Raw genomic sequence first — 144,179 nt, 5'->3', positions numbered from 1 at the left:
AAACAGTCAGATGAAGTGGATGGGAAAATGGCATGCAGTCTTAAAGGTGTAAGGTACCATCTAGTGATCAATTTGATATAGGTTTCTCGTATTGTGAGGGATCTGGTACATTTCCTAAGGTTTTCAATGCAGACATACTATCCTGAGTGTCAATGCATATTCTTCTTCCTATTTGAGCATAAATGGGAGCTTACTTAGTGGAGTGGTATTAACTAAGTTATTATATATTACAGATCTAAGGCCTTTGCCTCTGGGATTTTTAAGACATAAGTTTGTCTATATCTATGTCTATATGGGATAGCTGGCATTGCGTTTGGAAAAAATGTCTCATTTGTAAGAAATTACAGTGTTCGTTATATGGGATTTGGTATTTTGAATGTAGGGAGGCAAAATCAATAAAAGTAGTGTTGGTGATGAATTTATATAGTGTTGTTAAATTTTTTCATGTTGTGTAGACCCAAGGGAAAATTTGGATCTGCAAGAAATGTGGCATTGATAGGTGTTCTGAGGGATAATTGGAATTTAGATCTATACGTTCTGCATAGGGATAGAGACTGTGAAACCACTAAATTTAAGGGTGCAATTCTATTTAAAGGAATATTTTTAGTCCTTAGAATTCCTGAGATGTGATAAGGGAGAATGAAGTGTTTTTCAAATTGTACCCAGGGGATTTTGGAATTTGGAATATGCCATTGGGCTATTTGGGAGAGCCGTGAGGCTAAGTAATATAGCCAAAAATCTGGTAAACCTAACCCCCCTTTGTGTTGTGAGGTGTATAAAACAGTTTTAAAGAAACGGGATGGAAATTTTCCCAAACAAACTTGTTAATGTCTTTTTGAAGTTTATTTATGTAATACTTATTTAGCCCAATGGGGATAGCTCTAAATAGGTATAACATCTTTGGTAGGATTTTCATTTTTACTGCTGTGATTCTACCCAAAAATGAAATATGGTAAGATTTCCACATTTTGAGAGTTCTTCTTATTTTCAAAATGAGAGGGGTGTAATTTTTAGAAAATAAAAATGTTATATCCGGGGTAAGGTGATTAGATATGAGATGGGCGTCAAAGACCATGAAAATTTAAAAGATTGTTTAAGTGTGCTGATTTGGGAGGAAGAAATATTTAGTAGGAATCCTATTGACTTGGAGATATTGACTGTTAGACCTGAAAAGGAGGAAAGCATTTGCAGTGTATTACCGTATTTTTTGCCGTATAAGACACACTTTTTCTTCCCCAAAACTGGGGGGGAAAAAGTTGGTGCGTCTTATACGGCAAATACACAGCCTGAGCCGAGTGACCCGCACGATCGCTCTGTCCGGCCCCCCCGTGCAGCTGTGTCAGAAGGAGCCGATGGCTCCGTTCTCACACTGTGAATCTCCGAAAAGGGTGGACCCGAGGCGCAGAGCAGTGCACCTCGAGCCCGCCCATTTGTGTGACAATACCGAATGAAAATTCGCTACTGTCTCACGGATCCTCCTCCTCCTCGGCCAATGCCATTGGCCGAGGAGGAGGCGGGACACAGGAGGACTCGAAGAGACGCGGGGACTGAAGAGGAAGCCGCAGCTAAAACAGGTAAGTCAAGTGCACTGGCTTGGTACGCTGTTCACTCTGCATTCTGGGCACTCCGCATTGAAAGGGCGGAGGCTGTGGGCACTCCGCATTGAAAGGGGACAGGCTGTGGGCACTCTGCATTGAAAGGAGGCACTCCGCATTGAAAGGGGGCAGGCTGTGGGCACTCCGCATTGAAAGGGGGCAGGCTGTGGGCACTCTGCATTGAAAGGAGGCACTCCGCATTGAAAGGGGGCAGGCTGTGGGCACTCCGCATTGAAAGGGGGCACTCCGCATTGAAAGGGGGCAGGCTGTGGGCACTCCGCATTGAAAGGGGGCAGGCTGTGGGCACTCCGCATTGAAAGGGGGCACGATGTGGGCACTTCGCATTGAAAGGGGGCACGCTGTGGTCTGCATTGAAAGGGGGCACGCTATACCTTGATTACTGAAGGCTCCTTTCAAAATTGTTCTTAAACTGCTGTTAACTTTATACAGTTTATATAAAATATTTTACTACAGTATTTGGTTCAGAATCTTTTTTTTCTAGATTTTCCTCCTTTAAAATTGGGTGCGTCTTATACGCCGGTGCGTCTTATACGGCGAAAAATACGGTAAGTAAATTTGGTAAAGATATAACGGGTTGAGATATGAAAAGGAGCATGTCATCAGCATACATACTAAGTTTATATGTTTTATTAGAAGAGTTATAACCCTTGATATATGGATGTGTCAATATAGCTATGGCTATGGGTTCTATAGCTAGGGCCAAGAGGAGGCAACCCTGCCTGGTACCTCTACCTAGTTGAAAAAAATCAGAATTGCAACCCGGTATATGGACTCTAGTCTGGGGGTTTTTATATAATGTTTGGAACGCATGTAGGAATTCCCCTTGTATACCATATTTAGGAAGAATATTATTTAAATATTCCCATGAGACACTGTCGAAGGCTTTATTTATATCCAAACTTAAAAGAAGAAGGGCCTCTGACTTAATATTTGCCTCTTAAATAATGTTAGTTGCCAGGCAAATATTATCTGTGATTTGGCGTTAGGTGACTGATAAAGGATTGATCTCAGCAAGTCACCTCAGGCCCCTTTTTTCCTCCATTTGGGAATTATCTCTTGGCATTTCTGCCATTGAGTCACCACGAGATCCATGCATATGTGGAGCGGACAGGTCCTGGAGAATCACATTTAGAGAGTTCAACTCCATGTATCTCTGACCACGGATCTTCAAAGCTCCAACCTCCCTAACATCTGGTAAGAATTAATTTTTACTACTGAGTGTCACAGGTTCACCTTACTGCCACTGTGAAAGTTGAAAGTCACCATTTGATTCTATTGCGGTAAGAGGCCACCCACTGTAATGTTCTGGTACCTCTGGTACCCTTGTCTCCATATTTCTCCTCTCCTAATTGCGTCCCATCTTGTGTAACAAGGGACGCATATACCTTTAAGACCTGATGACATCATTGCCGAGCGCCGCTATGAGCGGCTATTTCAATCGCCGGTTTGCTCTCACTCATCGCTCGTTCAAACCGCATGTTCACTGCACCTACTCCTGTGAAGTCGGAGCTTCTCCCTTGCTGAACTGAAGCCGGAAACCTCACTGGTGATCCGTATCTCGCTACGGGATCACCCCTCTCCAATGGACACTGTTACTCCTAAACCTATCTAAGTGATAAGTACCCCGCAGGGGATTCTTACTAACCAATCTCCTACTGTCATCTACTGCAATTACCAAGACTATCTGTATCTATCTATTCACTATCATCTGCATAGACTGTTAGCTCTTGGGACTACCTTCAACTATCCTTGCACTAGGTTACTCTGTCTAAGTATACTCCATCTGTGTCCTCTTACCATCTGCACTATACTTGACATCAGAACCTATCTGCTTTACCATCACCTGCAACTCTCCTAATACTACTTCTAGTGCTCACCATTCAATAGCCTGTCTCTCATCCATATATTCTCATATATTCTATCCCTCCATTAACATCTATTAATATATATATGGTACATAACAGGCTGTACACGGTGATGAAGTCCTGAGAGTTGGATATGTTTGTTCAACAGATTCTCTACAAGGCTACTGAGTGTAATAATTCTGCAGCTGTAAATCCATCCACTAACAAAAACGCATGAACGTTACAGATTGAACGAGCCTTTAAAAAAAATATGGATTCAGCAGAATTATCCACTCATGTACTACAATTAAAACAGCAAGTAGATGCATTGATCCTTGCGCTTACAGAGGTACAAAATGAAAATCAGACCTTGAGACAGCAGCTTGGCCGTCTCACACAGCCTCCTGCTGCTCAGCCCCGTGAGCCTAAGATAAACCCTCCTATAGTGTTTTCTGGTGATCGGAGCAAATTCCGTGAATTTAAAAACACATGTCGATTGTTTTTTTTGTTAAAACCTCTAACCTACACCACTGACCAAATTAAGGTTTGTACCATCATCTCCTATTTAACGGATGAACCCCGGGCCTGGGCAGATGCTCTCTTTGAAAAGGATGATCCACTCCTTAATTCTTATCCCTTATTTCTAGCACAACTTGCTAGTTTATATGAAGACCCCAAAAAGCAGAGTACCGCTGACACCCAATTACGGGCCTTAAAACAAGGAAGGAGACCTGTTGAAGATTTTGTGGCAAATTTTAAAAGATGGTCCCCTGATTCAGGGTGGAACGACACATGTTTGCGAACGCAGTTTAGACTCGGCCTATCTGAGGCCGTTAAAGACGAGCTCGCCCGAGCGGATTTACCTGGCACTCTAGAGGGACTGATACAGACCAGTATCAATATTGACAGACGACTACGAGAAAGAAAGGCTGAGAAGATGGGCTCACCATTTTCCAGTCCTTCTCGGATGTTGCCTGCTGACCCTACTCCTATGGAAGTAGGAATGATACGTCCACCTCTGACCCTTTCTGAACGTGCCAGGAGGAAAACCGAACATCTTTGCATGTACTGCGCATCCCCGAATCATTTGGTAAACGGCTGTCCTCTTGTCCGCAGAAAAGAGGGTGAGTGTTCAAATGTCTTGCTAGGGGGACTCACAACTTCCTTTTCTAATCCCTATCTTTTTGTTCAATTAACATTGCAGTGGGACCAAACTAGGATCACCACCAAGGCTATGATTGACACCGGATCTTGTGGAAACTACATTGACATTTGTTTTGTCTCCCTTAATAAAATACCTATTGTTTCAAAACCCAAACCTGTCTCCGTTAGTTTTATTAACGGTACCCCTTTATCCTCTGGTCCTATCACCAGTCAGACACAGGCACTTCTTGTAACTGCTGACGAGTCTCATGTGGAGACCACCACCTTTGATGTATTAGCTTCACCACATTTTCCAATCATTTTGGGACTTCCCTGGTTACACATACATCAACCAATCATCGATTCGAAAACAAGAACGTTAGCCTTCTCTTCTCACTATTGTGAGACGACGTGTAACCTCCCCACACATGATAGGATCCTGTCTGTACTGCCGGATGACATTATTCCTAAGTGTTATCAGGATTTATCGGAGGTTTTCCTTGAGAAAAACGCTCAAATGCTACCTCCCCATAGGGACTATGATTGTTGTATCGATTTACTCCCTAATAGCAAGTTGCCTTTCGGACATGTTTATCCTCTCTCACAGGATGAACTCTCTCATCTTAAGGAGTATCTGGATGAGAACTTGGCAAAAGGATTCATCCGACCTTCTACTTCCTCCACTGCTGCTGGGCTCTTCTTCGTCCGCAATAAGGACTCTAGCCTTAGGCCTATCATTGATTTCAGACAATTAAATGCCATCACAATAAAGGATCGTTATCCTTTACCCCTTATTCCTGAACTTATCGAACAGGTGCGTGGGGCTTCTTTCTTTTCAAAATTGGACCTAAAAGGGGCATACAATTTAATTCGAATCCGTAAAAGGGATGAATGGAAGACGGCATTCAGAACCAGATACGGACTGTTTGAGTACCTTGTAATGCCATTTGGGTTATGTAATGCTCCCGCAGCCTTCCAACGGTTTATAAATGAGATATTCCGAGACTTGCTTGATGTTTGTGTGGTAATATATTTGGACGATATACTTATCAATTCTCATTCCTTACCTGAACACATAAAACATGTGAGACTTGTGTTGTCAAGACTACTTGCACATAACTTATATGTTAAATCAAAGAAATGTTTGTTTCATAAAGAGGAAGTACTATTCCTAGGGTATATTATATCTAAAAGTGGAATCAAAATGGACATGAGCAAAATATCCTGCATTCTGGATTGGCCTGTGCCAACCACTCGCAAAGCATTACAAAGGTTCCTAGGATTCTCTAATTACTATAGGAAATTCATTAAGAACTTCTCTGCGATTGTGAAACCTCTCACCCAACTTACAAGCACGAAGAAACCATTTAATTGGTCAAAAGAAGCAAATGGAGCATTCTCTCTACTGAAATCAAGCTTTACTACTGCCCCCATACTATGCCATCCAGACCCATCCCTTCAATACATCTTGGAGGTAGATGCGTCTAATATGGCAGTAGGAGCAGTTCTCTCACAACGACCAACAAACACCTCACCTCTTCACCCAGTTGCTTTCTTTTCAAAGTCATTAAGTAGCCCCGAGGTGAACTACCCAGTAGGTGAGAAGGAGTTATTAGCAATAAAACTGGCGTTAGAGAATTGGCGACATCTACTTGAGGGCACTCAATTGCCAATTCTGATATATACTGATCACAAAAACCTTCAATACCTTCAGACTAATAGAACTCTTTCCCACCGGCAGGTACGGTGGTCGTTATTCTTTCTGAGATTTAATTTTTTAGTGACTTACACGCCCGCAGACAAAAATAAAAAAGCAGATGCACTCTCACGACTAGCCGAGAAAGATTGTACTGAGGTTCCCTCAGTTCCTATAATACCACTTGAACGTATTATCGGAGTCGTTCGCTCCCTGAAGGAGGAGATTTTGCACAGCATAGGATTGGATTCACCTCCACCACAACTAACTACTGACGCAGAAGGCTTCCTCTACTACAACGATAAATTATACATACCCCCTACTATGCGAACCAAGATCTTAGAATTGTCGCATGATGTACCTATGGCAGGACATATGGGTATGACTAAAACTCTCAATCTACTCACTAGGCAATTTTGGTGGCCAGACATGAAGACAACCGTAAAAAAGTTCGTTTCATCTTGTGATATCTGTGCAAGGTCTAAAATTGACAACACGAAACCATCGGGGTTACTTTGTAGTTTACCGATACCCCAGGTTCCGTGGGAAGTGGTATCCTTAGACTTCATAGTGGAACTACCACCTTCCAAAGGATTCAACACCATCTTGGTGTCAGTGGACCATCTGACCAAGATGGCACATTTCACTCCTATCCGAAAACTACCTTCATCCAAACAAACAGCGGAATTACTTGTGAAACATGTCTTTAAGTTACATGGTATTCCAAAAACACTGCTGTCTGACCGTGGTTCACAATTCATCTCAAAGTTTTGGCTAGCTCTATGTCAGATACTGCGAATAGAGCGTAACCTTACTTCTCCCTACCACCCTCAGACCAACGGACAGACAGAGAGAGTTAACCAGTGCATTGAACAGTACCTGCGTTGCTATACTTCGTATCTACAGGACGATTGGGCAGATCTCCTCCCGCTGGCGGAATTCGCCTATAACAACGCTACTCATAGCACTACTAAGCAAAGTCCGTTTTACCTGAATTATGGGTTTCATCCCACACTCCTTTCTCCACGTATCTTGCCATCAAGTAATCCAGTGGCATCTGATTATCTTGCCCAGATAAAGGATTCTCTGGGATTACTCAACAATACCATATCCCATGCTCATAGCCAACAAAAAAAGTACTACGACCTCCGTAGGAAACCCTCTCCCCAATATGCCATTGGGGATCTTGTTTGGCTTTCTACAAAAAATCTGAGACTAAAAATCCCTAGTAAAAACTTGGACCTCTATTTCTGGGACCTTTTCCAATAGAGAAGCTTATTGGAAAAGCTGCAGTACAACTCACATTGCCAGTAGACCTCAAGATACATCCTGTCTTCCATGTGTCTCTACTGAAGCCCCATGTTCCTAACCAAGGAATAAGGCCTACTATCTCACCTCCACCTCCTGTACAAGTGGAGGGCGGAGAAGAATTTGAGATAAAAGAAATTTTGGATTCCCGTTTTAATAGAAGAAGACTCCAGTATCTTGTACGATGGAAGAACTATGGGCCCCAAGATGACACCTGGCTGGATACCTCCGATATACATGCCCCTAGACTGATTCGCAATTTCCACTTGAAATATCCGGAAAAAACAGTTCTAGAGGCCTTCCGGAGCCGGCCTTAAGGGGGGGGGGGTACTGTAATGTTCTGGTACCTCTGGTACCCTTGTCTCCATATTTCTCCTCTCCTAATTGCGTCCCATCTTGTGTAACAAGGGACGCATATACCTTTAAGACCGGATGACATCATTGCCGAGCGCCGCTATGAGCGGCTATTTCAATCGCCGGTTTGCTCTCACTCATCGCTCGTTCAAACCGCATGTTCACCGCACCTACTCCTGTGAAGTCGGAGCTGCTGACATTCTCCCTTGCTGAACTGAAGCCGGAAACCTCGCTGGTGATCCGTATCTCGCTACGGGATCACCCCTCTCCAATGGACACTGTTACTCCTAAACCTATCTAAGTGATAAGTACCCCGCAGGGGATTCTTACTAACCAATCTCCTACTGTCATCTACTGCAATTACCAAGACTATCTGTATCTATCTATTCACTATCATCTGCATAGACTGTTAGCTCTTGGGACTACCTTCAACTATCCTTGCACTAGGTTACTCTGTCTAAGTATACTCCATCTGTGTCCTCTTACCATCTGCACTATACTTGACATCAGAACCTATCTGCTTTACCATCACCTGCAACTCTCCTAATACTACTTCTAGTGCTCACCATTCAATATCCTGTCTCTCATCTATATATCCTCATATATTCTATCCCTCCATTAACATCTATTAATATATATATGGTATATAACAGGCTGTACACGGTGATGAAGTCCTGAGAGTTGGATATGTTTGTTCAACAGATTCTCTACAAGGCTACTGAGTGTAATAATTCTGCAGCTGTAAATCCATCCACTAACAAAAACGCATGAACGTTACACCCACTCACATAGATTATTATTTGAAGCATTGTTTGAAGTACATTCTGCTTCAAGTTTTTGTCACGTCATCACTTCATCACGGATTTTTCTATCACTCATGATTTGAAGTTGAAGCAGACAGCGTATTTTGAGAGACTTTATTCACGTCACCAAGATTAATTATTTGCCATTTGTATATTGATTTTCATGTGCATTGGTTTTATGTTTGTTTTTGCACATATATGTTTAGAAGCGCGCTATCTTTTCTCATTTCTATTCATCATTCACCTTTCTAGTGCTGCCTCTAATAATTTCTAAGGTTTGCGCACCCTCTATTTTTTACTTTAATTACTGAGGAGAGTCTGTTAGCTAAAAGTCTGCAAAAGATCTTAAGATCATTGTTGATAATAGAAATTGGTCTATAATTCTGTGGGAGGGTATTATCCTTGTCTGATTTAGGGATAAGGGACATATTGGCTAGTAACATTTCTTCAGGGAAAGAGCCTCCTATAAGGATACAGTTGGAGATAGCAGATGAACAAATTGTTTGTAATAAAATGAGGTGAACCCATTAGGACCTTTTTAGGGATCTAATAATTTGTGAAATTTCATCTGGTGTGCAGGGGGCATTTATTTTTTCCAATTGGTTGGGTGATAATGAGGGAATCTGTATTATATTTAACCATACAGGGTCTGTAGGAGAAGCATCTTGAGAGGGTTTAGAAAGGAGGTTCATATAGAATTATTTGAAAGATGGAAACAATGTCTTTGGGGTTGGTAACTATCTGATCCTATTGGTTTCTAAGTTTATAAATATGTGGTGGTTTAATGGATTGGTTTAATTTGCGGACGAACATGGTGGAGCACGATTTGCTTGAGAGAAAGAATTTTGCTTTTGACCATCTAAGGACTTTTTCAGCTTTATATGATAGAAGAGCATCTAGTTCTAAGAGTTTGTTAGAGATATGTTCAACGATCTGTGGGTCATATGTGTTCATATGAGATCTATAAATTTTATGCAGTTCGTTCGTAATTGAAGTTATTTTTTCCGACCTAAGTTTAATCTGAGTGGCGGCCAATTTAATTAATTTGCCTCGGAGAACTGATTTGTGTGCCAACCAAAATGTCGCTATATTCATATCGGGTGTGTCATTAAGATTAAAGTATTATTCTAGAGTAGAAGCGATTTCTTGTTGAAAAGAGGGATCTGTAATAAGGGCTTCATTAAGTCTCCAAGATTAAGGAGTATGTGAAAGACCAATAAATCTTATGGAGTACGAATTTATATCGTGGTCTGGCCAAGAGCAGGGGTATATAGATGCGTCTATGGAGTTGGATACGTTTATGGGAGTACAGAATATATAATCTAATCGTGAGTATGAATCATGTGGGTGAGAGTTAAAGGTGTACTCTTGTGCACATATATTTAACGCTCTCCAAGAGTCAATGAGCTTTAAGGACTTTAAGTTAGAGCTCATTGTCTTGGGGAAGGTGATAGAACATGGAGAATGCTTGCTTTGGTCTAAATAGGGTTGCGATACAGAATTAAAGTCCCCATCTAAAATGATATGTGTTGAATGATATCTTTGTAGGGCTTCAAAAATTTTATATGGTGGCTTGTGGTTCATTTGGGACGTAAATGTTAGCAATTGTTAGATCTCTTCCTGCTAAGCAACCTTTTATGATAATATAACGGCTTTCTACATCTTTATATACGTGTTACATCTCCATTGGGAAAGAGTGATGTAAGAGAATAGCTACACCTCTGGTCTTAGACGTGGCATTAGTGTAGAAAATTGGTTATATGCTTTATGGAAGAAGGTGGGGTGATTATCTTTCACGAAGTGGGTTTCTTGCAGTAGAATCACCTTAGCATTAAGTTTTTTATATTGAAGAAATGCTTTTTTACGTTTGATGGGGGAGTTAAAACCTTGAACATTGTGGAAAAAAACGACTACAGCCATATTGATCTGTAAATACTTTTCATTTGGATTGCCATAGAGAAAATGAAAAGAACAGAGAAGGTATGTTTGATTCTTATTTGAACCTGAGTGAATCACGGAGGAATTAGAAATAGTGAAGTAGCTATAAAAAACCTAAAATATGAAATCATTACGTATCGAAAGGCAAAGATTAAATGTGGGATTCATTCTCCCTTTTCTTCTTTATAAATCCCAAAAAAAAGAAAAAAAATGAAAAAAGAAAAAAGTACAATATTTCTATAATGCAGGATCGTCTCAATAAGACCTAAAAATAAAGTAGTAATTATGTCATGAAAATGACCAGAGGTGTCAACATTAAAACATACTATATTAATTTAGTCACAAGGATAACACTGTGAATTCCAAAGATGTGGAAATGAAATTGGGACTCAGGTATCTCCACTAAAGTATTTTCCAAGTGAAATGAACCGAGTCATCCAGTGTTGAAGGATTGTAAATAAGCAAGGAATAAACATTTTCCTCAAAAAAAAAAAGGGAAGACTCAATATTGTTGTTATATTCTGAAGCGGCACTATGTGTCCTCAGTGTGACATACCAGCTTAGCAAAGAGTTGTAACCTTGAGTCTTGAAAAACCAATAGATGCTATATATTGAGATCAACACTAGATGTCCCCAGTGTGACACAAAAGCTAAATTCAAAGCCTAGGAAATTAACATCCTTCTCCAGAGATGTGAAATCAAAAATAAAAATGGGGCTTAAAACTTCTATCCATAGATAGGGATGAGCTTTGAGTTCGAGTCAAGGCTAAGTTCGACTCGAATATTGGTCATTCGTCATTCGTCGAATGACGAACAAATGGGCTTCTTCGCGGGAAATTCGAGTTGCCCATAATGCACTGCACAAATGCACCGCGCGTGCAATGCGTTATGCGACTGGCCAAAGCATGCACCCTGACCTCATGCTTTGGCCAATCAAATGATCTCTGCCATGATTGGACTAAAGGCAGGCTGCCTTTAGCCAATCATGACTTAGGGGCCAAGTACACACCCCACACCACATAAAGGCTGCTCGCGCATCCGCAGTGTGTAGTGTCATTGTGCGGGCAATGAGATTGGGACAGGTACGCGATTGAGGCAGGGCAAGAGTAGTTCTTTTTGGAGTTTGTAAGACAGTGCAGAGACATTGCTAGCAGTGTAGGGAGGGCTAGGTTCCTGTGTGAAGTAGGGACAGATTGATTTCATTACATCATATCAGACAGAGCAGAGACATTGCTAGCAGTGTAGGGAGGGCTAGGTTCCTGTGTGAGGTAGGGACAGATTTATTTCTTTAGAAACAAAAAGCCAGAGAGCCGCGCTTAGTCATAGACTTATGCAAATGATAAGCCAAATAGGCTGTCAGCCCACTCAAATGAATAGTAAGCTGAAAATAATATACTGAATAGGCTGCCAGCACCAAGGATATGATTTGAATCCAAAAAATAAATAAAAACAAAGGGGTGCAGCACCACTAATGATGTTAAACAGAGTCAATATATAAAAATGAATACTTAAAATTACACATCAACTTTACAAAGAAATGTGATAGCCAGTCCTTAAGTCAAAAGGCGAGCATATCCAAACAAAAGTCCTTACTGTGGATAAATATAAAAGGAGAATGCAAGAGAAATCCCGCTCCCAGAGTTAGATCCAAACGCGATGGTCACTCCACCACAGTGCTCCACATAGAAAAAGCACTTACCAGAATGTGCAGACCCTCAAATTATAGAGAGGTCAGACAGGCATGTAGTCAAAGTCTCATGTGGTCCCTACAGTAAATGGCAATCATCTGGCTCCTCACATTCCCCAATGGTGATAAATGTCAACTCTGAAGTCTTCCTCAATGATCACCAGACGTCAGCAATAATCACGCCGAGAGGGCATCCAAAGAAAAGAGGAACTCCAATAGTGTAATACGTTCTTGCTTTATTGAGGGTAATACAGAAAGCTACTGACATGTCCGCAAATAAATACAGAATACATCTCAAAATGGCCGCGGCGTGTGCGTGCTTGCATGCTCCACGACACACGCATGCACGCACATGCCGCGGCCATTTTCTTTACATTCGATACCAGTCAGAGTATTGTTCATTGATCAGTTGTGGAACATTCTTTTTTAATATTTAACATTTTTTTTTATTCAAAATATAAATTTATCATGTATATCACATCTCATACAGATTCCAAATGAAAATGAAAAGGGAATCAATAATATATAAAAAAAAAAGAAAACACAATAAGAGAAGAATATACAATACAATATTATCTTATAATATTTTATCCCATTAACTTATTCCCCCCCCCCCCCCACATACCCCCCTCTCCTCTCTTCTTTTCCTTTCTTTTCCTTTCCTCTATCATTAAGCATCTCTTCCTTCTGTTTTCCCTCATTTTTTTTAAAATCTATACATTTTTCCCACTTATCCTTCATGTTTGTTGGAGTCTCCTCTTGAGTGTTACTGATGTATTCCATATTAAAAATATGGGTTATCCTGTTGCACCATTCCCTTAATTTTGGACCTTCTGCTTCTCTCCACATTTTTGGGATTATCCCCTTTGCTGCATTTAGTAAGGTTGGGACCAAAGTTGTTTTATATTTTTTCAATGACATTGTTGTATTATGAAATAGACAAACCCATGGATCATTTGGAATTATCGTATCTGTAATTTCACTAATAATTTGTCGTACCTTTGTCCAAAATTCTTGAACTTTTGGGAAATCCCAGAACATGTGATACATTGTTCCGGTATTTCCACACTTCCTCCAACATTTATCTGTTTTATCTGGTTGATATTTGTTTATTACTTCTGGTGTAATGTACCATCTTGCCAGACATTTGTAATTTAATTCTATTGTACTAACATCTGTGGCTACGGACCCCACCATCTTTAACCACTTCAATACAGGGCACTTTCACCCCCTTCCTGCCCAGGCCAATTTTCACCTTTTAGCGCTGTTGCATTTTGAATGACAATTGCGCGATCATGACACACTGTACCTAAACCAAATTTATGTCATTTTCCCCCCACAAATAGAGCTTTCTTTTGGTGGTATTTGATCACCGCAAGGTTTTTCTTTTTTGCTAAAGAAATAAAAAAAAAGACCGAAAAGTTTGAAAAAAAAAATGTTTTTTTGTTTATGTTATACAATTTTGTAAATAAATAGTTTTTTTCCTGCACTGATGAGCACTGATGAGACTGCACTGACAGGCACTGATAAGGAGGCACTAATGGGGTGGCACTGATAGGCGGCACTGCTGGGCACTGATAGGCGGCATTGATGGGCACTGATAGGTGGCACTGATGGGCACTGATAGGCGGCACTGGTGGGCACCGATGGGCACTGATAGGAGGCACTGATCGGCACTGACGGGCGGCACTGATGGGCACTGATAGGCAGCACTGGTGGGCAATAATGGGCACTGGTGGGGGGCACTGATAGATGGCAATGATGGGCACTGGGGGGCAGCACTGATGGGGAGGGCACTGGCGGGCAGCACTGATGGGGAGGGCAATGGGGGGCTCCCTGAGCCCTGATTGCCATCCGTGGTGGCCATAGTGGGCATCCCTGGGGTCATGGGTGGGCATCCCTGGGGTCATGGGTGGGCATCTCTGGTGGTTCTAGTGGCACCCCCCCTCAAAGGGTCTGCACTGGTAATCAATGATCTGATTACCAGTGCCGACCCCCCCCCCCCTGTCAGGGGAGCCGCTGATCGGTGCTCCTTTACTCGTGCCTGTCAGGCACTTACTGAGGAAAGCCGATCAACGGCTCTTCCTGTTTACTATGTGACCAGCTGTGATTGGACACGGCTGGTCACATGGTAAAGAGCCTACGTCAGTACCGAGATTGGAGATGCGGGGAGTCAGACTGACACCTCGCATCATCGATCGTACCAATATTTCTTTAAATCTTTTATAATACTTTATTGTGTATCCGTCTGGTCCCGGACTTTTTCAATTTTGAATCTTTTTTAACACTTCTTTTATCTCGCTTTCGGCAATTGGGGCATCTAAAAGTTCTAACTTATCCTCTGATCATTTAGGTAAGTTTGCTTCCTTAATATATTTTTGTATATTTTTTATTCTTTTCTTGTTTGTTAAGTTTCTTATTTTCAAACGTTATATAAGGCGCTATAAAAGGTATGAAAAGCTTTCGCTATTTCTGTAGTTGAATTAGTTATTTCATTTCTGCTGTTTTTAACTTTTTCTATATAATTTTTTGATTTTTTTTCTTCATTAATAATCTGGCTAAGAATTTTCCTGGTTTGTTCCCACATTTATATCTATGTCTTGCTAATTTATTGAAATGACATCTAGTTTCCTAATCTAATAGGTCTCTTAAATTATCTCTTTTATGGAACATTCTATAATCATCACAGACCTATTGGGTTCTACATCACTTCAGATATCAGTCAGTGTATTCATTGATCAGTTGTGGAACATTCTATAATATTCACAGACCTATAGGGTTGTAGATCACTTCAGATATCAGTCAGTGTATTCATTGATCAGTTGTGGAACATTCTATAATATTCACAGACCTATAGGGTTGTAGATCACTTCAGATATCAGTCAGTGTATTCATTGATCAGTTGTGGAACATTCTATAATTATCACAGACCTATAGGGTTCTATATCACTTCAGATATCAGTCAGTGTATTCACTGATCAGTTGTGGAACATTCTATAATATTCACAGACCTATAGGGTCCTAGATCACTTCAGATATCAGTCAGTGTAATCATTGATCAGTTGTGGAACATTCTATAATTATCACAGACCTATAGGGTTCTATGACACTTCAGATATCAGTCAGTGTATTCATTGATCAGTTGGGGAACATTCTATAATATTCACAGATGTATAGGGTTCTAGATCACTTCAGATATCAGTCAGTGTATAAATTCATCAGTTATTGAACATTCTATAATTTTCACAGACCTATAGGTTTCTAGATCACTTCAGATATCAGTCAGTGTATTCATTGATCAGTTGTGGAATGTTCTATAATTACCACAGACCTATAGGGTTCTAGATCACTTCAGATATCAGTCAGTGTATTCATTGATCAGTTGTGGAACATTCTATAATTATCACAGACCTATAGGGTTCTAGATTAATTCAGATATCAGTCAGTGTATTCATTGATCAGTTGTGGAACATACTATAATTATCACAGACCTATAGGGTTCTAGATCACTTCAGATATCAGTCAGTGTATTAATTGATCAGTTGGGGAACATTCTATAATTATCACAGACCCATAGGGTTATAGATCACTTCAGATATCAGTCAGTGTATTCATTGATCAGTTGGGGAACATTCTATAATTATCACAGACCCATAGGGTTCTAGATCACTTCAGATATCAGTCAGTGTATTCATTGATCAGTTGTGGAACATTCTATAATCATCACAGACCTATATGGTTCTAGATCACTTCACTAGGATGAGGAGTGTGGGTTTTTTTCAGCATCTGTGCAGTAGACCGCAGCGTTGCTGTTTGCAACATCTGTCTAAAGTGCATCAAGCGGGGCCAGAACACCAGCCACTTGGGCACCACATGCTTGACAAGGCATATGAGGACCTGCCATGCAGTCTGTTGGCAACAGCACCTGAAAGAGGCACCATATCAAAACAAGCATACATCACCTTGATCCTCATCTGTGATCTCTAACCCTACTATACCTCATGCCTTCTCAAACACCAGCATTGAGAGAAATGATGGTATAGCAATGAGTGGCACAGAGACTTGCACCCAATCTGCTAGCAGAGCAGATCTGAGCAGCAGGCAAATTTCACTACCACAGTTGCTGAACCGTAGAAAGAAATACTGTCCCAGCCATCCACAAGCTCAGCGTCTTAATGCTGGCTTGGCCAAATTGCTAGCATTACAGTTGCTGCCTTTTCATCTGGTAGACTCAACTCCCTTTCGCAAATTTGTGGAATGTGCTGCACCACAGTGGCAGGTCCCAAAAAGGCATTTCTTTTTGCGTAAGGCCATTCCGGCTTTCTACCGTCATGTGGAAGGTAGTGTGTTGGCCTTGTTGGACAAAGCGGTCAGCAGGAAGGTGCACATTACTGCTGACTCTTGGTCCAGCAGGCATGGACAGGGACATTACATTTCTTTCACGGCGCACTGGGTAACTCTGCTGGCAGCTGGGAAGGATGCAGGACAGGGTTCGGTGTTGCAGCTTGTTTTGCCACCATGCCTCCAAAAAGCTGGTGCTGGTTCTGCCACATATGGCTACTCCACCTCCTCCTCCATGTCCTCTTCTGCTCAATTGTCCTCTGAAGCAGCAGTGTTCACTAAGCATTCCATGGGCTACTCAAGCAGTCAGGCTAAAAGATGTCATGCTGTGCTTCAGTTGGTCTGTCTAGGGGATAGGAGTCACACCGGTGCAGAGATTCTGTCAGCTCTGCAGGGGCAGGCACAGAGTTGGTTGACGCCACGACAGCTTGAGCCAGGAATGGTTGTATGCGATAATAGCACCAACCTTCTCTCCGCCCTCCGACAGGGATACTTGACACATGTTCCATGATTGGCACATGTTCTGAATCTGGTGGTGCAGCGCCAGGAAAGTCTGTGGCCATTTCCGCCATTCCTTCAATGCCAGTGCCCCCTTATCTGACATTCAACGGGAAATCAAGCTGCCCACCAACCGCCTCATTTGTGACATGCCCACCAGGTGGAACTCAATGTTGGCAATGCTGCAGTGGCTGCACATGCAGCAGAGGGCCATCAATGAGTACCTGTGTGAGTATGGCACAAGGACAGGGTCAGGGGAACTTGTTTTTTTTCGCCACGCCAGTGGCTTTTGATTAAGGATGCATGCATCGTCCTGTCACCATTTGAGAAGGCAACAAGGATGGAGAGCATGCATCAGTGACACTATTCCACTAGTATACCTGCTGGAGTACACGCTGCGTGGAATCATGGACAGGTCACTTGAGTCAGAACAGCGGGAGGAAGAGGAGGACTTCCTTTCCGCACAAGGCCCCCTTTATGCAGATATCATTCCTGCAGGGTCACAAAACACTCAGGAGGAAGAGGAGGATGAGGATTTCGGCAGCATGGATGTAGAGGAAGAGGATAGCATACAGCAGTCTTCAAGGGATGGTTTTGATTCCCCAGAAACCACAGGAGTTGTACGTGGTTGGGGAGAAGTTTCTCCTGCTGACAATGTCATCCTTAGTGACCCAGAGGACTCAGAAGCTCATGCCTCCTCCAACTTACGTTGCATGGGCTCCCTGATTCTGCAGAAAATGCAAAAGGACCCAAGGATTTGTGCTATCAAGCAGAGGGATAATTACTGGTTGGCAACCCTTCTTGATCCACGTTACAAGGATAAAATTGCAGAGCTCATCCTGCCTTCGCAGAGGGAGCAGAGGATGAAACATCTTGAGGAGGCCTTGAAAAAAAATGTACCGCCTTTCCAGACACTGGGAAGTCAACATTCTTCGGACGTGTTTCTAAAGGCATTGTTCAGCCAAAGGAGGAACAGTGGAGAAGGCGGCCGGCTGACCGAAGCCTTTAAACAGTTCTTTTGTACTCAGCAGCACCCAGGGCTGTTAGGTTTAAGCAACCATTGGCAGCGTCTCCATCATATGGTGCATGATTATCTAGGTGCAAGAGTAGACTTGGAGACCTTTCTAGCTGAGCATCCACTGGCTTACTGGGTCTTGAGGATGGACCACTGGCCTGAACTTGCTCAATATGCAATGGAGCTACTGGCCTGTCCTGCTTTCAGCGTGCTTTTCGAACGGACGTTTAGTGCTGCTGGAGGTTTTGTGACGGACATAAGAGTGCATCGGTCCACAGACTCTGTTGACCAGCTGACTTTTATCAAAATGAACCAGTCCTGGATCAACAAGAGATATCAGGCCCCTGATGCTGATGTATGTAATTTTTAACAGCAGGCCCTGTCCCTGTGCCCTGCTAACTGTAAGGGGTTATGGTGTTCAGGCACCACCAACAGCAATTTCTGGCACCTGTATAGTACATGCAATTTCAAATTTGCATGGAATTCTTACTAGCAGGTCCCGTTCCTGCTCCCAGCAAGATTAACTGCGAGGCCTTGGATACGGTGTACAGGCACCACCTACGGCAAAGGCCCAATTTTTGGCACTTGTATAGCACATGCAATTTCAAATTTGTATGGAATTCTCAACAACAGGTCCTGTTCCTGCACCCAGCAAGAGTAACTGTGAGGCCTTGGTTACGGTGTTCAGGCACCACATACGGCAAAGGCCCAATTTTTGGCACTTGTATAGCACATGCAATTTCAAATTTGTATGGAATTCTTACCAGCAGGTCCCGTTCGTGCACCCAGCAAGAGTAACTGTCAGGCCTTGGTTACGGTGTTCAGGCACCACCAACAGCAAAGGCCAAATTTTTGGCACCTGTATGACAAGTACATGCGATTTCAAATTTGTATGGATTTTTTAGCAGCAGGGTCCGTTCCTGCGCCCAGCAAGAGTAACTGTGAGGGGTTACGGGGTTCAGGCACCACCAACAAGCAAGGCCCAATTTTTCTGCACTTTTATGTAAGTACATGCGATTTGAAATTTGTATGTATATTTGTATATGACATTTTTGGCTTTAGAAATGTCAGTATTGCTGCAGCAGGCTACATACATCATAGAGATGCACTACTTTACAGGCACATTCAGGGGACCCCCAGGCACGATATTTGAAGGAATTTTTCATTTTTATAGTTTCAATTTAAGCCTCATTAAAATCAGTAAATCACTGCTCCTTTAAAAACAATCATTTTTAAAACCTTTTTTTTCATTGCTACATGTTCCCCAGGTCAGGACCCGCACCCCCATACTCTTTTTGGGGCAATAACTTGTGTTTAAGCCTTCAAAATGAGGCCATTTGATTTTCGTGGTTCAAGCCCTATAGACTTTAATGGGGTTCGTTTGTTCGAACAAACTTTTCCTCTGTTAGCGGTGTTCTGGTGCGAACCGAACCCGGGGGTGTTCGGCTCATCACTATCCATAGAGATCAAAATTAGTCTGGAAAGTGAGGACCAGCTTCATGACGGAGTCTGCGTCTGTCCTTGCATGGAGTGGGCATGTGTAACGCTCCTGCGTTTTACGTATGATGTGGATTTTCAGCTGCAGAAATATTCCACTTCAGTAGTCATGTAGAGAAACGCTGAGACACCAATCCCAACTCTCAATGACTCATCATGTGTGGATGATCTCAATTCAGCAAGTAAATACACACACTCAATAAGATGTTTCCTAGAGTGACTTATGTATATAGTAACACAGTGATGATAGGCTGAAGAGACAGGTTGGGTAGAGATGGTAGATGACAGACACTTGAAAGGAAATGTTCTTGAAAGTAAGATAGTAGCAGATGGGATGCAGATAGGTTTAGCAATCATGTATGGTAGCAGATGACAGAGTAGCAGGTGGACATACAAGAGAGATCAACCCAGTGCAAGAACAGGTGGTAGTAGGCTCAAGAGCTAGCAATCTTAGATAATGCAGATGTAGTAATAGTCCTTAGTATGCAGAGCTAGATAGTGTAAGCTTTAGTATAAAGGTTATAGAGGTTTCCCCTGTGGGGTACTTATCACTAATAGCAATGTAGCAGAGGAGAGGTTCGGCAAGAGCGGATGATCCGGTAGCGGGATACAGGGATCAGCGCAGCGTGGTTTCCGACAGCGAGGTATGCTTGCAAGCATGAGAGCTTCAAGACAGGTTAGCATCAAGGCACAAAGCAGTTTGAACGAACACATGTGAGTGAGAGCCGGCGATCTAAATAGCCATCCAGTCCGGCGCTCAGTGATGACAGCATCAGTCTTAAAGGTGTATGCGCACCTTACCAAAAGAGAATGGTGGGGCGCATACACTTATGAAAGAGTAATTAGGGTACCCAAAGGTACCAGAACATTACAGCATGTTCCATATTGGGATAGGGCGCGGGGTTGAAGGTCCTGTTTTGTGGGAGGCATGGGCGTAGGAACCGGGGGGGACGGGGGGACACACCCCCCCAGGAAATAATGCGGGGGGGACAGGTATGGTGAAATCCCCCCCAGTTTAGCAGTGGCTGAATCCCTCTGCGCGTCCGAGCGCAGTACAATTGAATGTCCCGCGCTCGGACCACGCAGCCACAGACGTGGCGGCCAGGGAGCAGCAGTGCGCCCCGACCCGCCCATTCTGTGACAATAGCGAATGAGAATTCGCTATTGTCACACGGATCCTCCTCCCGGCCAATCAGGGAGCGGGTCCTCCCGCTTCCTGATTGGCCGACAGGCAAACACCGTGCCATTGGACGAGGAGGAGGCGCCGCGGGAGGACTGAAGACTCGGAGATGCGGGGAGCCGGGAACTGCAGAGAAGCTGCGAGACCGCCGTGAGGTAAGTGCGGGGGGGGTCGCTGGCACTCTGCAATCATTGGGGGCAATGCTGTTGCTGGCACTCTGCAATCATTGAGGGCAATGCTGTGGCTGGCACTCTGCAATCATTGGGCATTGGGGGCAATGCTGTGGCTGGCACTCTGCAATCATTAGGGGCACTGCTGTGGCTGGCACTCTGCAATCATTGGGCATTGGGGGCAATGCTGTGGCTGGCACTCTGCAATAATTGGGGGCAATGCTGTGGCTGGCACTCTGCAATCATTGGGGGCAATGCTGTGGCTGGCACTCTGCAATCATTAGGGGCAATGCTGTGGCTGGCACTCTGCAATCATTGGGGGCAATGCTGTGGCTGGCACTCTGCAATCATTGGGGGCAATGCTGTGGCTGGCACTCTGCAATCATTAGGGGCAATGCTGTGGCTGGCACTCTGCAATCATTGGGGGCACTGCTGTGGCTGGCACTCTGCAATCATTGGGGGCACTGCTGTGGCTGGCACCCTGCAATCATTAGGGGCAATGCTGTGGCTGGCACTCTGCAATCATTAGGGGCAATGCTGTGCCTGGCACTCTGCAATCATTGGGGGTCCTGTCCTGTCCTTGGGTGTCCTTTCCTGTTCCTTGGGGGGTCCTGTCCTGTCCTTGGGGGTCCTGTTCCTTGGGGGGTCCTGTCCTGTCCTTGGGGGTCCTGTTCCTTTGGGGGGTCCTGTCTTATCCTGAGGGGTCCTTTCCTGTCTTTGGGGGGGTCCTGTCTTGCCCTGGGGGGTCCTGTTCTGTCCTACAAACACAGGCTGGCAGGCGGGTGGAGGGGGGCGTGCACAGCAGAGTGGCATCATGCAAGACGTCTCACCAGCATAGGGAGAGTGCGCGGCGCGCACCAAGCACCCAGCCTAGGCGGCCAGACCTAAAGCGCATGCGGGAGTGGCGTCACATGGACAGTACTGACTGACTACCTAGCAGTCTGTCCACTGTGTGTCGGGGACCGGGACCGGACAGTGAGGAGGTTCCGGCGGCAGCGCATATGCCAGCCCAGCCAGCAAGCCAAGCAGCAGCACCAGCACTAATTTTTATTAATGCCATGGGATTAATTTGGGGGTTCATTTTTATTAATGCCAGGTGGGTTAATTTTTATTAATGCTATGTGGGTTAATTTTTATAAATGCTATGTGGGTTATGTGGGATATAATAAACAAATTTGATGAATTAATTGTATTGCACGCACACACACACATACACACACTCTTTCTCTCGCAGTTTACTGAGAAAGCATATACCTGGCGAGTAAAAATGCTGTCCCCCCCCAGATTTGTGTGGGTTCCTACACCCTTGGTGGGAGGGATACACTCACAGTTAGATGCAGAGTTTGTAGCAGGTTAAGGAGGCTCTGATGTCAGAGGAGAGGTAGCTGGAACGGCTGCAGGTGAAGCAGGCAGGGACTCAGTGCCATTTTCTTCCATGCTTAACTTCTCTTTGGATCTTAGCAGGTAGTGTGTGTGAGTGATTTCTGAGGTCCCCTCAGGTGTTTCTTCCGTGAAGTCGGCATGCACGGCGTGTTGCTGACAGGGGGGTTGAGTAGAGCTGTGTGAAGGGATCGTATGGCCCCGAGATAGCGGCATTAAGCCCTGTGAAGAACGGAGCTCTTCTTAGAAGCAGCCGCTCCGATCAATGCAGACTACAAATGTTAAAGGAACAAAAACTAATTCCCATTACTTTTTTTTTTAAGCAACCCTCCTTCCCTTTGCCAGCTGGAGCATGCGCAGGGTCTCTGGGCCGGTGTTATGGACCAATCCCAGCCTTCGCTATGAGAAGCCTGAGATTGGACTGGACGCATGCCACCCTCCCAACCCCCCATGACATCAGAGGAAGTCTGATGTCTGAAATGGAGCGCCTGGACCTTTGCCCGGCAATAGGAACAGGGTAAGTTTAACCCTTTGTTTTTTTACAGGTAATAAAGGGTTATAAGAGAAGGGGGGGGCCATGCTCAGACTTCCCAGGCAAATGTCCCCTTGGAGTAACCCTTTATCTTGCATATTTCTTGCATATTTCTCAGAGGACATCAACCCTGTGGGATACAGAGGTGCGATTAGTGCCCGACGGAAGACTGGCATTGTGCACCGGAGGAGGTGTGGAGCACCATGTGGATGCAAGTTTGGAGCCAGTGCCAGTGCCAGTGCCACTGCGGCAATCTGCTGCTGCGGGCAGAGAGGAGTGAAGGTCAGCCCAGAAGATTGAGTGTGACATAGGAGACCGGGGTCACTCATGCCCTGTCGGCTGCGGGAGCAGGACCCTATGTGGGCAGATGAAGAGGAGTCCATAGAGTGCTAACGGAACTGGGCTCTATGCAATTTGCCAGTGATATAGTGTGTAAAGTGAGGGAAACCCGAACTTCCGAGTCTGTGTGCATGCAGGTAGTGCGGGCTGGGGAGCGGCCATCTGATGTACAGAAAGCTGCAGTGGCAGAAACAAAGTCTGCTCCAATCAAGGCAGAGGGGAATAGATGGCCTGTGGTGACCAAGGCTGTAAGTGTGAGCAGTGAGAAAGAGACCAGGGTCATCGATGTGGGGTCTTCCAATTTCCAGCATTGGTATGGATCCTTGGAGGAAGCATTGGATGTGTGGAAATCGGAAGAAGAGACTGAACGGGACTGGGGATCGGATGACCGGAGCAGTTCAGCCAGTCCAAATGTTCCTGATGAGGAGTTTAGGGATTCTGTGGTGCGAGGACAGTGCGCCAGGAATCTGAGGTTCTGTGAGGCCTGTACTAATCGGGTTCCAGACCTATCCCCACCTCAAAACTATGCCTGGGCTCAGGATCAAAATAAGGCCTATGCCTCCCTCATCAAATAAAGAGACCCTATATTGCCCATCTTGGAGAGGTAACCAGAAAACCCTCCCCAGATTCTCCAGGATGCAAAGAAGGATACAGTGGAAGGTGGCCTTAGAGTATGGGTATGACTATCCCTATGCTCCATGAGAGGTCATGCTGGAGATAGAGGCCAAGAGAGAAGCCTGGTGTGATGAGGCTGTATGGGACTTTCTCTTTGTCCCCAAACACCACCGCAAACAGTCTAAGCTGGAAATTTTGAAGAGCTTCCTATCAGTGAAGGCACAGTGGAATCATGGGCGGGCTATCTACATAGCCCGGGTAGAGGTCCGCCGCCCAGATGGATCTGGCCCAGATGAAGTTGTATGAATCCCTCATCTGGATTACTACTGCTAAAACAGACTGCTGACTTTATTCAGACTGGCTAGCCTAAAAAAAAAAAAAAAAAAAAATGATTGCACAAATTGAAGTGCAGCTGCTGCAGGATACAAGCCTTATTCTCAATGCCCCCTCCCCCTTCTGTTCTTGCAAGAAGGATTGGAGGATATGCAGAAAGAAACAAGTAAACAAACACCACTGCTAAGTGGATTCATCAGAGGGCCACCCCTCTTGTCTCAAGGGAAAGAAAAAGACTGTGTAACTGAACTATTGAGTAAATCCTTTGGGATATTGGGCCCAGGATCATGACTCATTTGTAGGACTTTGGGCCAACAGGCCAATGGAAAAAAAAAAACAATTTGCGGAGAGACTCTTTGTTAAAGATGCCCTGCAGAGATCTTACTGGGCCAACAGGCCAGAAGGTAGAACTTTCGGAGAGTTCTTTTGGTGGGGGGCCCCTGAAGAAACTGTTGCTCTCACAGGTCAGACAGGCTGCTCTGGCTCCAGCCCCCCTCTTGCCTAGGTGCTGTGGGCACTGAAGAGAGGACTCAACACGTCTCTGTGACCTGGTGGGGGGCAGGGTAGGATAGACAGTTAGTGACAGGGTTTGGTCATCACTTAGAGGAGTGAGATTGGATGCAGATTCAAGAATTGGTAAAGAAAATCGCAATAAGCTTATTTTTATTGGTTTGCGCAAAAGTTATCGCGTCTACTAACTACAGGAAAGATTTATGTAATTTTTCCTGTGTTTATTTTTTTACTAGTTGCAGCGGACAGATCGGACCCCTAACTGACATTTTTGACACTTTTGGGGGGGACCAGTGACATTACTACAGTAATCAGTGCTAGAAATATTCACTGTTACTGTAATAATGACACTGGCAGGGAAGGGGTTGACACAGTGGGTGATCAAGGGGTTAAATGTAAGGCTAGGGGAGTGTTTCTAACTGTGGGGGGGGGAAGGGCTTTTGAAATAATCACAGAGACCTGTGAGCCTATATAGAAGGATCACAGGTGCTCTGTGATTATTCCAGAGAGAAGAACAGTCAGCTATGTTTACAATAGCTGAGTGTCCTTCTCTCTCAGTGGAGAGCAATCGCGGGTGGCTGGCGCCAATCAGAGCCGCCGTCCCCGTGCACTGGAGTCCCCGCTGCCGAGTGGGGGCAGGAGCGCCCCGCCAGTGATGTGTGCTCGCTCCCTAGCAGAAGGCGTGCGACCGACGTAGGGCTATGTAGGTTCGCGCAGGAGGGCCAGCCTGCTGCAGTAAAACGGGTGGTCCTTATGTGGTTAACCACTTTATAACTGTGCTATAGCCGAAATATGGCTACAGCGCAGCTCTGTTGTTTCAGGAGGGGATCCATGGATGTCCCCTGGATCTACACCCCCGAGTGCCCGCTGGGGTGCACATCTGGTGTGCTCAGTGACCGCTGTGCCCACAGATTGCGGTAAAGTGTCAATCACAGTGGACCTTTACCATGTGATCAGCCGTGTCCAATTACAGCTGATCAAATGTAAACAGACTTGCTGGTTATCGGCAGTACTTTGCTCACGTGCTGTCACAGCCTGTGATCAATGCAGGCCCATCAGTGCTTTTTTTTTTTTTTTGAGATAACAAAAGAACAGTATATTACAGGAATACATGTCATAGCATTTACATGGAATAAGAACAGAAAAAGACAGTCAAACATGCTGGGTTCATTTATAGTTATCCCTTTGTTTTTCTTTTTCCTGATTTTTTCAACCCTGTTCCTTTCTGTCATAACATAAACAAAGTTAAGCAGCATGAATGGGATACTGGAACTCAGTATTGTACAATAGACCAGAGATTGGGGTGGCATGGTGGGAGGTAAAAGCGCAATGAGAATTTTCAAGCCCAACCAGTCTCAGAGATAAATTTCCTGGACCAGTATCAAAGACCGAGCAATATAAAGGATAAAGTATAGAGTAAAAGAGAGGGAGAAGAGAGGGAATGAAGAGGGATAAAAAAAAAAATGGGAAAAGAATTGGAGGGGAGGGGGGAAATGGTAGGTGGTAGGAGAGGGGAGCTTGAAGTTGTAGAGATGGTGTAGTATCCCCTCCCGCAAAGAGAGTATCGATATCCAACAGTTTAACTCCACAAGGGAAAAAGATTTATGTGGAGAGAGTTTTGTAGATATTGGAAGCTTTAAAATGATTCCAGCAAAGCCAGGTGGACGTGAACTTCATTAGTCTGTCCTGAGAAATATGGATCAACTCCTCCATTTCTTCAATTTTATTGATTCTGTTAAACCATTCCTTGGTAGATGGGATGTGCGCAGAACGCCAATGAATCGGAATGCATAGTCTGGCCACGTTGATCAAGTGCATGGCTAAGGATCCCTTATACTGGTTTTTCGGGATGGCAGTATGGTGCAACAAGTATTGCTCTGGTGTGAATTCAAGTTATGCCAGCTTCTAAGATCACTCTGGTTCTCCCCCAGTGTAGTTGGGAAATTACTGTGATACAATTCAGACAGTTTAGAAGGGATTTGTATGCCCAAGTAGGTGATGACATATTTTTTTCCACGCAAAAGGGAAATGTTCTTGGCAGTGTGCAAGGAGGGAGGGGGAAAGAGAAATATTCAATGCCTGGGATTTGGAATAATTTATTTTTAGGTTCGAAATTTGCTGGAAGAGATTCAGGTCGCTAAGGAGGTTAGGTAAGGACACGCGCAGCTCGGAAAGGAACAAGAGAATGTCATCGGCAAAGGCTGCCACTTTGTATTCCCTGTCCTTTACTGTGAGGCCCTTGATGTTTATATTAGATCTAAGTTTGTTGAGGAAGGGCTCTAAAGTAAGTACGTAAATCAGTGGGGAAAGGGGACACCCCTGGCGTGTCCCATTCCTGATAGGAAAGGCGTCCGACAGGTGGCCGTTAGTCCTCACCCTAGCAGAAGGGTCGGAGTACAGCGTTATTATTAGTTATTATTTATTATTATTATTATTATTATTATTACAGCATGGATTCATGAAAAATCATTCTTGCAAACCAATCTATTAACCTTCTTTGATGAAGTGAGCTGCCACCTAGATAAAGGTAAGCCTGTGGATGTGGTGTATCTGGACTTTGCAAAGGCCTTTAACACCGTTCCCCACAAACGCTTACTGTTCAAACTAAGGAAGGTAGGTATGGACCATAAGGTGAGTACCTGGATAGAGAACTGGCTCCAGGGGAGGTTGCAAAGGGTGGTGATTAATGGGGAGTACTCAGATTGGGCGGGTGTGGAAAGCGGGGTCCCCCAGGGTTCTGTCCTGTGGCCAATCCTGTTTCATTTATTCATAAATTATCTAGAGGAGGGGATATCGAGTAAAATCTCAGTATTTGCGGATGATACTAAACTAAGCATGCCAATATCTTCTGGGCAAGATGTGGAAACCTTCCAAGTGGACCTGAACAAAATAATGGGGTGGGCAACTACATGGCAGATGAGGTTTAATGTTGAAAAATGTAAAGTAATGCACTTGGGTGCCAGAAACCAGAAAGCAAGCTACTCATTAGGGGAAGAACCTCTGGGTGAGTCTAGGATGGAAAAGGACCTGGGGGTACTGGTAGACAACAGGCTTGGCAGTGGCATGCAATGCCAAGCCGCCGCAAGCAAAGCCAACAGAATACTGGGATGTATAAAAAACGGGATTCACTCTAGAAATAAAGAGATTATTCTCCCGCACCAGTCCTCAGGAAGGATGTGCTGGAACTGGAGAGAGTCCAGAGAAGGGCAACAAAAATAATTAGGGGAATGGAGGACATCAGCTATGAGGAAAGACTACAAGCACTGAACCTATTCTCTCTGGAGAAGAGACGATTGAAGGGGGATATGATATCAATTTACAAATACTGTACTGGCAACCCTAGCATAAGGAAAAACCTTTTCAGAGAAAGGGAATACAATAAGACACGTGGCCACTCACTGAAACTGGAGGAAAGGCGGTTTAACCTTAAAATACGCAGGGGGTTCTTCACTGTAAGGGCAGTAAGGATGTGGAATTCTCTTCCACAAGCAGTCGTATCAGCAGGGAGCATTGATAGTTTCAAAAAACTATTAGATGGGCACCTTAAAGACCTCTACACAACATAGAGGGGGTATACAATGTACGGTTAACAGCAAACATACACACACATCATAGGTTGAACTGGATGGACTGATGTCTTTTTTCAACCTCGCTAACTATGTAACTATGTACAGTACCTATGTTAGTATACTGGCACACATGCGGGGGCCCAAGCCAACAGCTCGGAGCACTGCCAGTGCCCAATAATGCAGTCTATCAGTGCCGCCTATCAGTGCCCATTATTGCCACCTATAAGTGCCCATCAGTGCAGCCTCATCAGTGCCCATCAGTGCAGCCTCATCAGTGTCCATCAGTGCAGCCTATAAAGACCCATCAGTGCCACCTCATCATTGCCCATCAGTGCCGCCTATCAGTGCCCATTAGTGTCATCCATCAGTGCCCATCAGTGCAGCCTCCTCATCAGCCTCCTCATCAGTGCAGCTACCTCATCACTGCAGCCTCATCAATGCTCATCATTGCAACCTATGAGTGCCCATCAGTGCTGCCTCATCAGTTCAGCCTATCAGTGCTACCTCATCAGTGCCCATCAGTGCAGCCTATCCGTGCCCATAAGTGCAGCCTATCAGTGCCCATCAGTGCCACCTCATCAATGGCCATCAGTGCAGGCTATAAGTGCTCATCAGTGCCCACCAGTGCAGCCTATCCCTATCAGTCTAAGAAAGACAAAAATAATTGTGCGCTACCCTTAAAAACCAACAGTGATATATCTATAAAAACTGCTGCTACCACCTAAATGTGTTCCCACGTCTACAAGATAAAAATAGATAAAAAAAGATAAAACTATGTGACAGCGCTGCTAAATGAATATGAAGATTAAAACAGTGCTAAGCATATGATGACATAACCTATAATAAATATATAAATAATAAATAATGTGCAATTCAAACAACGAACACCTAGTAAAGTGCAATAATAGTGCATAGACTCTGGGGTTGATTTACTAAATCTGGAAAGTGCAAAATCTGGTGCAGCTATGCATGATAGCCAATCAGCTTCTAACTTCAGCTTGTTCAGTTACGCTTTGACAATAAAACCTAGCAGCTGATTGGTTTCCATGCAGAGCTGCACCGGATTTTGCACTCTCAAGTTATAGTAAATCAACCCCAGTGTCTCTGATTGAAAAAAGTGCAAGTGAAGTAAGCACTTCAGGACTTATTAGTCCACTTGCACTTTCTCATAGTTTTGCACTATCACATAGTTTTATCTATTTCTATCCCTATCAGTGTTCATCATTGAAGGAGAAAAAAAACCTTTTTGCAAAATTTTAAAACAGAAACTCACCTCCTCCTGGCATATGGCCATTACACTCTGAGTCTGTAGCTCAATTCATCAAGGCAATCCCACCCCTCTGGACTACATTGCCCATATATCCTTGTACTGCTTGCCACATACAATCATACATCATCCAGGAGGGAGGGGAGGGAGGAAAACTGTGCTCTGCTCTCTCTCCCGTCTCCCCTATGTATTGCCACTGCACAGAGAGAGATGGGAGGAGGTAGCAGGAGGAGGAGAGTGGTGAGATGCTGAGAGGGCAAGGACATGTCACAGGGCGGGATCGTGCTAACAGGTGCAGAGAAGCCCCCTCCCACTAGGAAACTGCCCGCCCAGGTCTGAAAAGCGGGGACAAATCCGGGGACAGACACGTTCCGAGGACAGTTTCCTCATTCCGGGGACTGTCTTTGGAAACGGGGGTTGTCTGGTCACCCTATTTTATGGGCCCCATGTCTGTTCATGGCCCAACATACTATGAGGTTGTTTATTTGTGACTGTGGATACTAAATAAATGCATTTTTTTACTTTTGTGATAAGTTACTGATATGGTTGTTCTTTCATTTGGGAGTCACCATTTAAAAGCCCATTATATGTGGAGTAAGATTAACCTCTTCCTTTCTGGTTTTTCAAATCATAAATTCTGCCAGGGTCTGTAAATGTATGCGCACAAATGTATATACATATATATAGGGCATTTGCTTCTCTTTGAAAGTCCTCATCCTGAGTGCAATTTCAATTGATCCTCCTGAGATACTGGCTGTATGGAATACATTGAACTGGTGAAGTGGTGTAGAGTGTGAACTATTGGCATGAATTGTCGTGTTACCTGCAGAAAGTTTTCTGTATAGTGAGGAGCTCAAAATGCCCTCAGCGTGTACTTACTGATCTTTCCCTATGTTGAAGTCTATCTTACCGTTATTAACTATTGCTTATCGATATCCGTATTGTTATTTCTTACAAATGAATAAAAACTGATAAAAATTGATTGTTGAAAAAAAAAAAAAATGCCTCAGCATTCAAAAAAATTTCCACATCCAAAAAAGTGACCCTTTGGGGATCAAAATTGTATGTAACCTTTAAAATATAGCTATTATCCTCAAAAATATTTCACTAATCTAGCTTTTGTTTCTGCCCAAATCATAAAGATGTAATTTCTGTAATGATGCCAACTAAAATCACCTGTAAGTGCTTCATTGGAAAAAAGTTCACGCTCCCAACCCCCCCACCAGGTTCAGACAGTGGTGTAGCGCGGGGGGTGCGGGGGGGGGGGCGGCCACACCAGGCGCAACATCTGGGGGGGGGCGCATCCGCAGTGTCACTCTGTCTGTCTTACTCTGACATACACAGTTCACACACACACTGTCTGCGGCTGCCTCCATCTTTAGGCTGGGAGATGTCCAGTGCGGCCGCCCTATGGCTGAAAATGGTGGGTCGGGGCAGGGCTGGACTGTGCCTCACCTGTTCATTGGTGTAGGGTGGGGTCGCGTTGCAAGCCAAGCCCTGCCTATGCCGCCTCTCCTCACTGCTCAGTCAGTTTAGCAGCAAGTGAGTCAGCAGCCTGGCGCTGTAATCACCTGATTAGAGCCAGAGGCTCTAATAGGCTTCAAAAAAGGGTGGACCCGGGGCGCAGAGCAGTGCGCCCCGAGCCCACCCATTGTGTGACAATAGCGACTAAAAAATTTGCTATTGTCACACGGATCCTGCTCCTGATTGGCTGAAAGGCAAACGCATGCCATTGGAGGAGGAGGTGGGAGGACTCGAGGAGACGTGGGAAACTGAGGAGAAGCCGCCGCTGCAGGTATGTCTCTCTGCATTGAAGGGGGCACGCTGGTCTCTCTGCATTGAAAGGGGGAACGGTGATCTCTCTGCATTGAAGGGGGGCATGGCACACTGGTCACTCTGCATTAAATGGGGCACGCTGGTCTCTCTGCATTGAAAGGGGGTACGCTGGTCTCTCTGCATTGAAAGGGGGCATGCTGGTCACTCTGCATTGATGGGGGCACGATGATCTCTCTGCATTGAAGGGGGGCACGCTGGTCATTTTGCATTGAAAGGGGGCACGCTGGTCATTCTGCATTGAAAGGGGGCACGCTGGTCATTCTGCATTGAAAGGGGGCATGCTGTGGTCATTCTGCATTGAAAGGGGGCACGCTGGTCTCTCTGCATTGAAAGGGGGCACGCTGGTCTCTCTGCATTGAAAGGGGGCATGCTGGTCACTCTGCATTGAAAGGGGGCACACTATACCTTGATTACTGAAGGCCCCTTTCACACTTTTGTGACCTCAAAGCCGGGTTAGGGGGCACAAATTGCTTGCCTATCCCCAGGTGCTGACAACCCACGCTACGTGACTGGGTTCAGATGTATCTATTTTAATTTTAATGCATTTTAGCAGCTGCTTTTAGGAGCTTCGGGCATTTTTTTTTTGCAGCTTAAAAACGCCCCTCCATGTTATTTTATGGCCTCATGCACACACATGTTTTGAAGCTGCAAGTGGCATAAGCGTTTTCAGACTGCAAAAAAACCTAGGGCCAGTGCGTTTTTGAGGATCGTCGTTTCAGCTGTAAAAACATCTGACGCTGCTAATTGCTGCTAAACGTTGCTTAGCTTTGCTTATACAGCGTTAAGCCGCGTCATAGGTTTTTTTTTATGTGAAAATCAATGGATACCTATGGGAGCTTATTGATCTGAATGGAGGTCGAATCCAATTTGGATCATGATGATCCGAACTGTGGTACGACTTGCGCTCTGAGGATCTTGAAGGGGAACTTCACCCCAAAATGAAAAAAAAAATAACGGCATGGAGGTCCTCCCAAGTTCAATACCAGACCCTTTGGTCTGGTATGGATTTTGAGGGGAAATCCCATGCTAAAAAAGGACGTGGGGCCCCCATGGAGGCAGAAGATCGGAGGAAGATTTTTAATAAAGGACTTCTCAAAACCGTCTCTTGTCATTATTTACACTACACTGCTTTTTTGGGGGTGAATGGGTAAGGGTACAATGTACCCTATACTGTACTCATTCACATGGGGGGGGGGCGGGATCTGGGGGCCCCCTTGTTACAGGGGGCGTCCAGATTCCGATAAACCCCCTGTCCGCAGATTCCCACAACCACCACCCAGCGTTTTCGGGAAGAGGCTCTTGTCCCAATCAACATGGGGACAAGGTGCTTTTGGGTCGGGGGTGCAGAACCCCCCCTGCCCCAAAGCACCCACCTCCCCATGTTGAGGGCATGTAGCATTGTGTGGTCCAAGAGAGGGTGGGGCCTGCTCGCTCATCCCATCCCCTTTCCTTACCTGCGGGACTGTATGCTCGGATAAGGGTCTGGTCTGGATTTTGAGGGAGCCCCACGCCATTTTATTGCATTGGGTTTCCCCTCAAAATCCATGCCAGACCCAAAGGGCCTAGTATGGAACCTGGGGGGGACCCCCACCCTGTCTTTTTTTCTATTTTGGCGTGGAGTTCCCCCTCAAAATCCTCAGAGCGCAAGTCGCACCACAAGTCTGCTCATTAGGATCCAACTTGGATTCGACTTCTATTCAAATCAATGGGCTTAAAGCTGTATCAAAGATGGCTCATAGGCAACCATTGGTTTTGACTATTCTATAGGCAGAAAAACGCTGCTAAAAGCTAACTAGGCTAAACGTGCATTAACGCTAATTGAAGAAGCTACCAAAAGCAAGTTTTTACAGCTGCTTTTTCCTGACGTTGGTAGTGGCTCTGTAGCTCCTTTTTTCTAATGCCCTGTGTGCATGAGGCCTAACAGTTACATCTAGATAATTGATGTAGCACCTTGAAAATCCCTATCCTGTTCAATGTCTATGTATGTACTACTTACGGGGATGCGGTGCTGATAAAATCCTTTCTCTTCATCTGCATATATACATTTATGCCCTTCTTTACTGTGCCCAACACTGCCCTTCTTGCTCTAGAAAAAATTGTACTTGTCACAGCAGCAATCAGTGCAGCCTATCCGTATACCCGTCACAGCTGCCATAAGTGTAGCATATCTGTGTACCCATCACAGCCGCCATTAGTGCAGCCTATCCGTTTAACCATCTCAGCTGCCATCACTGCAGCCTATCAGTGTACCCGTCAAAGCTGCCATCAATGTATGTGGCAGTATAAATTTTGGCCTAAATTTATGAAGAAAGTTGTTCATTTGAAATATTTTATAATAGAAACTAAGAAAAATGCGTTTTTCCCCCAAAATTTGCCAAAAACGTTATTTTTTCGCTTATATCGCAAAAAAAAAAGAAAGGTCCAGTGGTGATTAAATACCACCAAAAAAGAGCTCTATCTATCTCAAAACAATTATAAAAAGTTTGTTTGGGTACAGTGTTGCATGACTGAGTAATTGTCATTTAAAGTGTGAGAGCACTGAAAGCTAAAAATTGGCCTAGACAGGAAGGGGGTAGAAGTGCCCTGTATTGAAGTGTTTAAATTGCATGTATAACAGTTACTATTCCTGTTTAGAGCCAAAAATCAGAGAAACTTTTAGGTACTTCAACATGACCTTTGGTAAAAAATCAGCATACCCATTGATGTAATCCCTACGCCTACCTTAATAATATTTAACACTATTTTAATATTAGACAATATTGTGAGTATGTTTTCTTGATGTACTGTATATGTGTGGTTTTCTCTAAAAACTCTATGTACTGTTATTAAGAGCAAGAAGAAATTTGGTTTAATATAAAAAATGTATGATAACATAGTTACTACAGTGCCTTGCGAAAGTATTCGGCCCCCTTGAACTTTGCAAACTTTTGCCACATTTCAGGATTCAAATATAAAGATATGAAACTGTATTTTTTTGTGAAGAATCAACAACAAGTGGGACACAATCATGAAGTGGAACGAAATGTATTGGATATTCCAAACTTTTTTAACAAATAAAAAACTGAAAAATTGGGCGTGCAAAATTATTCAGCCCCCTTAACCACTTGCCGACCGCTCACATTGAGCGTACTGCGGCAAAGTGGTTCGTTATCGTCCAGCGACGTAGTACTACGTCGCTGGACTCCTCCCCTGTAGGCGGCGCTCGCGCGCCGCCGGAGGCGCGCTCCCGCTGTTTTCATTCACAGCGGGAGTCGGGCCAGGGGAGGAGCGGCGGCCATCGCCGCTGCTCTTCCCCGATCGTCGGGTAATCTAGTTTGGAAATCCGCCCGCCTGTGTAAACAGAGCGGGCGGATCTCCTAAGTGACAGGGAGTGACAGATCGCAGTGTTCAGCATAGCTGAACATCTGATCTGTCCCTGACTCACTCAGTCACCTCCCCCCACACACGTTAGTAAGCACCAGGCATACATTAACCCCTCCCTCTCCAATAAAATTAACCCCTTCCCTGCCAGTGCCATTTTTACAGTAACAGTGCATATATATATATATATATATAGCACTGATTACTGCAGTAATGTCACTGGTACCCCCAAAAGTTTCAAAAATGTCAGTCAAGGGTCTGATCTGTCCGCCGCAATGTCGCAGTCCCGCAAAAAAAATCGCAGATCGCCGCCATTACTCGTTAAAAAAAAAAACACCAAAAATGACAAAAATCTTTCCCTTAGTTAGTAAACGCAATAACTTTTGCGCAAACCAATCAAAATAAGCTTATTGTGATTTTTTTTACCAAACATAGGTAGCAGAAAACAAATTGGCCAAAATTTTTTAAAAAAATGTATTTTTGGGGGGAATTTCATATATAAAAATGTTAAAAATTTTGTTATTTTTTCAAAATAAATGCTCTTTTTTTGTTTATAGCGCAAAAAGTAAAAATCGCACAGGTGATCAAATACCACCAAAAGAAAGCTCTATTTGTGGGAAAAAAAGGACGTAAATTTCGTTTGGGTAGGGCGTCGCACGACCGTGCAATTTTCAGTTAAAGTCGCACAGCGCCGAATCGCAAAAAGTGGCCTGGACGTAAGACAGCAAAATCCTCCGGTGGGAAAGTGGTTAAGTTAATACTTTGTAGCGCCATCTTTTGCTGCGATTACAGCTGTAAGTCGCTTGGGGTATGTCTCTATCAGTTTTGCACATCGAGAGACTGAACTTTTTGCCCATTCCTCCTTGCAAAACAGCTCAAGCTCAGTGAGGTTGGATGGAGAGCGTTTGTGAACAGCAGTATTCAGTACTTTCCACAGATTCTCGATTGGATTCAGGTCTGGACTTTGACTTGGCCATTCTAACACCTGGATGTGTTTATTTGTGAACCATTACATTGTAGATTTTGCTTTATGTTTCGGATCTGTCCCAGTCTCAGGTCTTTTGCAGACTCCATCAGGTTTTCTTCCAGAATGGTCCTGTATTTGGCTCCATCCATCTTCCCATCAATTTTAACCATCTTCCCTGTCCCTGCTGAAGAAAAGAAGGCCCAAACCATGATGCTGCCACCACCATGTTTGACAGTGGGGATGGTGTGTTCAGGGTGATGAGCTGTGTTGCTTTTACGCCAAACATAAAGTTTTGCATTGTTGCCAAAAAGTTTGATTTTGGTTTCATCTGACCAGAGCACCTTCTTCCACATGTTTGGTGTGTCTCCCAGGTGGCTTGTGGCAAACTTTAAACTACACTTTTTATGGATATCTTTAAGAAATGGCTTTCTTCTTGCCACTCTTCCATAATGGCCAGATTTGTGCAGTATACGACTGATTGTTGTCCTATGGACAGAGTCTCCCACCTCAGCTGTAGATCTCTGCAGTTCATCCAGAGTGATCATGGGCCTCTTGGCTGCATCTCTGATCAGTCTTCTCCTTGTATGAGCTGAAAGTTTAGAGGGACAGCCAGGTCTTCGTAGATTTGCAGTGGTCTGATACTCCTTCCATTTCAATATTATCGCTTGCACAGTGCTCTTTGGGATGTTTAAAGCTTGGGAAATCTTTTTGTATCCAAATCCGGCTTTAAATTCTCCACAACAGTATCTCGAACCTGCCTGGTGTGTTCCTTGTTCTTCATGATGCTCTCTGCGCTTTAACGGACCTCTGAGACTATCACAGTGCAGGTGCATTTATACGGAGCCTTGATTACACACAGGTGGATTCTATTTATCATCATTAGTCATTTAGGTCAACATTGGATCATTCAGAGATCCTCACTGAACTTCTGGAGAGAGTTTGCTGCACTGAAAGTAAAGGGGCTGAATAATTTTGCACGCCCAATTTTTCAGTTTTTTATTTGTTAACAAAGTTTGAAATATCCAATAAATTTCGTTCAACCTCATGATTGTGTCCCACTTGTTGTTGATTCTTCACAAAAAAAATTACAGCTTTATATCTTTATGTTTGAAGCCTGAAATGTGGCAAAAGGTCGCAATGTTCAAGGGGGCCGAATACTTTCGCAAGGCACTGTATATTTAAAGATTTTATTCATTAATTAAAATGCTTTTAATTTTTTATTGTTGTTACAGCATATTATTTAAAGGCGTCACATTCAAAATACATTTTTAGCATTATTGTTGGACAATGTTAGAATCACATTTTTAAAGATTTGATAGCCTTTTTACATACGGTATATTTTACTGGCTTAAATGTGACCCAATATAAACATGGCTCACCCCAGATCTCAAAAAGAAATGTAAAATTGCCAGACAAGAGAAAGTGCTTTTCAATAGCCCCTCATCTTATCTGAATTGAGACATGTATGCTTACATCCATCAATGAAAATGTAACCAGAAGCTACATCTGAAAACCTTATTTACTGAGTCATATTTCTATCTTTAAATTAAACAATAAATAAGTCAGGCATTTTTTTTACTATAAATCCTTTTATTTTGTATCAATCATGTACACTTGCATAATGTTTATTGTTTATGAACAATATTCATTTTTCAGTGGTAATAAAGAAACAGGGCATTTTGATTTCACTATATTGTGCCATTAAAATTAGTTAGGTAGAGAGCAAAGCACAAGACCACCATGTTTAGCATGTGTTTGTAATTAAAATGTAAGCATCGTCATATCATCATGCAGTAGGAGATACACATTAATTGCTAGTAGATTTGGTTTTCCTTCAGATTGCAAACCAATGGACCTATAAATTGGATGATAAGAATATAATTAGTGTGATACAGAGAAATATATTTAATGCTGTAATATTTATTTTTAAATGATTTGTAAAGTAATTTTTGTCGAGAACTGCCACTGTGAAATTTCACAACTATTTCTTTGTCTTTCTTTTCACAGTGCTTCTTATTGCATAAACAAGAGTCAGTATGCAGTACTTGGGCATCTGAAATCAGTTTGAGACTTGAGTGTATGCTCCTCCCCTGAGGAAGTCACTGGACTTTGACGATACGCGTTGGGAAGAGCCTATGACTTCATGCTGCAATCCGGAAGTGTGCGGGCCGCCATCTTACAACAGCCATTCTTATATATTTGTATGCAATCTGATGTGCACTTTCTTAAGTTTTTAATATTGGGCTTTATTTAAAAAAAAAAAAAAATATATATATATATATATATATATATATATACACACACAGTATCTCACAAAAGTGAGTACACCCCTCACATTTTTGTAAATATTTTATTATATCTTTTCATGTGACAACACTGAAGAAATTACACTTTGCTACAATGTAAATTAGTGAGTGCATAGCTTGTATAACAGTGTAAATTTGCTGTCCCCTCATAATAACTCAACACACAGCCATTAATGTCTAAACCGCTGGCAACAAAAGGGAGTTCACCCCTAAGTGAAAATGTCCAAATTAGCCACAATTAGCCATTTCCCCTCACCAGTGTCATGTGACTCGTTCGTGTTACAAGGTCTCTGGTATAAATGGGGAGCAGGTGTGTTAAATTTGGTGGTGTCTTACTCTCTTATACTGGTCACTGGAAGTTCAACATGGCACCTCATGGCAAAGAACTGTCTGAGGAGCTGAAAAAACAGAATTGTTGCTCTACATAAAGATTGCCTAGACCAGGGGTGTCCAAACTATCGCCCTCCAGCTGTTCAGGAACTACAATTACCATCATGCCCAGTTATGTCTGTGTATGTCAGAGATTTACAATGCCTCATGGGATGTGTAGTTCTGCAACAGCTGGAGGGCCTTAGTTTTGACATCCCTGGCCTAGACTATAAGAAGATTGCCAAGACCCTGAAACTGAGCTGCAGCATGGCGGCCAAGACCATACAGCGGTTTAACAGGACAGGTTCCACTCAGAACAGGCCTTCCCATGGTCGACCAAAGAAGTTGAGTGCATGTGCTCAGCATCATATCTAGAGAGGTTGTCTTTGGGAAAAAGATGTATGAGTGATGCCAGCATTGCTGAAGAGGGTTGAAGGGGTGGGGGGTCAGCCTGTCAGTGCTCAGACCATACACCTCACACTGCATCAAACTGGTCTGCATGGCTGTCATCCCAGAAGGAAGCCTCTTCTAAAGATGATGAACAAGAAAGTCCACAAACAGTTTGCTGAAGACAAGCAGACTAAAGACATGAATTACTGGAACCATGTCCTGTGGTCTGATGAGACCAAGATAAACTTATTTGGTTCAGGTAGTGTCAAGCGTGTGTGACGGCAACCAGGTGAGTAGTGCAAAGATAAGTGTGTCTTGCCTACAGTCAAGCATGGCGGTGGGAGTTTTATGGTCTGGGGCTGCATAAGTGCTGCCGGCACTGGAGAGCTACAGTTCATTGAGGGAACCATGAATGCCAACATGCACTAGAACATACTGAAGCAGAGCATGATCCCCTCTCTTTGTAGACTGGACCGCAGGGCAGTATTCCAACATGATAACCACCCCAAACACACCTCCAAGATGACAACTGCCTTGCTAAAGAAGCTGAGGGTAAAGGTGATGGACTGGCCAAGCATGTCTCCAGACCTAAACCCTATTGAGCATCTGTGGTGCATCATCAAATGGAAGGTGGAGGAGCGCAAGGTCTTTAACATCCACCAGATCTGTGATGTTGTCATGGAGGAGTGGCACCCTGTGAAGCTATGGTGAACTCCATGCCCAAGAGGGTTAAGGCAGTGCTGGAAAAGAATGGTGGCAACACAAAATATTGACACTTTGGGCCCAATTTGGACATTTTCACTTAAGGGTGTACTGACTTTTGTTGCCAGCGGTTTAGACATTATTTGGCTGTATGTTGAGTTATTTTGAGGGGACAGCAAATTTACACTGTTATACAAACTGTACACTCACTACTTTACATTGTAATATGTATATACAGTATTTCACGAAAGTGAGTACACCCCTCACATTTTTGTATTTATATTTTCTTATATCTTTTCATGTGACAACACTGAAGAAATTACACTTTGCTACAATGTAAAGTAGTGAGTGTACAACTTGTATAACAGTGTAAATTTGCTGTCCGGTTAAGATAACTCAACACACAGCCATTAATGTATAAACCGCTGGCAACAAAAGTGAGTACACCCCTAAGTGAAAATGTCCAAATTGGGCCCAATTAGCCTCATGTAATTTGTTAGTGTAATTTGTCATGTTACATGTAATTTGTAAGTGTTACAAGGTCTCAAGTGTGAATGGGGAGCAGGTGTGTTAAATAACACGGTATTCAAGATCCTTCTCAAATACTTTACAAGCTGATAGTAGAAAAATAAACCAAATTGCCAGTGTAGATTACCCCTAAGGGGTCTATGTAAAAATTGTCTCTGCATTTGTGCAAAATAATAACTAAAAGCGTAAATTTAGCAGTCAGCGGGAAACAAACAAAACGAGAAGGGCAGCACTAGTACAAAAAGGTCAATAAACCAAACCTTCAAAAAAGTAAAAGCAGTGCTCAAACACTGCATTGAATATAAATCAACCAAATAATAAAGTGTAACAAGAACAAGTGTCCCTTTAAATAACAGCAAAAATGTAGTTCAAATTATCCATATGTCACATAATTGTTCCATATGTAAAAGAACTAAAGGTGAAAAACATGTGTCCCTGTATCCTCTAAATGTACACTCACCGACCACTTTTTTAGGTATACCTTGCTAGTACCGGGTTGGACCCCCTTCTGCCTTCAGAACTGCCTTAATTCTAAGTGGCATAGATTCAACAAGGTGTTGGAAATATTCCTCAGACATTTTGGTCCATATTGATACGATAGCATCACGCAGTTGCTGCAGATTTGTCGGCTGCACATCCATGATGTGAAACTCCCCTTCCTCCAAATCCTAAAGGTGCTCTATTGGATTGAGATCTGGTGACTCTTGAGGCCACTGGAGTACAGTGAACTCTTCAATAAACCAGTTTGAGATGATTTGAGCTTTGTGACATACTTTTCTGTAATTTGTATGTAATAGTTTCCTTTCAGCTGAGCTGCAACGTTTGTATCTCTGCTGAGAACTCATTAATTTCCAACAACCTAAAGTGTAATGAGTATACTATAGCAGATAGACCTGCATACTTTAACAACAAAGAAAAATTGTTGTTTTTTGTGAGTCTAAACTTTGCTTTACAAATATCAGCTACTTTTTTTTTTAGAGTTTTGGCCATGCGTCTGATCTTTTATTTAAACCCCTTGTATAAATCAATGGGATAGTAATTTTGTTAGCTGGAGACAGTGGAAGCCTAAAAGAAAACCACAGAAACTTTCCTAACTGATTTAATATATACTGTACCATGCGGAATATAAATTGACTTACTTATTTGAAAGTGTGACTTTCTGTTCCCCCTCGTCCAAAACCTAGACAGCAAAATATAGGCTTTTTTAACATATACGTTTAGAGAAATGCAATCCAGAAAGTAATATACAGCACGATCAACATATGCCTAGATCTTCAAGGCAGATGCACATTCAGATTTTATTCTCACCTTTCGGTCCAAACAATGCTGCATAGCAAGGTTGATTGCAGTAGGGCTTGCCATCATGCTGGAGAATGGAGAAAAATAAACATAATTAAAAAACACTTTTTCGGGTAAGCCATATTTGCAGATATTTGAATATTCTCTTTTCCATTAGACTCATTTACACAGCTCTAATATTAGAGCCAGTGCTCAATATTTCCAATTTGCTGCCTGACATTTATAGATCTTTACAGTTACAGGTAATCTGTTGAGCCTGTGGCTCTGCCACTCCAATTGGTAGAGCAAGCCACTTGCCTCAACAAGAGCCTACTAACATCTGATGATACCAGTGACAGTGGGACACAGTAATCACTACATGTGTGTACCCCGTTCTCCATCTTGCAGGCAACCAGTTTTCGAGTTTGTACTTTAAAAACACAAATAGTAAAACTAGGGCTGCCATGCTACAACTTAGCAGCCTTGATCATACAAAAGGTAACCATGTCTTCCTTTAGCACCTGCCCCTTCTATGGCATAATCAGTGTTACCTCTGTAGCTGCCTGTAACAAGCACAGCTGTAGGGAGACACAGAAAGAGGATTCACGTATATCTGTTCTTCTGACTAAGACTCTTCACAGATAGTGCAGTTTTGGCTCTTCTCCCCCTTCTCCTATTCCCTGGTCCAGTGGGTGGAGCTATGAGTAGCTGTAATTTAGCTCCACCTACTGGACCAGGGAATAGGAGAAGGAGGTTAAGAGTTGGAGCTGCAGCATTCTGAGTACTAATGAAGAGTCCAGAAGGAGAACAAAAGGAAACAGTTCAGAGGTCAAACAGGTCATCACTACGGCACTCTGTATCACTGCTGACCCCTGACCTCTTCCTTACTTAGCACTGACCTCTGAACTCTCCATCACTTAGCACTAACCTCTGAACTCCCTATCACTTAACACTGACCTATGCATTTCTCATCACTAAGCTCTGGTCTCTGCCTCACTTAGTATTGGCCCCTAACCTCTGCCTCACTTAGCACTGACCTCTGAACTCTGCCTCACTTACTACTGACACCTAACCTCTGCCTCACCTAGTACTAACCCCCTGCCTCACTTAACACTGACCTCTGAACTCACTCCTCCTCACTTAGCACTGACCTCTGAACTCTCCATCACTTAGCACTGACATCTGAACTCTGTCTCACTTAGCTGTGACCTCTGCCTCACTTAGGAATCACCCCTAATCTCTGCATTTCTTAGCACTGACCTCTGAACTCTGCCTTACTTTGCATTGACCTCTGCCTCACTTAGCACTGACCTTTGAACTCTATAGTAAGGGACTGTCAGTAAAGAATTCAGAGAAGACCTGGCAAATATGGCAACTTCCAGTATGGCTGTGCTAATTCTCACATGCGCATTGGGAAGCGGCACGCAATAACAAATCTGCGTGTGACGGCGCATCAGCGCACTCAAAGCACGATAATTGCAAGCACCTGCTGGCCTATATAAGGAGAGCAGTTCCTCTCATTAATTTCTGGTTTATCGTCAGCCTTTGTATACTGTGTTTCTGTGCCTTCTGCTTGATTACCCGTTACCGACCCGGCTTACCCCTGGCTTGTTCTGGCTTCTCTCCTGGCTCTTACCCTGGCTTGCTCCATGAACCTGCTCTTGTCTCAGTTCCTGATTGACCTCCTGTGTTTAACCCTTGGCCTGGCTTCTGACTTTGCTTCTTGCTCTTGCCATCTGTTAAGATCCACTAGCGCTTCCAGAGAAAAACATACTTTTCTGCTCTCGGTTGTTCTTCCATCTGGAGCCATCCAGCAGCTTCATCTTTAGGCAACCCATGCATCTTTGAGCATAGCACCCTCTCTTACCACCCTCAGGGATACTCTGCACTCAGCTGCAAGGGGAGCCCTCTCTTCACCTCAGCCTTTAGTCAGGAACATGACAGTATAATCCAGCCAAGATGTCTGATGCTGAAAGAGGTGCTTGCCCGTTAGAGGCTCTGTGCAAGCAAGTTGCCACCCTCACCCAGGCAGTGAAGAATTTACAAGAAGGGTACTTTCAGTTGGAGTGTCGCCTACAGAACCTTGCTTTGTCATCTGCACCTGTTGATCAGAACACGCCTGCTACATCCTCTGCATCTGCTGAGCCTGCTCGAGAACAGTCTGTCTCTGCTTCCACCATGATGATGCCACCTCCAGAGCCTAGGGTATCAGTCCTTGAACGCTTCTTGGGTGACCGACAAACATTCAGGGGCTTTAAGAATGCTTGCCTACTATATTTGGCACTCCAGCCAAGGACTTTTTATCTGGAAACCGTGAATACCAGGATTTACTATCTCAGACCCTCTTGGATGCTACCCAGAATTTCATCCTCACCTACACCTGCTCCCGCTACTGAAGGAGAACCCATGCAGATTGGACTAGTATGTTCTGCCTTAACTCCAGAAGAGAAGATTCGGCGGCAGCAGGCCAACCTCTGTCTTTACTTTGGTGGTACAGGACACTCCCTACGGAACTGCCTTGCGAAACTCAGTAAGTTCCATCCTCCATGTCCCGTCTACATCCAAGTTTCCAGGTCTTCCCCAGCTCATCTTGTTTTAGCCACCTCGTTGCAGGTGGCGGAAGGGGAGATCAAGCTACAAGCAATCATTGACTCCGAGCATGCAGCTGCTTTCTGGACATCACCTTGGCAAGAAAACAGCAAATTCCACTTAAAAACTAAAAGCAGAGACTCAAAGTCCATCTGGCTGATAGAACTTTTCCCAGATCAGGACCTGTGACACAAGAGACTGTTCCTATCCTTACTCTAACAAACTCTGGTCTTCAAGAGTTCCTCTGTTTTGATATTCTATGTTCCCTATCATTCTTGGGATTATATGGCTTTGGGCGCATAACTCTAAGATCGATTGGCCCTTGGGAAAAATCTCCTTTTCATCAAAATACTGTCTGCAATACTGTTTGCCCCAGAATCCAATGACTCTTCAGGTTGTCTGACAGTGCAACCTGTAACTAGTACCAGCCTACAAAGAAAATAATCTGCGCTAAGTGTTGTGAACTAAAATCAGTGAACAATGATTGACAGCTGCACTCACTGTATTGCACATCCCAATACAGATGTGTCATCAAAGAGATCACCCGATAATGCGGCTGGTTAGTTGTCATCATTCATTAACCAGGCATGTATATAAAGAAAGGAACACAATCCCTTATTGCGCAGTTTCCCAGCATAAGTAATTTATTAAAAGAACAGTATTTTACCACTACTCACTATCTCCATTGCCCCTGTGATGAAGTCTATTGAGACTAAACATACGCCTGGTTAGAGGACAAAGCGGTGATGTCAGCACGCCCACCAAGGAGCAGGACGATAATTTCTGAATGCCCGATGTACTGTATTTATTTTACTTTTGAGTAGATTACTGTTCTTTTAATACAGTACATTTCTTATGCTGGGAAATTGCACAAGAAGCGATTGTGTTCCTTTTTTATATGCATGCCTGGTAATGAATAATGACAACTAACCAGTCGCATTATCGGGTGATCGTTTTGATGACATATCTAATATGTCAAGTCCTGTGAAAGCAGTGTTACCTGCATACCCATAGTGGGGCATAATGAATGGCTAGATTTCATTTGGGGTCTCCTCATCTGGTAAGCGTCCATTCAATTATGTATATATGGTGGTGCACAGAGAAGGGATCGCTTTGAGCACTTTTGAACTGTAAGTTGGCACCTGGGGAGCACCTGTGTCGCCATCAGTACTTGGAATTGGGATTCCTCTGTCTATAACGTTCTTTTGCTACTTTGAAGATTTGTCATTTTGAATGAACATTGAGTTTTTTTATGCTTTGCACTGAATAATTGCCGCTTTAATTGAAAATACAACCTCACCTAGCACTTTATTGAATGATATAATTTATGAATACACGTTTAAAGCTTTATTTGTATATTATTTGTATATATAGATGAATTTACTTTTCTTTTCGTATATCACGGGACACAGAGCCATAAATCATAACATATGGGTTATATAGCCACCTACAGGTGAAGGACACTGGCAACCGTTAATCAGAAAGGATGTCCCCCTATAAAACCACATGAAGTACCTCCATTTTTTTTTGCCAGTGTTATCAGATCAGCTATCAGCTATCAGATCTATCTATAAAAAGTCAGAAGACTAAAAAGATGGTAGCTGAGCCTTGGGAAGCAGTTACGAGGTTTAGCCTGTAATGTTGTCCTTTTTTGGAGCTGGACCCTGGGAATACCAAACCCCAAAGGCGCTCCATCCAGGGTGCTCTACGGGTCAAAGGCCTTGGCCCCCCTAAAACAAGGGAAAGATAGTATGTTATTAAAGCGCTCACAGGGGGTGCTGCTCTCTATTGTGGCTGCTAGTAGAGGCAAATGGTCAGGCGGGGTTCAGGCAGGACACTGGTACTTAGACAAGTTGTCAGCTGGAGCAGCCTTGGGGGGGGAGTAGGGCTCAGATGCCTGGAGGCTGAGAGTGTTGGGCTGACCCCGGGTGTAAGGGGGGAGGGGGGAGGGGGAGTCCGGGTATGGACGATCCACTGTTCAGTGGGTGGATGAGGATGGGTTGCACTCCGGGCTGCTCTCCGGGTGAGCGAAGCAGCTCAATGTTAATCATAAAAGAAAGGGGGAAAAAAGCGCCAGTGGAGTGCAGTTTTAAAAGAAGGAAGTTTTATTAAAAAGAGGCACAGGTTATGGTGACTCGATAATGGACTCACTTCAGTGCAGTCACTGTGGTGCCCTCCCTGGTGTTGGTCAGTTAGCTCGGTGCCTGCTCTGGGTCCTGATGCGGTCCAATCATCCGGGAGAAGTCCGGGGTCTCTCAGGCGACTTCCGGGTCGGATCGGCATAGGAGATGTGGAGCGTTGTGGAGGCTTCTTCCGGCTGCGTCTGACGTCACGGGGTGTCTGGGCTTTGGTGGGCGTATCCGGGCGTCACAACATGTTTCGGAGCATGCGCAACATGCCGCTGGTGGGCATGCGCACTCCTTTGTCAAGTGTCAAGTGTCACCCCGTGACGTCAGACGCAGCCGGAAGAAGCCTCCACAACGCTCCACATCTCCTATGCCGATCCGACCCGGAAGTCGCCTGAGAGACCCCGGACTTCTCCCGGATGATTGGACCGCATCAGGACTCAGAGCAGGCACCGAGCTAACTGACCAACACCAGGGAGGGCACCACAGTGACTGCACTGAAGTGAGTCCATTATCGAGTCACCATAACCTGTGCCTCTTTTTAATAAAACTTCCTTCTTTTAAAACTGCACTCCACTGGCGCTTTTTTCCCCCTTTCCCCTAAAACAAGGGGACCCAGTCTTTGAAGGTCGGCAAGACAAAGCTCACCATGATGGGTAAAGGTTGGATTCCTGTTTCAAACAGAATCCTGCAACATGACTGGTAAGTCCAATTTAAATATTTACACATACAGCAAATGTAAATATTTTATGCACTGTTCCCTTTAAAAGATAACAGAGACAGAGCGCCATGTGGGTCTCTGCATGAGACTATGGATGTTAAGTAATACAAATACATCTTGTTAAAATACATCTTGTTAAAAGCTCTGGCTTTTCCTTTAGGGATTAAATGTGCCTATTATGCCAATTGTGATAATATGAGCTTGTGCAGTTGTGAGTGGATTGATGCAAAGATTGTTTAAACATTATTTCTTTGCTTATTTGTTTGACACACTGTTTTCACCCTGGGCGAATCACCTGAAAGGTATCAGCTGTGACAAACCTAATTCAGCCTAAGCTGCTCCCACTCCATGTTGTCGTTTTCGCCTTGGTGTGAAAGCGCCCGCGTTTTCGTCCCCTCCCTCGATAACGTGTCTGTGGTGAAGGCCCATTAGCGCGCACTTGAATCTTTGCCTTTAAAAATAGGCGTACGCAGCATGGAGGACGTGTTTGAACGTGATTGGTGTGCACGTGGACGCCACGTAGCTCGCCACGCATGTGCAATACAACATAAATACGCGTGAATTATAAGGAACGGTTTCAAATGCACTAGCCTCTGTCAGAGGCTGAAGGGGACACAGAGCAGCAGCAGCTGGGTGGCGTGAGTCACTGTCGGTGTATGTTACTGGCACAAACAGGTCCTGTGTCATTGGAATAATCAGTGCTGTGTGTGTGATAAGCTGTATAAGCTTGTCACAAGCCTTGAGTAAACTGAAGTTAGTACCTCAGGTTTGTCTTGCTATAAAGCAATGTCTGCCCGAAAGAGGGCTAGGGGGCACAGTTGGAAGGGGCACTGTGATGCCACCATCAGGCCTTGAAGGTCCTAGCCATGCTTCCTCTGTGTCTATCACCCCTGAAGAGCCAGAAGTGACTAGCCAATCTGAGCCATTATGGTTGTCAGGCATAGTAGCTACTCCAGGTGCTTCTGCCGCAACCTACATCACTAAGGACGATTTGGCATCGGCATTAGCGAGCCTTGAGGGTAAGATTGCTGACATGATTGCAGCATCTCAAGGAGGGAGGAAATGTGATAGATCCCCCTAACCTGAGCCACACCCTAAATCAGTTCAGGATTAGGCAGAGGATGTGGAAGAAGTAGCTGATGATGACTCGATGGAAGGTCATGCTGAGGTTTTCACTTCTGGAAAGTCAGGGTCAGAGGAGTCTCTATAAGCCTCTCAAACCCAGAAAATTGTAAGTTCAGTCTCTTACTGAAATGGTCTGGTCTGGATACAAATTTCCTCCCTTAGAGATGGCTGAAGTCTCTTTTTCCTCTCTAGGCTCATTGCGCCCTCCTCAAAGTCCTCGGACGTTTCCCATACAACCGCTCTTGAAGCAAGAAATGTATAATGATTGGGATCATCCTGATAGGATTTTTGTTCCTTCTAAAAGGTTTTCTCTATTGTATCCTATGGAGGAAAAGTTTACTAAGAAATGGAATATACCCACTGTGGATGTTTGCCATTTCTTCGATTAACAAGAGTTTAACCTGCCCAGTGGATAATGCCCAGGTTTTTAAGGATCCAGCAGATAAAAAGTTGGAATCTTTATTGAAAGCCTCCTTTGCTGTTGCAGAATCTGTGATACAACCAGCAGTAGCGGCCATAGGAGTTTGTCAGTTTTAAAAGACGTATGAAGTGAGTGCCCAAGACAGTTACTTCTCAATGAGAGTCTCTGGAAGATCTGTCAGATCTGCCTCGCAGTTTGTTTAGCAGTTGATGCTCTTATGGACTCCATACAGCAAATGTCACGGTTTGCTCTGATGACAGTGCATATGTGCAGAATTATTTGGTTGAAGAGCTGGTCTGTGGAATTACCACCATGTAAAAAGTGGCTGACTGGCTTCCCTTTTCAGGGAGAATGCCTTTTTGTTAACGATACAGATAATTATATCCAAAAGATCTGGGGGGGGGGGGAGAAAGAGTACATTGCTACCTGTAAAAAGGAAGAGCAAGAGTCCCTCTCCAGCACTCACACTACCAGTGCTTCTAATTCCAGACGGTGGCAACGGCCTCAGCCATCCGGGTCAGGAACCAAGCTTTCAAGACAGGGACAGAAAAAGCCCTGGGCCCAGAGATCAGCCAAGTCTTCCTCTAAGCCTACTCTGTGAAGGGACGCCCCCCCTCACTTGGGTGGGGGGTAAGGCTACTCCTGTCCTCCAAGGTTTGGGTGGAAACGAACCAAGACATCTGGGTTATCTTTACCATCTCACCGGGGTACAAACTGGAATTTGTAAAGTCAAGTATACTGGCAGAGGGCCCAAAGACTGATAACGGAGGTTCCGGAGGTTCCGGAGAACGAAAGGTTCAGGGTTTTTTACTTAAACTTGTTCAAAATCCCCAAACCAAAACGGGGATGTGAGACCTATTCTGGATCTCAAAGGGCTAAACAAGTTTCTGAACATTTGTACTTTCTGTATGGAGTCAATTCATTCAGTCATAGCCTCCCTGCAGGGAGAGGAATTTCTAGCATCCATAGACATCAAGGATGCATATCTTCGCGTGCATATATTCCAGGCTCATCAAGGGTTTCTGCGCTTTGCAGTAGAAAACCATCATTTTCAGTTTGTGGCCCTACCCTTCGGGTTAGCTACGGCTCCAAGAGTGTTCACAAAGATCCTAGCTCCAGTATTGGCTGTTCTAAGGTCCAGAGGGATATCTGTAATAGGATATCTGGTGATCTATTACTTATAGATCGATCAGCTTTGGCTCTAAGCTGAAATATCCTCCAGACAGTACAGTTCCTAGAATGTCTGGGTTGGATTCTGAACTTGTTAAAGTCAGCATTACAGCTGGTCCAGTGTCTGGAATATCTGCATTTCCTTGTGGACACAGTACAGGCAAAGATATTCTTGCCAACAAGAAAGGTCACAGACCTGAAGGATCTGGTTTGGTCTATAGTAAGGCTGAGATATCCTTCTGTACATCTTTGCATGAAGTTATTGGGAAAAATGGTGTATGCATTCGATGCAATTCCCTCTGCTCAATTCCATGCAAGACCCTTGCAGAACAACATTCTGTCTACATGGACAGGAAATGTTTAGTCTCTGGACTGGACCATGTCTCTGGTACCAAGAGTACGTCAGAGTCTGTATTGGTGGTTGGTGACCAGAAATCTGGAGAACGGGAAATCCTTTCTTACAGTAACCTGGAGGCTGGTGACTACAGATGCCAGTCTCTCCAGCTGTGAAGCAGTTCTAGAGGAAGCCAGGGGAAATGGTCTTGGGTAGAGAAAGGTCCCTCTGTCAACATTCTGGAAATCCGAGCAGTCAGTCAGGCTTTGACACAAGCAAAACAGGAAATTGGCGTTCAGGAAAGTTCAGATATATAGTAAAGTCTCCAACAGTCTATAATGAATCAATGTAAGATAATATTGACATAAGTCCAGATGCATCAAAAGTGTCTAATAGTGGACGGGTGATCCTGGAATGAGGGGCAATTCCTTGTCTGGTACCTGTACACTGATGGCTGCTGGTGGTGACGAGAGAAAGCAAATGGAGAGAAGACTACAATCTTCTTAATCTGTATTTTATTAAAGTCGTTTTTACTGCTGCACTTAGTAGGTGCTTGTGGTCTTCTCTCCAGTCGGGCTTCTGGGTCCACCTGTCAGGGTGCAATCCGACAATGCCATGGCTGTGGCTTATATCAACCATCAAGGAGGCACAAAGAGTCAGTCAGCCCAGAAAGAAGTGGATATCATCCTGTCCTGGTCAGGGAAGTTTGTGCCATGCTTGACAGCAGTTTTTATTCCAGGAATAGAGAACTGGCGGGCAGATTTTCTGAGCCGCCAACAGATGTTTTCGGGGGAATGGTCCTTACATCCCGAGATTTTTCAATCAATCTGCCTATGCTGGGGGGGGGGGGGGGGGGGTCCCAGACATAGATATGTTGGCATCCAGGTTTTACAAAAAGTTGAAGAGATTGGTGTCCAGGACCAGAGATCCACTCGCAGTCGGAGTGGATGCTTTAGTGACTCCTTGGAAGGAGTATTACCTGATTTATGCCTTTCCTCCAGTGCAGCTGATACCACGTCTGTTGCGCAGGATTCCAGCTAGAGGGAAAACCAGTAATCCTGGTAGCTCTGGCATAGTCGAGGAGGGTTTGGTATGCAGAAATCCAAAGGTTGGCAGTGACAAGGCCTTGGGCCCTTCCACTGTGTCTGGACTTACTCTCTCAAGGTCCAATATTCCACCCTGCTTTACAGTCTCTAAACGGCTTGGTTATTGACGCCTTAATCTTGAAGGAGTGGGGTGTATCTGGCCCTGCAGTTTAAATCCCTGATAAATGCTAGGAAGCATTTATTAAAGGGTCTGGAAATCCTACATTACCTGGTGTGAAGCCAGGAAATGGCATCTCTGCAAATATACCATCGGGAGAATTCTAGCTTTCCTTCAAGCAGGAGTAGATATGAAATTAGCCTTGAGCACTATTAAGGGGCAAATTTCAGCCTTATCAGTTTTCTTCCAGGAACCAATCGCTTCCCATTCGTTGGTTCAGGCCTTCGTCCAGGAATGTTATGTTTGCTTCCACCTGTGAAGCCACCATTATGTCCTTGGGATAAAACAGCCTTTTGAGTCATGGGGCAGGTTCCCCTGGCTCTTCGGACCAGGAAACTGGTCTTTTTAATTGTGATAACTTCAGCTAGAAGGGTATCAGAACTAGCAGCTATTTCTTGTACAGAGCCATTCTTCATTTTTCATCAAGATAGGGTGATTCTACGTCCACACCCAGGTTTTTAGCCCAAGGTGGTGTCCACCTTTCACTTAAGCCACAACACACACCTAAGCACCACTGCCAAAACAGATAATTCAAGGAAAACTCAAAGAAATCAAGGGGGCCGTGTCCAGAGAGGCATCGCAGACAAATTGCAGCCCCTGGATCAACTGGTCCACCAACTTAACAAAGGCAGGGGGAAACTGCTCACCCCCAGACCATGGCGCAAATGTTTAGCCTACTCAGTTTGCGACACCAGGACAATGGACAGGACCGGCCATAGCGCCGAACCAGCAATAGTGAACATATTGTGGGCCACAGACTCTGCTCTTCTCTCAGGCAGATCTTTAAAGGCCGGGGATTACTTGACCGGATTTATGATTGCCTTGTTTAACCTGAAGACAGGAGAGTCCACCACTGGTGGGACAGTCCACTTCTTCAGAAGTGACTCTTCATAGGGGTACCTCACTGCAAAGCGTTTATGAACCGCAAAGCGACATTTTGGACCAGTGGCGGCCGGGGTGTTGCCGGAGGCATGGAGCTCAATGTTTTTCTTTTTTAGTCACCTGATTAGAGCCAGAGGCTTTAATAGGCTTCAGCAAAGGGTGGACCCGGGCGCAGAGCAGTGCGCCCCGAGCCCACCCATTGTGTGACAATAACGAATGAAAATTCGCTATTGTCACACGGATCTTCCTCCTAGCCAATCAGGAAGCGGGTACGAGACACGCTTTCTGATTGGCCAAAAGGCAAACCACATGCCATTGGCCGAGGAGGAGGCGGGAGGACTCGAGGAGACGCCGGGGGACTGAGGAGAAGCCACCGCCGCTGCAGGTAAGTGCACTGGTCTCGGGGGGGGGGGGGGGCACAATGATCCCTGCATTGAAGGGGGCACACTTATCTCTCTGCATTGAAGGGGGACACACTGATCTCTCTGCATTGAAGGGGGAACACTGATCTCTCTGCATTGAAGGGGGGCACCCTGGTCTCTGCATTGAAAGGGGGCACACTGGTCTATGCATTGAAAGGGGGCACACTGGTCTCTGCATTGAAAGGGGGCACTCTGGTCACTGCATTGAAAGGGGGCACACTGGTCTATGCATTAAAAGGGGGCACACTGGTCTCTGCATTGAAAGGGGGCAGGCTGGTCTCTCTACATTGAAAGGGGGCACGCTGGTCATTCTGCATTGAAAGGGGGCACGCTGGTCTCTCTGCATTGAAAGGGGGCACGCTGGTCTCTCCCTGCATTGAAAGGGGCACACTATACCCTAATTACAGAAGGCCCCTTTCACACTTTTGTGACCTCAAAGTCAAGCAATTTTTACAGCGTTTTTTGCCGCAAAGCAATGCCTATTACATTTTTCTGTTTGCGCCCCCCCAAAAATTTTGAGCACCAGCCGCCACTGTTTTGGACGCTCCCAATCTTTTTAGACAAAATTGTTAAACAAGGAGGGATAAGGGAACACTTTTTCCGTGCGATATGGCTTGTGAGTGCCAAAAAAAATGGCCACCTCCTCAGCTGCATCCTCCATCTTCAAAGTCTTGGATGTAATCAGTGCGTCAACCAGCGCCTTCTTGTGCGCAGCTACAGTTGTGGAGAAATCATCCTCACTATCTGATGGATCAGGGAGTGTGGCTACTAACCCCGCAGGGTGAGCCACGTCCGCGGCGACAGAGCCAGATTCAAAATCTGACGAGACAGATGAGGCAGGGGAGGGCAGGGGGCACTTCCTGCTAGCCCGCCGCCCAAAGGCTACCTCCACCCGGGAAACAAAGAACTCCAGGACCACCGTCATTGCATCATTTGAAGGCTGGGACCCTGAGGAACCTGCTGCCTCCAATAGGGGGTCAGGTGGTAAAACATGCTCCTGAGACTCCATGAGTGACAAGGGGGAGCGCACCAGTAAAACGTGTCCAGAACCGCTAGGGAACCAACCCAACTTGAAGCACCGCACCCACACTACCACAGGGGTACCCAGAGGCAAAGCAACCTGCAACCTGCAGTAGAAAGAGGGAGGGACCCCACCAGGACTCACCACCCCACCGGAGGAGCGCTGGTCTGCACTAGAGATAGCCAGGAAACCATGTGCGGCGTCCAGGGGGAAAAGGAAATCCAAGAGTCAACACCAGGGGAAAGGGAGGGGCCTCCACAGCCATATTTGTCGCTCAAGAGTCTCCACTGTCATGGCCGCCACTCCTGTGCACGCCAGACAAACCGAAAATGGGCGCTGAACTACACAAACATGGTCACCGGGAGAGAAAACACTCACAGGCCCCAAAATCATGGGGACCACAAAAAACAGAGGGGGCCTGGGGGGAAGGAGGGGAACCCGCATGTCCGGCCATTCCAGGGTGTGCCTGCATCCACCCCCATCGTATTCAGGGGGGGCAGGGGGACATCTTACTCACCATACCACAAAACCAGGAGGGCACCACTCCAGACAGAATCCCTCGCCATCAAAATGGGGGGCTGTCGGCCAGAAGGAACGCTGTGACTCGGGCCAGGACCAGGTCGTATGCATTCTTGCAAAGCGTTTAACTTGCAGGCCAGCCCCCGTCCAGTGGGGCTATGTCGCAGCCGACCCAGCATGGAGCTCTGGTCTGTGTGCGCTCGCTGGCCAGACTGGGGGGACCACTGGATCTAGCTATTCAGCCCGTTGCCCAGCCTGGCAGTTGATTGTAGATCTCACAGGAAAAAAAACAGGAGAAAAAATGCCATCTAAAAAGGAAAAAAATGCCAGGACCAATGATCCCGGCAGGGAGCTAGGTGCTTACACCTGACTAGGCAGAAAAAAAAACTGAGGGCCTATAGCAGAGAGGGGGATGTATACCAGCTAGGACTGCCCATAGGCATAGCCAAGTGTTTTTTCTGCCTAGTGTCCTACTCCTGTAGGGGGTGATATAACCCTATGGTTCCGAATATGGAGCTGTGTGTCTGTTAATGAACGAAAGAGAAAGCATATTTTATAGGTTACTGTAACCACAGTTTGGCCACACCCACTATTCGCTGCAACTTTGGGCTTTGGTGTGCACAACCTAAAGCCAGCCTATTGCATTAGGGTGTGCAGTGCACACCAAAGCCCAAAGCCGTGCACACCTATGCTCACCCACCTACCTCAATAAATAAAATTTATATATTAACACCTGTTGTTAATATATTTTCTATAAGCATTATCGGAGTAACCATCTGTCAGATTTGTAATGGCTTATTAAGGGCCCTATTCCAGGGGCAGTAAAGTGGGACACTTCTACAAGGGATATCTAAATGACAGGTCTGATGTATTGGCTCAGTTTACATATTAGTTGACTGTGGGAGGCATTGCCCATATGGAAGAAAAATATATTTCCAATATATTTAGGGAAAAAAAATTTAGAAATATATTGAATATGGCCAAAATCGTAGCATTTCAAATATATTTCCAATATATTTGGGAAAAATAAAAAATGTTTTTTTTAAATAAATTTTAAATATATTTTTCTTCCATGTGGGTGTGCAGCGGTCCAAGAACTTACATGGAAGGATCAGACTGACTATTGACTGTATTGTTCTCTCTCAACTGCAGGGACAATTATTGTTACCCCTAACTGCACGTATGTTCACAAAGAATAATTTACCATTTGTATTTAGCTGCAAATTTTGTATGGGGTACAGCTTTAAAATCTTTTACTAGAATATTGAAAGTGTCTCAAAAACTGTGAAACGATAGCTACTGTATGCTGTACTGACACAATATTATAGTACACTTTACCTCAGCATGACCACCAGGACTCAGAGTCTTTCCACATTTCTCACATTTTAGGCATGGCCTATGCCAGTCTTTATTAAGGGAAGTAACTCTTTCAGCTGTAACAAACACAAAAACAAAAAGTTTTTCAGTAATGAATGAAAATATGGTCAGTGGAAGCAATGTAAAGCTGGTCATACACACAAAGATTTCTCTCCTTCAGCCCCATTGGGGTTGAATGGGATGCACAGGTGTTCCATGAAGACTGAATCTGATGCAGGCAGCCTGTTCTAATCAATGACAGGCAGCCAGCTACATGGACCTACATGAATTTCCAAGCATACTGTATGCCTGAGTGAATATATGTTCGGGTCTGATAAACAGACAGTATGTACAGGGCCAGATTAATGTAGGGGCTATTGGAGCTGCAGCGCTTTGCCCCTATTTTAATACAAGCCCAGCTGCCCAAATTGAACAGGCCACGCACGGAAAGTAATGGGCCCGACAGGGAGAGATCTTCCCTGACCAGCCCTGCATCCTGCAGGCACCACCTAGCCTGAGCAGGAGGCAGTTCGGCTCCTCCGCTGGCCACCACTGCCCACTCTCTGCTGTCAAATTACTGGTTGTTAGGACCGCCTGGTGTCTTGCAACCAGTGATGTATATTCAGAGGCCCAAGAATTCACAGCAGAGGAGGATGTAACTTCTGCCTTGCCTCCTAGTGCTCAGCTCCACCCACCTGCTGACAAGGGAACTGAATAATAGTCTGAGGTGAGGCCAGGGAACTTGTTGGGCTGTCTGTGAGTGAGGCAGCAGGGCAGAGATAGAGGGACAAAGGGTGGCAGCTGGAAGACAGGTGACAGAGGAAGGGATAGAGAGGGAAGGGAGAGGAAGAGGAGATGGCCCAAGCAGAGGAGGCAGTTGGAGGGAGCAGCGGAGAGGAGAAGGACACAAGTGGGACTGAGGAGGACGGGGAGTGGGGAGGAGCATGGTGCTGATGGTGTGTGTGGTATGGAAGAAGGCTGGCAGTCTGTAATGATCCCAGTGGTGGACATCTCTCTGTTCTCACTTTCTTGCTCTCTCCTTTGTTCTCCACTACCACTTATGCTGGGATGTTTATTGCAGAAACTGACACCGATGTGAGGGGTGTTATTTTACTGCTGCTCACAGCAATGCTGGGGTATATTTTTGCGTAAATTGGCACCAATGCATGGCAAAATTAAAAAAAAAAACAAATAAAAATCATATTATATATATATATATAGAAACAGCAAAAGATTGGCCCGCGGGACTTTATATGAGGTGGGTGCTAGTGGCTGGAGATGAAATGAATAGCACAATAGATATGTAAAACAATATATAATTTTTAATTTTATTACATTGTATAAACAAGCAATATGAATAATAGTAACATGTATATCACATAGCATAGCTCAATGGCCATATTGGCAGTGTATATAACATGAACAATATCAAAGCGTATATAGGCAAATATCCTGGTGTAACCGCTGAGTTTCAAAGGTAGCCTGAGTATAATATTGAAATTCCATACTGATAGAATATGATACATAGTGATCTGACGCGTTTCGGGAGCTACATCTCCCTTCTTCAGAGATCAATGTATTTGAGTATGACTACAAGGGAACAAAAGAACAATGTTGGAGTAAACATTGGAAAATATAAATAAAAATATTTGAATAAAAGAAATAGCAAAGGGGTAGTACTAATTGAGAAGGAGTATGAATTACTCACAGGTAAATGAAAATGAAGCAATGGATACCCGTATAAAAGCGGCGGACCGAAGTCGGACCCGGGAGCTGAAGGGTCCCTTGGGGAGCAGCCAAAGAAGGGGGGTCCATGGCAGGTGGGTGGTGAAAATAGTAAAGAGATGAACCATCCAAATCTGTTGTGTATAATACTCCTTCTCAATTAGTACTACCAATTTGATATTTCTTTTATTCAAATATTTTTATTTATATTTTCCAATGTTTACTCCAACATTGTTCTTTTGTTCCCTTGTAGTCATACTCAAATACATTGATCTCTGAAGAAGGGAGATGTAGCTCCCGAAACGCGTCAGATCACTATGTATCATATTCTATCAGTATGGAATTTCAATATTATACTCAGGCTACCTTTGAAACTCAGCGGCTACACTAGGATATTTGCCTATATACGCTTTGATATTGTTCATGTTATATACACTGCCAATATGGCCATTGAGCTATGCTATGTGATATACATGTTACTATTATTCATATTGCTTGTTTATACAATGTAATAAAATTAAAAATTATATATTGTTTTACATATCTATTGTGCTATTCATTTCATCTCCAGCCACTAGCACCCACCTCATATAAAGTCCCGCGGGCCAATCTTTTGCTGTTTCTATACATTTTGGGATGGAGGCGTGCTTGGGTGGGAACCAGACCATTGCCCTTGTTGTTTTATATATATATATACACACACACACACAGTATCTCACAAAAGTGAGTACACCCTTCACATTTTTGTAAATATTTTATTATATCTTTTCATGTGACAACACTGAAGAAATGAAACTTTGCTACAATGTACAGCTTGTATAAGAGGCGGTTCACACTATGGCGATACGACTTCGGGGGGGTGACTAGTGAAGTCGCTGTGCACCGCGACTTCGGCGCGACTTGCACGGACTTCACATAATGGAAGTCAATGCAAGTCACTCCGACTTCGGTCAAAAGTAGTGCAGGAACCTTTTTCTAAGTCGGAGCGACTTGAGTCGCTCCTATTAGAACGGTTCCCATAACATAGAATGGAGCACGACTTGTCAGGCGACCAAGTCGCCTGACAAGTCGCGGTAGTGTGTACCGGCAGTAACAGTGTAAATTTGCTGTCCCCTCAAAATAACTCAACACACAGCCATTAATGTCTAAACCGCTGGCAACAAAAGTGAGTACACCCCTGAGTGAAAATGTCAAAATTGGGCCCAAGGTTCAATATTTTGTATGGCCACCAATATTTTCCAGCACTGCCTTAACCCTCTTGGGCATGGAGTTCACCAGAGCTTCACAGGTTGTCACTGGAGTCCCCTTCCACTCTTCCATGACGACATCACAGAGCTGGTGGATGTTAGAGACCTTGCGTTCCTACACCTTCCGTTTGAGGATGCCCCACAGATGCTCAATAGGGTTTAGGTGTGGAGACATGCTTGGCCAGTCCATCACCTTTACCCTCAGCTTCTTTAGCAAGGCAGTGGTTGTCTTCGAGGTGTGTTTGGGGTCGTTATCATGTTGGAATACTGCCCTGCGGCCCAGTCCTTGAAGGGAGGGGATCATGCTCTGCTTCAGTATTTCACAGTACATGTTGACATTCATGGTTCCCTCAATGAACTGTAACTCCCCAGTGTCGGCAGCACTCATGCAACCCCAGACCATGTCACTTCCACTACCATGCTTGGCTGTAGGCAAGACACACTTGTCTTTGTACTCCTCACCTGGTTGCCGCCACACATGCTTGACACCATATGAACCAAATAAGTTTATCTTGGTCTCATCAGACCACAGGACATGGTTCCAGTAATCCATGTCCTTAGTCTGCTTGTCTTCAGCAAACTGTTTGCTGGCTTTCTTGGGCATCATCTTTAGAAGTAGCTTCCTTCTGGGACAACAGCCATGCAGACCAATTTGATGCAGTGTGCGGTATATGGTCTGAGCACTGACAGGCTGACCCCCCACCCCTTCAACCTCTGCAACAATGCTGACAGCACTCATACATCTATTTCCCAAAGACTACCTCTGGATATGATGCTGAGCAAGTGCACTGAACTCCTTTGGTCAACCATGGCGAGGCCTGTTCTGAGTGGAACCTGTCCTGTTAGACCGCTTTATAGTCTTGGAACCGTGCTGCAGGTCAGTTTCAGGCTCTTGGCAATCTTCTTATAGCCTAGGCCATCTTTATGTAGAGCAACAATTCTTTTTTTCAGATCCTCAGAGGGTTCTTTGCCATGAGGTGCCATGTTGAACTTCCAGTGACCAGTATGAGAGAGTCAGAGCAATTATACCAAAGGTAACACACCTGCTCCCCATTCACACTTGAGACCTTGTAACACGAACAAGTCACATGACAACGGGGAGGGAAAATAGCTAATTGGGCCCAATTTGGACATTTCCACTTAGGGGTGTACTCACTTTTGTTGTCAGCGGTTTAGACATTAATGGCTGAGTGTTGAGTTATTTTGAGGGGACAGCAAATTTACACTGTTTTATACAAGCTGTACACTCACTACTTTACATTGTAGCAAAGTGTCATTTCTTCTGTAGCACCCTCCTAGGTAGGTGCTAGGTAACCTATAGGGGAGACCTTGTCTGCTTATCAGCAGGGTCCAATTATTCAGTCAGGCTGTCATGTGTTCTCAGGTGTGACTGTTGAGTTGGGGAGTCTCCCCACTGTTTCCAATGAGGGCTCTCATTGGACAGAGGAGGAAACCTGACCAATAGCACACCAGCGCTTGTATCTATCCCAGAGGGCAGATTCTGCCACAATGCATCCTGGGAGGGGGATATAAGTCTGAGAGGAGCACATGACAGGGGGTCTTTGGCGGGAAGCAGAGTCCCAGGAGGAGGGTGACGGTTGTCTCTCTCCCTGTTGTTGTGAGGAAAGGTGTCCTTGGCGGTCGGCCTAGAGGACAGAAGGTTGAGCTGAGCTGCAGAGAGGGATCCATTGTATTTAGGACCGTGCGGAGCTGTTGGGGTTGGACTTTCCAGGAAAGCAGTGTCGTGAGTACTGTGAACTGCCCCGGGGTCTGCCTAGGATAGGAGACCACTCCAGGAGGTCAGAGGGATCCAGGAGCCAGCTAACTGGGAGGAAGCTTAGAAAGGGGGTGCCTGAGTCTAAGCCCTGAAGAGAATTCAGTGAGAGAGGGTGCCAGTGTGGGCCCTGAAGTGTTAGGAGTTGCAGCAGCGTTACAAGTAGCTACCTCAGCCAGGAGGGCTAAAGGGAGCTGTACAAAAGGACTTTGTGTCACCGAGAGTGTCAAGGTCAGTTCGGTGTTAACAAGACAGCAAGTCAACGTTAACAAGCGCCAACCGGCGTTGACCGGCATTCAGCCGGCATCAATTCAGCGTCAAGAGGCATTTTCTCAGTTGTCCCGTTACATTGTGTATAGTCGAGTCAGAGGAGTATTCCACTCATTCCCTTCTCCCATCCAAGTTCCTAAAATAAATACAAAACCCAAAGATGCTGGACTGTTTCTTGTCTCAGTGCTCACACTTGGAGAACATGCTTAAATGTGCTGTTGTTACTAGTGGTAACCCTGGCAGACCCACATCCAGCACAAAGGCCGGAAATCCTGCTACATTTCAGTGTTGTCACATGAAAATATATAATAAAATATTTACAAAAATGTGAGGGGTGTACTCACTTTTGTGAGATACTGTGTATATAGATATATATATATACACATACAGTATATATATATATATATATATATATATATATATACATACTTACATACATACACACACACACACACACACTCACTGGCTACTTTATTAGGTACACCTGTTCAATTACTTGGTAACATCGTTGCTAATCAGCCAATCACTTGGCAGCAACTCAATGCATTTAGTCATCTAGACGTGGTGAAGATGAATTGCCTAAGTTCAAACCGAGCATCAGAATGTGGAAGAAAGGGGATTTAAGTGGCATGTTTGTTGGTGCCAGACAGGCTGAAATGAGTATTTCAAAAACTGATGATCTGCTTTGATTTGTATGTACAAGCATCTCTAGGGTTTACAGAGAATGGTCCGAAAAAGAAAATATCGAGTGAGCGGCAGTTGTGTGGACAAAAATGCCTTGTTCATATCAGAAGCCAGAGGAGACTGGTTTGAGATGATTGAAAGGCATCAATAATGCAAACAACCACTCATTACAACCAAGTACAATGCAGAATACCATCTCTGAATGCACAACACATCAAACCTTGAAGCAGATGAGGTACAGCAGCAGAAGACCACACCAGGTGCCACTCCTGTCAGCTAAGAAAGGAGACTGAGGCTACAATTCGCACAGGCTCCCCAAAATTGGACAATAGAAGATTGAAAAAACGTTGCCTGATCTAATGAAGACAGCTGTGACATTTAGATGGTAGGGTCAGAATTTGGTGTAAACAACATGAAAGCATGGATCCATCCTGCCTAGTATCAATGGTTCAGGCTGGTGGTGGTGTAATGGTGTGGAGGATATTTTCTTGACACACTTTGGGTCCCTTAGTATCAATTTAGCATCTCTTAAACACCATGGCCTACCTGAGTATTGTTGCTAACCATGTCCATCCCTTTATGACTACAGTGTACTCACCTTCTGATGGCTCCTTCCAGCAGGATAATGGACCATGTCACAAAGCTCAAATCATCTCAAACTGTTTTTTTGAACATGACAATGAGTTCACGCTGTACTTCAATGGCCTCCACAGTCACCAGATCTCAATCCAATAGAGCACCTTTGGGATGTGGTGGGATGGTAGATTTGTATCATGGATGTGCAGCCAACAAATCTACAGCAACTGCATGATGCTATTATGTCACTATGGACTAAAATCTCTAAAGGAATGTTTCCAATATCTTGGTAAATCTATGCCACTAAGAATTAAAGCGGAGTTCCACCCAAAAGTGGAACTTCCACTTTAGGGAGTCCTGACCCCCTGACATGCCACATTTGGCATGTCATTTTTTTTTGGGGGGGGGGGGGGGAGCGGGTACCTAGTTTTAACAGGTACCTGCTCCCACTTCCGCTCGGAGCGCCGCGGCGCCCTGAACGGAAGTTCTCCTCTCCCCCTCCCTCCCTGCAATCTTCTGGGACACGTCAGAGGTCCCAGAAGATTGCCGGCCAATCAAGACGCGCAGCGCGACTCGCGCATGCGCAGTGGGTACCCGGCTGTGAAGCCGCAAACTGTCACAGCCGGGTGCCCACAGCAGTGATGCCGGCGCCAAGGGAGAGGATCGAGGCTTCGGGCGGCCGCATCGCTGGACCGTTGGACAGGTGAGTGAATGGCTGGAACTCCGCTTTAAGGCAGTTCTGAAGGCAAAAGAGGTCCAACCCAGTACTAGCGAGGTGTACCTAATAAAGTGGCTGTCGAGTATATATATATTTATAATAGTAATAATATAATGTTTACACTGGCCCTGGAAGAAAAATGAACAGTCCTTTCTACCAGCACTGTAAAGAATGTTGGTAACATTTGCTGGGTATCATAATTTCGAAGCACTTTGTTAAGTTTCGCTAATAAAATACATGTAGTTAAAATTTGTGAGTGAACTCTGTTTCAAATTAATTAAACCTAATGTAATGTGTATAGTTTTAAATATTTTTTTGTTTTCAAACAACAATGACTCTTTTGAAAGAACTGGGGGGAGGAGGGTTGCATTTTCATTTGATTTATTTCCATAAAAAGGTCCACCAAAATCCTCAGCACCAGGCCCATGATGCTCCTAATCCAGCCCTGAAGTCACAGGATTCTCTCACCCATTCACAGTTCCATAGTTGCCAACATTTGAAAAAAAAATCCAGGGACACTTTGCAGCACAGCTATCAATTACTTACCACACCCACTTCCCTGAAGCTCCGCCCACTCTTCATAATTAATCTCCGCCTACTTATCAGATTATAGGGTCTACTCAATAAAGAGAGAATTACAGGAAATTGAAAAGGGAGTTTTAAACTTGATTTCCAAAAAACAACAATATCTCTCCTGCGCTCAAGTGGTATGCGGGAAGGTGAATCTTCTAGGCAGTTTTATGACACAAAAGAAGTGGTCTTGCTGCCTCCCTCAGGACCAAGGGTATCCAAAAGGCACTACAAGAAAACAACAAGAGAAGGGCGCACCGACCTTGTGCATTACCACTTAAAAGTTTATTAAAATCAAAGAAGGGTAGCGTACAATATACTCCCAAACGTAGCATATGAACAAGCATATAGGAAATGGGCACCGCTGGCTTCCAGGACACTTCTCTTCTGCTGGATAGCGTGATGGCGTCCTCAAAACCTGTTGTGGCTTACGCGTTTCGAGGGAGGACCCTCTTCCTCAGAGCCAAAATCGCCACTCGAGCCAGTGTCCTGGAAGCGAGCGGTGCCCATTTCCTATATGCTTGTTCATATGCTACGTTTGTGAGTATATTGTACGCTACCCTTCTTTGATTTTAATAAACTTTTAAGTGGTAATGCACAAGGTCGGTGCGCCCTTCTCTTGTTGTTTTCTTGTAGTTTTAAACTTGAGGCCAAAGTAGCAGAGTTGGAATAATTCTCCCATTCAGCTGCACTACTTCTGCCTAAAGTTTTAAATTCTCATCACAATTCCCTGCAATTCTAAAGTGTCTAATCATGTGCTCAGGTGTGACCATACAAAAAATGTCATATGTAACTATGAATAAAGTGCAAAGTGTAAATAAGTACATTGCCGGGACAATGTAAATTACTGTTAGTATTAAATTAGTGTTGTTGTCCCCGTCAGAACATGTGTACTGCTTTTCTTCCTGAAGACCTAAAGCTGTTAAACATTGCAGCTCTAGAAGTTCAGAGACAGGAAAAGGACATGCACCCCTACACAGATTTTTCCAGGATCAAGTTATCTACACGAGACTTCCTTCATTACAGTTACTGTAAGTGATAAGACTAAAACTGCAGAGACTTTTGAAGCTAAACTTCAACTTTAATTTGATTAAAATGATCTCTACATTTCAGTCTGAAGCATCTGTCATTTTCCAAAAACTATCAAAAAATGTAATGCAATGTTGCTGTTCTGTACACTGTTGATGTACAGAATGCCCCTTGAAATGTTATTTCCTGCTTTGTGATTGACTCACTAATGTCCTCTGATGCCTGCACTAAGATACATGTAAAATGTTGGGCATCCCCTGCAACAAGATTTTGTCATGTGGTGGGATAATTCCCAAGGGTTAATTACTTCTGAAAGAATGCGGACACTGCAGCTTTCCACATTAGAAAACTGAAAATGCATTCGGTAGTTATAATGCAGACCCTCCTATTCAGGGATGAGTCTAATAAGGACATAGTGAAACAAACAGCTTTTTCTTAACAAAAGAAAAAAAGTAAGAATCTTTAACAAAGTTTGATTAAATCCTTAAATTGTACAGTCGCTTCCCTGCCTGATCCTGTATCCTTTGTACTTTGCATCCTGTACCCAGTATTAAGCTCCCTTTGTTTTCAGTCCTGATCTTGCCCTGTTCATGTGAGCTTCCCTCCGTTTGTATATAGTGTTTGTTAGTTCGGTTAGTTTGGGTTTGCTCCATTGTCATGTTTATGCAAAATACAGCCTTTGGTTCAGCTTTTACTCCCCCCTTTAATATGCCTAAGGCTAACTCTCCAGCAGGGCTGGTGCAAGTATTTTTGCAAAACCTCATTTTGCCACCCCATTGGCTTCGCCCCTGACTCCACCTTTGTCCCCCCCGCCCCAGAAGATCAGTAGACCAGTTTTACATGTATATGTATCTGAAAACCAATATATTTATAATAAGAAGGAAACAAGGCATGAAGAAAAGGAGGCATAGTATGACGGGGCCAGTGCAAGGATTTTTGACTACATAGGCGAAGATACATTTTGCCAACCCCCAACCCATCCACACCGTCCTCTTGCTTCTCCCTGTCTAAAACCAAGCTGGTACCTCCTTCACATCGCAGCTGTAATGTGATGGGGCGCGATGTGAAGGAGGTCACATACCATTGAAAATGGAGCTGTGCTGAACTTCCACCAAATGGCAATGTGTAATGAGGGGATGGGGCTATGCATTCCTCGGTTCCCCTCACTGCAGCGGAAGTCAACTAAACTTCCAATGGGTGGGTTCCCCCCATAAGCAAACTCCCAGATCACTCCCCCCCAGATACTCCTACTTTGATCACCCCTCCCCAGATACCCCTACCCTGGTTACACCCCCAGATACCCCCCACTCTGATCACACCCCTAGATTACCCTAAGGCTGACCACACCTCCCCAAATACCCCTTCACTGATTACACCCCCAGATACCCCCCACTCTGATCACACCCCTAGATTACCCCGCAGCCTGACCACACCTTCCCAAATACCCCTTCACTGATTACATCCCCAGATACCCCCCCACACACACTTTGATCACAGCCCAAGATAACCCCCTCCACCCTGCTCACACCTCCCCAGACCCCCCTACACTGATTACACTCTCAGATACCCCCACTCTGATCACACCCCTAGATTACCCCCCAGCCTGACCACACCTCCCCAAATACCCCTTCACTGTTTACACCCCCAGATACACCCCACTTTGATCACAGCCCAAGATAACCCCCTCCACCCTGATCACACCTCCCCAGACCCCCCTACACTGATTACACTGCCAGATACCCACCACTCTGATCACACCCCTAGATAATAAACCCCACACTGATTACACCTCCCCATCTGTCCCTACCCTGATTGCACCCAGTGGTGGGATTCAGCCGGTTCTCACCGGTTCTATGGAACCTGTTACTAGCATTTAACAAGTTCGCAGAACCGGTGAAAGCCGACGATCAAGGCAGCAATCTGAAATTCCTTCAGCTGGCTCTGCCTTTCTCCTGCTCATTGCAGCATCGCTCAGCAAAGTCTCCTGCCCCCACCCCTGAGTCAGCTCCCGCGCAAATGAAGTCTAAACACAGTTCAGAAGCCCTATGGAGGACACAGCACACAGCAGGCTTGTCTGCGTGGCCAGCCCCCCTCCTCCCCCCTGTCATATACAGGTCGACCTCGGTGGGAGTCTGAGATATGCTGAGTGATCAGCCATCCGTACTGCTGCTGGAGGGAGCCCATGTGACCAAGGATGAGTGAGCTGCAGCTTAGTCATGGTGAGTGAGATGAGCAGACGACCCCATATTTCCCACACACCATCCCATCCCCCACCCCACTCTATCTCCCCTGGCAACAGGGTCTCCTTTTCTGGGGACAGGGACCCCTTCTCCCCTGGCAACAGGGTCTCCTTTTCTGGGGACAGGGACCCCTTCTCCCCTGGCAACAGGGACTCCTTTTCTGGGGACAGGGACCCCTTTTCCCCTGGCAACAGGGACCCCTTCTGGCCTTCTCCCCTGGGAACAGGGACCCCTTCTCCCCTTGGAACAGGGACCCCTTCTCTCCTGGCAACAGGGACTCCTTTTATGGGGACAGGACCCCTTCTCTCCTGGGGACAGGGACCCCTTCTCCCCTGGCAACAGGGACTCCTTTTCTGGGGACAGGGACCCCTTCTCCCCTGGGGACAGGGACCCCTTCTCCCCTGGCAACAGGGACTCCTTTTCTGAGGACAGGGACCCCTTTTCCCCTGTGGACAGGGACCCCTTCTCCCCTGGCAACAGGGACTCCTTTTCTGGGGACAGGGACCCCTTCTCCCCTGGCAACAGGGAATCCTTTTCTGGGTACAGGGACCCTTTCTCCCCTGGGAACAGGGACCCCTTCTCCCCTGGGAACAGGGACCCCTTCTCCCCTGGGGACAGGGACCCCTTTTCCTCTGGGGACAGGGACCCCTTCTCCCCTGGGGACAGGGACCCCTTCTCCCTTGGGACAGGGACTCCTTCTCTGGGGACAGGGACCCCTTCTCCCTTGGGACAGGGACTCCTTCTCTGGGGACAGGGACCCCTTCTCCCCTGGCAACAGGGACTCCTTTTCTGAGGACAGGGACCCCTTTTCCCCTGTGGACAAGGACCCCTTCTCCCCTGGCAACAGGGACTCCTTTTCTGGGGACAGGGACCCCTTCTCCCCTGGGGACAGGGACCCCTTCTACCCTGGGAACAGGGACCCCTTCTCCCCTGGGGACAGGGACTCCTTCTCTGGGGACAGGGACCCCTTCTCCCCTGGGGACAGGGACCCCTTCTCCCCTGGCAACAGGGACTCCTTTTATGGGGACAGGGACCCCTTCTCCCCTGGGGACAGGGACTTCTTCTCACCTTAAGGCTTCTTCGTGGCTATCTCCCACCAGGAACTCTTTCCCTACAGGGAGTCCCAGGGGCCCTACTGCTGCCCGACAGGGATGATGAGACCCCCGAGGTGGTGAAACTCACACAAATAAATTTTTTTCATCGTTTTAAGCCAATTTGTATTCTGCTACATATTTTTGGTAAAAAGAATAATTGCAATAAGTGTATATTGATTGGTTTGTCAAAAGTTATCGCATCTACTAACTACTGGAAAGATTTATGTAATTTTTGATTATTTATTACTAGTAATGGCGGCGATCTGTGATTTTTAGCGAGACTGTGACATTGCGGCGGACAGATCAGACCCCTAACTGACATTAGATAAAAAAAAATAACACCATGCTTGAAAGTCGGAACTGGTTACTAAAATTTTTGAATCCCACCACTGATTGCACCCCCATATACCCCCACTCTGATCACAGCCCTAGATAACCCCCCACCCTTATCAAACCTCCTCAAATACCCCTACACTAATTACACCCCCAGATACCCCCCCCCCCACTCTGATCACATCTCCCTAGATACCCCTACCCTGATTACACCTCAAGATACCTCTCTACACACTGAAGAGCACTACATCTCTACTGGAGAGAGAGTGGCTGAGAGAGAAGGGGTGGCTAACAGAGAGGGGTGGCTGACAGAGAGGGGGGCTGTGTTTAAAAAAAGGGTGTGAGAGAGGGGGGCTGAGAGAGAGGGGGGACTGAGAGAGAAGGGTGGCTGAGAGACAGTGGGAACTGAGAGAGAGGAAGACAGAGAGAGGAGGGCACAGAGGGAGGGTGATGAACAGCGGGTGGGGCTGAGAGAGAAGGGGGCTCAGAGATAGGGTGGCGGATGGAGGGGGTGGCTGAGAGAGACACGGGGGGCCTCAGAGAGAGGGTGGCAGACAGAGAGGGGGCTGGGATAGACACAGGGGGCTCAGAGAGAGGGTAGCAAACAGAGAGGGGGGTTGAGAGAGAGGGGGGCTTAGAGAGAGGGCGGTGGACAGAGGACGGGGCTGAAAGAGAGGGGGGGCTCATAGCAAGGGTGGTGGATGGAGAGGGGGGCTGAGAGAGACACAGGGGGCCTCAGAGAGAGGGTGGCAGACAGAGAGGGGGGCTGAGAGAAACACAGGGGGGGGGGGCTCAGAGAGAGGCTGGCGGACAGAAAGGGGGGTTGAGAGAGAGGCGCCTCAGAGAGAGCGTGGCGGACAGAAAGGGGGGTTTAGAGAGAGGGGCCTCAGAGAGAGGGTGGTGGACATAGAAGGGAGCTGAGAGAAAGAGAGACAGGGGGGGCTCAGAGAGAGGGCGGCAGACACAGAGGGGGGCTGAGAGAGAAAGACAGGGGGCTCAGAGAAAGAGTGGTGGGACAGAGGGGGAGGCTGAGAGAGAGAGAGACAGAGGGGCTTAGAGAGAGGGTGGTGGACAGAGGGTGGGAATGAGAGAGAGGGTAGATGATCACACCCCTAGATAATCCACCCCACACTGATCACACCTCCCCATTTGTCCCTACCCTGATTGCACCCCCATATACTCCCACTCTGATCACAGCCCTAGATAACCCCCCACCCTTATCAAACCTCCTCAAATACCCCTACACTAATTACACCCCCAGATACCCCCCCCACTCTGATCACATCTCCCTAGATACCCCTACCCTGATTACACCTCAAGATACCTCTCTACACACTGAAGAGCACTACATCTCTACTGGAGAGAGTGTGGCTGAGAGAGAAGGGGTGGCTAACAGAGAGGGGTGGCTGACAGAGAAGGGGGCTGTGTTTAAAAAAAGGGTGTGAGAGAGGGGGGCTGAGAGAGAGGGGGGGACTGAGAGAGAAAGGTGGCTGAGAGACAGTGGGAACTGAGAGAGAGGAAGACAGAGAGAGGAGGGCACAGAGGGAGGGCGATGAACAGCGGGTGGGGCTGAGAGAGAAGGGGGCTCAGAGATAGGGTGGTGGATGGAGGGGGTGGCTGAGAGAGACACAGGGGGCCTCAGAGAGAGGGTGGCAGACAGAGAGGGGGGCTGGGATAGACACAGGGGGGCTCAGAGAGAGGGTAGCAAACAGAGAGGGGGGTTGAGAGAGAGGGGGGCTTAGAGAGAGGGTGGTGGACAGAGCATGGGGCTGAGAGAGAGGGGGGGCTCATAGAGAGGGTGGTGGATGGAGAGGGGGGCTGAGAAAGACACAGGGGGCCTCAGAGAGAGGGTGGCAGACAGAGAGGGGGGCTGGGATAGACACAGGGGGGCTCAGAGAGAGGGTAGCAAACAGAGAGGGGGGTTGAGAGAGAGGGGGGCTTAGAGAGAGGGTGGTGGACAGAGGATGGGGCTGAAAGAGAGGGGGGGGCTCATAGCGAGGGTGGTGGATGGAGAGGGGGGCTGAGAGAGACACAGGGGGCCTCAGAGAGAGGGTGGCAGACAGAGAGGGGGGCTGAGAGAAACACAGGGGGGGCTCAGAGAGAGGCTGGCGGACAGAAAGGGGGGTTGAGAGAGAGGCGCCTCAGAGAGAGCGTGGCGGACAGAAAGGGGGGTTTAGAGAGAGGGGCCTCAGAGAGAGGGTGGTGGACATAGAAGGGAGCTGAGAGAAAGAGAGACAGGGGGGGCTCAGAGAGAGGGCGGCGGACACAGAGGGGGGCTGAGAGAGAAAGACAGGGGGCTCAGAGAAAGAGTGGTGGGACAGAGGGGGAGGCTGAGAGAGAGAGACAGAGGGGCTCAGAGAGAGGGTGGTGGACAGAGGGTGGGACTGAGAGAGAGTGTAGATGACAGAGAGGGCGGCTGAGAGAGACACTGTGGGACTCAGATGGAGGGTGGCAGATAGAGAGAGGGGCTGAGAGAGAGAGAGAAAGGATGCTGACAGAGATGGGGGGCTGAAAAAATGGTGGGGGTGACAGAGAAGGTGGGAAGATGAGAGAGAGAGAGAGAGACCTAAAACCCTGTCCCTAACCACAGTCCCTCCTCTACCCCCCCCACCCCCCATCCCAGTCTGTATTTGCAGCTAGGTCTGTGTCAGTGTATGATGCCCAATGCCTTCTTGATACAGGAGGTGCTCTGCTGCTCCTTCCAGCAGCTCCCTGGCAGCTTGTGCCTCCCGGTCCTCCTTGTCCTTCCGGGCCTTACTGCTGATGTTGGAGCAGAGCAGAGAGGAGGTTGGAGGAGATGGAGTCCAGGCTTTGGGACTCCACGGATGCTTCTGCGTGCCTCTTTGGGGCTAAAGTTGGCTGTGAAGCTCTTCTCTCTCCTGGGCTCCCAACTGCACTCGAAGTTTACCTTCCACACGGGGCGTGGCCTCCTTCTGCTGGACCGCACACTCATCGCGTGGGGATAGATGCCGCCCCCCCGAGGACGCTGCAAGCCGCACAATATTGACTGGGCTCAAGGCAGCACACTCGACTGATGGTGCCCTTCTAAATTTTGCGCACGCGGCCATAGTCCCAGGTGAACCCCCAATGCTACATCACGCCACGCCACTGCTGGAATCCAAAAAAAAAAATGATTTTGCTGCCCCCCCTACCCTGGGCAGCTGTCTAACCTGCCTATTGCTGGCGCCGGCCCTGCTCTCCAGTATGGTTACTGGAAGGTGAAAAAGCTTACTACAGCCGGGGCCAAAAGTTTTGGAATGGAGTCCATTTTCACGGTAGTGGCGTTCCTACACCAAGGGGATTTTTCGGCCTCTATCGATAACAAGGATGCATATCTGCACATCCCTATTTACGCTGGATACCAGCATTTTCTTTGCTTCGCTGTAGGAGAGGAAAATCATCAATTTGTGGCGTTACCCTTTGGTCTCGCCTCCGCCAAGGGTCTTCACCAACGTATTGGCATTACTGTGACAGCGGAGGATTGCGGTACTAGGGTACCTGGATGATCTCTTCTTAAAAGCAGACTCCCACTCAGTTCCAGTGGGTGATCTGTCAATCACTGTATGGACTCTGCAAGAGTTTGGTTGGACCATCGATTTCAGAAAATCTGCTCTGTTCCCAGCCTCCAAATAGTTTATATGGGACTGACTCTGGACTGTTTTTTCCCCTGGAAAAGCTGCAAAATTTGCAGAGGGAGATTTGGTTGCTGTTTTTCGCGGACTTGAATGCGCGCTCTAGGCCTGATGGTGTCTACCTTCAGGGTGGTTCCGTTTGCTCAGTTCCACATGAGACCTCTGCAAAGGGGTATTCTTGTTAAGTGGAACAAGGATCCAAAATCTTTGGACAATCTGATTTGGTTGAGTCAAAACGTAAGAAGTGCTCTTCTGGGTTAGCTCTGCTCCTTGGCCCTGTGTCAAGCCCTTCCTTCCATTGAATTGGACCGTGATATCCACGGATGCCAGCCTGTCCGGCTGGGGGGGGGGGGGGAGGAGTACTTGGAAAGCTGTGTATCCAGGGGACCTGAATTCTGAAAGAGTGCAGCCGTCTGATCATTATTCTGGAACAAATAGTTCCAGAATAGTTATTGTACAGATCTTTGCACACAATGTACCCTAGAACTGCAGTTACTTAAAGTGTTACTAAACCCACAACAGTAAATTGAGTCTGAATATGCAGTAAAGCAGGCTAGTTATACTTACTGCGGAATCTGAGGGGTTAATCCTGTCTTCTCGGATCCTCCCTTTTTTCCACTGTCCCCAATCCATCTAATTATAGTACAGAGCCTTTGAAGTCACTCTGCACATGCTCAGTTTTGTGTGTATTGCTAGAGAGTTGTTTTCTTCTTGGGGGTTGCATGTGATCAGCACAGGGCCAATCAGCACTGTCCAAGTCTTGCAGCCTGATAGGACAGTCAGAGCAGAATGAAATTTCCTCCTACAAGCTTTACTAAACACTGATAGAAGTCACAAGACTGCTATATAATGCTGATGAGAAAAAGTATTTAGCATAATTACTAAAATAATTGCATTTCCATGTTCTGTGTACTGTGGCGGACCAGATATAGTGAATGCATGGTCCTGGGTTTAGTAACACTTTAAGCACGGTTTGATAAATTACTGTAGATGTAAATCCAACCACTAAATTCTCATTCATTCAATCTTTAACATGATATCACTTGAAAGCCAATTTTTAACTAAAGGCAAAACTTTTTTTTTAGTTTTGGACAGAGTGGAAATAGATTAGAACCCATGTCAGTTTTTTTTTTTTGCTGTCTGCTCCCCTATTCAGGAGATTCAGCCTCCCTATTTGTCCTGTTTACGATCTTTATCATTAAAAGGAAAAGGAAAAGAAAATCCCACATTTTGGGTTGTCCCCAGAGAAGTAATAGAGCGAAAATGTTCCAATGGAGACACTAGTTCTGGTGACCTGGGGGGGGGGGGGGTCCCCAAGGAGTTCCCTTAATTTGTAGTGATTTCCTCTAACTTCCTGTTTAGCTATGAGACAGGAAGCGAAATCTACGCAATGGGACACAGCAAAAATAAATCTGAAAAGGGTACTATCCTCCCTTGGTCTATCCAAAATGAAAAAAAAAAAAAAAATGCCTATACAGTAAACCCCCCCCTCCATTGCGGGGGTTACGTTCTGGACCCAGCCGCAAAAAGTGAAAATCCGCAAAATAGAAAAACCCTATTAAAATGCATTGTAGGCATGTTTTTTTACTGTCACTGTACGTGTAAAAGCATTTTAAGGTCTTTAAACACACTTTTAAAGCAATAGAAACTCATTTAAACACATAAAAGATACTGAGAGACATAGCAAGAGCAATGGAAAACACAAAAATATTTCATTTCTAATGATTTATATAGTAAAATAACATTACAAAAAAAAACGCAATATACCGGGACCGCAAAAACTGAACCACGATGGAGCGGGGGTTTACTGTAGTTCTACTTTAATTGCTAGCTTTTCATGAAAATAACAGTCACACTTCACAGCCTACCAAAAGGGTCAACTTCTGCGCTGACGTACGTTTCCCATATAACCCTGTTATCACCATTTAACCGGTTGCCGACCTCCGCAAGTACATATACTGCCAGGCAAAGTGACGTAGCGGTACGTCACTAGCCTGGGAGCCAATAGCGCGCTCCCGCCCCGACTCATTCACGGACACCTCCGATGTTCGCCGGTCACTCGCGATCGTCCGCTGTGAAGGGAGAAAGGCAGGCAGCTAATGTAAACAAAGCCGCCTGTCATTCTCCCCTGTGTAAAAGCACTGATCTAACGGTCCTGCTATGTAGGATCGTTGATCTCTGCTGTTACACACACAGCCACATCCCTGCACAGTTAGAATCACTCCCCTAGGGACACACTTAGCCCCTCCCTCTCCAATAAAGTTAACCCCTTCCCTGCCGGTGTCATTTTTACAGTAACAGTGCATATATATAGCACCGATTACTGTAGTAATGTCACTGGTACCCCCAAAAGTGTCAAAATTGTCAGTCAAGGGTCCGATCTGTCCGCCGCAATGTCGCAGTCCCGCAAAAAAAATTGCAGATCGCCGCCATTAAAAAAAAAAAAAACAACAAAAATGACAAAAATCTTTCCCTTAGTTAGTAAACGCAATAACTTTTGCGCAAACCAATCAAAACACGCTTATTGTGATTTTTTTTTACCAAACATAGGTAGCAGAAAACAAATTGGCCAAAAATTTAAAGAAATTTTGATTTTTACATTTTTTTGGGGAATTTCATATAAAAAAATGTGAAAAATATTGTTATTTTTGCAAAATTGTCGCTATTTTTTAAATTATAGCGCATGATCAAAAAATCGCACAGGTGATCAAATACCACCAAAAGAAAGCTCTATTTGTGGGGAAAAAAAAGGACGTCAAATTTGTTTAGGTACAGCGTTGCACGACCGCAATTGTCCGTTAAAATCGCGCAGTGCCGAATCGCAAAATACCCCCTGGTCAGAAAGGGGGAAAATCTTCCGGGGCTTAAGTGGTTAAAGAAGAACTCCAGGATATGCAAAACAAATCACCCCCCCCCCCCCCCCCCATATACAAAACACTATCCAGTTAACACATTTGTAAAATTCCTTACCATTGAAGAGAAAAGTATAAATGAATTTTCAGAAAGTCACATCTGTAATTTGAAAGCTAACAGCATCTGCTCTGCCAAGGAGGTGGAGTTACAGGAGTGAATACATCATATCCTTTCCTCTTTCTCTACAGGAAAAGGAACTACATTTCCCACGAACCTTTAGGAATTGCAGTGAATGTGGGGGGCTTGTACAAGGTAAAGGTGAACTCGCCCACTTCAACATAAATCACCCCCCCCATTCTCCAGCAACACTGCTCAGCACAGTCATTGAGGCGACAATCTTAGAAATGTAAAGCATGCATATACAAAATGTTTAGTTCATTCTATGTAGTTTACCTTAATTACCACTTGCCGATCGCCTACCGCAGATATAATGCGTCAGGCTGGCTCGGCTGCGTGAACCGACGTATGGGTACGCCGGTTCGCGGGTGCGCTCCTAGGGTGCTGTCGGGCACCCGCGATCGCTCCCTGCTGAGAGAAAACGACGGTCAGCTGTTGTAAACACAGCAGACTTGTTCTCTCTGAAATGAACACAGCGCCTGTGATTTTCCTATATAGGATCACAGGTCTCTGTGTTCTTTTACAAGTCCCTCCCCCATACAGTTAGAAAACACTCCCCTAGGCTCACACTTAACCCTTTGATCACCCATGGGTTAACCCCTTCCCTGCCAGTGTCATTATTACAGTAACAGTCCATATTTTTAGCACTGATTACTGTAGTAATGTCACTGGTAAACCCAAAAGTGTTAAAATGTCAGTTAGGGGTCCGATCTGTCCGCCGAAAAATCGCAGATTGCCGCCATTACTAGTAAAAAAAAAAAAAAATACATAAATCTTTTCCCTAGCTTATAGATGCGATAACCTTTGCCCAAACTAATCAAAATACGCTTAGTGGGATTTTTTTTTACCAAAAATATATAGCAGAATACCATTTTTACCTAAAAAGATGAAAAAATTTGATTTAAACATTTTTTTAGGGGAATGTTAAATAGCAGAAAGTGAAAAATATTGGCTTTTGTTTTCAGAATTGTCGCTTTTTTATTTTTTTTTTAGTGCAATACATAAAAATTGCACAGGTGATCAAATACCACCAAAAGAAAGCTCTATTTTTGGGAAAAAAGGACATCGATTTTTTTTAGGTACAGCGTCGCACAACCGCGCAGATGTCCGTTAAAGTAACGCAGTGCCGAATCACAAATAATTGCCTGGTCATTAAGGGGGCAAATCCTTCCGGTCCAGAAGTGGTTAAATATTGAATTCTCCCTCCTCTAGGTTTTTTGTTTCTGGCTGTGGCTGCTACCTTCACATACCATCTCTCCCCCTCCAGCCACAACAGGAGATAAACATATTGCCCTTACATAATTTATTTAATCATTACAGAACTGTAGACACATGCCTACTAATTATCTTATATATTATAATTATATGTTTTACATACTATATTCTGCTGCAATTCAGTATTATAAATTTAAACCCAAACAGGAGGGGGGCATGTCAAGTACCTCATCCTTCTTTCAGAGATAACCAAAAGCGGGAGTGAGGGGAAAAAAGACAACACTGAAGAAATTTCTTTTTTTCAGATCCTCAGAGAGTTCTTTGCCATGTTGAACTTCCAGTGACCAGTATGAGAGAGTGAGAGCGATAACACCAAATTTAACACACCTGCTCCCCATTCACACCTGAGACCTTGTAACACTAACAAGTCACATGACACCGGGGAGAGACAATGGCTAATTGGGCCCAATTTGGACATTGTCACTTGGGGGTGTACTTTTTTTGCCAGCCGTTTAGACATTAATGGCTGTGTGTTGAGTTATTTTGAGAGGACAGCAAATTTACACTGTTATACAAGCTGTACACTCACTACTTTACATTGTAGCAAAGTGTCATTTCTTCAGTGTTGTCACATAAAAAGATATAATAAAATATTTACAAAAATGTGAGGGGTGTACTCACTTTAGTGAGATACTGTACGTATCTACTGCTACTATAACTACTATGGGAGTAGTTATGGTTTACAAACATGAGTGATTCTGTGGTCATGCTCATTTGGCCACTTTGACCCGATCCTTTCACTGATTGGATATACGCCGTTGGTGGCTGTCCCTTTCTTACCCCCCCCCCCCACTCCCTTTTTATTTTTGGTCTGTGCCCTGATTTTTCCTTGGACTGGGGGTGGGGGTGTTCCCCTCCCCGCTCGTAGTGAATGTTGGGTCTTTTTTGTCCGGTTTTGCCTTTAATGTTTTAATAACACTGCCCCTCGTGCACTGTGACGGTGACGGTGTGCGCGCGTCTTGGGGGGGGGGGCAGTCGAGGCCGGTGTGCTGGCTATACAGGAGATCATGTGGGGCAGCGCTGGTGTCCTCTTGGTGCGTGTGCCCATTGGGCAGGCCATGGTTCGAGCCCTGGCCTGGTGCGCTGATACAGAGTTGTGCAGATGAGGGTCGCATTGGTGCGCATGCGTAGGCTATTGGACCCTGATTGGAGCTTGATGTTGGGTCGGTGCCCAAAGGAAGTGTGGGCAGGTGTCTAAGGTGGATTGCCCGGATACCTCTCGTGTTGCAATTATGGGGCATGTAAGTCCCTGTGATTGGCTAATACTGTAAGCCATAAAGATGAACTATTTGTTGCTATTGGTGAGTGAATAATTATGACGTCACACGGTTTAGCGCCAAAATGGACCTAAATAAACACACTCAATCACAAACACTCTGCTGATGGTGGAGGAGTGTTTGGTAAATTTCTCTGGTAAGAACAATATTTTACCTAGCATACCATGACTATATCATAGAACTATAGTTGTATTAAAGGATTTATATGTATTGTGGACAATTTTGTAGGCGGTCTTGGGGAATTATTATGCTGGCAAAAGTTGATGCTATAACCATCTTGATACATAAAGTCCATTCATTTGGGCGGTGGCCCCATGAAGCTGAAGAGCTTCAAATAATAACCATAGGCAATTGTATTTCTTGCTTATGGAAAAAGATAGCTTAAAATCTGCAGCCTATGAGTAGTAAATTGATATGATATTATATATAATGGCTCTACAGGTTGACTCAACACCAATGGGAGGATTTCATTATATATTACGTTGTTCCAGTTGGTCCGATTTGGCCTAATCTGTACAGATTGAAAAGCAAGTAAGTGGATGATAGCTAGCAAGTAGATACATACTGTATATAGTTCTTTGGGATTTTGGAGAAATGGCTTTTTGATGCTATAATCATATTATGTTTGACCCTATAAGGGGCTATACTTCAGTATTTCCAGTATAGGAATCATATGCAAAATTTCCAAAATCACCTAAACTTTTACAGACTCTGCTATCCAGTCATCATTATTGGAGCTCTGACAGGGTTTTGTAAGTCGATGCAGTGGCACAGCCCATGACTCATTTTTATATATGTAAAGTTGTTGAATATTATGTGTCTCTCTTTTGTTACTTAGGATAATTATCTGTGCTGCCAAGTTACCTACAATATCTCACAAAAGTGAGAACACCCCTTACATTTTTGTAAATATTTTATTATATCTTTTCATTTAAAACAAAACCAAAAACACAAGTGCAGCGCAATCTTATTGAATCGCAAAGGATAGAACTCTATAGAATAGATAAGCATCAGTCCATATAGCTTGATATACAGAGCAAATATCAGTCACTGTAGATTGCATTTAGATGAAGGAAGGATTCCCAGTGTATATATAGGGTGCTGACATCCATGCAAATGGTGATTCCTATAGTGCTCTTATGGTTCCACCACCAAAGCAATCTCTGCCTCTCAGAGCATGTATGCACTCAAATATCTCCGATCTTCAATCACTCTAGATGGCTATTCTGGGCACTTCCACAGTGTATACAGTACATATAGGGGAAGGAAACAGACATCATCTAGCTGCAGCACATAAAGGAATGCAGAACCATCGTTACAATAACACAGTACTACAACATATTGTAGTACTTTGTTATTGTAACGATGGTTCTGCATTCCTTTATGTGCTGCAGCTAGATGATGTCTGTTTCCTTCCCCTATATGTATACACTGTGGAAGAGCCCAGAATAGCCATCTAGAGTGATTGAAGATTGTAGATATTTGAGTGCATACATGCTATCTGACCTTGTGTGGTCTGGGTCTGGAGGTGAGAGGCAGAGATTGCTTTGGTGGTGGAACCATAAGAGCAATATAGGAATCACCATTTGCATGGATGTCAGCACCCTATATATACAATGGGAATCCTTCCTTCATCTGATTGCAATCTACAGTAACTGATATTTGCTCTGTTTATCAAGCTATATGGACTGATGCTTATCTATTCTATAGAGTTCTATCCTTTGCAATTCAATAAGAATGCGCTGCACTTGTGTTTTTGATTTAGTTAGAGGCTTTATGTGATTGTCCTTTAGTGTTCAGCCAGCAATCTCAATTTAATTTTAAAAAAGTTCAGCGCTGAGTATACCTTTTTATATCTTTTCATTTGCAACACTGAAAAAATGACTACAATGTAAAGTAGTGAGTGTACAGCTTGTATAACAGTGTAAATTTGCTGTTCCCTCAAAACAACTCAACACACAGCCATTAATGTTTAAACCGCTGGCAACAAAAGTGAGTACACCCCTTGGAAATGGTGTCCAAATTGGGCCCAATTAGCCATTTTCCCTCCCCGGTGTCATATGACTCATTGGTGTTACAAGGTCTCAGGTATGAATGGGGAGCAGGTGTGTTGAATTTGGTGTTATCGCTCTCACTCTCTCATGCTGGCCACTGGAAGTTTAACATGACACATCATGGCAATAAACTCTCTGAGGATCTGAAAAAAATAAATGTTGCTCTACATAAATATGTCCAAGGCTATAAGAAGATTGCCAAGACCCTGAAACTGAGCTGAGTGCACGTGCTCAGTGTCTGCCAGCGTTGCTGCAGAGGTTGAAGGGGTGGGGGTCAGCCTGTCAGTGCTCAGACCATACGCCGCACACTGCATCAAGTTGGTCTGCATGGCTGTCGTCCCAGAAGGAAGCCTCTTCTAAAGATGATGCACAAGAAAGCCTGCAAACAGTTTGTTGAAGACAAGCAGACTAAGGACATGGATTACTGGAACCATGTCCTGTGGTCTGATGAGACCAAGATAAACTTATTTGGTTCAGATGGTGTCAAGTTTGTGTGGCGGCAACCAGGTGGGGAGTACAAAGACAAGTGTGTCTTGCCTACAGTCAAGCATGGTGGTGGAAGTGTCATGGTCTGGGGCTGCATGTGTGCTTAATTGAATAAGCCTGCACCATTGTCTGTCTGATCCATCTAGAAATAGTCACAGCAAACGCAGGCAGCCCTTTCTTTGGGACATTCGTGAGCAAAAAGAGCGAATCTGACTTTCAAAAAGACCCAGTAGTCGCCAAGTACACCCTGATTGCCCGAACCACATCCAAGGTATGTAATGCAATTTCCCTAGGATGTTTTTGGCTTAGGACACAAAGAGGGTAACACAATGTCCTCATTTAAGTGAAAACTGGGAGCCACCTTCAGAAAGAAGGAAGGAGGGAACCCGAACGAAGTACCGCTTTATCCCTGTGAACCACCATATAGGTAGAACAACAGGACAACGCCGCCAGTTCCGACACCCTGAGCGCAGAAGTAATAGCCACCAAAAAGGCCACTTTCTAGGAATAAGGAAAGCAGGGTAATCTCCCAAATACTTTCAAAAGGAGGTTTCTGGAGAACCGACACCACCAAATTAAGGTCCCAAAGTGGCATCGTGTGTCGCACCAGAGGCGCCAAGGGTCGCACCCCCTGGATAAAGTCACGCCCAGGGGATGGGAGGCTAATGGCCTTTGGAAGAAAATTGATAGTACTCAAAGCCAAATTTAGATCAACTCCCCGTTGAAGGAAAGTCAAGATCTGATCCACCGAGTAAGAGCAAGGGGGAACCTCAAAAGACTCACACCACGCAATATAAGACGTCCACGTACGATGATAGATCTTCCTAGAAGTCGCTTTTCTCACTTTAAGCTTAGTGAGAATCATTGAAGCAGACAATCCCCTGTCCTTCATTACCTGGCTTTCCACAGCCAAGCCATAAAAGCCAGCGACTGTAAAGCAGGATGGAAGATTGGCCCTTAAGACAGTAAATCCTCCCTGAGAGGAAATCTCTAAGGAGCGTCTGCGACTAGCCTGACCAGGTCGGCGTACCAAGCTCGGTGAGACCAGTCCGGAGCCACAAGAATGACCGGAATCCCTTCCGCCTCGATCCTGTGAAGAAGTCCTGGCAGCAACTTGAGAGGAGGAAAGGCATACATCAGCTAATACTGACCCCAAGGGACCACCAGCGCCTCTGCAGTATCTGCCAGAGGGTCCCAGGAGCCGGCCACTTTTCTGTTGAAAAGGAAAATGGATGGGCCAAGGGGACTTTTAAAGGGATACTGTCATCAAGACAAATAGCAGAGAATCCACATATATGTAAAAATACACAAATTTTATTGATACAACACCAAAAATAAAGAAGAAGAACATTTAAAAGTAACTATTATCGTGTTGACAAAACACTAATAATATTACAGCATACAGAGCAATTGGGTAGTACATACAATATACAGGCTTTGGGAGAGCCAAATATCCACGGAGGGTGGGTGTAGATCACGCTGTCCACTGCAGACCTTTGCCAGAGATGGTAAGACTGGTGGGTCTGGTGTGATGGACCTGGGTGTCTAAACCCAAACCCAGCCCGACATGTTTCGCGGGTGACCGCTTCCTCAGGGGCAAATAACGTGGGTATGTATATCAACAATGCTACTAGAATTATTAAGAGAAAGTAAAGTCAGTGCATATCTATTTGGGAAACATGTCACATAATACATCTCATAACGGTAGGTCAAAACAGAGGTAAGCGCCAGCCAACATATAACCCACCTGTATAGCCGGTTCTAAAAGCAACTGGAGACCTAGGGGATCACGACTGGGACTAGTACCCCCCCGGCGGACATGGGAGCAGTCCACAACAAATAGGGGTCCAAATCACAACATGTAAGGCAACTGTATTCTGGATAATGAAAAGTGTATAATCAAAATGGGATAATTGCGTACATGCTTGTATATGTCAGCTCCATAGTAGGAGGAGAACTTACCAAATACAGTATGCTTGTATATGTCCCCTGTAGTGTCTCATGACAGGGCTAAGGGGTGGCTGCTGGAGTAGCCAGGACTGGTGAACGGAAGATTGGGTCGATATCAGGACCAACAAACCTTATGTCCATAAGGAGACAGAAAAAAACGCAATAGTGAAGTGTTTGGTTCAAGCCAATGCGTGAACGCTACAGAGAAAAAGTGAAAAGAAGGATAGACCCATCTCAGTAGTTTGAGAGTAGCCTGTAGACACCACGTGCTATAGATAGACCAAAACTGAAACAAAAGATCCTAAATCAAGTGCACGCATCACCAAAAGTGAGTGGATAAAACCAAAAAGTTATCCACTCACTTTTGGTGATGCGTGCACTTGATTTAGGATCTTTTGTTTCAGTTTTGGTCTATCTATAGCACGTGGTGTCTACAGGCTACTCTCAAACTACTGAGATGGGTCTATCCTTCTTTTCACTTTTTCTCTGTAGCGTTCACGCATTGGCTTGAACCAAACACTTCACTATTGCGTTTTTTTCTGTCTCCTTATGGACATAAGGTTTGTTGGTCCTGATATCGACCCAATCTTCCGTTCACCAGTCCTGGCTACTCCAGCAGCCACCCCTTAGCCCTGTCATGAGACACTACAGGGGACATATACAAGCATACTGTATTTGGTAAGTTCTCCTCCTACTATGGAGCTGACATATACAAGCATGTACGCAATTATCCCATTTTGATTATACACTTTTCATTATCCAGAATACAGTTGCCTTACATGTTGTGATTTGGACCCCTATTTGTTGTGGACTGCTCCCATGTCCGCCGGGGGGGTACTAGTCCCAGTCGTGATCCCCTAGGTCTCCAGTTGCTTTTAGAACCGGCTATACAGGTGGGTTATATGTTGGCTGGCGCTTACCTCTGTTTTGACCTACCGTTATGAGATGTATTATGTGACATGTTTCCCAAATAGATATGCACTGACTTTACTTTCTCTTAATAATTCTAGTAGCATTGTTGATATACATACCCACGTTATTTGCCCCTGAGGAAGCGGTCACCCGCGAAACATGTCGGGCTGGGTTTGGGTTTAGACACCCAGGTCCATCACACCAGACCCACCAGTCTTACCATCTCTGGCAAAGGTCTGCAGTGGACAGCGTGATCTACACCCACCCTCCGTGGATATTTGGCTCTCCCAAAGCCTGTATATTGTATGTACTACCCAATTGCTCTGTATGCTGTAATATTATTAGTGTTTTGTCAACACGATAATAGTTACTTTTAAATGTTCTTCTTCTTTATTTTTGGTGTTGTATCAATAAAATTTGTGTATTTTTACATATATGTGGATTCTCTGCTATTTGTCTTGATGACAGTATCCCTTTAAAAGTCCCCTTGGCCCATCCATTTTCCTTTTCTACATTTAATTGGGACGTGGATACTTGTATTTTTACTAATTCTTTTGTTGGCTAGCTGTCCCCTTCTGTTTATACTACACTTTTCTGTTGATCCGAGAAGCCAACAGATCAACATCTGGAGTGCCCCAAAGAAGGCACAACTGCTGGAACACCTCCGAATAGAGGGATCATTCTCCTGCATCCAAGGCCCGTCGACTGAGGTAATCCGCCTGCCAATTTTCCACTCCTGCAATGTGAACAGTGGAGAGAGCTGGAGCAAAGCGTTCTGCCCATCGAAGGATGCCTGCCACTTCCGAGGCACTTTTGGTGCCCCCTTGATGATTGACATAAGCCACGGCCGTGGCATTGTCCAATTGAATGCGCACTGGACAACCCTGCAGGTGCTCGGTCCAGTGGACTAGGCAAAGCCTGATCGCTCTCAGCTCCAGTACATTGATTGGTAACCTGGATTCTTCCAGGGACCAGACTCCTTGAGCAGACAACCTGCCGAGAACCCCTCCCCACCTGGACAGACTGGCATCTGTGGTGACAATCGTCCAATATATAGGGAGGAAGGATTTCCCTCGCTTGAGCTTCGTGGACAGAAGCCACCATATCAGGGACTCCCTAGTCATCTGGCTCAGCTGGATCTGATTGTCCAGGGAATCTGGATTCTTGCTCCATTTGAGAAGGAATTTGTTCTGGAGGATCCTTTTGTGGAATTGAGCAAAGGGAACCGCCTCGAAGGACCACACCATCAGTCTCAAAATGTTTTATATAGGTCCAAAGGGACAACCATTTGCTGGACAGCAACAGCTGAAAAGCAGTCTGGAGTTTTTGGAGTTTTTCCAGAGGAAGAAACACCCTGGCTGAGGACGAGTCCAAAGTCAGGCCCAGATAATCCAGTCTTATGGAAGGGATCAGGGACAACTTCTGAAGATTCAAAATCCACCCAAACTGCTCCAGAGTTCTCATGGCGATCTCCAAATTTGTCACCAGCACCGTGGGTGACTCTGCACAGAGAAGCAGATCTTCCAGGTAACCCAGGAACAATATCCCCCACTGCCGTAACCCAGCCAGGACCGGAGCCAACACCTTTGTGAAGACCCGAGGAGCAGGGTAATGCCACAAACTGATAGTGATCCTCTCCCACTGCAAAACGGTGAAACCGTTGGTGTCCTGCACAGATTGGGATATGAAGGTAGGCATCCTTGATGACCAGGAAATCCCCTTGATATAAATAGGCCACCACCGTGTGAACAGGTTCCATCTTGAATTTTTGAACTCGCACAAAGCAATTCAGTGCTTTCAGGTCCAGGATTGGACGCACCTTGCCTTCCTTCCTGGGGACCGTAAACAGATTTGAATAAAAGCCCTGAAAATATTCCGCACACGGAACCAGAGCTATTACTCCCTGTTGTATCAGGTCCTGTACTGCCCCAGAGAGAGCCAGCAAGTGATCCGGGACAGTCTCACATTGGAATGGAAAAACCTTACCGTCGGGATGGATCACAACTTGATCTTGTACCCAGACCGTATGACCTCGTGAATCCATTTGTCTTGTATCTGGGATAGCCACAAGTCCGGGAACCGGCAAAGACGTCCACCCACCCCAGATATGGGTGAGAGCGCACCTTCAGACGGAAGCGGTCTTGTCCTCAGGTCTGGAGAAACTCGATTTTTGTTTGCCAGACCAGGGTCGCTTGGAATCTCCCGAGGGAGTCTTGAAGGGCTTTGCCTAATTGACTGACCCTGGGGGGGATGAAAAAACTTCTTGTGTGCTGAAAAGGAGGGACCCCGTCTGTGACAAGGGTCCTTACCCTTGTTAGCCTGTAGGAGAAATGTACTCTTACCCCCTGTGAGACCTTTGAGACCTTAGATATTGTCATCCAGAGTAGCAATTTCCTTAAAAAAGTAGATCAGTCAAGGCCTTCTTCGAGGTCTGATCTGCACACCAGCACTTTAACCAAATTATATGCCGGAGGACCACTGCCGAAACTGACAGTCAGCCCAATATAAGAGCAGTATCCAGCCCCTGCACCAGCTGGTCCAACAGCTCCTCAAAGGCAGGAGGTCCCCTCCAGGTCACGGCGTAGTAACTTAGCCCATTCAGTCAATGTTTGCAAGACCAGGGCAACCATAAACACCGGTCTTAGTGCAGACCCTGCCAAGGAATATATATTGCGGGCCACAGGCTCCGCCTTTCTATCCGCCGGATCCTTAAAGGACGGGGAATCCACCGTAGGTGGCACAGTCCACTTCTTTATAAGGGGCTCCTCAAAAGGGTAGCGTCTAGCAATCCGCTTAGGCACCCCAGGGGAACGCTTTGGGTGGTCCCGTTCTTTTTTGACCATGTTGTCAAAGTACGCGGGAAAGGGAAAAACCTTTGGCGCTCTGGATGGCTTGTGAGTGCCAAACGTAACATGCGCCTCAGTTGCAGTCGCAGCTCCGTCCTCCATCTTTAGAGTCTCTTGCACAGATACAACCAGTGCGTCCACCAGCGCCTTTTCTTGCACGGTGGCAGAGGTAGAAATGTCTTCCTCACTGTCAGAGGAGACGTACTAATCAATAACCTAACATAATGGTGGAGCCCTCTAATGTATGTAAATACCGGTTTCTGTGATATGCAACGTCACATACAATACTCATCAAACAAACAAGACATAAAAAATGAAGCTTTGCCGGGATGGTGGGAAACCCAATACAATTTATCTTCAAGTGCAATAATTCACATTATAATAGTAACTAAAACATAAAATTCAGTGTAACAATCCAAATAATAAAAGTGCAATAATAGTGGGAACCTCCAAAATAAAAAGTTGTAGCAGTAGAAGTTCATTTGTATTTCAAGTTTTCCACCATCCCTACAGTTAAAGTTATATTTTTTATGACTTATTTTAAGTTTTATGTGTATTGTATGTGACCTTACATATCACAGAGACCGGTATTGTGGTAATATTGAAGTTTAAGCTTTCCATACATTAGAGGGTTCCACCACATTGTTAAGTTATTGATTAATAAAGTACTTTTGCTTTTTTAAAATACCGATGTAAAGCAGCATGCCCGGCTCCCTCTTTTTGTGTTTCGGCTATGGCTATGGATGTGCTCATTCACCACATACAAGCACTAAATTCTGTCAGAAAGTTGTCAAAGGTTTGGGAGGATTAATATTTATAATAAGTAATTAGAGCAAAATACGAAGAAGGCGGGAAGAGGGGGGTGGGGGGAATGGGGCTGTGGGTGAGGGAGCGGGCTGGGAGTGTGATATGGTGGGGTGGGTGGGTAAGGCTGGAAGGTAAAATGACTGCCGGGGGGGGGTTGCTGGGTGTCTATATGAATTGCTCAATAGGGTAGCAAAAAAAAAAAAAGTCTAGAAGTAAGATGGACGGTGATGGTAGCTGGTGTGTTGGAGAGATGCTGACAGGGTGGTGGAGGTGGATGACAGTTTTGGATTAGGGAAGAGGTGTAGCTTGAAGCTTGTGGGCCCCAATGCAAAAGTTGACTTGGGGCTCCCCATTATCATCTGCCCCTTCCACTGTGCAATTGCCCTGGGCCCTCTGTGTTTACTGAATTACCTATGCAGAGTGATGTGGCAATCGCTTTTACCTAGCGACAGTGTAAAATAGGGCTAGAAAACCTTTGAGTGGTGATCTTCTTGAACAACATGAAAAAGATCAACAAATTCAGTGCCCTTTTTTTGCTTAAAGAAATTACCTAGCAAGGCCTAACTAAATAGTAAGAAAAACGTAGAAAAATATAATAAAACAAATGTCACTGTAAAAATAATACCGGTATTATCAGTGCAGCCCCATCAGTGCAGCATATCAGTGCAGCATACCAATGCCCATCAGTGCCGCCTTCCTTTTGTAGCCTCATTGCCCATCAGTGCCACCCCCATCAGTGCAGCCCGTTCAGTGCCACCTCATCAGTGCAGCCCCGATCAGTGCCACCTCACCAGTGCTTTCGGATCTGTGCCACCCCCATTAGTGCAGCCTGATCAGTGCCACCCCAATTAGTGCAGGCCGATCAGTGCCACCCCCATCAGTGCAGCCTGATCAGTGCCCCCCTATGAGTGCAGCACATCAGTGCTCTTATAAGTACCAATCAGTGTAGCCTATCAGTGCTGCCTTATCAGTGCCACCTCATCAGTGGCCATCAGTGTCACCTTGTTAGTGGCCATCAGTGCAGCATATCAGTGCAGCCTTATCAGTGCCTACCAATGCAGCCTATCACTGCCTGGGGATCACAGGGAGGAATTGGGAGAAGGGCTGGCCAGTTCACACAGACAAGGAATCTCCTGTTGTAACACAGCTTGGATCTGAAGTGCAGGTCGCTGTCAAGCAAAGTCCTGACTCCTGGACTGGCTCCTATGATAGACAGAACACTGGTTCAATTTCCCAGCATTGGGCCACTGGATCAGTGTGTTGTCTATAATAGAAGCCTGTCCAGGAGACTTTGTTTGGGCACTCGCCCAAGAAAAAAAAACAATATACCCCAAACTGAGCATGTGCAGATGGCCCCCAAGGCTCTGTTCTTTCAGGAGATTGATTGGGGACAGTGGAAGAAGGGGAGGATCAGAGAAAACAGGATCAAACAGCCTTTTTACACAATTTAGAGGGTTAACCCCTTAGGTTCCACACTGAGTATAACAAGCATGCTTTACTGCATATTCAAACTGATTTTACTGTTGTGGGTTTAGTAACACTTTAACAAACCACTTGCCTGTAGCCCAATAGTCCTTGACTCAGGAGTGTCCGGACCATAGGGGCACCTCTTCTGAATCCCTACTGGCTGATGAGTTTTGAAGGATTCTGCTTCCTCAGATCCAAGTAGCAAGGGCTCCTTCAGCTGAATATATACACTCACACACGCATTCAATCATACCCACATCATGAGAACCGAGAACACTCCCCTTTAGTGGGAGGAGTCAGGCCAGAGCTCAAATGCATCACACAATATTTCATAAACATATACATATCGCCCTTCAAACACCATTAGAAATGCACAGATGCTGTAAAATACTGCCTTCTGGTGTAACACTGTCAGTAATATCAAAAGAAAGATGATGTCATGCCTGTAATGCAAAATTCTATGCTGTCTGCAATGCCCAAAATTCCAATAGGTGGTCGATGTAAGGAAAAAAACAGGCAAAAACCTTCCTGGTGTCCAAATGGCATTTAAATGGTGCTTGAAGCGCAAGGCACTGCTTAGAAACGGAAGTTCGTTCCTGTTCGCCACTACGTCACATCTGGTACAGCGGCATCTACCATTTTTCCATAGTCTTCCACAAGAAGCATATTCATAAACAGACAACAACAGTTAGGTCATGAAAAACCCTAAAGGCAAACTTAAATTTATCTACTGTACATTAAAAGCAAAGGCTTCTATGGCACTGTAGCCAAAAAACTAAACAAGGGACACAAGATACAACTATCACAAATGAATTACTATAGCACATAATCATGCCTGGAAAAAAAGTTGGGAGAAAGAGAGCTACGACTAAGTCCAAAAATACATACACACGCATATCCATATGTGTAGGTGTATATATATATATATATATATATATATACACAGTATATATATATATATATATATATATATATATATATATATATATATATATATATATACTGCTCAAAAAATTGAAAGGAACACTTTGAAAACGCATCAGATCTCAATGGGAAAAAATATCATGCTGGATATCTACACTGATATGAATTGGGTAATGTGTTAGGAATGACAGGATGCATTGTTTGACAGAAATTAAAATGATCAACCTACAGAGAGCTGAATTCAAAGACACCCCGATCCAAGTGAAAAATTGATGCAGCAGGCTAGTCCATTTTGCTGAAATTTCATTGCAGCAACTCAAAATGGTACTCAGTAGTTTGTATGGCCCCAACTTGCTTGTATGCATGCCTGACAACGTCTGGGCATGCTCCTAATGAGACAATGGATGGTGTCCTGGGGTATTTCCTCCCAGATCTGGACCAGGGCATCACTGAGCCCCAAAACAGACAGGGGCAAGCTGGCGGCGTCGGATAGACCAAAACATAGTGTCCCAGAAGTGTTCTATTGGATTTAGGTCATGCGAGCGTGGGGGCCATTCAATTGTATAAATTTCTTCATTCTCCAGGAACTGGCTGTATACTTCCGCCACATGAGGCCCGGCATTGTTATTCACCAGGAGGAACCCAGGATCCGCTACACCATCGTAGGGTCTAAGGATTTCATCATGAGTCCTAATGACTGTCAGGGTGCCATTGTCTAGCCTGTAGAGGTCTGTGCGTCCCTCCATGGATATGCCTCCTCTGACCATCACTGACCCACCATCAAACCGGTCATGCTGAATGTTACAAGCAGCATAACATTCTCCACGGCTTCTCCAGACCCTTTCACATCTGTCACATGCTTAGGGTGAACCTGCTCTCATCTGTGAAAAGCACAGGACGCTAGTGGCAGACCTGCCACTTCTGGTGTTCAGTATTCAATGGCAAAAGCCAATTGAGCTCCATTGTGTTGGGCAGTGAGCACAGGGCCCACTAGAGGACATTGGGCCCTCGGGCCACCCTCATGAAGTCTGTTCCTGATTGCTTGGTCAGAGACATTTACACCAGTGTCCTGCTGGAACTCATTTTGTAGGGCTCTGGCAATGCTCCAGGTATTGCCTCATGTTATAAGTAGTAACACTGACCCTAGCCAAATGCAAAACTAGTGAAAAACTGTCAGAAAAAATGAGTAGCATATAATTTTGCATTACAGGTATGACATTGTTATTCTTTTGCTATAACTGGCAGAGTGTAACACCAGAAGACAGTATTTGACAGCATCTGTGCATTCATAATGGTGGCAGTACTTGATAACCAGAAACATTCTCAAAGTATTTTTAATGCTTAGTCTAAATAACCTACTGTTTGTGACAATATTCAATACTTCTGACAGCTGCACGCACTGTATTGCACATATCAATACAGGGACACATAAAGAGAGAGTGGTCCTGCTCTACTACTTATTCTAGTCAACATAGGGTTGTCAACAAATTGTTGAATAAGCCCTGGAAAATTCTAAAGAATTATGAGGTTTTGGACCAGGCTCTTTTAGATCACCCTAAGTTGGTTTTTAGGAGGGCACCTTTGTGGCACCCAATGTTATTGACCCACCTACTAAGCCCTTTTTTTTTTGGCAATTTGCAGGGCTTTTATGCTTGCTGGAGATGCCCTGTGTGCAAGTCATGTGGTTCTAATTCAACTAGGACCCAAACATTTGAATCCACAGTGACTGGGAGAACATATGAGATTGAGGGTTTTATAACTTGTTCTACCAAAAATGTGGTATACATTTTTTAGTGTAGAGGTGGACAACAGGATATAGGGAGAACCAAAAGAGCCTTACAAGCACATGTAGGAAAACATCTTGTTAACATCAAAAAAGGTTTTAGTAAACAGACATTTTGCACATAAACATGGTAGAAATCCATCAGAAATAAAGATAGTGGGTTTAGAATCTTTCTCTTCCCACTGGCTGGAGATCAATGCAGTTCGCTATATTTCCAGGAGTGAAACCAGCTGGATTTATGAGCTCAAAATCAGTTTCCCACAAGGGCTAAATAAAGAATGGGATATAAATTGCTTCATCAACATTAGTTAGGACCTGGAGATATTAGAGGGAGTATCGCTTCCATGTGAAACTATTTAGAATCTATACATCATCTTCTCTGCTCTGCTGGTAGTATGGATAAGCATGGAGTTCCATAATTCATATGGTGTTTGTGTATCTCAGTACATGACTTCTGGCTGCACATTTGCTGTATTTACAATTCTGTCATGGTCTCCCATACTCCACCATCTTGGTCTATTCCCATTCTCTCCCTAATACCACTCTCCTATTTCCTCAGCCAAGAAGGGCTTTTTAAGCTTTTTAGCCAGTTATGGACCAAACCTATTTCTGACACCTGTTGCCTACAAGGTAAAATCTATATTTTTTGCTAGAAATATTATATATATATTTTTTTAGCAAAGACGTTGGAGAATAAAATGGCGGTCGTTGCATAATTTTATGCCACATGGTATTTGTGTAGAGTTACAGAGGAGGTCTTTTACTAGAATTATTGCTTTCGCTCTGACAATCGTGGCGATACCTCACGTGTGATTTGAACAGTGTTTACATTTGCGGGCGCGACACGTATGTGTTTTCTTCGGTGCATGAGCACGCAGGGACTGGGACGCTTTCATTTTTTTTTTCTTGTGACTGTAATAGGCAGAAACAGGTACTCTTTATGGGGGGATCTGAGGTCTAGAAGACCCCAAACCCCTCCACTGCACTTCAAAGTATTCAAAACGCCAAGATAGATGTTTTTTTATTACTTTCGATTTTTCAAAATCGGCATCGTTGGCAGCTGAGTAAACCAGAAGTGACATTGGGATGTCACTTCTGGGTTACTACATCAAAGACCCATTCGGCTTTGGCTTTGTTTGGGACTCTGACCAGTCAGCAGACGTGCCGGCTGGTCGCCCGAGTCTCCCGGTGGGACAGGAGACCCGGGCGGAAGGGGGCGTCCCCTCCCCCTCCTTGAGATAATGACTGTGCCGCTTCTTAGCTGCATCAGTTTTTATCACCTGATAGCCGACCATGTGCTCTAAAAAAATGGTACCTGCAGGCTTCAGCTACAGGCTTCACCCCAGTACAACCACTTCAACAAAGTGACGTACAGGTATGTTGTTTTGCGGAAAATGGTTAATGGCTGCTAGAAAAGTAATCACTAGGCACTGGAGGTCAGTGAATGCCCCCACAATTGCAGAGTGGCTTATTGAACACACTTGTATCCAACCTTTGGAGGAACTGTTGGTGCAACACCACAACAAGTTCTCTGCATTTATGGCCTCTTGGCGTGTCTGGATAGTCTTCTCAGATTCCTCTCGGGTTTAAAACAATTCTTGCCTGAATTTAGGACCACTGCGATATTGTTGAGGTCAGCCTCCTTTACCCAAAACACCCCCTTCTCTCTCTCACTTTACCACTCTTTTTCCTTTCTCACTCTTTCTTTTCTACTTCACTCCTATTCCAGCTTCACTCTTTAGTCAATTTAGTCATCTAAGTCATCTAAGTCAATTTAGCCATCTTAATCATGGAAGCCATATAGGACATTGATCACGACAATGATCCCAATTCCCCTGAATTGAAAAGCAATGCTAGGTTTCTGATTTGAACAATTAATAATCAGGAGAAGATCTCTGCGACACACTAAAGCCAGCCATAGACTGTTCGAATTTTGGCCAGTTCAGCAGGGACCGGTTGAGATTTGAACGATATCTGGGCAGACTGATTGTACCCAAGTTGATCAACTTAGGTACAACCAGCCTGTCAGATTTTTAATGCGGTTACTGCTAACAGCTATAGCCCATAGCAATAATTACTGTGTGCAGGGCTGGATTTCCCATTAGACAATGTAGGCATGTGCCTACATTCGCCCTTCATAGAGGGGTGCCTGCCGCACCCATCTAGAGAAAGTGAGAACTCTGCGCCTCTCTCTCTCTCCACTGGTTCAAGCAGCTGCAGCCAATTTAGTTATGCTACTGCTCCCCCACCATATCACCCTCCTGTCCTCCCAGGATGCAGGGAAGATGGATGGAGTCTAGTGTAAGCAGAGCTGCGGCGTCCACCCTACAATATAAATTAATGGGATGGTGGGACGTACGCTGACTGAGGAATGGCTCTCCTTTATGACTGCCGCTTCTGGACAGAATGTGGTGCAATAAAACTGCGATCCTATGACAGGTGATCCCCCAGCGATCCCCACACCAGAAGCCAGGTAATGACAGCTCAGCTAGCCTTCATACTGGGAAGGATCCCCTCTACCTTTCCTGTGCAGGGGCTATAAACTACCACTGGCTGCCGCCCTCATCTCCTACCTCTGACTCTTCCAGCATCACCTTCCCCTGTGTACCTCTGACTCCTCCATCATCATCCTCCCTCTCTTCTCAGCCCAGCACCAACACCAGCACCAGCAAATGTCCTGACAGCCAAGCAGGCTGCATGGAAAATGTATCCCATCAGATCAGTCACTGCATATCACAGCAGCCTTCCTTCTATAGACTGATCGCATGCACAGTCACCAGTCAGCGCTACCTGTCACAGTCACCCCCACCTGTTATCTCATCCAACAAGTCCCAGGCTGACGTTGCTTGCATTGATCGGATGGAGAAGTCCTGCCATCATTAGCACAAGTTTTGTCCCTTCTCCTAAAGTCTTTCAACTTGCCAAGGTAGGGTCCCTTTCAGGGTACCCCTGCATCCTATGACTTCTATGGGGTCTTTGACCCCTGCTTTCTGATCCCCTCCTCAGTGGACCTTTAAATTAAATAGTCAGTCTCATGATGTTTCATTTTTATTGGATTACACCAGATCAGATCTCATGAGGATTCCTGTATGTGGATGCTGCATCCTGTTTAATGGGAGATCAAACACCCATGGAAGTGATCATGCAGCAGATAGGTTGTTTATGAGAAGAAGTGAATGGGGACTCTGGCCTCTTCAAAATTCTCTGTCTATAGGCTCCTGAGAGACACTGACTGTTGCTGTGGAAATTGAGCGTTTTTCTTTCCTGCAACCCGTGGTTGCAGGAAAGAAAATTGAATCATCTATGGCTGGTTTAAACTTTACACCCTCTTTGAGTACTTGACAGAAGTGATATACCTGGGGTACTTTTGTTCCCAACCAACACTGAGACATTTGCTTCCTCCCATTGGTTTGTATTTACAGTATATACTGTGGAGGGGTCATCTCTGCCTATTTTACTGGGAATGTTTTCTGGAGTTGTTACAAATACGCTCTTTATTATTATTATTATTATTATTCTATTATAAAAAAAAAAACTACTACTTTTATAGAGGTCTACGCAGATGTAAGATAACTACACACTGACTACGCAGATGTAAGATAACTACAAGACTCAAGCCTTCTAAAGTTAAGAAATGGTAATTTCAGTATTGTGTGTAGTCCTGTGTGTAATCCATGAAGTTAGGCATATATGAAATGAAGCTCTGAAGACGTCATCGGATGTGACGAAACGCGTCAGCTTGGACCGCATAACGTCACGACGCTGCCCTGAGTGGAACGCAAGCCGGAAGCAGCCCGTTGTTACTGCGAGGAGGACGCGCAGCCCGCACCGCTGACCACCAGGAAGTGTTTTTATTTTGTGCGTTCATGTTCGGCACCCTATGTAAGGGTAATAAACTATAAATTTTGACTTTATTACGCTATTGGGAGCTTTCTTTCTCCTTTCTATAACACTGAACTGATGTACCCTGGAGTCCAGAGGAGCTTCACTAGCCTATAGGACTGTCCAAAGGGGCCCAGGAGGCCACCAAGCGTGAATAGTCTTAATGTTATATGACATATGAGACCCACAGTATCCGGTAAGTGACCCAATCCTTTCATTCATTTGGGAGAAGGAATCGACACCGTAGCCAATCGAGTCACAGCATTTGCACTTTTTTATTGTGAAGAATCACTCTCACTATGTACTATAATTTTTGAGCACACAATTACCACCTCATATTGGACTGTTTTAAAAATATTTATAATAATATACTTTCTGATATATACTAATTTTTTTTCAACTGTATTTATACGTATACCGCAATACAAATTATTGTATATATATATTACATCGTTTATATATATACATACTAATTCATGTCACAGCCACATATGCACTAAGGGATATAATTTGAGCACAGTCACTTTCACCATTATTGTATTTACTGTGGAATGTATTTATTTATTTATTCATTTACTCAGTCATTCATGATATTGGTTGATTAGTATTGGGTATCTCTGCCTACATAATTTATTTAAATTATAGCTAGCAAGCGCTGTATGTGGCCTTTCTTTTAAAGTCAATTTTTTACAATATATGAAATTATAGCTTTTGCAAAATAATCACCTCAGTTTCAAACACAGTAACTGAAGAGTCACATGATCTGCTAATCTGAATAGATTGTTGCCAGTTAACCTTCAAACAAATCACAAAGCATGAAATAAATAGATAAAATATAATAACCCATTCAAACTATGTGTTGCAGATACCTACTGCAATTACCGCATGCTTCTCCTAAGAAGCCCCATTGCATTGCTATCAAAATTCAAGAGAACACTGATCCCAACTTTACGTAAATTGTCATACAAGAATGCAGACAGCTTCAACTAGGTGTGGCCAGTGAACTTTGCTTTTGTGTGTGTAACACTCTTGTGAAATGATTTCCTAAACCAAAAAGCATTAAAGCAGAGAAAGTGGGGAGATGCAGAATAAAAATAAATGGAAACAAACAACCAACAATATATTGCAGGGGTGGGATTGTAGGAAGGAAAACTTAATTTTGAGAGGGGAACTAAGATTATACCGTTTTTTTCTGTTTTGATACTTATTATTATGGTAAAGTATTAATATTACTACTAATGTCATTTGGATTATCAAGTATTGCAAAAAATACCCATAATATTGTTAAAAAGCATTGGTGAGTCCTAAAATGTAAAGTATCTAAATCAAATTGGAAATTAGCTTTCACTGGTATAGCAATACCAAGCTACTGTAATCTGATTAGTAGGTCTCTGCTTTTTATATGAAGTTAAATTAGGGCTGGGTTATAATGACTGGAGCAACGAAAGAATGCTTTGCCTACAGCAACCACTTTCAGCTTTCCCTATCTAACCTATATAGTGTAAATGAAATAGCTTCCTGTTTTTATTTGTAAATCTTCAAACTTAGACATAAAATATGCTGGCTATTTAGCTGTATAGATAACACAGATGATAATTGTTGTCTACTTTCGGAGTTTGTTGATGCACTGGCTATAGAAATAGTCTGTGTGACATAATGATTCTTTCTGAATGCCTCCTTGATAGTACTTTCACCATTGTGGATTTGTTCAGCATTTGACAAAATTATATTTACTTTACCAGATTATACTTTATCTGCCTTGATACATTACTATCTCCTACAGAAATATACAGTATGTGTACCCTGTGTTTGAATAAGGAGTATCATCAGAACAGAACATACAAGCAGTTTATGTTAAATCATAAAGAACAATTAATACCATGCCAAAATATACTTGAATCTTATATTTTTACATTAATCTCAGTATTCTTTTAATAATTCTCTGCACCTGGCAATGGTGATGAGCGACCTAGAAAATCCTATAGAATTTAGATTTTAGAATTTTGTCAAAATGATAAAAGATGGTTGACTATCTTTTGTACACTTCGTAAACTCCCACCTGTTCACGTCTTGCGTATTATCTTTATTTGCATTACAAGAAAAATCAGATATTGCTTTAAAGCATCTAAAACTATAAAAGCGTATTGCTATGGTTCACAATAAGTCTCTACAGTGTGCTGTCAGATAAAAGGCTGTATGTTTGCAGGGTATTGTACTTACCAAAATACACTTCTTTCTGGCACTTAGGACACTTCGGCATTTTGATTCTGATGATGCAGGAAACTTGAAATAGTGTGCACAGGAACTCAGCTACTGTTTTTGTTCAGAGTTGGGAGGGGCAAGGATAGGAGGGGAAAATACTTTGCACACGGCTTAAATATACTTGTGAAAAGATCTGTCACAAATACATTATAAAACTTTAACCCTTGAGCCTGCACAGATGTAGCAATAATACATTGAATACCTGCAGAACTTATTCTGCAAATGAGTAAATTAAATTTTTTAGGTTTTATGCTTTTGTATTGAAGTTAACCTATAAGCCATTTCAATGTTTTAAAAATGCCCCTCACAAGGCTTCTGCGCTTACCTTTATTGGTCTTCTGTGTGACCCTCTGATTTATTTTGAATTTGTTACTTGGTTTGTAGCTTCCCTGACCCTGCTAGCATGCAGGCCAATAGTAATGTTCTTTACTAATACTTTGGCATTAGAGCATTTTTTATTTTTTTTTTTTTGCACACATTTAAAAATCTTAATTTTTGCCATTGAAATGATTAAAACCCCCTCAACATTATATTTCCTGACAGACTCCATGGCAGCTTACGCATGGGTTAACCCCGCCACCTCGCCAATCCTATAGGACCCCTAACTCCCATCCATTTTTGCTCAGAGCCAGAGGCCACGTTCCTTCTTTGTCCTCCTCCTAGGACCAAATGGTTGAAATCTTACCTTGGACAACTGTCCATGATCAAGGCCTGGCGGTTTGGCATGCAAGCTGTATCTCGGAAGGCGTGTGCAGATGTGTCTTCAGACTCCAGCAGTCCACAGCTATTAGCAGGGTGAAGAAGGGAGATGGATGCAGTGCCATGAAGAGCTAAAGACGGTCATTGGCAGCCAAGTGGCAGTCTGGCCGGATAGCCTAGCTATTAGTGGGTGGCCATTAATGCCCTGAACAAGTGCAGTCTTCCTGGCTCCAGGCGTGGTTTTGTGGGGTGCCGTACGCGGTGATGTATTCTTTTGATATTTTTCATGGCAGCAGTTCTGTGTGTATTGTCTGTTTTCCCTGGCTCTAGTGTTTTCCAGCCTATGGCGGCTAGAGTGCATCTGCATTCCAAGTTGCCACGCTCTTTTTTCCAGCCTGGCCTCCATGGGTTACTCCTGCCCAGGGACATAGCGCATGCAAGCTGTGGGCGGCGGTGGCATCATTACGGTGGGCAAATGTAATCAGTGATCAGTGCTGTTGATATGAAGATTTCCCTGTAGTCAGCTCGCAGCAGTTTTCCTAAACGCTGTGTGCAATCATCACAGGTATATGCTCTGCATTAATACCCTTGTGTGCTTCCTGTCTGTAATCCTGGTGCATCCTAATTGTGCTCAATAGCTCCATCACCTGTGCAGGTTGGCTGACTGTGCAGTTTCACACTATGAATATGTCACCCCCCCCCCCTGGTGGCCACCCCTTAGGTAGCAGGTATGAGAGGGTGTGTTTAACCCTTTCCTTTCCTCACTTGCCTAAGCACTCTTGTGTTTTAACCCTTCCTTTTTACTCTATTTTGTTTTTGTCAGTCCTTTCAGGTCAGATCGGCAATACATGGCACAAGATGATAGAGACTTCATTAGGTTACAGCATCAAATTCTTCTTACAAATCTAGACACCATAGGTCACCGTCAAGGTCCAGGTATCACACGAGAAGCTCTGAATCCTCCTCTAGGCATTACACCCACGGCCATGTCATCCACTCTAAGGAAGGAGCCTGTTGGCGATCCGCGACTCAGGTCCCAGTGGGCAAGTCTCTGTGTGAGAAATTCTGTGTCAGGGCGGTTAGAGAAAGGGATGATGATAATCTCGAATGGTCCATGAAAGAAAGGTGAGAAGATTGTACAATGATATCAATGTTTGCAAGTCCATTCATCGTTGTCACATGGTGTAAGAAGGTATTAGTGCAAGGGAGCCAGTTACGGAATCTAGGATCCAGTTTCCCACGTAGAAAAAAGGAGTGTCCTATTAAGGGCATGAGTGGGGAGTTATATTTCCAGCCAAAAGCTCTATGTAGAGCATTCCACACTGAGAAAGTAGATCTCGTGTGTGGAGATGTGTAGGTTGCAAAGTCTCTAAATCGTTTTGGGATTCATATTTGAGAGAAGAGGTCTATACCACTCAAGGTATTTTTTATTTTTTTTTATTTTGCCCATGGCGTGTGAAACACACTCAGACTATCAACCGGTGCATAAAAAAAATGCACACACGCAAACGTGGGAAACACAAAAAGTGCACAGGGTGTGCGAAATGGTCTTCCCTCCGAAGAGGTTGGACACTGACCTTGATTCCCCGGGGCGCAAGACTCCTGACAGGGACTGAGGTACTTCCAATGGTCTGCCTGGCCAAAACCAGGCAAACCCTGTTCTCCAGGGGGACTGCCGAAATAGCCACTCAAGGTATGTTCCACTTGTACCCAAAGTTTAGATTGTAGGTGGTGTTTCCAGTCCAAGATCCTATTGAGCACTACTGCCTGAAAATATGCTTTAAAGTCAGGGAGAGCCAACTTACCCTCCGTTTTGATACTAGTACCAAATGCATTTAAGAATTAGAGACCCTAAAGTGTTGAAGAAACCGAGTGATACATTAAAGGGGATCATCTGAAAGAGGGAGAGCACCCTTGGAAGCACATTCATTTTAATAACATTTACTCTGCCCACCCATGAGGTGGCTAAGTGATTCCATTTGTTGAGGTCTTGTCTGATATTGTTTAACAGAGGAACGTATTTGACACAAAATAATTTAGAGGGATCAGCCGTCAAATATATTTCTATGTATTTTAAATAGGTGGGTTTCCAGGCAAATGGGAAATTTTGTTGTAACCTCCTAGCCCCTGATTTGGTCCATGGAATGTTAAGAATTTCAGATTTGGAAAAATGTATTTTGAAATTGGAAACACAGTAGTTCCAAATTGTTTGAAGGCCACCAATAAATTTGGCAGGGTGATGTTGGGTTGTTGGACATATCAAACAAAATATCATCTGCATACATTTGTGTTCCTTATTACCTATTATAATACCATGAATATTGGGGTTATTACGATTGAATGTATTGAAGGTTTCGAGGGAAAGGGCAAATAATATGGGCAGAGGGGGCAGCCCTGCCTTGTGCCATTATGTAGCTCAAAGGTGTCACTCAAGATTCCATTGATCTGGATCTGAGCAGTGGGTGTCTTGTATAGAGCCACAATCATAGACAACATTTTAGGTCCAATACCCAAATGGGAAAGAGTTGCCATTAGAAATCCCCAGTCCACCCTATCAAATGCTTTTTCAGCATCAGTGGATATTAGCAGGGTGGGCTGAGCAGATCGCCTAACGCATGAGATGAGGAAAATTGTTCGAGCTGCATTACCTCTAGCCTCCCTTCCAGGTATGAAACCCGTCTGGTCAGCAGAGATTGAACGGGGGATAAGAGGCAAGAGTCTGGAGGAGAGCACTTTTGCGTAAAACTTGACATCAATGTTCAAAAGTGATATTGGCCTATAACTCCCAAATACACTCAGGTCTTTCCCTGGCTTGGGTATGACTGTAATATGTGCATGTAACGTTTCAGGCCTCAATGATCCCCCCGATAGATTGTGTTAACATAAGTGGTTAAAAAAGGGAATACTATATCTTTAAATGATCTGTAGTAAGCAGTTGTATGTCCATCTGGACCTGGAACTTTTCCCACAGCCATTGACTTGAGAGCTGAGTTTAGTTCTGCTATTGTTATTTGCTCCTCTAAGATCTCAAATGCCAATTGGGGAAGCTTGGGAAGATTAGCTTGAGCCAAAAACTCTTGTATCATGGTTCTTTTCCGTTTTTCGTCATTAATGGGGTTCTGCACATGATAGAGCTGTTGGTAAAAGGATCTTAATTCCGTGGCAATGTCCTTGGATTTGTAGACTGACTTGTCTGGTGGGGATTTCATTTTTTATATAAAGGATGCTGATTTTTTATTTTGCAGTGACCTGGCTAGGCATCTACTAGGTTTGTTTCCCCATTCATACATTATTTTGCGATAGGAGAATTTTTGTTTAGTATGATAACTAGCTTTCAGTTCCTCCCTTTTTTTGTGTCAAGGCATGGAGGAGTGAGGATAGTAGGGAAGCTTTGTGTTTGCATTCTAGAGTCTGACTCTCTTGAAGGAGATCCGTTTGGCATTGTAACTAGGGATGATCGAACGGTTCGGTTCAACCCAAACATTGGGTGTTCGAAATTCAGCTGAATTCCAAACTTTTTGCGGTAAAAGTTCGGAATTCGCGTCACCCGAACCGCCCAAAATGCAATGGGACAGGAAGTGGGTTTTAAAAGCCCGTGATTGGCCCAGAAACATCAGTAAAAGCCAATGAGGGGGCAGGAGTATGCTAGGAACATGATTGGAGTGACTACAGGGACCAGAGGCCAATCAGGAGTGAATACGCCCCCCAGTATATAACATAGCCCCGCCTAACCTCTAGAACTGTAATACAGAGGCTTTGGAAGAGACTGGAAGCATTTGTGTTTCTCCTGCTGTGTTAAACAACGTTTGCTGCATAGCCGATTGCTTGTAAAGCTCCAGATCAGCAGAAGAGCAGTCAGCTTACAGAAAGATTGTCAGTGTAGTTAGAAATACAGCGATTGTGCTGTTTGAGTTAGAAAAAAAAAAAAAAAAACATTTAAAGGGACAGTGTCAGTTAGAAATTATCTTCTGCTGTATGGAGCTGTTCTTTTAGTGTGAGGAAAGGGATATGCAATGTAGTTAGGGTACTATATACCACTATAGTTAGATTCAATAATCTAGTTTTTGTAGGGTTAGTTTTAAGTGTCAGGGTTCCGTCTAGTGAGCACGTTGCACTGCTGATATATCTACAGCAGGTATACGTGCTTGCTAGTCAGCTATTGTGCAAAATACATTTCAGTGATACACACATCTGCTGTATTTAGCGACAACTTTGGGTCGCATAGCAGTGTGCGTCTTTCAGGTGATTTTCACATTGCACAGTTGATAAAGCCTCAGTGACAAGTTAACGCCTGTTTCACCTGCCAGTATACCGCCTCGTCTGTGACATGCCCACCCGCTGGAACTCCACCTTGGCTATGCTGCAGCGCCTGTACACGCAGCAGAGGGCCCTCAATGAATATCTCTGCGAGTACGGCACCAGCACTGGCTCAGCGCACCTGGGCTTTTTTTCGCCATGGCAGTGGCTTTTGATTAAGGATGCATGTGCTGTCCTCTCGCCATTTGAGTAGGCCACAAGGATGGTCAGCCGGGACAGCGCATGCATCAGTGACACCCTACCGGTACTGTTTTGTTGGAGCACACTCTGCGTGGCATTATGGACAGGGCACTTGAGGCAGAGCAGCAAGAGGAAGAGGAGGACTTCCTTGCCTCTCAAGGCCCCCTTTATCTTGACCCCATTATGCCTAGCTCCCAGAGGCCCGAGCAGGATACAGGGGTGGAAGAGGAGGAGGACGATGATTCTTCAGGAACTTTTGCAGGCTTTGAGGAGGAGGAGGAAGACATGCGGCAATCTGCAAGGCCTAGTTTGTGTAACGCTCCTGCGTTTTACGTATGATGTGGATTTTCAGCTGCAGAAATATTCCACTTCAGTAGTCATGTAGAGAAACGCTGAGACACCATTCCCAACTCTCAATGACTCATCATGTGTGGATGATCTCAATTCAGCAAGTAAATACACACACTCAATAAGATGTTTCCTAGAGTGACTTATGCATATAGTAACACAGTGATGATAGGCTGAAGAGACAGGTTGGGTAGAGATGGTAGATGACAGACACTTGAAAGGAAATGTTCTTGAAAGTAAGATAGTAGCAGATGGGATGCAGATAGGTTTAGCAATCATGTATGGTAGTAGATGACAGAGTAGCAGGTGGACATACAAGAGAGATCAACCCAGTGCAAGAACAGGTGGTAGTAGGCTCAAGAGCTAGCAATCTTAGATAATGCAGATGTAGTAATAGTCCTTAGTATGCAGAGCTAGATAGTGTAAGCTTTAGTATAAAGGTTATAGAGGTTTCCCCTGTGGGGTACTTATCACTAATAGCAATGTAGCAGAGGAGAGGTTCGGCAAGAGCGGATGATCCGGTAGCGGGATACAGGGATCAGCGCAGCGTGGTTCCGACAGCGAGGTATGCTTGCAAGCATGTGAGCTTCAAGACAGGTTAGCATCAAGGCACAAAGCAGTTTGAACGAACACATGTGAGTGAGAGCCGGCGATCTAAATAGCCATCCAGTCCGGCGCTCAGTGATGACAGCATCAGTCTTAAAGGTGTATGCGCACCTTACCAAAAGAGAATGGTGGGGCGCATACACTTATGAAAGAGTAATTAGGGTACCCAAAGGTACCAGAACATTACAGTACCCCCCCCCTTAAGGCCGGCTCCTGAAGGCCTCTGGAGCTGGTTTGTCTGGGTACTTCGCATGAAAATTGCGGATTAATCTAGGGGCATGTATGTCAGAGGTGTTTAGCCAGGTGTCGTCTTGGGGCCCATAGTTCTTCCATCGAACCAAGTACTGAAGTCTTCCTCTGTGGATACGAGAATCCAGAATCTCCTTTATCTCGTATTCTTCTCCACCTTCAACTTGTACAGGAGAAGGAGGTGGGATAGTAGGCCTTATTCCTTGGTCAGGAACATGGGGCTTCAGTAGTGACACATGGAAAATGGGATGTATTTTGAGGTCTATTGGCAATGTAAGCTGTACTGCAGCTTTTCCAATAAGTTTCTTGATTGGGAAAGGTCCCAAGAACAGAGGTCCAAGCTTTTTGCTAGGGATTTTCAGTCTTAAATTTTTTGTTGAGAGCCAAACTAGGTCCCCGATAGCGTACTGAGGAGAAGGTCTTCTGCGAAGATCATAGTACTTCTTTTGTTGACTATGAGCGTGTGCAATGGTAGTATTAAGCAAACCCAGAGAGTCCCTTATTTGGGTAAGATAGTCTGAAGCTACTGGGTTATTTGAAGGAAGGATGCGTGGTGGAAGAATAGAGGGATGAAACCCATAGTTCAAGTAGAACGGACTCTGCTTGGTCGTACTGTGGGTTGCGTTGTTGTAGGCAAATTCTGCCAGAGGGAGAAGATCCACCCAATCATCCTGTTGGTAAGAAGTGTAACAACGTAAATATTGCTCGATGCATTGGTTGACTCTTTCAGTCTGTCCGTTGGTCTGCGGATGGTAAGGAGAAGTGAGCTTCCGCTCGATCCGTAGTATGTGACATAGTTCTTGCCAGAACTTGGAAATAAATTGTGATCCACGGTCAGACAGAAGAGTTTTTGGGATACCATGTAACTTAAAGACATGTTTCATCAGGAGTTCTGCCGTTTGTTTGGACGAAGGTAGTCTGCGAATAGCAATGAAATGTGCCATTTTTGTCAGATGGTCCACTGACACTAAGATGGTATTAAATCCTTTGGAAGGAGGCAATTCCACTATAAAGTCCAAGGACACAACTTCCCATGGAGTTTGGGGTATTGGTAGACTGCATAGTAGACCAGATGTCAATTTTGGACCTGGCACAGACATTGCATGAAGAGACGAAATTTTGTATAGATGTTTTCATGTCAGGCCACCAGAATTGCCTGGTAATCAGATTAAGAGTCTTTGTCATACCCATATGTCCTGCCATAGGCACATCATGCGATAATTCCAAGATCTTGGTGCGCATGGTAGGTGGTATGTAAAGTTTGTCGTTGTAGTAGAGGAAGCCTTCTGCATCAGTATTTAGTTGTGGTGCGGGTGAATCCAAACTTATACCATGCAAAACCTCTTCCTTCAAGGAACGGACAACTCCAATAATGCGTTTGTGAGGTATTATAGGAACGGAAGGAATTTCAAAGTAGTTTTCTTCAGTTAGTCGTGATAGTGCATCCGCCTTTTTGTTCTTATCTGCAGGTGTGTAGGTCACTAGGAAGTTAAACCTTAAAAAGAATAGTGACCATCGTACCTGTCGGTGCGAGAGAGTTTTGTTAGTCTGAAGATATTGGAGATTTTTATGGTCCGTGTATATAAGTATTGGTAATTGGGTGCCTTCGAGTAGATGTCGCCAATTCTCCAGAGCCAATTTTATAGCAAGCAGTTCCTTTTCACCCACGGGGTAATTTATCTCGGGACTGCTTAGGGATTTAGAAAAAAAGGCGACTGGATGAAGTGGTGAAGTGTGAGTTGGTCGTTGGGAGAGTATTGCTCCTACTGCCATGTTTGACGCATCTACTTCCAGAATGTATTGGAGGGATGGGTCTGGATGGCGCAATATGGGAGCAGAAGTAAACCTTGTCTTTAACAGGTGAAAAGCTTTACTTGCTTCATCTGACCATTTGAATGGTTTTTTAATGCTAGTGAGCTGTGTGAGGGGTCTCACAATGGCAGAGAAGTTTCTAATGAACTTCCTGTAGAAATTCGAAAATCCAAGGAATCGCTGTAGCGCCTTGCGTGTGGTTGGTGTAGGCCAATCCTGAATGCAGGATATCTTTCTCATGTCCATCTCGATTCCTGTTTTGGATATGATGTAGCCTAGAAAGAGTACCTCTTCTTTATGAAACAAGCATTTTTTCAGTTTCACATAAAGGTTGTGTGCAAGCAATCTCGACAATACCAGTCTTACATGTCTTATGTGTTCAGACAGGGATCGTGAATATATAAGTATATCGTCCAGATATACCACAACACAGACATCTAGTAAGTCTCTGAAAATACCGTTTATAAATCGTTGAAAAACTGCAGGGGCGTTGCATAGCCCGAATGGCATTACAAGATATTCGAACAATCCGTATCTGGTTCTGAATGCAGTCTTCCACTCGTGTCCATCCCGGATTCGAATGAGATTGTATGCTCCTTTCAGGTCCAATTTTGAAAAATAGGTAGCTCCACGCACCTGCTCAATGAGCTCAGGGATAAGCGGTAGAGGATAGCGATCTTTTATTGTAATAGCATTCAATTGCCTATAGTCGATGATAGGCCTGAGACTTGAGTCCTTATTGCGGACAAAAAAGAGTCCTGCTGCTGTGGAAGAAGTGGAAGGTCTAATAAAACCTTTTTCCAAATTCTCATCCAAATAGTCTTTGAGATGGGAAAGTTCATCCTGTGAAAGAGGATAAACATGACCGAACGGCAATTTGCTATTTGGGAGTAGATCAATGCTACAATCATAGTCTCGATGGGGAGGTAGTGCTTGAGCATTTTTCTCAAGAAAAACCTCAGAGAGATCCTGATAACATAGTGGTGCAATCTCATCTGTCACCACAGACAGGATCTTCCCGAAAGACGGGAGGTTACACGTACCCTCGCAATAGCAAGAGAGGAAGGCCAGGGTCCGTTCCTTCCAATCTATGGTTGGTTGATGTGTGTGCAACCAGGGAAGTCCCAACACAATGGGAAAGTGGGTGAAGGTATTAGATCGAAGGTAGTGGTCTCCATATGAGACCCGTTAGTAGTGACTAGGAGTGCCTGTGTCTGATCAGTGATCGGACCAGAGGATAAAGGAACACCGTTAATAAGACTTACTGAGACAGGTTTAAGTTTAGAAATAATAGGAACTTTATTTAAAGCAGCAAAATGTATGTCAATATAATTTCCACAAGATCCTGTGTCAATCATGGCCTTAGTAGTAATCCTGTTCTGGTCCCACTGTAATGTTAAGCAAACAGAAAGGTAAGGGTTAGTGATTGAAGTTGTCAATCCCCCTAGGAGGACATGTGAACACTCACCCTTCTTTTTGTAGACTAGGGGACAGACGTTTATCTTGTGATCCGGGGATGCACAGTACAAGCAGAGATTACCAGATCGTCTTTTTGGCTCTTTCCATAGTTGATAGAGGTGGGCGTATGGTTCCTACCTCCATAGGAACGGGGTCAACGACCGAAATCCGAGAAGAACTGGATAATGGCATTCCCATTTTCTCAGCCTTTCTTTCTCATAGTCTTCTATCTATGGTGATACTGAGTTGTATCAATGCATCCAGGGTTTTTGGCAGATCCGCTCGGGCGAGCTCGTCTTTAACGGCCTCTGATAGGCGAAGCCTAAATTGGGTTTTCAGAGATGCATCATTCCATTCTGAATCAAGGGTCCATCTCTTGAATTCTGCGACAAAGTCTTCTACAGGTCTCCTACCTTGTTTCAAGGATCTTAATTGAAGATCGGCAGTACTCTGCCTATTGGGATCATCATATAGGCTAGTGAGTTCTGCTAGGAACAAGGCATAGGAGTTGAGAAGCTGGTCGTTTTTCTCAAAAAGAGAGTCTGCCCAGGCCCGAGGATCGCCTGTTAGGTAAGAAATAATAGTACAAACCTTAATGTGATCAGTAAGGAAGGTACGGGGTTTTAGCAAGAAAAGTAACTCACATGCGTTTTTAAATTCGCGAAATTTTTTGCGATCGCCTGTAAATACCAAAGGAGGATTTATTTTGGGTTCAGGGGACTGAGCAGAGGTAAGTTGTGTCAGTCTAATTACCTGCTGCGACAGAGCCTGATTGTCTTCTTTTAATTCAGCAAGTGCGTGTATTAACGCAGTTACTTGCTGTTTTAATTGTGTCATCTGAGTGGTTATTTCTGCTGAATCCATTTGTGGTTCGTTCAATCTGTAACGCTCCTGCGTTTTACGTATGATGTGGATTTTCAGCTGCAGAAATATTCCACTTCAGTAGTCATGTAGAGAAACGCTGAGACACCATTCCCAACTCTCAATGACTCATCATGTGTGGATGATCTCAATTCAGCAAGTAAATACACACACTCAATAAGATGTTTCCTAGAGTGACTTATGTATATAGTAACACAGTGATGATAGGCTGAAGAGACAGGTTGGGTAGAGATGGTAGATGACAGACACTTGAAAGGAAGATAGTAGCAGATGGGATGCAGATAGGTTTAGCAATCATGTATGGTAGTAGATGACAGAGTAGCAGGTGGACATACAAGAGAGATCAACCCAGTGCAAGAACAGGTGGTAGTAGGCTCAAGAGCTAGCAATCTTAGATAATGCAGATGTAGTAATAGTCCTTAGTATGCAGAGCTAGATAGTGTAAGCTTTAGTATAAAGGTTATAGAGGTTTCCCCTGTGGGGTACTTATCACTAATAGCAATGTAGCAGAGGAGAGGTTCGGCAAGAGCGGATGATCCGGTAGCGGGATACAGGGATCAGCGCAGCGTGGTTCCGACAGCGAGGTATGCTTGCAAGCATGTGAGCTTCAAGACAGGTTAGCATCAAGGCACAAAGCAGTTTGAACGAACACATGTGAGTGAGAGCCGGCGATCTAAATAGCCATCCAGTCCGGCGCTCAGTGATGACAGCATCAGTCTTAAAGGTGTATGCGCACCTTACCAAAAGAGAATGGTGGGGCGCATACACTTATGAAAGAGTAATTAGGGTACCCAAAGGTACCAGAACATTACAGTTTGACTCCCTCGGGACACTTTGGAGGAGCACGTTCAAGATCATGTCGTTTTGAGTGACCCCAAGGAGTCAGCTTCTCAGGCCTTCGCAAATTTGCGACGCATGGAAAACATTATGCTCCAGAGCCTGCGAAAGGACCCCAGAATCAAGTTCATTAAAGAGACTGACCACTATTGGTTGGCCACCCTACTTGACCACCTGTACAAGTCAAAAGTCTCTGAGCTTTTCCCATCCACCCAGAGAGTCCACAGGATCAAATCCCTTGAGGACAGTCTCAAGAGGATTCTGGTGAACGCGTTCCCCGACTCCCGTAGGGTGCAGGGGCGGGGACAACCTACCATGGACTCTACTGCGGGTCATGAGAGGAGCATTGGAGAAGGCGTGCAGTTGACGGATGACTTTCGGTCTTTTTTTAGTCCTCACCGCCCAGGCCTTTCAGCTGCCACATCGCATCGACAGCGTCTGCATCACATGGTGGACGATTACGTCAGGGCACAAAGTGACACAGAGGGCTTTTCATGTGACGAATCCGATCCACTGGCATACTGGGTCTTAAGATTAGACCACTGGCCAGAACTGTCCCAGTATGCCATGGAGTTGTTGGCCTGCCCTGCTTCCAGTGTCCTATCGGAACGGGCATTCAGCGCAGCAGGAGGATTCGTTACAGACCATCGAACGAGGCTCTCCACTGACTCAGTCGACCGTTTGACATTCATTAAAATGAATCAGTAGTGGATATCAAGCTTTGATGCACCTGATGCCAGACCTTGTAGACTAGTCTATCGTTGCGATGTGGCAGCTGAGCCTCAGTTGAAGCCTGGACCAGGGTGCCACCCTCCAACCCTCCTCTCGTTCCGTTTAGGTTCACAGAACCTCATTTTAGTTTCCACTAGAAAAGATAAATTTTTTTTTTTGGCCTTCTGCAACACCAGCTCTTTGGGCTTACGGTGGGGAGGCTCTGCCAACACAAAAAATACCATGTTTGCGCACCTGTTCCACAGGTGCACACCTTCATAATTTTTACGCCTTCTTCAAAACCAGCTCTTTGGGCTTACGGTGGGGAGGCTCCACCAGCACCCAAAACACAATGTTTGCTCACTTGATCCACAGGTACATATCTTCTTAATTTTTTCGCCTACTTCAACACCAGCTCTTTGGGCTTACAGTGGTATGGCTCCGCCAACACCCAAACAACAATTTTTGCGCACCTGTTTCACAGATGCATATCATTGCAATTTTTTTCCTTACAAAGGCAATTATTGCCTTCATGACCAGCACTTTCATAGGGTTATGGTGTCAAGGCATCGTCGGCACCACCAAAGGCCCAATTTTTAAGCATCCTTTACTTCTATTCAAAGTCAAGAGACAACAGTATTCATCCAAAACATCTCTAATCTTGTTCACTGTGCACTACATTGTGGCCCCTACCCCTAACCCTAACCCTCAATGTATCCGTGCATATATGTCTGTTTCTTGTGAGAATTCAAGTTAAAGTGCACCAAACACCATTTTACATGAAATAAAGTGCATCTACATACATCTTTTGACTTCTTGAAAACATTTGGCAAAAATAGCCCCATTGTGAAAATACACCCGTTAATTATATCCACATTTAAAGAGACAGCACCTTTTTCCAAAAAAAAACTCTAATCTTGTTCCCAGTGCACTGCATTATGTCCCCATCATACACATGGGCTGTGCAGTTGATTAGGAGCAAAAGAAAGGCGCGGTTAAGCAAAAAAGTCATTTTTGAAGGTTTGGCATGCTAAAATTCTGGTTCTGGACATGCTACAGAGCTGAAACTTCACAGGTACACTTTTTAGACCCCCCAGATACTAAATCCAAAGATTTTCAATAATTGGCTCTCTATCAAAAACGACAATTTTTAAGAACTTTTTTTGCCTGATTCATAGTCCCTGGAGCATGACCCAGAACCCTAGGCACTTTTTAGGGGCATTTATTAGGTTTTAGGGCTTCAAAATGGTGTTTTTTAATCCCTGAAGTTCAGGTCCCATTGATTTCAATGGGGTCCGGGAATCCGAACCGAACTTTCGGGAAATTCGGGTGTTCTGGTCGAACCGAACTTTTCAAAAGTTCGATCATCCCTAATCAAAGATGGCACACTTTCTGTCCATGGTGGGTACTCCCTCGGCCATGGATACAGCACACATCGTCATCAAGGAGATCGTAAGGTTACAGCTTACCAAGCAGCATTGTCTCAGACAAAGGGGTACAATTCACCTCTAGGTTCTGGAAGGCTCTCTGCAAGGCCTTGGAAATTGAAATTTGCATGTCATCTGCCTATCATCACCACAGCAATGGCCAAACAGAAAGAACAAATTAGACGTTGGAACAGTATCTTCGTTGCTTTTCTTCTTTCTTGCAGGATAACTGGGTGGCTCTACTGCCTTGCGCAAAATTTGCGTACAACAACTCTATACATGCCACTACCAATCAATCCCCATTCTCGGGGCGAATTATGGCTTCCGCCCTTCTTTTTTTCCCAATTCTGTACCAGAAGCAGCGGTACCTGTGGTTCAGGATGGATTAGCTTTTATCCAGGTGAACTATCAAACGCTCCAGGCAACCATGCGTAAAGCGCAGGAAGATTATAAGGCTTATAACCTATGGCCCAATAGAGTGTAGGCAGCTGAAGCCCATGCAAATGCAGGGAGCCCTGCTGGGAAGAGGCATAGAGGAGTACTTATACTATAATGTTCCAAAGAAGGAAACTATTTCCCAATACAGGGTAGAACCTATACACAGAGGCAGAAAGTGTTGCAGCCGCAGCTCAGCTCATTGGAGCATATAAGCCAGGTTTTACCAATATAGAGGAGAAAAAAAGGACACCATAGCTCTGTGAAGTAGTTTGCAGGTAAGTATAGTCAAGAAGTATAACTACAAAGAGGCAGGCAAGAGCCCCCATCCCCACACAGACAGGCCAGGGAAACTTCCAAACAGCCAACCAAAAGGCTATCACCTTTATACATAGATTTGAATATTTACCTTCACAGATAATGGGTTCAAGAGCGTAGGAGATGACCACACACCACAAGAGGCGAGGTACAAATGCCAACCAGTAGCTCTAACTATATACCCCACTCTAGATTAGATAAGTGGATACAGCTGGAGTAAATAACGGTGCAATCGAAACTAAAGTTAAAGCACATCTGTGGACTACCTAATTGTCCCAATACCCAAATTGGTTTGGCCAGCAAAGAACAGGAGCCAGGACTAACATTTAAACTATAACTGATGTTACACTCTAGGAATGTGTCATTAAATTCTATGGACAGGTGTCTCCTGGTTGTCTTCATGCCAATACGAAAGTCTGCCATTGCTGGGATGTAATAGCTAGGTGGGGGTTTGGAGCACACCCAGCAATTAGTCCTGTTTGCCGCTTTAGCCAGCTGAAGGTACATTTTAAACAATAGGTTGGGATGCTGTTCATCATTACCCTTGCTAAAAAACAATAAGCTAAAAATATATATAAAAACGATACTCCTCATTATCATTCTTGGATGTAGTTGAGCAGCTTTTTGCAGTGGTTGGCATGGATCCAGTTAAGCTTCAAATAAGTCGGCGTTGTCAGCTAAACCTGGTATGGCTCGGAATACCTCCGCTTCAATCTCGTCCTTTGCTGTTTCCTCACAACGACCCAGTCACCTGGTTGAATAGAATGTACACTGGTTATCATGTCGGTGTCCGGGAGAGACTCCCGAGCCCTATGATGGACTTTTGGAGCTCCCTTTGCTGGGACTATACCTACCCTGTCAACTGAGAATGTAAAGATGACAGCTGCTGAGGAAAGTACAATCCAGTCTTTGGTTGACTCCCAAACAAAACATTGTAGTGTGATAGCCCATAAGGCTGTCTAGGGGCATTCCTGATGGGGTAAAGAGCAATGGTAAGACAATCGGGCCATGCCTTTTTAAAAGTTCTATTCAGCTGTTCAGCATTATTGCTATTTTGAGGATGAATCCCTGGTTGATGTGAAACGCCTTACATACCTCTGCAAAGATCTGACCGGTGAAGTGTGATGTGCGATCCGACTCGATCATTCCAGGCAGCCCCCCTGTGACAAACTATATCAGACAGGATCTTTTTCGTGGTGGTAGTGGCATTGGCATTGTGAATAGGCCAAGCCTCTAGTCACCCAGAAAACATATCCAGACAGACCAAGACATGCTTGTACATTCCGTTCTTTGGCAAAGTGATATGGTCTATCTGAATGCGCTGAAAGGGATATTCCGGTTTGGGTGAGTGCCTTCTCAGTGCCGTTTTTAGCTGCAGTAGTAAAGCCAGGGCCAATCTAATGCTCCTCCACCTGTGCACACATAACCATCTTTGACTAATGCCCAGGGTAATGAGCTGAGTGGGCCATCATTGGAAAAAGTGATCTGGGTATAAACACCATTTACCATCAAGACCCCAGATGTCATCTGGACCTTGTGTAGCCCCCAAGGCTTTCCATCTCCTCTTTTCCTGCATTTTCTCTGCCACAGGGCTCAAAGCACCTTCCTTAGCAGCTCTATCTGCCAAGGCATTTTCATTGGCTTCCATAGTCGTCTCAGTAGTATGAGCCTTTAGTTTCTGAATGGCCTTCTTATGTGCATAGGCTTGTGCAGCCTATTGCATTAGGGTGTTCACCCCAAAGCTCAAACACACATGCGTGTGTGTGTGTGTGTGTGTGTATATATATATATATATATATATATATACAGTGGGTACGGAAAGTATTCAGACCCCCTTAAATTTTTCACTCTTTGTTATATTGCAGCCATTTGCTAAAATCATTTAGGTTCATTCTTCTTCCTCATGAATGTACACATAGCACCCCATACTGACAGAAAAACACAGAATTGTTGACATTGTTGCAGATTTATTAAAAAAGAAAAACTGAAATATCACATGGTCCTAAGTATTCAGACCCTTTGCTCAGTATTTAGTAGAAGCCCCCTTTTGATCTAATACAGCCAGGAGTCTTTTTGGGAAAGATGCAACAAGTCTTTCACACCTGGATTTGGGGATCCTCTGCCATTCCTCCTTGCAGATCCTCTCCAGTTCTGTCAGGTTGGATGGTAAACGTTGGTGGACAGCCATTTTTAGGTCTCTCCAGAGATGCTCAATTGGGTTTAAGTCAGGGCTCTGGCTGGGCCATTCAAGAACAGTCACGGAGTTGTTGTGAAGCCACTCCTTCGTTATTTTAGCTGTGTGCTTAGGGTCATTGTCTTGTTGGAAGGTAAACCTTCGGCCCAGTCTGAGGTCCAGAGCACTCTGGAGAAGGTTTTTGTCCAGGATATCCCTGTACTTGGCCGCATTCATCTTTCCCTCGATTGCAAACAGTCGTCCTGTCCCTGCAGCTGAAAAACACCCCCACAGCATGATGCTGCCACCACCATGCTTCACTGTTGGGACTGTATTGGACAGGTGATGAGCAGTGCCTGGTTTTCTCCACACATACCGCTTAGAATTAAGGCCAAAAAGTTCTATTTTCGTCTCATCAGACCAGAGAATCTTATTTCTCACTATCTTGGAGTCCTTCAGGTGTTTTTTAGCAAACTCCATGCGGGCTTTCATGTGTCTTACACTGAGGAGAGGCTTCCGTCGGGCCACTCTGCCATAAAGCCCCTACTGGTGGAGGGCTGCAGTGATGGTTGACTTTCTACAACTTTCTCCCATCTCCTGACTGCATCTCTGGAGCTCAGCCACAGTGATCTTTGGGTTCTTCTTTACCTCTCTCACCAAGGCTCTTCTCCCCCGATAGCTCAGTTTGGCCGGACGGCCAGCTCTAGGAAGGGTTCTGGTCGTCCCAAACGTCTTCCATTTGAGGATTATGGAGGCCGCTGTGCTCTTAGGAACCTTAAGTGCAGCAGAAATCTTTTTGTAACCTTGGCCAGATCTGTGCCTTGCCACAATTCTGTCTCTGAGCTCTTCAGGCAGTTCCTTTGACCTCATGATTCTCATTTGCTCTGACATGCATTGTGATCTGGAAGGTCTTATATAGACAGGTGTGTGGCTTTCCTAATCAAGTCCAATCAGTATAATCAAACAGAGCTGGACTCAAATGAAGGTGTAGAACCATCTCAAGGATGATCAGAAGAAATGGAAAGCACCTGAGTTAAATATATGAGTGTCACAGCAAAGGGTCTGAATACTTAGGACCATGTGATATTTCAGTTTTTCTTTTTTAATAAATCTGCAAGAATGCCAACAATTCTGTGTTTTTCTGTCAGTATGGGGTGCTATGTGTACATTCATGAGGAAGAAGAATGAACCTAAATGATTTTAGCAAATGGCTGCAATATAACAAAGAGTGAAAAATTTAAGGGGGTCTGAATACTTTCCGTACCCACTGTATATATATATATATATATATACAATTTGCGAGGAGATCTTCAATGTGCAAAAAACTCCCCCACTTAACAACCCATATCCACAGGTACAATCATTGCTTGCCATCGTTCCACCCTACTAGTATTAACGAGGTTACTGTACTTTTATCTAACACCCATCTGCCCCCCTGGATCCTGTTCCCTCACACATGCTATGCTCACCCTCTGACTCTATTCTACGCTCTATAACTCACATCTTCAACCTCTCCCTCTCTTCTGGCATCTTCCCGAATTCTCTAAAACACGCGCCAGTCACTCCCATCCTTAAAAAGCCCTCACTGGACCCCACCAACCTTCACAATCTACGCCCCATCTCCTTACTCCCCTTCTCTTACAAACTCCTTGAACGATTGGTCTACAAGCAACTGAGTGACCATCTGACTAAGAACAATCTTCTTGATCCCCTTCAGTCTGGATTTTGCCGTCAACATTCCACTGAAACTGCTCTCCTTAAACTCACAAATGACCTACTAACAGCAAACAACAATGGACACTATTCTGTACTACTCCTCCTGGACCTCTCCGCTGCCTTTGACACAGTAGACCACCCCCTCCTCCTAAAAAAAATCCACACCTTTGGCCTCCGTGACCGTACTCTTCACTGGTTCTCATCCTACCTATCCCAATGCACCTTCAGTGCTACTTACAAATCTACTACCTCCTCTTCTCTTTCTTTCTCTGTTGGGGTCCCCCAAGGTTCTGTCCTTGGACAGCTCCTTTTCTCAATCTACACCTCCATCCTGGGTCAGTTGATTGCCTCCCATGGCTTTCAATATCATCTCTACGCTGATGACACCCAAATCTATCTCTCCAGCCCTCAGCTCACTCCATCAGTCTCCTCACGCACCACCAGCTTATTAACAGACATCAGCCTGGATGTCACATCACTTCCTCAAACTCAACCTATCCAAAACCAAGCTCATGATATTTCCTCCCCCACGGGCCTCCTCCCCTGATTTCTCTGTCAACATCAACGGCACAACTATCAACCCGTCCACCCATGCCAAGGTCCTAGGTATAATATTGGATTCTGAACTATCCTTTCGGCCACACATCCAGTCACTGTCCAAAGCTTGTCGCCTCAACCTCCGCAACATCTCCAAGATACGTCCCTTCCTCACCAACGATACCACAAAGCTTCTAATCCACTCCCTGGTCATCTCTCGTCTTGATTACTGCAACTCCCTTCTTATTGGCTTACCTTTAAAAAGACTACCCCCCCTTCAGTCCATCATGAACGCTGCTGCCAGGCTCATCCACCTTGCAAACCACTCTGTATCTGCTACCCCTCTTTGACAATCCCTCCATTGGCTGCCACTCAACCAACGAATTACATTCAAGTTACTAACCATAACTTACAAAGCCATCCATAACTTGGTGCCCAGCTACATCACTAATCTGGTCTCAAAATACCTACCAGCTCGTTCTCTTCGTTCCTCCCAGGTCCTCCTGCTCTCTAGTTCCCTTGTAACCACTTCTCATGCTCGCCTCCAGGACTTCTCCTGAGCTTCTCCCATCCTCTGGAATGCTCTACCCACATCTGTCCGACTATCTCCTACTTTGTCTACTTTCAGACGATCCCTAAAAACACATCTGTTCAGAGAAATCTATCTGGCATCCACCTAACAACTGTACTTTTATTTTCTCCATCAGCCCATCCCCCACAGTTATTACCTCTTGTATCTCCTGACCCTCCCTCTTAGATTGTAAGCTCTAACTAACAGGGCCCTCTGATTCCTACTGTATTAAAATGTATTGTATTTGTATTGTCCACCCTCAAGTTTTAAAGCGCTGCGTAACTGTCAGCTCTATATAAATCCTATATAATAATAATCTACTATATATATATATATATATATATATATATACACACATACTTGTCAAAAGTATTGGGACACCTGCCTTTACATGCACATGAACGTTAATGGCATCCCAGGCTTAGTCCGTAGGGTTCAATATTAAGTTGGCCCACCTTTTGCAGCTATGCCAGCATCAACTCTTCTGGGAAGGCTGTCCACAAGGTTTAGGAGTGTGTCTATGGGAATGTTTAACCATTCTTCCAGAAGCTAATTAGTGAGGTCAGGCACTGATTTTGGACGAGAAGGCCTGGCTCGCAGTCTTTGATCTAATTCATCCCTAAGGTGTTCTATCGGGTTGAGGTCGGGACTCTGTGCAGGCCAGTCAAGTTCTTCCACCTCAAACTTGCTCATCCATATCTTTATGGTCCTTGCTTTGTGCACTGGTCCAAATCATTTGGTGGAGGGGGATTATGGTGTGGGGTGTTTTTCAGGGGTTGGGCTTGGCCCCTTAGACACTTTCATGCTCCCAAATTTGTGGGAACAGTTTGGGGATGGCCCCTTCCTGTTCCAAGAGGACTGCGCACCAGTGCACAAAGCAAGGTCCATAAAGACATGGACTTAGCATGGGTGGTGGAAAATTAACTTCAAGTGCAATAATTTACATTATAATAGTAACTAAAACATATAAAATTAAGAGTAACAATCTAAAAAATAAAAATTCTAAAGTGCTCTACTGGTTTGAACCTTCCAACTAAAAAGTTTTTGAACTTAAGTTAAATTGTATGGCACATATCTGTAGAGGGGTTCCACCATCCCTGCTAAGTTTTGAAAAAGATGTATGCCTTATTTTCCTTTTGATGTGTATTACATGTGAAATTACATGTGAGGCACTGATAGGGACTGATAGGCAGCATTAATGGGCACTTGTTCTCAGCACTAATTGCAACTGATGAGGCTGCACTGATGGGCACTGATTGGCACTAATAAGGCTGCACTGATGGGCACTGATTGGCAGCACTAAGAGCTGGCACTTATTGGCAGCACTGATGGGTACTGATAGGTGGCACTGATAGGCAGCACTGATTGGCAGCACTGCTGGGCACTGATTGGCAGCCCTCCTGGGCACTAATGGGCAGCACTGATGGCTACTGATAGGCGGGTAGGCACTGATTGGTGGCACTGATAGGCAGCACTAATAGGCACTGTTAGGTGTCACTGATGGGCACTGATGAGGCAGCACTGATGGGCACTGATAGACGGCACTAGTGGGCACTGATAGGTGGCACTGGTGGGCACTGATGAGGCGGCACTGGTGGGCACCGATAGGTGGCACTTCTGGGCACTGATAGGTGGCACTGATAGGCACTGTAATGTGACACTGATGTGCACTAATGAGGTGGCACTGGTGGGCACTGATAGGCAGCACTGGTGGGCACTCATATGTGGCACTGATGGGCACTAATGAGGCGGCACTGGTGGGCACTGATAGGTGGCCCTACTGGGCACTGATAGGTGGCACTGATAGGCACTGTTAGGTGGCACTGATGGGCACTGCTTAGGCGGCACTAGTGGGCACTAATAGGTGGCACTGGTGGGCACTGATAAAAACAAAAAGCAGAGCGCCTCTAAGTGTTATCAGTTTAATTAAAAGGGTAAGGCAGGTACAGGAAAACTGCTCACATTTAAAACAGTATAAAATAGCTCATCTGTTAGGTGGTCTGCAGGAACACAGGGGTCCACGGCTGGATGTTAGTAGCTCCAAGAGATGGTGCAGGGGATGCTGAAGGAGGGAGATGTCTGGAGAGCCAAGAGACCAGATAGTAGGATGGTCAGCAGCTTCAGGAAGGTGTTCTGTTCCTCAGGGAGACACCTGGTGAGCCGAGAGACCGTTAGGTAGAATGGCTGTCGGCTTCAGAAGGGCGCCCTGCTCCTCAGTACATCCGGCGCCAACAGATAGGGGAGCCCAGCGTGACAGATCCAGCAGCCAAACGCACAACGCGTTTCCGAGCGTGCGCAGTAGCCTCACAGGGCGTGCGCGCTCCTTTCTAAAGTGCAGTGGCATGACACAGAAGAGCTGAACAAGTTTATAGGAAGCCAGCACTCAAGCTGGGTGGATACAGATGGACTTAAAGTGGCCATTGTAAATGGGCTGGACAGTGGGACCACAATACTTAAAGCGGCAATAAGAAAATAAACACAAGAAAAAAAAAAATCGCATACAAATGAAATCTCATTAAAAAAAAAAAATGGTTATTTAACAAGGTAAAAAGACATACATCGGCTCTAATCATAATATGGTGTTAACATCTAGCTCTTCGTTTAAACCCTTGGGTGAAAGTGAATCCAGGGTATAGATCCAAAATGTCTCTCGTTGGCATAATTTGGCAAATCGTTCGGCCTCAGATGGAAGTTTGGGGATAGACTCTATTACCCAAACCTCCAATCCTGATGTGGACTTGTTGTGGAACTCGAGGAAATGGCGTGGTACGCTATGTTGGTCACAACCCTCCTCCACAAACCTGCGATGGCGACCAAATCGTTGCCGTAGTGGGCGGATGGTGCGACCAACATAGAGTAGTCCACAGGGACAGGTCAGGCAGTAGATCACGTAATCAGTAGAACAGTTGTAGAATTCTTCCAAACGGTAAGTCTTATTCTCATGGGTGAACTGTTTTTTACCATGTCGCACAAAGGCACATGTTTTGCATAAAGGCTTGTTACATCGATACATGCCCTTTAAGGGAATGAGGCATAGTGGATTATGGACTTTTTTAGTTTTGAGACGACTGGGTGCAATTTTGTTTTTTAGGGTGGGAGCCCTACGGTAAGTAACTCTAGGTTTGTGACCTAAACTGGGTAAGAGATGGGGGTCCTGTAATAAAATGTTCCAGTGTTTCTGTAGTATGGATTCCATTTTCCTGTAGCGGCAGTGGAATCTGGTGATGAACCTCGGAATGGATTCATCATATTTAGCTGTATTTTTGGGGGGTTTACCAGGCAGGAAGGTGGTGTAAGCTTGATTGACCAATTGGTCAGGGTAAACCTTATCCCTAAACTTGGCTTGGCCAAGTTTAGGGATAAGGGTTACCCTGACCAATTGGTCAATCAAGCTTACACCACCTTCCTGCCTGGTAAACCCCCCAAAAATACAGCTAAATATGATGAATCCTCCGAGGTTCATCACCAGATTCCACTGCCGCTACAGGAAAATGGAATCCATACTACAGAAACACTGGAACATTTTATTACAGGACCCCCATCTCTTACCCAGTTTAGGTCACAAACCTAGAGTTACTTACCGTAGGGCTCCCACCCTAAAAAACAAAATTGCACCCAGTCGTCTCAAAACTAAAAAAGTCCATAATCCACTATGCCTCATTCCCTTAAAGGGCATGTATCGATGTAACAAGCCTTTATGCAAAACATGTGCCTTTGTGCGACATGGTAAAAAACAGTTCACCCATGAGAATAAGACTTACCGTTTGGAAGAATTCTACAACTGTTCTACTGATTACGTGATCTACTGCCTGACCTGTCCCTGTGGACTACTCTATGTTGGTCGCACCATCCGCCCACTACGGCAACGATTTGGTCGCCATCGCAGGTTTGTGGAGGAGGGTTGTGACCAACATAGCGTACCACGCCATTTCCTCGAGTTCCACAACAAGTCCACATCAGGATTGGAGGTTTGGGTAATAGAGTCTATCCCCAAACTTCCATCTGAGGCCGAACGATTTGCCAAATTATGCCAACGAGAGACATTTTGGATCTATACCCTGGATTCACTTTCACCCAAGGGTTTAAACGAAGAGCTAGATGTTAACACCATATTATGATTAGAGCCGATGTATGTCTTTTTACCTTGTTAAATAACCATTTTTTTTTTTTTTTAATGCGATTTCATTTGTATGCGATTTTTTTTTTCTTGTGTTTATTTTCTTATTGCCGCTTTAAGTATTGTGGTCCCACTGTCCAGCCCATTTACAATGGCCACTTTAAGTCCATCTGTATCCACCCAGCTTGAGTGCTGGCTTCCTATAAACTTGTTCAGCTCTTCTGTGTCATGCCACTGCACTTGAGAAAGGAGCGCGCACGCCCTGTGAGGCTACTGCGCACGCTCGGAAACGCGTTGTGCGTTTGGCTGCTGGATCTGTCACGCTGGGCTCCCCTATCTGTTGGCGCCGGATGTACTGAGGAGCAGGGCGCCCTTCTGAAACCGACAGCCATTCTACCTAACGGTCTCTCGGCTCACCAGGTGTCTCCCTGAGGAACAGAACACCTTCCTGAAGCTGCTGACCATCCTACTATCTGGTCTCTTGGCTCTCCAGACATCTCCCTCCTTCAGCATCCCCTGCACCATCTCTTGGAGCTACTAACATCCAGCCGTGGACCCCTGTGTTCCTGCAGACCACCTAACAGATGAGCTATTTTATACTGTTTTAAATGTGAGCAGTTTTCCTGTACCTGCCTTACCCTTTTAATTAAACTGATAACACTTAGAGGCGCTCTGCTTTTTGTTTTTATTTTCACTTTCAGAGCTGACTTCTCTCTGCAGCTGAGCTGGCCCTGAGTGTAATCTATTTCAGCCATCAACTACACCAGATTAATGACTATACATGAACTGCATACCCCTTGATGCTATATAGGTATGTGTGATGCGCCAACTCTTATCCTGCTTGTTGGTGGGCACTGATAGGTGGCACTGATGGGCACTGATGAGTCAGCACTGGTGGGCAATGATAGGTGGCACTGGTGGGCACTAATAGGTGGCACTGGTGGGCACTGATGAGGCAGCACTGGTGGGCAATGATAGGTGGCACTACTGGGCACTGATAGGTGGCACTGATAGGCACCACTTATGGACACTAACAGGGAAGAGGGGGAGTTTCACATTCAGCAGATAGTGAGGCTTGCAAGAGCCGCTCAGTGTGTGTGACACTGTCATGTAATGTAACTGCTTGCATGGAGAACCAGCTGTCAAACCTCAGCGGCTATGTCGGGGGTGGGTGGGATCGAGCAGCTGTCAAACACCAGCCAATGATTGGGCTGCTTAAGAAAGGGGCGGAGCCACATAAACGAAGTGGCCACCCAGACTCCATCCCATTGGCTGATGTTTGATATCTGTTCGGTCCCGCCCACCCCTGACATCACCGTTGAGTTTTGACAGCTGGTCTTTCTCCCTGCAAGCAGTAACATTAACTGACAGTGTCACACACACTGAGCGGCTCTGGCAAGCCTCACTATCTTCTGAATGTGAACCTGCAGGCTACACACTACTTGGATGCAGCATTTCATGGCAGCCCCCCGGGTGGAAAACTGTGATAGTAGGGGGGGGGGTACCAGCGGGACGGGAGACATAACAGCTAACAGCACAGCTGCCTTTCCACCGAGTATCTCACTACCCTCAGTGCCAAAGATGGAGATCTCGGGAGACAGCCAGCACTACACTAACAGACACAGGGTGATTAGGGTGTGCCCAGGAACCCCCGGCACACCCCTTGCGCACGCCTATGCTCATGTGGCAAGCAAAAGGCAATGAACATTCGTCTATTAACCTTGCATGTTTCAACAGCTTCCCCGAACTAGTCAATAACCCTCTTGCCTTCCAGATAGGAGCACAATCATGTGCCGCCCCAAAAAGCGTATCTCAAATCTGTATAGAAATTGATCCTCTGATCTTTATGCATCTCACAGGCTTTTGCTAGTGCCCACAACTCAGCTTCCTGTGAGCACTTATGGGAACCTAAAGAACCCTCTTCCACAATTTCACCAGTTGTTGTCACCACATAACCCTTGTGTGGCTTAATATCTGGGGAGAAGTACCTGGAACCATCGACAAAAAGGTTAGCGTCTGGAATGGGGGTCTCCTTCACCGGACTGACAGCTGCTGATTCCCACTCCATCAAAGTAAGGCAATCGTGTTGTTCCTCATGTCCTACAATATTTGGAAATTGATCAGAGAGAGAGAGAGATTAGTAAAGTTTTGAAAATTGTCATATTCCGCACCACCTTCTCCTCCCTTCTCTTCCTCCTTAACAGGAAGAAGAGACGCAGGGTTCAAAAATAGTGCATCATTTAAGGCAGGGGTGGGGAACCTTTTTTCTGCCGAGGGCCATTTGGGTATTTTTAAAAACATTCGGGGGCCGTACAAAATTATCAACTTAAAAATGTGCCTGTTATATTTGGTCAAACATTTAATTAACTCACCCCTAATGTGATGGCTGCAACTGCTTCCCTTTGGTGAGGGGTGTGATGTTAGCTGGTATTGATGATGTTGCTACTGGCAACTGGTTTTCCAGGTTTCCCCTCTCAAAATGCAGAGTGATTAGTGCCCCCATCAATGCAGAGTTATTACTGCCCCACTTATTGCAGAGAGATGAGTGGCCCCATCAATGCAGAGGGATGAGTGCCCCCATCAACGCAGAGTGATTAGTGCCCCCATCAATGCAGAGTGATTAGTGCCCCCAATCAATGCAGAGCGCATGGGGATTAGAGCGCCTCCTGATTACACACAGAGCAGGGTTCTTCTACTTACCTGGCGCGGGCGCTATCATACAAAGTCACGCCTCCTGGACCGACTCCTGTGCTAGACGTCACCACTGTGCTGTCTATCATAGGTAGGAGGCATGACTTTGTATGACAGCAGCCGCGCCGGGTAAGCAGAGGAACCCGCTCTGTGTGTAATCAGGAGGCGTTACCCCTCCTCTTCCCCTCTGGAGGCAGCCCAATGGCAGGGCCGGATCAGATGGCTTCGGGGGCCGCATACGGCCCGCGGGCCTTAGGTTCCCCACCCCTGATTTACGGTTACAAGGTCTCTTGAGGTCCTTTAAAGTCTGTATTCTCTGAATGGTTAGATGTCGGGTACCCTGAGAAATGCAATGACCTAAAAAAACAACCTTCTCCTTGCAGAACTGGCCCAGCCTACAATGGAGAGGTTCAGTCATTTGTAAGGGCACTGTCTGACCTGTGAGACCTACAGTGGGAGTTGTGTCCCCTGGAAGGGGAACCTTGCCTCTAGGATCTTGAGATCTTAGAACAGTTTTAGGTGCATCGGTGTCAATGAAGCAAGGGAGGGGATATTTTAATTGCTCTAGGATGTGGGCTGACACTGGTTCACTTACCAACACCTTATAATAAGTCATAGTCGTTTCTGACCATACCTACCTTTGAAGTTTCCGGATGCTCCGGAATAAATTGCCACTTACCCCCGCGGACCAGCCGGGTTGGTCGGACAATTATGCCTGATGTGCTCTGACTTTTGACATCCATAGCAGACCTGTTAAAAAACTCATCATTTGCCACAGAGTTGGAGAGGTTTCAGGTGTTATGACAGGCTATTGAGAGCTAGAGACAGTGTGAGGTGGGAGGATGTTAACAGTATCGAGGTCTGCATTGTGAGCTGAAGAAAATGGAGATTAAAGTGCAGAGACAGTAGAGTCAATAACTAGCCGTGAACCAGGAGAGACAGTGACAGGTTCAGTGTCAGTGGATCTGGCTCATCTAAGTAAAGTTAGCCCAGAAAGAGCTTCCTCCACTTCTCTCACTGCATCGCTGGACTTGGCTATCTCGTCAGGCCAAGTGTACATAATGCGGTTCTTCCGGACAGAAACCGCCTCATGCACGCCTTGCTGATTGACCATAATAGATCTCTGAAGACAAAATTGCGCTACGCCTAGCATCTTTGCTGCCTGGAGCCTAGTCCTAAATTCAACAATGAACTCCTCCCATCTCCAGACATTTAAGGTACCTTCCAAAGGGATACACCAACTGGTTCCCTTGGTTATGCCACTTCCTGAGGGGGTCTCATGGCCTGAGCCCCCCCCCCCATTGCCCATGTCGATTCAAATCTTTCGCACCTGGTTTAGGAGCAACACTGCCAGGTGCCTGCTTTGACAGTGTCGGCTTGCTTCCAGACTATTTCATACGGCCCTCCGTCGGTCAGCTAGAAAACCTCAACCCATTGGCTTCGCATGGCTATACAGCTCAGCAACCCCCACTCGCTCTCCAACTCCAATTATTTTACATGACCAATATCTACTCCTCACAAGTTGAGGGCTGAAACAAGCGTGTTGCTGTCACCCATTTCACATAGACGGCCCAGAGTACACACGTTTGTTTCGACCTAACCCGTGCAGCCAAACAACCCCGAAAACACAATGAAAGTCCTCCCTATACAAACCTTGGCTTCAGTCTATTCCTTGATGTTGCATTAAAAAATTAAATTGAGATGCCGGTTACTGATTGCACACTGAAAGGTATAACCTCTCTACCAAAAATCCAACCTGCAGTACCGAAAACACTACCTCTGTGAGAAATAACCGCTACTCAGCACAGAACAAACCCAAAAACTGAATCCAATATAAGAATGGATCAGTTACACTGCACAATGTAGTCTATCGTTGAAAAAACTTACAGTTACAACAAAAATGGGAAAAAATACACTACAAAAACAACTTAAACACAAATGCTTACAAAACAAAATAGTTACCCCTAAAAACAGACATAAAAGCACAAAAAACAGATGGGTTGGATATATATATATATGCTAAATTTGAAAAAAAAGGCGAACAAAGGGTAGCTAGAAAAACAACCACAATGATCCTGTAAAACATCTCCTTTGATGCTGAATTTAAGTTAAAATGAAGAAACCCCACTTAAAACTGAAATACAGTACAAAAATCACATAATAGCTATATAACAAAGTTGCCCTTTTAAACAAAAATGAGAAAAACGTTTAGAAATACCAAAAACTGAAACAAAGGAGGTGGTTTTTAAAACTCAAAATTAAGGGCTCAGCCATGTGGGTTTTAACACCTCTAAACAAAATGTGCATGTAGAATCCAAAATGGCTGCCACACAAAGGAAATTGTGTTACAACAACATTGGTCTCAATGCCAAAACAAGATGGTGGCCAAACACATGGTCGACGTAAAATGGTGGCACCGAGAATGACCAGCCACAACAGAAATGTGCAAAAACAAAAAGGTTGAGCAAACACGTTTTTTTTGGTACAAAAAACAAAAAGATGATACTAAAAACAGGAAAAACAGGATTTACGTTCAACTGTAATTCAAAATATAGTGTAGACAATAACTATCCTCACGGAATGCTGATTTTCAACACAATCTGCCACTTAAAACAGAAATTCAGTACAAAACCGGGATGTCTATGCTCAACTCAAACTTCAGCATCTAAAACAACCACCAGTTTCACTAATAAATGAGTTGCCACCAAAAACCAATTCCAGCACATACACAAATCAATTATTATACTAAAACGCGGTATCTGCTGCCAAAATCGACACCGACTGATAATCTATTGCTATCCTATCGAACGAAACTGATATTATAACAGAGATGCTAAAAGGAAATATTTAACACATATATCACAACCCCATATTAGGTTGTATTAACTGGGAACCTTGTAGAAGACTGATTTACAGGTTTCTCCCCCAATTATTAGACCTATCCCCAGCCACAAATATTAATACAAAACACCCCATCGTTATACAAAAGAGCAAAAGCTGCAAATGAAAAGGTCCTTTGCTAAGCTGTGTTTCTAACTTCCACAGCGGACAAAGAAAAAAAACTTTGGTCTAAAGCAACATATTTTCAAAACTGAAATGAAGTTTCTTACCACACACGGTCGGCCTTTGTTGCACTAGGTTCGACTCACTCCCCTCTTTTTTTCCGCTCTAAAGTTAGAAACCTTCGGTTAGAACTTCTGGTTCTGTGCCTATTCACCTCCTACTCCATTCATTGGTAATTCCAAGTACTTATACAGTCACTTATGGATTTTTCACAGATTATTGCTGGTTACCGACTCTTACTTTTGCACAGTGCTTATGGATCCCCTTGGCCATGGCCCCTCCCTCTCTGCCCCTCCTCTGTGGGGTTCCTGGTCAAGTCCCACCACCTCAGTCCCCTGGTGTGACTGCTCCCTGGCGTGCCCCCACCCACAGGGCTGCCAGACTCCTTTCTTTTTCTTCCAAATTGAGCTGTCATGTACGTACCAGGGCTTTAGCCCTTTTACTACTTCCCTTCAGGGAATTATTACATATGCCACATTACTTTGGTCTTTTTCCTTTCATTTTTCCAGACTTAATTCTTTGGATTTCCTCCTGAAGTTATAGGATGCCTAGATATGTTTGGAATGTTTCTCTGTTACATTTTGTACTTTGTCAAGCTATTTACTCATATGTAGAGTTGAGCGGACACCTGGATGTCCGTGTTCGGCGGAACTTGAAAAAAAAGTCCGGGTCCGTGTCCCGGACTTTTTCCGAACTTTACCCGGACACCGAACCCCATTGAAGTCAATGGGGACCCGAACTTTCAGGCACTAAAATGGCTCTAAAACACCAATGGAAAGGGCTAGAGTGCTGCAAATGGCAGCAAAACTTAGTTAAGAGCATGGCAAGTGCTCTGCAAACAAATGTGGATAGGGAAATAACTTAAAACAAAAAAAAAAAAAACAGAAAAATAAAACAATGTTCTTCATCTGTGAAGGACGAGGCCCATATGGAGTAGGAGGGAGGTTGAGGTGGTGGTGGATGTGGCGGTGTCATAGGCGTGCGCACAGGGTGTTCCGGGTGTGCCTGGGCACACCCTAATCACCTAGGGCACATTAGCATTATCGCTCTGTTTGCCAGTGAGGAGATGGGAAAGATCTCCCTCGGACCTTCTCTGCCATAAGAGAAGTGCCACACACTTCTATTTCACTTTGCCAGCAGGGAGAGTAATGTACCGGGGCCATATACATGTAGGCAAACACATGCATGTATATTCAAACTTTGGGGTGCACACCCTAATGCAATAGGCTGCGCACACCTATAGGCGGTGTAGGTGGAAGCGGCGGTGGAGGAGGACGAGGTAGCCAACACTGCTTTTTTCAGTCATTTTAAAGGAGGGTACACCCCAAAAGAGTGAGAAAGATCAAAAATAGAACAATGGCTGGGTAAGGTCGGTATCCATCTCTATTCTGCACAAGGTACGGAAAAGTCCTGTGGGATCCATGCCTGGTTCATTTTAATGAACGTGAGCTTGTCCACATTGTCTCTGGACAGGCGGCTGAGCTTGTCTGTGATAACGCCCCCAGCCGTGCTAAATATACGTTCAGATAATACACTGGCTGCAGGGCACGCCAGCACCTCCAAGGCGTAAAGGGCAAGCTCAGGCCATGTGCCCAATTTGGAGACCCAGAAGTTGAAGGGGGCAGACCCGTCATTCACTACATGTAGGCGTGTGCACACATACTGCTCCACCATGTTGGTGAAATGCTGCCTCCTGCTAAGACGTTCCATATGAGCTGCTGGTGCTGCTGTTTGTTGTGGCGTGCTGACAAAGCTTTTCCACATTTCGGCCATGCTAACCCTGCCTTCTGAGGTGCTGGCGGTGCCCTGGTTGCGTTGGCGACCTCTTCCTCCTCCTCCTCTGCCTTGGCCTTGTGCTTCCACTGTGGCCCCGCTGTCAGGTGGGAATGCCAGCAGCATCGCGTCTACCAGCGTGCGTTTGTACTCGCGCATCTTGCGATCGCGCTCCAGTGAGTTAATTAAGGACGGTACGTTGTCCTTGTAACGGGGATCCAGCAGTGTGGCCACCCAGTAATCAGCACAAGTTAGAATGTGGGCAACTCGGCGGTTGTTGTGGAGACACTGCAGCATGTAATCGCTCATGTGTGTCAGGCTGCCCAGAGGCAAGGAAAGGCTGTCCTCTGTGGGAGGTGTATCGTCTGTGTCCTCTGTATCCCCCCAGCCACGCACCAGTGATGGCCATGAGCTGGCCTGGGTGCCACCCTGCTGTGAACATGGTTCCATCTCCTCCTCCATCTCCTCCTCCTCATCCTCCTCATCCTCCAGAACTGTGCCCCTGCTGGACAATTGTGTCCCTGGCATTTGTGGGTGCAGGAACCCACCCTCGGAGCCACTTGCGAACGACTGCCCTGAAAGCCTTGGAAATGTTACCTCTTCATCCTCCTCCTCCTCATCCTGTGCCACATCCTTTTCCATTAACGCCCGAATTGTTTTTTGAAGGAGGCATAGAAGTGGGATAGTTAAGCTGACAACGGCGTCATCGGCACTGGCCATGTTGGTGGAGTACTCAAAACAGTGCAACAAGGCACACAGGTCTCGCGTGGAGGCCCAGTTATTGGTGGTGAAGTGGTGCTGTTCCGCAGAGCGACTCACGCGTGCGTGCTGCAGCTGAAACTCCACTATGGCCTGCTGCTGCTCGCACAGTCTTTCCAGCATGTGCAAGGTGGAGCTCCACCTTGTGGACACGTGACATATGAGGCGGTGAGAGGGAAGGCCGAAGTTACGCTGCAGCGCTGACAGGCGAGCAGCAGCAAGGTGAGAACGCCGAAAGTGCGCACAGACGGCCCGCACTTTCTGCAGCAGCTCTGACATATCGGGGTAATTTTTAAGGAACCTCTGCACCACCAAATTCAGCACATGCGCCAGGCAAGGGATGTGCGTCAAACCGGCTAGGCCCAGAGCTGCTATGAGATTTCGCCCGTTATCGCACACCACTAGGCCGGGCTTGAGGCTCGCTGGCAGCAACCACTCATTTGTCTGCTGTTCCATGCTCCTCCACAACTCCTGCGCGGTGTGGTTTTTCCCCCAAACAGGTAAGTTTTAAAACTGCCTGCTGTCGTTTACCCCTGGCTGTGCTGAAGTTGGTGGTGAAGGTGTTACGCTGACCGGATGAGGAGGCGGTAGAGGATGAGGAAGCGGAGTAGGAGGAGTTAAGAACAGGAGGCAAACTGAAGCGCCCTGCAATCCTCGGTGGTGGAAGGACATGCGCCAAATTGCTATCCGCCTCAGGCGCATCCGCCACTGCATTTACCCAGTGTGCCGTTAGGGAGATATAACGCCCCTGACCGTGCTTACTGGTCCACGTATCGGTAGTTAGGTGGACCTTGCCACAGATGGCGTTGCGCAGTGAACACCTGATTTTTTCCCCCACTTGGTTGTGCAGGGAAGGGATGGCTTGCCTGGAAAAGGAGTGGCGGCTGGGCACGACGTACTGTGGGACAGCCACCGACATAAGGCTTTTAAAACTGTGTGTCTCCACCAGACCGAAAGACAGCATTTCAAAGGCTAAGAATTTTGAAATGCTGGCATTCAGGGCCAGGGATCGCGGGTGGGTAGGGGGGTACTTCCTCTTCCTCTGAAGTGTTTGGGAGATGGAAAGCTGAACGCTTCCACGGGACATTGTGGAGATGGTTGGTGACCCAGGTGGTGGTGTTGCTGACAGATCGTCTGTTTTCGGGGTGGCAGGTGTTGGTATCACTACAGAGTTGCATGGAGAGGCCGAGACTGCAGCAGAAGAGGAAGCAGGAGGAGCCAGAGACCTTTCTTGGTTTTGAAGATGTCTACTCCACTGCAGCTCGTACTTTGCACTTAGATGCCTGATCATGCAGGTTGTGCTCAGATTGAGAAGGTTTATGCCTCGCTTCAGGCTCTGATTGCAGAGGGTGCAAACCACGTGTCCTGTCATCAGCACATTTTCTGAAGAACTTCCACGCTAGAGAACTCCTTTGAGCTGGCTTTGGTGCGCTCGGTCCCTTGCAGCGTTGGGCAGTAGCAGGCGTAGTGTCTAGGGCACGGCCGCTCCGCTTCTGCACCCTGCTCTCTCTTCTGCTGTGCTGGTGGCTCTGTGCGACCAGCGCCTCTTCCTCCAAACTACTCAGGTCACCTGCATGACCTTCATTCCATGTTGGGTCAAGGACCTCATCGTCCTCCACATCATCTTCCACCCAGTCTTCACCCCTGCCCTCCTTGTCGGTCTCCACAATTCTGAGTGCCGCAGCAGATGGCACCTGCGTTTCGTCATCATCGAAGACGTGCTGCGATGGTGCTTCCATGTACTCATCTTGAGAAATAAGTGGTTGGGCATCGCTGCACTCAATCTCTTCCACTTCTGGGGCAGGCCTAGGTGGATGGCCCTGGGAAACCCTGCTGACAGAGTCATCAAAAAGAAGAAGAGACTGCTGCATGACTTGGGGCTCAGACTGCTTGCCTGATTTCCAAGGGGGTGAGGTGAAAGACGGTTGGACATTGGCTGCAGGTGCCAACTCTGACCTTTCTGCAGTAGACTGGGTGGGAGACAATGTGAAGGAACTGGAGGCACTGTAAGCAAGCTACTATCGCCTGTACTTCTTCTGGCCTCATCACTTCTAGAGGCGCATGATGCCCTACCAAATACTGCTGCAGGTTCTGTCGCCTACTCACACTTGAGGAAGGTGTTTCACTTGTGCGTGTAGTTGGCACAGATCGACCACGTCCTCCCCTTGCAACAGGAGCTTTACCAGCAGCACCACGACCCAGGCCAAGGCCCCTATTTGACGGTCTCCTCATATTTCTGTAATTTATGATCTTGCCCTAGAAAGGTGTTTATTGAATAGCGGAACAAAACAACAACAGTATCGCACGGGTGTATCTCACTGTCAAATATGCAAACTATGCCGCAATTTTATTTTTTTTACCCCAAAAGGGTGTTTATTAAATAGCGGAATAAAAAAACAGTATACAAATACAACAGGTGTATCTCACAGTCATATATGCAAAGTATAACGCAAATTTAATTTTTTTCACCCCAAAAGGGTGTATATTGAATAGCGGAATAGAAAAAAGAATATAAAACGGTGTATCTCACACGTACAAACACAGACTAGGCCCCGATTACAATTTTTTGTACCCTAAAGGGAGGATGAGGAAAAGGAGTAGGAGGAGTTCGGAACAGGAGGCAAACTGAAGCGCCCTGCAATCCTTGGCGGTGGAAGGAGATGCGCCAAACAAATTTAAAAGGTGTATCTCACACGTACCGATACAGACTATGCCGTAATGTAATTTTTTACACTCCAAAAGGGTGTATATTGAACAGCGGAATAGGAAAAATTTGATAAAACGGTGTATCTCACACGTATAAACACAGACTAGGCCCCGATTACAATTTTTTTTATCCTAAAGGCAGGATGAGGATGAGGAAGAGGAGTAGGAGGAGTTCGGAACAGGAGGCAAACTGAAGCACCCTGCAATCCTCGGCAGTGGAAGGAGATGCTCCAAACAAGTTTGAAAAGGTGTATCTCACACGTACCGATACAGACTATACCGTAATTTAATTTTTTACACTCCAAAAGGGTGTATATTGAATAGCGGAATAGGAATTTTTTTATAAAACGGTGTATCTCACACGTACAAACAGACTAGGCCCCGATTACAATTTTTTGTACCCTAAAGGCAGGATGAGGAAGAGGAGTAGGAGGAGTTTGGAACAAGAGGCAAACTGAAGTGCCCTGCAATCCTCGGCAGTGGAAAGAGATGCGCCAAACAAATTTAAAAAGGTGTATCTCACACATACCGATACAGACTATCCCGCAATTTAATTGTTTTTACCCCAAGGGTGTAGATTAAATAGCGGAATAGAAAATATGATATCAAAAGGTGTATGTATCTCACACGTACAGACCCAGACTAGGCCCCGATTACAATTTTTGTACCCCAAAGGCAGGATGAGGAGTAGGAGGAGTTCGGAACAGGCAGGAGGCAAACTGAAGCACCCTGCAATCCTCGGCGGTATAAGATGCGCCCCAAAATTTGTAAAGGTGTATCTCACACGTACTGATACAGAATATCCCGCAATTTAATTCTTTTTACCCCAAGGGTGTAGATTGAATAGCGGAATAGAAAATATGATATCAAAAGGTGTATCTATCTCACACGTATAGACCCAGACTAGGCCCTGATTACTATTTTTTGTACCCCAAAGGCAGTATGAGGAGTAGGAGGAGTTCAGAACAGGCAGGAGGCAAACTGAAGCACCCTGCAATCCTCGGCGGTATGAGATACGCCCCAAAAATTGTAAAGGTGTATCTGACACGTACCGATACAGACTATCCCGCAATTTAATTGTTTTTACCCCAAGGGTGTAGATTGAATAGCGGAATAGAAAATATGATATCAAAAGGTGTATCTATCTCACACGTACAAACCCAGACTAGGCCCTGATTACTATTTTTTGTACCCTAAAGGCAGGATGAGGAGTAGGAGGAGTTTGGAACAGGCAGGAGGCAAACTGAAGCACCCTGCAATCCTCGGCGGTATAAGATGCACCCCAAAAATTGGAAAGGTGTATCTCACACGTACCGATACAGACTATCCCGCAATTTAATTATTTTTACCCCAAGGGTGTAGATTGAATAGCGGAATAGAAAATATGATACCAAAAGGTGTATCTATCTCACACGTACAGATCCAGACTAGGCCCTGATTACTATTTTTTGTACCCCAAAGGCAGGATGAGGAGTAGGAGGAGTTCGGAACAGGCAGGAGGCAAACTGAAGCACCCTGCAATCCTCGGCGGTATGAGATGCGCCCCAAAAATTGTAAAGGTGTATCTCACACGTACCGCTACAGACTATCCCGCAATTTAATTGTTTTTACCCTAAGGGTGTAGATTGAATAGCGGAATAGAAAATATGATATCAAAAGGTGTATCTATCTCACACATACAAACCCAGACTAGGCCCCGATTACTATTTTTTGTACCCTAAAGGCAGGATGAGGAGTAGGAGGAGTTCGGAACAGGCAGGAGGCAAACTGAAGCACCCTGCAATCCTCGGCGGTTTAAGATGCGCCCCAAAAATTGGAAAGGTGTATCTCACACGTACCGATACAGACTATCCCACAATTTAATTGTTTTTACCCCAAGGGTGTAGATTGAATAGCGGAATAGAAAATATGATATCAAAAGGTGTATGTACAGTGGGTACGGAAAGTATTCAGACCCCCTTAAATTTTTCACTCTTTGTTATATTGCAGCCATTTGCTAAAATCATTTAAGTTCATTCTTCTTCCCCATGAATGTACACATAGCACCCCATACTGACAGAAAAACACAGAATTGTTGACATTGTTGCAGATTTATTAAAAAAGAAAAACTGAAATATCACATGGTCCTAAGTATTCAGACCGTTTGCTGTGACACTCATATATTTAACTCGGGTGCTTTCCATTTCTTCTGATCATCCTTGAGATGGTTCTACACCTTCATTTGAGTCCAGCTGTGTTTGATTATACTGATTGGACTTGATTAGGAAAGCCACACACCTGTCTATATAAGACCTTCCAGATCACAATGCATGTCAGAGCAAATGAGAATCATGAGGTCAAAGGAACTGCCTGAAGAGCTCAGAGACAGAATTGTGGCAAGGCACAGATCTGGCCACGGTTACAAAAAGATTTCTGCTGCACTTAAGGTTCCTAAGAGCACAGTGGCCTCCATAATCCTCAAATGGAAGACGTTTGGGATGACCAGAACCCTTCCTAGAGCTGGCCGTCCGGCCAAACTGAGCTATCGGGGGAGAAGAGCCTTGGTGAGAGAGGTAAAGAAGAACCCAAAGATCACTGTGGCTGAGCTCCAGAGATGCAGTCAGGAGATGGGAGAAAGTTGTAGAAAGTCAACCATCACTGCAGCCCTCCACCAGTCGGGGCTTTATGGCAGAGTGGCCCGACGGAAGCCTCTCCTCAGTGTAAGACACATGAAAGCCTGCATGGAGTTTGCTAAAAAAACACCTGAAGGACTCCAAGATGGTGAGAAATAAGATTCTCTGGTCTGATGAGACCAAAATAGGACTTTTTGGCCTTAATTCTAAACGGTATGTGTGGAGAAAACCAGGCACTGCTCATCACCTGTCCAATACAGTCCCAACAGTGAAGCATGGTGGTGGCAGCATCATGCTGTGGGGGTGTTTTTCAGCTGCAGGGACAGGACGACTGGTTGCAATCGAGGGAAAGATGAATGCGGCCAAGTACAGGGATATCCTGGACAAAAACCTTCTCCAGAGTGCTCTGGACCTCAGACTGGGCCGAAGGTTTACCTTCCAACAAGACAATGACCCTAAGCACACAGCTAAAATAACGAAGGAGTGGCTTCACAACAACTCCGTGACTGTTCTTGAATGGCCCAGCCAGAGCCCTGACTTAAACCCAATTGAGCATCTCTGGAGAGACCTAAAAATGGCTGTCCACCAACGTTTACCATCCAACCTGACAGAACTGGAGAGGATCTGCAAGGAGGAATGGCAGAGGATCCCCAAATCCAGGTGTGAAAGACTTGTTGCATCTTTCCTAAAAAGACTCCTGGCTGTATTAGATCAAAAGGGGGCTTCTACTAAATACTGAGCAAAGGGTCTGAATACTTAGGACCATGTGATATTTCAGTTTTTCTTTTTTAATAAATCTGCAACAATGTCAACAATTCTGTGTTTTTCTGTCAGTATGGGGTGCTATGTGTACATTCATGAGGAAGACGAATGAACTTAAATGATTTTAGCAAATGGCTGCAATATAACAAAGAGTGAAAAATTTAAGGGGGTCTGAATACTTTCCGTACCCACTGTATCTCACACGTACAGACCCAGACTAGGCCCCGATTACTATTTTTTGTACCCCAAAGGCAGGATGAGGAGTAGGAGGAGTTCAGAACAGGCAGGAGGCAAACCGAAGCACTCTGCAATCCTCAGCGGTATAAGATGCGCCCCAAAAATTGTAAAGGTGTATCTCACACGTACCGATACAGACTATCCCGCAATTTAATTGTTTTTACCCCAAGGGTGTAGATTGAATAGCGGAATAGAAAATATGATATCAAAAGGTGTATCTATCTCACACGTACAGACCCAGACTAGGCCCTGATTACTATTTTTTGTACCCCAAAGGCAGGATGAGGAGTAGGAGGAGTTCGGAACAGGCAGGAGGCAAACTGAAGCACCCTGCAATCCTCGGCGGTATGAGATGCGTCCCAAAAATTGTAAAGGTGTATCTCACACGTACCGATACAGACTATCCCACAATTTAATTGTTTTTACCCCAAGGGTGTAGATTGAATAGCGGAATAGAAAATATGATATCAAAAGGTGTATGTACAGTGGGTACGGAAAGTATTCAGACCCCCTTAAATTTTTCACTCTTTGTTATATTGCAGCCATTTGCTAAAATCATTTAAGTTCATTCTTCTTCCCCATGAATGTACACATAGCACCCCATACTGACAGAAAAACACAGAATTGTTGACATTGTTGCAGATTTATTAAAAAAGAAAAACTGAAATATCACATGGTCCTAAGTATTCAGACCCTTTGCTGTGACACTCATATATTTAACTCGGGTGCTTTCCATTTCTTCTGATCATCCTTGAGATGGTTCTACACCTTCATTTGAGTCCAGCTGTGTTTGATTATACTGATTGGACTTGATTAGGAAAGCCACACACCTGTCTATATAAGACCTTCCAGATCACAATGCATGTCAGAGCAAATGAGAATCATGAGGTCAAAGGAACTGCCTGAAGAGCTCAGAGACAGAATTGTGGCAAGGCACAGATCTGGCCACGGTTAGAAAATATGATATCAAAAGGTGTATCTATCTCACACGTACAGACCCAGACTAGGCCCCGATTACTATTTTTTGTACCCCAAAGGCAGGATGAGGAGTAGGAGGAGTTCGGAACAGGCAGGAGGCAAACTGAAGCACCCTGCAATCCTCGGCGGTATGAGATGCGCCCCAAAAACTGTAAAGGTGTATCTCACACGTACCAATACAGACTATCCCGCAATTTAATTGTTTTTACCCCAAAGGGTGTAGATTGAATGGTGGAATAGAAAATATGATATAAAATTGGTGATTTTTCAATAGCACATGTGAACACTGCAGTGTCTTATATCAGTCAGCTCTGCTGCAGGCTATGAAGGGAAAAAAAAAAGAAAATTCCCCTTTAAGTTTGTAATTTTTAAATAGATTAGTACAGACTATGCCACAATTAAATTTTTTTAACCCAAAAGGGTGTATATTGAATAGTGGAATAGAAAAGAGTGTATAAATTTTAAAATCACTCAATAATTGCACATGTGAACACAGCAGTGTATTATCACAGTCACCAGCACTGAAGGAAAAACGCTGCACACAACTGACTGATAAAAAAGATTTTTTTCTCTCTCCTCCTCAGCGGGCAAAAAGATTGTGTTCACTGCACCAACCCACACACAGCAAAATCGATGTAGAACACTGACCCTGCCTATTCTCCAGCCTCGCTCTAAAATGATCGATAAGATCGGTCACTGGCACTGCAAACCCCCCACACAGCAAAATCGATGTAGAACACTGACCCTGCCTATTCTCCAGCCTCGCCCTAAAATGCCCTAATATCTCACCCTGCCTGCACTCCGACCTGACCCTGAATTCTTTTCGGACACAATATAATTTTTCACTGTCTGTCCCTAATCAGCAGCCAGCACGTATGATGTGTGCTCTGTCCCTAATCTACAGCAGAATGACGTGGCGCGCTGGGGCTCTCGAACTTATAAAAACATGGTCACATGCTTCAGATGGCTAATCCCAGCTACTAATACATTAGTAGGCATGGCTGGGATGGCTTAAGGCACACCAGTTAAACGCTTGTTGGTTGGCTGTTGAAAGCCCACCATTAAAAGCGCGCCATTACAAACAAACCCGGAAATAAAATGACCGAACACGGATTTTAAACCCGAACATACAGTAAAGTTTTCGGGTCCGTGTTCGGGTAACAAAAATCCAATTATTTGGTACGAACACGAATAATACAGTCCGTGTTCGCTCAACACTACTCATATGTATATATTTTGTGACCATCATGTTTAATATTTATCATATTACAGCTAAATGAATTGCTTTTTACCTACCTGATTATGTCTGATATTTTTATCTTTATCAGTAATATGCAATAAACTTTTATGATATGTCATTATTTATATTTACTGTTTATTTGTGTGATGAGCCTCATTTAACGTCCCCTTGACCAATGTTCTTCTTGCTTTGTACATATATCGGGATGGAGGCTTATCACGTATGGTGCCACGGACCGCAATTTCTTCTTTCACCCCACCTATAGGTGTCTTCTCACCTGCTTGAATGGACCTCGCTAATTAAAGGAGGTCTATATGCACTTTGCAGTGTTATAAGGGGCACCGCTCCCCTGGCCGTACACTCCAAATCTGTGGCTTTCAGCAGCTCTCAGCGTGGTGTCAATCATATAGGAGGCAAGAAGAAGGAACCATAGTGCAAATCACTAATAAAAAGCATTTATTTCCATACAAAAATCCACTCAAAAAATTAGCATTTCACAATACAATCCTCTGCACTGCATACACAGCTTCACCTAATCCCAGCGTGGTTACTTCACCGCCCACCTCACACGTAGTGCCCAATGGGTTTTCTCAAAGGTTCACGCTTGATTGACACCACGCTCAGAGCTGCTAAGAGCCACAGATTTGGAGTGTACGGCCAGTGGGAGCGGTGCCACTTATAACACTGCAAAGTGCATATAGACCTATTTTAATTAGTGAGGTCCATTCAAGCAGGTGAGAAGACACTCATAGGTGGGGTGAATGGCACTGAGGTGATCAGAGACAATTACTGAAGAGTTTCTGGTGTATGGGACTGCACCCCTTTTTTTCACGGACATTGAACCATTTTTTTGATGGATTGTATATATATTTAAAAGTAAAGATGGACTCGAGTTACTAATTTATTTATTATACACAGATGATTTTTACACTGTTTTCAGATATTTATTTATGCACTATAATTTGAATGCATTTTATTAAAGGAGAGTGCTGCACTTTTTTTTGTGTGACTATATTAGATTAATTAAGCCCGTACATATTGTTATGATATACTGTATGTGTGATCATATTATGGGTGACCTTGCCAATTATCACTAATGTCTCATCCTAGTACATTCCTTTCATGAGAAAGAGAAAAGGGAGGGAAGCAAGGGAGGATGTCACGTCTGCACAGAGCTAACATGACGCACACAAGCTGTAGAGCTAAGAGTTCCAGCATTCACACACATACACAATTATCTCTCCAAAATCTCTTACATTTTTCCCATTTATATACAACACATGCATATCGTTCTCTCACTTTCTTTAACTTATTTCCCTGCTTCACCTCCCTAAAATCTGCTTTCCTTATTTTGTTCGGTTATCCCTTTCATCCCATGTACTGTAATCCTGTACTTAACTTAGCTCCTATGGTCAGACAGGCAGCCGGAATTCTCATCCCATGTTCCCTCTCTGACTAGAAATAAAGTATTTTGTTTTGAGTTAGGGCCAAAATGGATGTTATCCCTATACAGTTTGACTCTCATTTGTCTGTTTTTTTCCTCATGTTTTAGAATTTTCTAGTTGTAGTGCCTGACCCAAAATTCATCACACAACTTAACATCACAATTTCCCTTTATGTCTAGTGTTAATTTGTCTTTCACCCCCTTATCCATCCTGCTCAAATAGATAGCTGTTCCTCTAGCTGTTTAATCTGCTTGATTCTTCATCCCCGTGGACTTTTTGGTTACCCTGTGGCCCATTGTGGATCCCTGTCCACTTTAACCTTTTATCTAGGGCTCAGTATAGGCAGAACCGCACCTTCGGTTCATATATTTTCTAGCGCTCCTCTTGCGCTGGGCATTTTTAAAGGATCTCTTACCCTTCAATCCCTTACTTAATTTAATACCCATAATGACTGGCCAGTCTTCTTCTACATGTGCCTATACCCTCTTGCCTCTAAACTACTATTACAGCAGATGTGTCCTTCATATAACTTGCTACCAGCCCTATTCTTCCCTTTCTTATCTATAACACTCCAATGGACAGTAGACAGTGATGACCTGACGAAGCGTGCTTTACGCACGCGAAATGCGTCACCGTCACACGCTGTGCCCCACACATCCACCAAGCTAAGCCGAAGCCTATCTCCCCTGCGAATTTGGACATCGGCACTTTTTCTAAGAACACTTCCAGGTTGAGGACAGGAAGTGATGCGGCTCTGAGGGATGGCGCCTACAGCCCAGAATTGGTGTGTATGAGGCGACAGGCCTTGGAGAAATTGATACGGCGGAAACAGCAGCTACAGAGGTGTGGAAGTGCACGATATCAGCACCAGCGGGAGCATATGCGGTATGCCGAGGGGCTGGTAAGAGAGACTTCAGCCCTAAAAGGGCTCTATATGTGCGGTATTTGACTGTGTTGAAAAAAATTAGTAATCATTTAGCAACACCGCTCTCTCTCCCCCCTCTCTTTTGCTCCCTCCTCCAATCTGCAGTTGGTTTAATACTTGCCTCTCTGTTTACATCCACGTATACCGCCCTTCCACCCACCCGCTGACTCGGTCACAATTATCTGTTTTCATCAGACTTTCATTTGCATCTGTCTGAAGCACTCTTTTCATTCAAAGGACTTTTTAAAGTTCCCCTTTTCATATGATATAAGGACATCTACTTGCACCATCTGTCTAGAGGCTTGGAACACTTTCACTTTATCCAGGGTGATACACTCCACACGTTCATTGTGTGCAGTCCTGCATTTCATATTGATGTATGGATTAATTTTGCCATTATAGGAAAAACAGGATGCCCACTATATATCAATGTACTAGATGTCTATGATGGCTTGTGTCAATAACCCTCTTTGACCTCTCCTATGTTGCCCTTCAGGCTTATTTACATGAAGTAATTGTCCTTTACTTGCATTGCTTTGAGTGTCGGCTATTGGCATCATGTGCACCTAGAGTCCATGTCTTGGAAGTTGTGACATAGTGTCCGGGTTCGGACCTTCACTCCCATACATGAGAACCAGTGCTTTTGTTTTGAGTGGATGTGTGGGGCCCTTTGCATGTGTGTTAGTGTGAGCATATGTGCATTGTTTGCCGCATTTGCGGGTTCCCAGGTCTGCATCATATGATGCATCTCAGCATGTGATTTTAGCTTTTTGTTGAATGTGCTACCAATAAAAATGTTCTTTTTTTTGCAGTTGTAAACCAGAGTTGAGCCTCCATTTTGTATCCTATTTCTAGGTGATTGTCTATAATCCCCAATTTTTTAGTTTTCATGCATTACTGTTCAAGGTTGTGGAGGCTCCCCGGTCTGAAAGTGGCCGCTTGGTATGTGCAAAATTTGGGACGACATCTCCTCCAGTCCACTTTTCTGGGGGATTATTATCCCTAATACCTTTTATCCTCGTTTTTTCTTCTTCTACATGTGCCTATACCCTCTTGCCTCTAAACAACTATTACAGCAGATGTGTGCTTCATATAACCTGTTACCAGCCCTATTCTTCCCTTTCTTCCCTTTCTTATCTATAACACTCCAATGGACAGTAGACAGTGATGACCTATAACATATCAATCAATACAGTTCAATTAAGGGGAGTAAAATAGGTACCCTTTGTCCTAAAAATGCCTTACTGATCAAGGAAGTCTGATAACCCAAATGTAAGCAAAGGGCTTATCTCACCCGGCCGATTATCAGAAATTCCCAGGCCGTCTCAAGCTCCTCGTTTCGGATTCTCAGGGTCACCTGTAAATTCCCCCCTAGGCAAGGCTCGCCATCGGTTCTGGACATTTTTATAGATAGGTATCTCCTAGCCTCATATTGATTAGTGGTTACAAAATAATAACAACTACTGCAGTAGGGAACAGACACAAAAAGATACACTACGCATCTTTTCAAAATAACTGTTCTGTTTTATTTGACGCAATTGAAGGCTTTTATACACATGATTACATAGGTATCACATTATTATTACAATTGTACTTTTATGGTAACAAGGGGCGTAACATAGGCAGGCTATTTCTAATCAGGAATGCAAACATGTAATGAAAACATTATTAGTGCCGTGTGCAATACATACAAAACAGAAAACAATAATATACAGGATGTACAAATATCCTTTAGAAAGTCAAGGCAGGGTTGTCCAATGGATCAGACAGGGTGCTGTCCAGCATCTCAGGTAGCTTAGCGAGAAGAGTCATTGACACAGCAGAGGTCCTAGGTTCAAGTCCAGGCCCTGAAGGTACTCCTCTCCTCCCTGGACGTGTTAGGGCCAGGTTTGTGAGGAAACTTCTGGTGGAATTCTCTTGTTAATCTAGGGGCATGAACATTCTCCTCAGGCTCCCAAGAATTTTCTTCTGGCCCATTTCCTTCTCATTGAACCAGGTATTGTAATTTGTTCCTAAAGATCCTGGAATCAAGAATTTTCCCCACCAAAAAATTCCACCTCAACAGGTGAAGGAGGTGAAAGCATTCTTCCAGAAAAAGGATTTTCATGAAACAGTTTGAATAGTGATATGTGAAAAAATTGGGTGAATCTTCACACTCTTAGAAAGTTTTAAGTGAAAGGTAACCAGGTTGATTTGAGCAGAAATCTAGAAAGGTCCCACAAACCTTTGGCCCAACTTTGTAGATGGAACATGGACCTTCCAGACCAAACTTTGTAACCCACATGAAAGGTAGGAAGTGATCTGCGATGTCTATCAGCAGCCTTCTTGTAACATTCCTGAGCCTCCCTCAAAGTCTCAATCAATGTCTCCTGAATCTCCTGCAACGTAGGTAATCTGTTGATAACAGAATGAATTGGAGTTCAGATTAAAGAGATCAGGAATTAAAACTGGATGATACTCATTGTTTAAACAGTTGCCGACCAACCACCACAGTTTTACTGTTGCAAGGTGGCTTTGATGCGCGAACCGACGTAAATGTATGTCGGTCACACGCGCGTGACAAAACACCCACCAATTTATTCTGTAGGGCCTCTGCTTTAAAACATATTTAATGTTTAGGGGTTCAAAGTAATTTTCTTTTTTTTTTTTTTTCCAAAAAGCAAAGTAATTTTCTACTAAAAAAATAAATAATTTTTTCATGTAAACAAACAGTGTCAGAAAAGGTTTGGTCTTCAAGTGGTTGAAATAATTGGATGATGTGTGGCATAAGCTTCTAATATTGGGCAAGAAATGCCAGGACAGTTCAAACACCTCCCCAAATCATTCTTTTTTGGAAAGTAGACATCCCAAGCTATTTGCTGAGAGGCATGTTGAGTCCAGGAAATATTTTAGATTTTGCCACAAGTTTCAGAAAAATGAATTTTTTTTTTTTTTTTACACAAAGTTGTCACTAAATGGTATATTGCTCACACATGCCATGGATATATGTGGAATAACACCCCAAAATACATTTTGCTGCTTCTCCTGAGTACAGAGATAACACGTGTGAGACTTTTAGGTAGTCTAGCCGCGTACAGGACCACATAAACTAATAACCGCCTTCAGAAAATTGTTGATTTCACATTTCACTACCTATAACAGTTTTGGCGGCCATGAAATGCCAAGATAGCACAACCCCCCCCCCCCCCCCAAATGACCCCTTTTCGTAAAAGTAGACACTCTATCCTCCATGCTAAGAGGCATCAAGAGAGACATCATTCCTGAATACCACTGTCCCATTTGGAGCAATCCAAACCATATCCCCAGTGCCCCCCAGTTTCCTTGTCACCCCGCGCCCAAAGTGACTCCCGTCACACCGCTTTTGCTTGAATTCTAGCCTTTGGTCTGTTGGGATTTGTCTCTCTCTAACTTTGCACATCTGTAGACTCTATAGACACAAGGGGCTGTGTGATTTTTTCCAACTCACTGATTCTGTTTTATTTTCTGACATGCTGGTGGTATATCTTTCACTTGGGTGCTAAAAGTAAATACAGCTGGATAAAACAAAAACTGACTGTCTTCATTTCAGGCTGCAAAGCAACAAAAATGTGATTTTTAAAGAGGGGAGACTCTTTTCTATAACCACTGTATATCCAACTGGAGAAATTTCTCCTTAATTTCTGTTCCATGCCATGGCCACCACAGAAAGCAAGGTGAAATCTCTGGTAGCTGACAGGATCACCAGTATTTATGTCCACAAAATTCAGAAGATTCACCTCTCTATGTCTGTTCTGGAATCAAGTTTGCTTTTGGGGATAGAAGTAAACAGGACAAAAATAGAGAATAAATCTCCCTAGTCTGGGTCACAGACAGCAATAAACACAACCAGTCTTTTCAACATATCAACTGGCAAAAGTAATACTTTTTTACAAAATAGCAAGAAAGAATGTACTTTCTACCTTACAGAAGTGGACAATGGAACAGGTGTCCCCATGTGAAGGTTTTCCTTCACCTCATGTTCCACTGACAGCTGCTATTTTGTAAATGTGTCATGATTGCCCCTTTGACATTAGAACAAAGTGTGGACTTTCCTGACCTAGTGACAGATAACTGCTTCGAAAAACTGAAGAAAAATTACTTTTTGGCAAAGACACATTTAGTAGCTTTTGTGGAGACAGTTATCCCTATAATTTTTACAATGTAAACAGTAATCCATGTTTAAAAATGTAACAGAACAGAATATTCCTGTCTTCTAAAATGTGTTGTATCTGAAAGTAATCAAATAGATCTTCTGCAGTCATTCTTCTTCCACCACCACCACATCTTTGTCCTTACCAGTAGCAAAAGACACACACAGTGGCTTACGTTTATAGTTTAATAAAGTGTGAATCTTGTGGTCATACATTGTGACGTCAACCTTTTCAATCATGCGTTGAGTAATCTTTTCTGGGCGACGCTTTACTGACAGCAGTCCTTCCAACATTGGAGTGGAAAGTTTGTTCCTGTGATCAGTGTTCAGTAACTTTACAGATGAGAAAACACATTCTACCTCAGCTGTCCCATGGGGAAGGGAAAGCAGAGTTTTTGCAAATTTAACCAGATGTGGGAATTTAGGTTTTTTCAGACTACCCGAATCAAAACTACAGCTTTATCCTACCATGTGCCAATATAAATCATAAGTGTGAGTGTCAGGATCATCACTAAAATGTGTCACTTGGTATTCTATAAATTCAGTATGCAGTGCGTCAAACTCAGATGGGGGAACAATTTGTGGAAAATGCTTGGCAAGTTCTATAATGTCTCCAGAATTTACAGTAGACCTGTTTGAAGGTTTTAGTAAAGCCAACAGCTGAATGATTCTGTTTCCAATGGGCATCCGTTTTTTACAGTTACAGCTCTTGTGTAAAATGTCATTACTTGCACCATGAACTGGTGAACAGCTGACAAATGATAAATAAGATACAAGTGTGGTCTGAGCTAAGAAAACCATTATCACGGCACTGCCGCGTACTCACCTGCGTCTGGGCGCCTGCGGCGTTCTCGCAACAGAGTCTCGATGCTTGCCAGTCGCAGAGACACCCCCTCACCTCTGAGGACTGCAGCGGCACACTGTCATGGCAAGATGGCGGCCGCCATGCGGTTACAGTGTTTTTCACAGAGTGAGAGAGGAGAGTTGAAGATCTGGTAAGATCAGGTTCTATGAAGCAAACCAAGATGGGGCTGGGTCTCTGACCTCCCTTTATAGCCCCTGGCAGCCCCACCTACTGGTGGGAGGTGGCGGGTGATGTGATCCTAGCTCCCTATATAAACCAAGCACACCTTCCAGTCAGTGCTTGGTTATTTTCCTTGCTCCTGTGTGTCTGCTAATTGCATTGTCTGTGTTCCTGGTTCCTGATCCTTTCTCCCTCAGGTGGATACTCCTTGATTGCCTGCCAGACCTGACTCCAGG

At 44.8% G+C, this 144,179-nt stretch overlaps 1 protein-coding gene across 1 annotated transcript; it reads right to left on the bottom strand.

Annotated features, from left to right (window-relative positions):
• Nucleotides 1-41,208: 41,208 nt before the first annotated feature.
• On the bottom strand, nucleotides 41,209-96,254 carry CRIP1 (cysteine rich protein 1). Its single transcript, XM_082242814.1, has 4 exons — nucleotides 96,126-96,254; nucleotides 55,303-55,397; nucleotides 41,402-41,459; nucleotides 41,209-41,273 (listed from the first exon to the last, which is right to left on the bottom strand). Exons 1-4 carry the CDS (start codon nucleotides 96,163-96,165, stop codon nucleotides 41,233-41,235), a joined length of 234 nt encoding a protein of 77 aa, XP_082098940.1. The 5' UTR covers nucleotides 96,166-96,254; the 3' UTR covers nucleotides 41,209-41,232.
• Nucleotides 96,255-144,179: the final 47,925 nt, after the last annotated feature.

This window comes from Pelophylax lessonae (genome assembly GCF_965119305.1).
Source record: "Pelophylax lessonae genome assembly, chromosome: 13".
Lineage (NCBI taxonomy): Eukaryota > Metazoa > Chordata > Amphibia > Anura > Ranidae > Pelophylax > Pelophylax lessonae.
This window is presented reverse-complemented; position numbering and strand designations above follow the sequence as displayed.

What these genes read in the sequence shown, in the direction of transcription:
- CRIP1 (XM_082242814.1), bottom strand. Translation starts at nt 96,165, where the DNA reads ATGCCGAAGTGTCCTAAGTGCCAGAAAGAAGTGTATTTTG. An exon ending in GTCCTGGTGGTCATGCTGAG is followed by an intron (nt 41,460 to 55,302) that starts GTAAAGTGTACT and finishes TCCATTCTCCAG; the next exon opens with CATGATGGCAAGCCCTACTG. An exon ending in AGCATTGTTTGGACCGAAAG is followed by an intron (nt 41,274 to 41,401) that starts GTGAGAATAAAA and finishes TTTGCTGTCTAG; the next exon opens with GTTTTGGACGAGGGGGAACA.